Source organism: Lithobates pipiens, unplaced genomic scaffold, assembly GCF_037356315.1.
Source record: "Lithobates pipiens isolate NorthernLeopardFrog02 unplaced genomic scaffold, aLitPip1_a1.2 Scaffold_18, whole genome shotgun sequence".
Lineage (NCBI taxonomy): Eukaryota > Metazoa > Chordata > Amphibia > Anura > Ranidae > Lithobates > Lithobates pipiens.
In genome coordinates this window covers 234,367,310-234,511,488 of record NW_027507758.1, presented here as the reverse complement: position 1 = coordinate 234,511,488, position 144,179 = coordinate 234,367,310, and the positions used below count along the sequence as shown (strand labels likewise).

The window sequence follows — 144,179 nt, the reverse complement described above, 5'->3', positions numbered from 1 at the left end:
TCTAAAACTTTTAAAAGGTTATTGGATCTCTCCTTATATTCATCCTTATCCTTATGCAGGAGTAGGTTATCATAGAGGGCCTTGATTTCTCCATCCAACCTCACTAACTTGCTATTTTTTAGGGCAACCAAAAATTGTAGGAATTTGACTCCTGCATCGTTAAAATAGCGGAACCACTCCTCCAATTCTGTCTCCCCTTTTTGGGGGCAAACTTCCCACCGTAGACTCCTGGGAACCATATTTAGCTTAATATATGTTTCCAGGAAGGCAACATCCCATTGTGTATGGATCTCTGAGATAGTTAGATTTTTTAATCTCATAAACAATCCACTCAGATCACCATCACTCTCTTTGTACATTTCAAACACCCCTTCAGTGTTAACTATTTTGGATGCTCTATATTCAAAAATATCCATATTGATGAACCACCCGTAGCGAAAGTTAATTCTATATCTACCAAAATTATAATTTATGTGCACGTGATTAATATAAATAATACCCACTGTGAATGTGTAAGACTGCTGCTATTATTTTGTATCTCTATATAACATAAGAAAAAAATGGGAAAACAGCGCTGTCCAAAGGATGCTAAAAAATTCTATACCCGTGAAACAGAAAATTTAATTATAAATTCTTGCTGCAACTTAATGTGAGATACCCACAATATAAAGTATAAAAAAGAAAGCTGCGCTAGAAATCATAGCCATAGCCTTCAATCGGATATTGTAGCCCTTTTTTAATCGGGGACAATGAATTTCCCTTTGAGTCTTAGGATTTCCCTTTGAGTCTTAGGATTTCTGCTACATGTGGATTTATTTTTTATGAGTCCCATATTGAAATATATTTTTAAGTATATATTTTTTATAAAAAAAAGGAAAAAAATGTTTTAAAAATGTTTTTTATCATTTTAAATATAATTTTCATATATGTTCTGACCATCGTTTTGGGTATGTAACCTTTATTCTAAAGAGGTACATAAATGGTTGAGTGTATACGGGTCCCTATATGATTAACTGTATATACTTACATTATTTGATGGATCAGAGAGGGACGCCCCTATCCGAGGTATATGCTCCTAGTGGAGCTATTAAGGTTTAATGGTAGTGATTGCATAAGTGAATCCATCATTAATATAGGGAAATGGTTCCTTCTTTCCCTTAAATTAGTTTGTAGTATATGCCTAATGATAAGGGCAATCTGTCGATATTGCCCCATTCTAAAATGGCGGATTAGAAGCGGTAACCAGGAGCTCGGAAGTGGGTGGTTACAATTGCGGCCAGTGTATACTTAAGGCGGTGGATCAGCGCGCCGCCCGTACCCCAGGACGAAGTCAGCTTTGACGAAACGACATAGGGTTGAGCGGCATGCTCATGTCACCGCCATTCCCCGTTGGTATAGGAAGGACGGGCAGTGTGAGCGAGAGAGAGCCAGCTAGCTCGTTACTGTATATACACGCTTGTATGCGGCTGAAATTGTGAGTTTGCAATCTCTGTTTTATATTGTTTAAATAAAAGTTTTAAATGGAGTTACGCTATGGGAGCCTTTCTGTTTTATCTCATTAAATGATTGTAGTGAAACGGGAGACGTTCCGAGGAGGGGATACACGAGTTGGAGATATCAGCAGTGTCTTTTAAAGGGACCGAATTGATGGTTTTGTTTGCGAGCACGTATGATCTCCCTAAAAAGAGATCTTGTCAGCTGGTAAGCCTCACTGAATCTAGTGGCGGAGGAACTCCTTTCTCTGGGTGCACTTGCTACATACTTTGAGGGTGTTTTATACGGAGTCACCTAAATGGACTGAAGCCTCATCTTCTTATCTCCCTCCCCTTTTTTTTGGACTGTTCACGTTTTTAATTAGTTTATGTTTTTTTTTTATTTGTATTATTTGTGGTTATATCAATAATTTGTACACAGGGTGGAAGAATTATGTTATGATGATATAGATATGATTTTGCACCATATGATTTCTAGCGCAGCTTTCTTTTTTAATTACTTCATATTGTGTGTATCTCACATTAAGTTGCAGTAAGAATTTATAATTACATTTTCTGTTTCACGGATATAGAATTTTTTAGCATCCTTTGGACAGCGCTGTTTTCCCAATTTTTTTTTTTACATATGATTACTACATAAGTATTCTAAATTGTACAATACTCAATGTTAATTTATTGTACTCAATTTCATTAAACTTAATAAAGTATTTTTGACAAGGAAAAATGTAAAAATCTGCATGCAAGTTTCGCATTAGGGGGAGAACCTCTGGGGGAATTGAGGATGGAAAAAGATGTGGCATTCCTAGTAGATAACAGACTTAGCAATAGCATGCAATTCCAAGTTGCAGGTAGCAAGGTTAGCAAACTATTAGCATGTATTAAAATAAGTATTTACTCAAGACTATAATTCTACCACTTCTCAAATCCTTGGTTTCTCTATGTCCGTTCAAAGCTGAAATTGCACACGGCAGAGCTCAGTAAGGAGAGTTGATTGGAGGGAAGGGACACACACCCCTGCACACAGGAACAGAGCTGAAGCTGTCAATCACAGGCTGTGTGTCAGAGATCCCTCCCTTGTCACAATTATTCTCTTGGTGTCAGAAAAACTTGTCAAAAGTGGCACATGCAAATAGCACAGGAACGGGGGAAACAATCAGAAATGTCCATCAGAATAAACTCTGACGGTCTTTCAGAAAGAGTTCCGCTGAAATTGACTTGCCTACACATGATTACACCAAAGCCTGTTCGTTTAGAATGCAATGACATACGATGGGACTAGAAAAAGGAAGTTCAATAGCCAGTAGCCAATAGCTGCCCTTGCATTGTTTTTGGTACGTCGGAATTGCATACAGACGAACGGTTTTCCTGATAGGAATTGATTCCGTCTGAAAGATTTAAAACATGTTCTATTGCTAGGTCCAACAGAATTTTAGAAAAAAAAAAGTCAGCTGAAGCCCACACATGATCGGACTATCAGATGAAATGATTCCATCTGACCTTTTCTCCCGGAAAGTCCAATCGTGTGTACGCGGCATTACGACAAGTACACAGGGGATGAAAGCAAAATACACATTTTTAAAAGGTGACTCGAGCATTGGGAGAAAACTATTTAACCTACAGTTTCTAAAGAAAACATACCACACAATGAGAAGCGGTTCAATCTTAAACTGTGTAAGCGGTTCTGTACTGTTAAAGCTGTAAGGATGTGGAAATCCCTTCCACATCTGGTGGTGTCAGTGTAGAAAATTCAATAAACTTTTAGGCGTGTTTCTTAGCAAACACAATCTATGATTTGAGTTATTGAAAATAGTAGTGACAAACACACACTTAGGTTGAAATGGATGGACTGGTGTTTTTATTCAGCCTATGTAACTATTTTGAAAGAGAATATGCTGGCCAATTACTATGAGCAATGGAAAAAAATGGGAGATGCTTGATCAGTTTAAAATGTCCATAGATGGTACATGGTTGCAGGGATATTCCATCTAAATTGTAACTCTTACGAGCAGGGCCCTTCTAACCCTCTAGTCTTGAATTGTATTGTAATGGTATTTTCTCCCTTTATCCTGTAAAGCGCTGTATAAACTAGCGGCACTATATAAATCCTAGATAATAATATAGTGGTGCCCAACCAGTGGCCTGGGGGGCCACATGTAGCCTGTGGAGCCTTCTGATGTGGCTCATGGCCTCCTGCTCTGTGATGGTGGGTTGGCAAGTCCAGATGTTGGTTGCAAATCCGCCATCCCAGAGCATCAGTGTTGTAAATGAAGCTGGCAGTAGAGGAATCTAGTGGCTGGGTTGCAGAGCCACATAAAAAGATGCTTCCTGTATAGCACCGTCTGTTGTCACAGGCAGAGTGATACCAAATTCACTCTGCCTGGGACAGCAACAGCCAGTGATACCTGTATGAAAGACTTATTAAAAGTAAGTTTGTTACTAAAATGACAGTGTATATATGGGCATATATGTTATGCAATAGTTACTGGGCTGCTTTCAAACTGATTCGCACTGAGCCATAGAATTTGGTTAAAACAACGAAGAATAGCGCCCGTGGGACTTTAAATGAGGTGAGTACAAAAATATCAATAAGTGTATACAAAGTAAACATAGTTTTAAAGTTATTAAAAATGTATAACATTAATCATATATGGGATGCATAAACAAAGGTGTCAAACCACTTGGCAGTGATAGATACAGCATACCAAGCGGCCACATACATACAGTATATATTGGAATTGTTGATATACAGTAATACACAGGCATCATAAAACGTGACGCGTTCCACGAGTCATTGCTCGCTTCTTCAGGAGTAGATGTAAATGCAGTGTATCTACAGAATAAAAATATCAATGAGAAATATATAACAAAAATAAATGTCATGAACCAAATACAGTAAAACATTGGTTTGAGAGTTACTTGGTTTGAGAGCATTTCACAAGACAAGCAAAATGTTTTAATACATTTTGACTGGATATAGAAGTGATGTCTTGATATACAAGTAGCTTCATGTCACAACTGAGTATAAAAGAGAAGAGAGGCTCCTCTAAGTGTAGCAATATGGTTACATTTAAGGAAGGTACAACATTTAGCAACTTACATGGCTGATAATTAAAACAGGCACATCTAAAGCCGCGTACACACGGGCGGACTGTATGGCCTACTTAGTCCGTCATGCAATCCGACGGACAGTCTGTCATACTTTCGAATGAACAGACTTGACCACACACGAATGCACAAACAGTCCGTCGAAAGCTTGCGCGATGACGTGTACAGCACGTACGACTGGACTAGAAATAGGAAGTCCAATACACAGCAATGCACCCTTCCGCCGTGTAAATCCTTTCTGAGCATGCGCCATTCTTAGTCCGTCGAACTAGCCTACTCACGAGCGGATTGTCCGCTGAAACCAAAGTATGACGGACAGAATTTCGAAAAATCCGAAAAAATACTTACCTGGATACCCGCTCGAAATGAGCGGACTTTTCTCCGGGCGGGAAAGGTCCGCTCATTTCAAAAGTACGGCGGACTGGCACACACACGGGCGGATTGTCCGCCCAAATGCGAGTCCAGCGGACAGTATTTCCAACATTCCGAAATACTTAGTCCGCCAGACTGCACGCTGAAAAAGTCCGCTGAAGCCCACACACGAGCGGACTGTCCGCTGAAATGTGTTTAGACGGACTAAGTAGGCCATACAGTCCGCCCGTGTGTACGCGGCCTTAGTATGAAGGAATCCGGGGGTAAAACTGTCCACATAGACCTTCCTCTTCACTGCCATCAACGTCATCCCTTCTACACTGTGCTCCACGAGTGCTTCAAGCCTCGCTTTCAGAATGCCCTACTGAAAGGGTAGTCTTCTCAGACACAATTGCAGACTGACGACAGTGCTGAGGATGGTCTGTGGACAGCTTTACCCTGGATGCCTGCATACTTAGATGTGCCTCTTTTAATAATCAACGATGTGAGTTGCTAAATGTTGTACCTTCATTAAATGTAACCATATTGCTACACTTAGAGGTGCCTCTCTTCTCTTTTTAATCCTCTTGTAGAGACTGCCATTTGTGGATGGACATTCTATGGTTACACAACCTATCAAATTGCTATAATCTTTTTATATGGACTATAAACTGAAGGACTTCTGAATAAATGGTTGTGGAATGAATCATCTGAGTCTCCATTATTTCTTATGGGGAAATGTGCTTTAAAGTGGTGTTGCCCCCCAAAAAATAAAACTACTTAAAATTCTTAAAAAAAATAAAAATAAAATAATTGGCAAAAAAAAAAATTTTTTACTCACCTCTAAATACCGGTTGCTAGGGGGTCCCTCGTAGTCTGCCTTCTTCATTGTCCGGGCTGGTGGCATCACTTCCCCTCGCGCCGCACATTCACCTGGGACCTGTCACGTGTCCCAGGTGACTGTACGGCGTATCACGGCGCCCTGCGCCGCTCGCGCATGCGCAGTGGGTGCCCGGCTGTAAAGCCACAACCGGGTGCCCACAGTATGAGCGGGCGGAGCGGGGAGCGAGGGGGGGGCTTCGTTCCCCCGCATCGCTGGACCCTGGGGCAGGTAAGTGTCCGATTATTAAAAGCCAGCAGCTGCAGTATTTGTAGCTGCTGACTTTTAATTTTTTTTTTTTAGGGGGTACCCCACTTTAATATACAAGTGCTTTGGATTACAAGCATGTTCCTGGCACGAATCATGCTCATAATCCAAGGTTATACTGTATGTTGAATGTTATACATGTTTAATAAATTTATAAACTATGTTTACTTTGTATACTCTTATTGACCTTTTTGTGCGCACATCATTTAAAGGCCCACGGGTGCCATTCTTCGTTGTGGTATTTAATTTGAGGATGGAGGTGTGCCACTGGCAACACCAGACCATTTTCTCTTTGTATAGAATTTGGTTATTACCTGCAGGTTTGGTGTGCTTTCAGAAAGTGCATACCTGTAGGATATAACAGAAGTCTATGGCAAAGTGCAGCTAACCTGCAGGAAAGCCACAGGTGCACTGTGCTGCACCCTCGGTGTGGGTAAACCACAGCGCATCAGTGCAAAAGGAGCATTAGAGCCCTTACGCATGAACAGTACCACTCAAATCGGGCCTTCCATTCACCTCTCTCAAGTGGCAAATGTAAACAGATAGTGTCCATTTACACCCACCTACCTCCAATCTGATCTGCTAAAAAAAAAACAGAAGGGGATCCACCCCCTTCCATTTGGATGGATTGGATCAGAGGGCCCATAGCGTAGGTGGGCTGGGTCCACTCTGCAAATGCAAAATGAACACGGACCTCCGCTCATTGTGGCTCGCAACCACTTACCAAGTTGTTTAAGTGGCCCTTGCTCTTCAAAAGGTTTGGCACCCCTGACTTATAGTATTGTTGGCTGCCAGGAGGCTTCTGGCTACAACAGGTTATCCAGCGCAAACCTTTCTTGTATGTTCCTCTTTTCTATCAGTTTACTCTGAACTTGTGAAAAGTGCAACTACTCACTCTTCCCTTTCCATCTCTGAACTACCTGATAGCTTTGAGCAAGTGGAATCTGAATATGTACTAAGCAATTAAAACAGCTCAATGTTTCTAAACTGTATCATCCTAACTATATGTAGCATTAATGCCTTTAAAACATCAACAACCCAATAACATGATATATGCATATCCAAATCATTAAAAAGACGATAGTTTCTCTTTATTGTTCCCATACATGAGCTGACTACTTTCCATATTTAGGTTGTTTCAGTTTTAGACTTAATGTGTTCATAATCAGGCTGTAAACAATGTGAGCTGGAAGGGTTAACTGCTGAGAAATAGAGCATGCATAGCTGAAATTAGTGACGTGATCACTGCATCTTTGTGTATGTGTACCACTTTGGAACTTTATCCTTGCATGACCCCTACAAGATTATAGCCAGTTCCCATTCTTTGTTCATGTATTAACCAGAACCTACTTCTGTAAACACTGCTTTATTAAATAAAGATAAAAGCCCACACAATGCCTGATTTACTACCTACCCTGCAATAACAATGTTGGGAGGTGTTTCTATGCATTTTAATTTAAAAAAATTGAAAAACAAAAGTTATCTATACTACCAAATCACATATTACAGAGTTTTTCAGCTTGGGTGGGTTGGATCTGAGCTCCAGCAAATCATTCCACTCCTCTGTACTCATAACTACTGTCCCCTTTCTAGTAGAGGTATTCTTCTGCCTAAAGGATTTTGCAAATTTGCTTTAAATTTGAAAACTATTGCAATGAGGCCATCTGGTGGCAGAAATTGGAAACTGTTTTCCACAGAGTAATATTGTGAAATGTTAATCTAATGCAGGCAGGGCCAGATTAAGAACATCATGGGCCTGGTGCTGAGGATTTTGGTGGGGCCTTTTATAAACAATAAATAAATAAAAATGCAAACTATTTTTTGTTATAACAAATTAAATTAAAGAGAGAGAGGGAGGATGAGAGAAAGAGAGAGAGAGAGAGAGAGATGGGGATGAAAGAGGTGTGAGGGGTAAGGGAGGGAGGATGAGAGAGAAAGAGGATGCACATGAGGATGTGTGGGAATGACATCAACGCAGCCTGGCCAAGGCAAGTGACCGAAGGCACAGAATCCAGAAGGAAGACCGGGTGAAGATGGAAGTGCCCGGGCCCCGCCGGATTGATCACAGGACAGCACTGGAGTGCTCAGTCTGACAATTTAAAGAGGAAGTAAACCCTGATGGGTTTACTTCCTCTTTGATTCCCTGCAAAGGTAAAGCATAATGGACTACTATGCATCGCATAGTAGTCCATTATGTGTCACTTACCTGACACAGGAGCCAGCGAAGTCACCGCTGTCCTCTGTAGTTCCGAGCATCCATCTTCTTGGTGGGTCTCCGTGGGTCTCGCTGCTCCGGCGCTGTGATTCGCCAGAGCAGCGATGACGTCCCTCCCGCACATGCGCACGGCAGCCGACACTCGCGGCATATCACCACGATCTGCGGCTTACCAAGTGCGGCTGCGTGCTGCTGTCTACGGCGCATGCGTCGTAGACAGCAGTGGCTGTCTTCAGGTAAATATCTCCTAAACTGTATAGGTTTAGGAGATATTTCTTGGACCTACAGGTAAGCCTTAATCTAGGCCTACCTGTAGGTCAAAGTGGTTTGTAAGGGTTTACAACCACTTTAAGTGTACTCTAATGTGCTAATATGCTGGGCATACTTGTACATTATGGCATAACCTACTCCAGGGCCTCTAAAAAGTAGTAATGTTAGAAAAGTTTACTACCGCTTTAATATCACAGGAGCCTCTCATGGGGCCCCCTACTGACCCTGTGGCCCTTTGGCAGTGCAAGTGCATAGTTGTCAGGGATGCTTTTTTACAAGTGCTATATTTAGAGTAGCTGACATCCCCTATGTTCCTTTATACATCACAATAGTAATTGCAAAATTAAATAAGTACTAATAATGGGGCAGAACAAATATGAGGACTGTGAGATTTCCTTTAGTTGAACTAACCAAAAGTGCCCATTCTAGAGCTGGTAACATTGAGGATATTCAGTATAATTTTAAAGAACAGTTTTTGTGGGTAAGAGGCAAAAAGGAGGAGTATGGATGGTATAAAAGTGGGAAGTATGTGTAGGTGAGGGAGAGGAATGTGGAGGGTCTAACAGTGGGAACTGTGTACATGAGAGGAGTGCAGAGGGTATGTCAGAAGGCACTATGTACAGGAGAGGAGTGTGAAGGCTATGACAGTGGGCAGTATGCACAGCAGAGGAGTGTAGAGGGTATGACATTGGGCACTATGTATAATAGAAGAGTGTGGAGGGTATGACAGTGAGCAATATGTACAGGAGTGTGGAGGGTATGACAGTGGGAACTATGTACAAGAGAGAAGTGTGGAGAGTGGGGCAGTAATTACACGAGAGGAGTGTGGAGGGAGGGTATGACGGTGGGCACTATGTATAGGAGAGGAGTATGGAGGGTATGACAGTGAGTAGTATGTACAGGAGAGGAGTGTGGAGGGTATGACAGTGGACACTATGTATAGGAGAGAAGTGTGGAGGGTATGACAGTGGGCACTATGTATAGGAGAGAAGTGTGGAGGGTATGACAGTGGGCACTATGTATAGGAGAGGAGTATGGAGGGTATGACAGTGGGAACTATGTATAGGAGAGAAGTGTTGGAGGTATGACAGTGGGCACTATGTATAGGAGAGGAGTGTGGAGGGTATGACAGTGAGTAGTATGTACAGGAGAGGAGTGTGTAGGATATGACAGCGGCGTTATGTATAGGAGATAAGTGTGGAGGGTATGATGGTGAGTAGTATGTACAGGAGAGGAGTGTGTAGGATATGACAGTGGGCGTTATGTATAGGAGAGAACTGTGGAGGGTATGACGGTGAGCAGTATGTACAGGAGAGAAGTGTGGAGAATATGACAGTGGGCACTATGTATAGGAGAGAAGCGTGGAGGGTATGACAGTGAGCACTATGTACAGGAGAGAAGTGTGGAGGGTATGACAGTGAGCACTATGTATAGGAGAGAAGTGTGGAGGGTATGACAGTGAGCATTATGTATAGGAGAGAAGTGTGGAGGGTATGACAGTGGGCACTATGTATAGGAGAGAAGTGTGGAGGGTATGACAGTGAGCATTATGTATAGGAGAGAAGTGTGGAGGGTATGACAGTGGGCACTATGTATAGGAGAGAAGTGTTGGAGGATATGACAGCGGGTGTTATGTATAGGAGAGAAGTGTGGAGAGTATGACAGTGGGCACTATGTATAGGAGAGAAGTGTGGAGAGTATGACAGTGGGTACTATGTATAGGAGAGAAGTGTGGAGAGTATGACAGTGTGCACTATGTATAGGAGAGGAGGATGAAGTAATCTGGGAAGGAAAAATGTAAAGGTTTGTGGAAGGATGTTTAGGGACTGCGTAGTGGTTAAGCGGGCCATACATGGATTGAAATTACACCAATTGAGCAGAGACCAGCCATAGTCCATCTATGTATGGCCTAGCTGGTTTTACACAAGTCAACCTATTAACCGACTTGAGTACAACCAGCCTGTCAGGTTTTCCCCAAAACAATCAGTGCTGCCAGTTATAGTAAGCAACACTAATCATTGGAGGTAATTTATAAAAGGGGTTCGGCGCCACTGTAAATTTGCTCAAATGGGGTGTGTACATAAAATAGAGGTACGCCTCCACCATTAGCCTATCACAGAGCCACAAGAGGTGTCATATAGATATCAGATCCTATCCAGAGGAGTGTATATATGAATTACACAGGAGGAGAGAGGGAAGGGAAGTACATATATAACCCCCCTAAAGCTAACTACTACTAATATGCAGAATATAGAAAATAGAGACACACTGCCAACAATATTATACAACAATTCCTGAACACAGCCAATCAGGTACCACAAAAGATGGCTATAAATTAGACCAAGCTTGACTACGTAGACACAAAACTAGACAACTACGTAAGCAGCGGGAATGAGTAATATGGTAAATAACATATGCATAGCGTGCAGCAGTGATAAATACGTGATAAATAATAAGATATTAATATGCCACTAAATTGATAAGTGTGTTGAAAAATTAACACAGTGAAGTTAATTGCATGAATAAAAATAAATAAAGTGAAAATACGGTGACCATACAGTGTAATATACCCTCAAATAAATATGTGATAATACCAGGAATGTAAATCCATAAAATAGGAGATATTACATAAATAAATATTAAATAAATCAATGTGATAATTATTACCCAAGAAAATGCATATAAATCTCAAAGTTAGCCCCAGTTAATCTATTAGGAGCTATAAATGCAGTCCAAAAAGTGAAAAAATATATTACTAGAAAAAATTAAAAAAATTAAAAAATTAGTAATTAATAAGTCCACAAAATCTTCACAGCAAAAAGAGTGCAGTAGGTGGAAAAGTGACTGGTGCCCAGGAACAGATTTTCAGGTGACTTTCGTGCTCGCCCCCTTTAGCTCCCCACTCACCGAAACTATGAGCCCACACAGGGCAGTCAGGCCCGTAGATATCACACTGCTGACGTAGATGCGCTGATGAGAGATTATTTGCAGTGCATCCGACCAGTCCCCAAGTCAACAGTCCACTCCGTTCAAACAGGCTAACAGTTGGGGGGATGGAGATAGCTCCGTCGTCGGTCCTCACACGGGGGTGTAGCGCTACCACCTGTATGAAGGCTCACAATGCCCAGCTTTAGCACGGGAGCAAGCACGTAGGCAACCGTACCTAGCGTGCGTTCCGTCCTGCGTTCCACCTAACACACGTGACAATGCGGAAGTGGCGTGCGTGATTGCGTCATACGCGTTTCATCATAAGACGTCCTCAGTGACGAACGCAATCACGCACGCCACTTCCACATTGTCACGTGTGTTAGGTGGAACGCAGGATGGAACGCACGCTAGGTACGGTTGCCTACGTGCTTGCTCCCGTGCTAAAGCTGGGCATTGTGAGCCTTCATACAGGTGGTAGCGCTACAGCCCCGTGTGAGGACCGACGGCGGAGCTATCTCCATCCCCCCAGTTGTTAGCCTGTTTGAACGGAGTGGACTGTTGACTTGGGGACTGGTCGGATGCACTGAATCCCCCTGTCCATCCAACCCTGCTGCCTAGTATTATATTTAACATCCTCTAATATCAGCGCCTTAAAAAGCTTCTCACCAGGGCTCGCTATAGGGCTTATGGTTTTGGAGAGGTGCATATACGTTTAGCCACCTACACTCTGTGCACAGTATGAGTCTTTTATATATATAGACTTATATTTTACATTTTGCATTTTTTCTGCATTTTTGACTTTTATTTTCAGCTTTATTTTTCAAATTTACTATATAGATTTTTGTTTTTTTAATCATATATAATTTTTATTCCTTGGTACCGATACTTACCCTTTGTGTCATACTGGGGTGGTACATTATATACCCCCCAAAGGGTTTTCTGTGTGGTATTTTCTGTGAATGCCATAAAAAAATCTTTTTGTAGTTTAGCTCATTTTATATATTTACCTTCTGTTATTACATTTTTTGTTATTATATTTTTATTTTTGCAAAACACATCTCTGTCTGAATACTGATGTGTGAATAAAAGTTTATGGTTTTTTAAAACTACACACCTTTGTTGGAATTACTACACTATGGAATCCTCCCCCCTTCTTTTTTCCTTGAGGAAACTCTGAATACCAATATCAGTCTCACCTGCTCATCAGGACTTGAGTGGACTACAATCTCTGCAAATAATCTCTCATCAGCGCATCTACGTCAGCAGTGTGATATCTACGGGCCTGACTGCCCTGTGTGGGCTCATAGTTTCGGTGAGTGGGGAGCTAAAGGGGGCGAGCACGAAAGTCACCTGAAAATCTGTTCCTGGGCACCAGTCACTTTTCCACCTACTGCACTCTTTTTGCTATGAAGATTTTGTGGACTTATTAATTACTAATTTTTTAATTTTTTTAATTTTTTCTAGTAATATATTTTTTCACTTTTTGGACTGCATTTGTAGCTCCTAATAGATTAACTGGGGCTAACTTTGAGATTTATATGCATTTTCTTGGGTAATAATTATCACATTGATTTATTTAATATTTATTTATTTATGTAATATCTCCTATTTTATGGATTTACATTCCTGGTATTATCACATATTTATTTGAGGGTATATTACACTGTATGGTCACCGTATTTTCACTTTATTTATTTTTATTCATGCAATTAACTTCACTGTGTTAATTTTTCAACACACTTATCAATTTAGTGGCATATTAATATCTTATTATTTACCACGTATTTATCACTGCTGCACGCTATGCATATGTTATTTACCATATTACTCATTCCCGCTGCTTACGTAGTTGTCTAGTTTTGTGTCTACGTAGTCAAGCTTGGTCTAATTTATAGCCATCTTTTGTGGTACCTGATTGGCTGTGTTCAGGAATTGTTGTATAATATTGTTGGCAGTGTGTCTCTATTTTCTATATTCTGCATATTAGTAGTAGTTAGCTTTAGGGGGGTTATATATGTACTTCCCTTCCCTCTCTCCTCCTGTGTAATTCATATATACACTCCTCTGGATAGGATCTGATATCTATATGACACCTCTTGTGGCTCTGTGATAGGCTAATGGTGGAGGCGTACCTCTATTTTATGTACACACCCCATTTGAGCAAATTTACAGTGGAGCCGAACCCCTTTTATAAATAACCTCCTCTGATTCTGGTTGCATCCCCTTAGGGGGTAGTAACTTTTAGGGTTGGCGACATTAGTTGTGAGTCCTTCTATTTACGCCTACATCTCATTTGAGCCCGTAGCGCGGCCTGGGATCTGTAAGGTCTGAGCACACATTCTTTTGAACACTAATCATTGTATTCACTGGCAGAACACAACAACACTGCGGGAGTGATTGCCCCATTCACAGGTGAGCAGGTGAGAGGGTGTGTGGGGACAGGCTGGGGAGAGATACTAGTCAGTCCCTGGGTAGGCACTGGTTAGTATCAGAGCCAGATACACACAGGTTACATACGCCACGATCGTCAGAGCGAGAGCAATAATTCTAGCACTAGACCTCCTCTGTAACTCTAAACATGTAACGTGTAAAAAAATGTAAAGCATCGCTTAGTACACAACAAAAAATCGTCCTACCTAAAGAAACAGTTTCTTTCCAAAAAAAGTTTGAAAAATTGCTGCACAAATATCGTGTAACATAAAAAGTTGCAAAGACCACCATTTTATTCCATAGGGTGTCTGCTAAAACAATATATAATGCTTGAGGGTTCTGAATAATTTTGTAGCATAAAAAAAAATATTATTTTTACATGTAGGAGAGAAGTCTCAGAATGGGACTTGGTGGCAAGGGGTTAATTATCATAAGTAATATACAAATAATTATTATAAGCACTGTGAGTTCATCCTCTCAGTCTGCTGCAGAGTGTTCCAGCTTGTATTTAAACTGACCGCTCTGTATGTATCTTCTGACAGGCTGCTCAAGGAGCCCCGTATCTCCGGAACCATACATGATAGCAGCCCCATATTTTAACCAGTGCTGGAGTGGGTCTTTAGCTACCTACTCCCCAAATGTGGGTTCTCTGTGACTCCTGATCGCCAAACTAAAATCCTGGAAGTCAATCTTTTTTTGATTTTTTTTTTTTGGGGCAAAAGGGCCTATCTTGAGAAAGGGGCCTGGAGCTGCAGCTCCAATAGCCCCTATGTTAATCCGGCCCTGAATGCAGGCCATACTCTATCCGAAAAATCATTTGCATGCTTTTTTTGGGTACCAAAAAAATCTGTTGTAAGAGCAAATGATACAACCAATATATACTGACCAAATTTCAAATGAGAAATGGACATAAGTCAATCATTCTCATTCGATGTGTTCACATTAAAAATGAAGTGACTAAATATATTTGACCTTTGGGCCTGGTTCACATACATGCATTTTTTAGTGCATTTTCAGTCTTGCAGAAATGCACTACAGTCCATTTAGCATGGTTTTCTGTAGGTCGCATTCACATCTGTGTGTTTTCCGATGCGTTTTTTTGCAAAAGGTCAGGGACTTTTTTTCCTGCAGCAGATTACGTTTTTGGTTCCAAAGACTTCAATGGAAACACATCGGAAACACATAAAAAATACAGTGCTTGTGATTTTGATGCGTTCTCCTATGCAAAACACATAAAAAACACTTTGAATGCTCTTGGGGGAAAAAATGCAAAACGCATTAAACCGCAACCTGCATAGGTGTGAACCAGGCCTTCCTCCTGGGCTCTCCCTCCCGTTTGTTGCCGGTACGCCTGTGAGGAGGAACGAGCATTCGTCAGTTTGCAGAAGTATTTGGACAAAACAAAAAAAATTGTGATGGCTAAGTATATGCTGTTTTGAACATGTATCAATGATGGTTTGACATTTTGTCTATTTAAACCAACATTTTGAAATAATGCAAAAAAAAAAAAATAGAAATTCGTATTAAAAAATATATCATGTTGAAAAAGAATTGCAATAAAGTTATATTATCGCATCCTTTTGGTATTTATTCTTTACATTTTATTTTATTGTGTCAAGGATATAAATAATAACAAAAAGGGGTTATACAAAATAGCTTTTGTGTTTGGTATTATATTGCTTATGTGTCCTGCTGCAGTTGTGTATTTTTTATTTTTTTTTTATCTTGGTGTAGTCTATGAATGATTAGTCTTTCAAATATGAAAGTTCGTTCACACAAACTTTTGCTTTCTGGGTTAAAGTTTTAAAACAGTGTGATTTTTAGTGGTTGGGAAACACATTAACCTTTTAATTTATTGTTTGTTCAGCAGAAATTTTTCAGCCCATGCCTTAGACTTTTTTGGCTCTCAAAAGTCAAAACCGATTTTATATTTGTGTCCATTAACTGGATGAAAAAAAACGAACAAATGGTCCAAATTACATATTTTCGAACAATGTTTTGTCTAGTGTATGATGGCCATAAGTCTGTACAATAAAAATTTTAAAAAAATTAAGGAAATATATTTTTGTTTCATATTGTCCTGTTATCCAACCAAAATCCTAAATAATAACTAACTATTAAATTATAGGTATTGGAATTTCCTTTTAAATTTGGCTGCTTATGAACGTAACGAATACGAATTTATCCGAAGTTACGAACTATCCAAAATAACAAATGCTGCATCTAATTGAATGGAATTTAACAAATTAATAATTAATAATAATAATAAAAAGTTTTCTTATTATTTATTTGTTACGTTCCATTCATTTATATGCGGAATTTGTTATTTTGGATAATGCATAACTTTGTTTAAATTTGTATTCATTAGATCACTAACAGCCAAATTTGAAAGGAAATGCCATTATCTATAATTTAATAGTTAGTAATAGTTGTTATTATTAGTTAGTTAATTATTATTTTGGATTTCTGAATTTTCAGGTTGTCGAATATTCGGATTTTCTTTCTTATTTTCAGATTTTCATTCATTTGAATTTTCAGAATTTCATTCTTATTTTCGGATTATCATTCTATTTTCAGATTTTCGGATTCTCGAATTTTCGCATTTTTTAATTTACGACTTTTATGAAAAATTTGTTAAACAGGTTTTTGTTGAACAAATTTTTCATAAAAGTCAAATAGTTTTGTTGAATTTAGACAAAAAACGAATTTGTAACGAAACGAATTGCACATATCTACTTCCAACACACACACTACCATAACTACCACTCGTGGGATTATAGTTACATACTAATTAGTCAGGTTGAAATAAGAATCCATTAAGTTTAACCCATGGCAAAAGAAATAAGTTAAACAAAAGGAAGAGGGAAGGAAAAAATAAACTCTTAGGCCGGGTTCACACCTATGCGAATTGGATGCTGAATTTCCGTGCATCCAATTCGCATAGCAGGGGAATGTCACTGGCTCCCTATGGAGCCGGCTCACATATCTCTGTTGCGGCTGCGGTGCGTCTTTGGCTCCATTTCAGGGCCGAATTCAGGATAAGATTCAGCACTGATTCGTCCCTGAAACGGGAGAACAGGGACGCACAGCGCTCCTATGCAATCCGCAGCTGGTTCCAGTGTGAACCAAGCCTGAAGCCTTGTACACACGATCAGATTGTTGGCCAACAAAACCATGGAATTTTATCCAAAGGGCATTGGCCTAAACTTGTCTTGCATACACACGGTCACACAATTGTTGGCCAACAAATATGAAAGTAGTGACATACTACGTTGTTTTTCAGCTCTTTAGTACCACCTTTTGGGCTCTTTTTGCTAACTTCTTGTTAGTAGAAGTTTGGTGAGTGTTGATTCGCGCTTTTCATTTCACGCTTTTCATTTAGCACTTTTCAGTTTGCGTTTTTCATTTTGTGCTTTTCAGTTCGTTTCTGAATGGCCGTTCGTTAACCAGACATATTGCAGAATCAGAGGAGATAACATGTTATTTATTATTGGCCTTAGAGTTATTGCTTTGACATTATTTTTTTGGTTGAATAATGATTTGATTTGGTATATTTTCTATATTTATGGATGTATGGAATGCACTTTTTGGTTAAGTTCTATTGGCAAATAGCATGTCTAATTTGATTTGTTTTATTTTTTTAATGCACAATAAAAAAATTGTGGAGAATAATACTTGGCTTGGATGTGTTTTAATTCAAATGACAGTTTGGTAGTAGGCAGTTACATTTAAAAAAATACAATTTAAAATTAACAAGGGACACCAACAGTTGTATCTTTGATCTTAAAAACTACGGAATAATGGTGTTGTGGCCAAATAAAAAAAGAAAAAGCATAGTAATATTATTCTTGATATCACTAGAAAAAAAAGCCTTTCAAAAATTTGTTTGCAATAACTCCATCAGTATCACCAGCAAAGTAGCTTCATTATTATCCCATTAAAGAAGAAGAGAATTGTGCACTGCATTTCAAGATTTCATAATTTGTCACGTCACAAATGTTAATTCTCCATTACGAATGCTAGTTTAAAAGATCGACCGCTTCTGGCTCGTTCTTGCTTCCGTGCATGCGTGTTTGTACTTTGGACTTTTGTCCGACGGATGGAAAGTCCAACAACAGACATTTGTTTGTGGAAAATGTATAAACCTGCTAGCCAACATTTGTCCACAGAAAATTGGCCAACAATTGTCTGATGGAGTATACAAATGGTCGGATATTCCGCCAACAGCCTGCCATCACACAATTCCTGTCAGAAAATCCAATCGTGTGTACGAGGCTTTATGGCTCTTTCACATAGGCTTGCCAGTCAGGTTCACCTTGTGTCAGTTTTTCAGGTGGACCTTATCAGAAGCTCCATGCAGCTCTATGGGCAGGTGGATGTAAACAGACTTGTGTCCTTCTGCATACATCCACATCTGAGTCCGTCCAGGTCCAGAAAAAAAAACAGAAAAGGACTATATATACTATGCCAGACCTAAACATGATGGATTGGAGGTATTCTAATGTAGATGGATACAAGTCTGTTTACATGGGGCTGCCCATAGAGCTATCATGGGTTCGCCCGTGTCTGCTGGGGATTTGGGTTGCCACCTCATCCCTTTAACCACTTCAGCCCTGGAAGATTTGGCTGCTCAATGACCAGGCCATGTTTCGCGATACAGCACTGCGTCAATTTAACTGACAATCGTGCGGTCGTGCGACGCTGTACCCAAACAAATTTCTTTTCTTTTCTCACAAATAGGTGATATTTAATCATCTCTGTGGTTTTTATTTTCTGCGCTATAAACAAAAAAAGAGCGACAATTTTGAAAAAATATTTTGTACTTTTTGCTGTAATAAATAGCCCCAATTTTTTTTTAAAAAAGGTAATTTTTTCCTCAGTTTAGGCCGATATGTATTCTTCTACATATTTTTGGTTATAAAAATCGCAAAAAGCATATAGCGATTGGTTTGCGCAAAAGTTATAACGTCTACATAATAGGGGATAGATTTATGCCATTTTTATTATTATTATTTTTTACTGGTAATGGCAGTGATCTGCGATTTTTATCGAGACTGCAACATTATGGAGGACACATCGGATACTTTTGACACATTTTTTGGGTCGATTGACAATTATATAGTGATCAGTGCTATAAATGTCACTGGCAGGGAAGGGGTTATCACTAGGGGGCGATCAAGGGGTTAACTGTGTTCTCTATGTGTGTGTTCTAACTGTGGGGGAGGGGGATGACTATAGGAGATGACAGATCATGGTTCCCAGCTCGTAGAAACTCATGATCTGTCTCTCCTCTCATCACAGAACTTTGATGTGTTTACACACACACTTCCCTGTTCTGCCTCTCGTGCCCGCGATCGCTCATGCCTGGTGGTCATTGTGACCACTGGTCACTAGCACTGGCACTCCCACTGTGAACGGGCGCACCTCCGGCAACACTCGCATATCTGCTATCCCGCTTAAAAGAACCAATGTACAGCTACGACGCTTTTCGCAGGATCGTGCCGACCTGCCACAGTTTAACCGCTTGCTTACTGGGCACTTAAACCCCCCTCCTGCCCAGACCAATTTTCAGCTTTCAGCGCTGATGCACTTTGAATGACAATTGTGCGGTCATACAACACCGTACCCAAATGAAATTTTTATAATTTTTTTCCCACAAATAGATCTTTCTTTTGGTGGTATTTAATTACAGCTGGGAGTTTTATTTTTTGCTAAACAAACAAAAAAAAAAAATCATGTTTAATAGTTTGTTATAAAATTTTGCAAACAGGTCATTTTTCTCCTTCATTGAAATGCGCTGATGAGGTGGCACTGGTGGGCACTGATAGGCACTGATAGGCTGCACTGTTGGACACTGATAGGCTGCACCGGTGGGCACTGATAGGCATGGTTAAGGTGGCACCGATAGGCACAGATAAGGTGGTACTGATAGGCACAGATAAGTCGGTACTGATGGGCACAGATAAGGCAGCACTGATGGGCAAAGATGGGCACAGATAAGATGGCACGGATGGGTGGCAGGTCCGCGCTGTAGCCGTCAATCGGCTATAGCGTGGATCTCAAGCGGTTAATGACAGCGGCTGGTTGGCAAGTGGTTAAACCTGAACACATATTAATTACACAGGTTTTGTGGCTGATTAGGGTGATAATTAAACTCACTTGTCACCTTATCTGCATTTAATTAGCCGCAGAACCCGTGTAAATTATATGTGTTTGGATTTAAAGGGATGAGATGGCAACCCTACTGGGGATGGATGTAAAAATAAACTGACATCTGTCCCGTTCAGCTTTGATTCAGCAGAGGATCCACTCATAGATCCCCTGCTGAATGGGCAAATTCCCTGTGAAAGAGCCCTTATACAGATATTCCCTGGGTGAATATCTGCGTGAAAAGTACCGTATTTATCGGCGTATAACACACACTTTTTCCCCCTTAAAATAGGGGGGAAATCGTGTGTGCATGATATAGGCTGCCACCGAGGAGAAGGAGTGGACGAGCGCTGCCAAAATAGAGCAGAATCTCCTGTGTGTTTGGCTCAGCATCACGTCCTAGCTTGGACGTCCCGGCATTGGACCAGCGTTATGTCAATCATAGGATCCGGGCCAAGGGGCAGGACTGAGCATGACGCTGAGCCGCGTACACAGGAGATCCGGATCTATTTAGGCAGCGCTCGGCCCCTCCTTCCGCTCGATGGCAGCATCTTCAATACTACAGGGACTAGTGATTCCCATAGTGTGCAAGTAAGTTGTACCGTAGTATATATACTACATCCATGTACACACTATCCATCCTCTGCTGCCACCAACTTCTGAGTCACTGAGGAACACATAGCTATAAGCTGTATTATATAGCTGTACTCACATACACAGATCAATCCCACTGGCCTCGATTACACTCAGCTAATGTGCTGGCTTTGCATGCATCCACATGCTGCTAACAGTGCAATATATGGGCTGTGTCCTCTACTATGACATGGAGATTCATCATGATGAGATGGGCACTGATTAGACTGCATATGGGCACAGATCAGGCTGCATTGATTCTCACTGACCATTTTTCTTCAAAGTGGTTTATTTAAAAAAAAAAAAAAATTCCTGAAACTTCCCTCTTAAATTGGGGTGCATGTTTTATGCCGATAAATACGGTACTATTGCTTTTAAATATGAATTGTCAGTGCATTAGGAAACACTCCCAGCTTTTTTTTTTTTTTTTTGTGTATTATGTTGGTTGCAAATATCCTGGGATTGGGTTTTACTACAAAAAAAATTCTGCTTGCTCTAGAAAATGTTGCTTGGTATTGCATGTGATAGAGTATGTAAACCCAACATTTCATATTCCTGATTTGTGCCTGCTGTACCATGTACTTGTATTAAAAAGAATCCTGTTCTCTTTGTAATGCTTCCTTTGTGTAAAATCCCTGGTTTTCCTGCCATTCCCTCTGCTTTCCTAATAATAACTGACTACACTAAGCATGAGACCACACTGTGGTCAGTTCTCTAGCTGTGCTGGGAACTCAGCCTTCTCTCCTCCAATGATCAGACAAAATCAAAAGTAATACACTATCTGTCTGTATCTCCTCAGTTCCTAACCTGTGAGCGAGAGAGCTGCAGCTGACAGAAAAGTGTTTATTGTGTGCACAGGGAGTTATTTAACTCTTAATTAACCAGTACATTCTCTTAGTTTATTACATAACCCATTCATTTCAACCCAATGACTGCTACAGCAGTCTACGTCAAAGACCCGAGAGATCCCCGGGGAAGAAACACAGCTCCCCCACAGAGGGCGCCAAGACACCCGAGTGTCCCTCCCCCCCCCCCCCCCCGACCCGATGTAGCAGTCATTGGGATCATTGACACCTGGCTGTCCCTGATGTTTTTTTCATTGTTTTTAAACGTAATACCCAATATGGATGCAGGAAATTATCATGCTCCTCAGCAATAATCTATGGTCAGTACTGACGTTCATACTTTTTAACTTGCATACAATGTAACACCTTGCTGTAGTATACATGTACCCTTGTTTGCTTATATATCTCTCCAATGATTGGATTTTTTCCTTCATTGTCTTGTTCATGAAGTATTCCCTTATTTGCAGACACACTTTTATCATGCTGTTTCCAATCAGTACCCCTGAAGAGTGATTACTCGAAACATGTCGGGTCCTGTTTCCTGTACATGTAGCTTACATGTTTTGTGGAGTTTATGATGTGCTTTTTTCATATTGTATTGCATTTTCGTTATGTATACTGCATTCCATGTACTGCTGTTTGTATATTTATGTTAACGTATGTTAAACATCTGTATCATTCATAGAATTTGTCTCTATACGATTTATACCAAATAAATTTGTATATGCATTAATACCCCAAGTAGCCTTTTTCCCATTTAAAGTGTCAATAGGAGGAACACTTTTCTGGATACTGTTAAAAAATATGTGGTTTAGGGTATATCTGTTTTATTTTAAATCAGTAAGAACTTTAACCACTGCATGGTTTGGTGTCCCAAAATTATGTAAACCTCAGGGAAATGGAAATGGAATGTTTTTTGTAAACCCCAAGGCCGTCAGCTCCTTGTTGCTCCATGGATCTTCTGTGAAACTGTAAGCTGTTGATTTCTTTTTTACCTACCTCATATGCCTTCTTGTTTGACAAGGTGCATCCTCTGCACGAGGGGCACGCTTGTCCTTTTTTTCAGCTGCTGGCCATGTTATTGTACCACAACATGTAGAAGAGTTGGTGGAGTGGATAACTAAGCCGTCCTCATTCTCTGTCACCCAGGATCATACTAGCTTGCCTTCCACCGCAGCTGCCAAAGCGGCCTATTCCACTGTCAGTTACATGCTGCTGGAGGAATGCTCAGATGTTGGTTTCCAGGTTGAGGAAGGGAGTAACATGAGCCTAGAGAGAGGGGGTTCCACAAAAGGACAAGTAACTAGCAGCATACTGCCAAGTTTGCTCCAGTGATGAGGGGGGGATGATGAGGTCACTGACTGTACTTGGGTGCCTGAGAGAACAGAGGAAGAAAGCAGCTACAATATTGCATCACACCACAGAGCTTCACAGCTGCAGGGCGCTGCCGACTCCCTGCTGACTTCCAAAAGTTCATTGGTGTGCACTTTTTTCAACACGTGTGCAGTAGATTGCACCGTTGCAGTTTTCAGTCTCTGTCTGAAGTGGATCAAGTGTGGCCAGAACACCACCCACTTGGGCATCACATGCTTGACAAGACACCATCATAAAAAAATTCAGACTTCTCCTTGCTCCTCATCTTGGATCTCTATCCCTACTATACCTCAAGGCTTCTCAAAAGCCTCCAGTGAGAGGAATGATGGTATAACAATTGGTGCCACAAGTACTTACAGCCAATCTGCTAGCAGTACACCAGCTGTTGATTTCAGCAGGCAAATTTCGCTAACCCAGTTGCTGAACTGTAAAAAAAAAAATACTGTCCAAGCCATCCACATGCTTAGCATCTAAATGCTAGCTTGGCCAAATTGCTAGCACTACAACTGCTGCCTTTCAGCTGGTAGACTCTGCCCCCTTTCGTAAATTTGTGGAATGTGCTATACCACAGTGGCACGTTCCAAAAAGAAATGTATTTCAAGTAAGGCCATTCCTACTCTCTACCATCATGTGGAAGGCAATGTCCTCATTGGACAAGGTGGTCAGCAGAAAGGTTCCCATTACTGCTGACTCATGGTCCAGCAGGCATGGTGAGGGACGTTACATTTCCTTCAAGGCGCACTGGATAACTCTGCTGGCAGCTGGGGAGGATGCAGGGTAGGGTTCAGTGCTGAAGTTTGTTTCACCACCACACCTCCAAAAAGCTGGGGGGGATTCTGCCACATCTGTCTGCTCCACCCCCTTCTCTTCTTCTTCCTCTATGGCCTCTTCTGCTGAATTGTCCTCTGAACCAACAGTGCTCCCTAAGTGTTCAAGGGGCTACGCAAGCAGTCAGGCTAAGAGATGCCATGCGGTGCTTCAGTTGGTCTGTCTAGAGAACAGGAGCCACACTGGGGCAGATATTCTGTCACCTCTGAAGGGACGGCCCAGAGGTGGTTGACACCACGGCAGCTTGAGCCAGGAATGGTTGTTTGTCACAATGGCACCAACCTTCTCTCCGCCCTCCGACAGGGACACTTTACACATGTTCCGTTTTTGTGATCACGTCCTGAATTTGGTGGTGCAGCGTTTCTTGAACAGATACCCAGACTTACAAGATCTTCTGAGGCAGGTACGCAGTGAGGACCCCCGGTGATGCAGCTGACGTGAGACGCAGGAGGTGAGGGGAGGAGCCGGAAGATGCTGGCCACGAGTGAGTGCAGTGGTCGTGTGTAGTGGGGAGGAGCGAGGACATGGGAAAGATCAGGGGAGGAGGGGTTGGGCAGTGTGAGAGCCCGCTCATGCCTGGCATGTCCAGCAGGCTGCCTCTCGTTCCCCCGCAAGCCTCCTGAGACCCCGCAGGCGGGCCCCCCCGCATGACCCTGCAACAACCAGGCAAGCCTCCGAGCAAACCTCCTTTGAAGCCCGGCGATAGGAAAGACGAATGGCTGGGACTGGAAGAGGAAGGGGATAGGAGAGCAAGGCAGCGAGACCTGGAGTATACAGGCTGATTGTGGGGTAAGCGTATTCACTTACAACTATACCCCCAGAGAGGATGAGTGAAGCGCGATCACCCAAACCTGAGATCTGAGGTATTGAGCCTATCCGATATGCAAGAGAATAATCATTACTATATTTAAACAGTAATAGACTCTCTTTATTTCTCCTCCCCTCTGCTTTATGCTGTTGCTGTTAAAAGACGTTTGAAACAGTGAACTAATATCTGGTGGTAGGAAAAAGTTTGCAAAAAGGCAAGTACTGTGCCATGATACCCGTTCATTTTTTTATTTTATTTTTTGAGTGGAAAACTGAGTGTTGGGAAGTTCACTGCTTCCCTTTGTTTTTCTTTGCTTCTCTGTGCACATAAGGGTGGAAACCTCTCTTGACCTAAGAGCAGAAATTAATAAGTGATGTATGCGGATGGACTATGTGCTGTACCTAAGGTAAATAGGAGAACCGTAATAGTCAGTGGCTGTCCGTGTTATCTCTGGAGGTTGGTAACGTCAGATAAACATTGAACATCCTTCCCCCCCTTCTCCCCCCCCCCCACAGAGATAAAGTTGCATACCAGCTTTATCAGAAGAGGGCTCAGAAGCAAGGGGGCAAGAACATTTTCTTCCTTGATATACTTTAATAGGAGCGAGAGGAGAGAGGAAAAGGGGGAAAAGGGGAGCAAAATTAATATAACGTGTTTTGTTCTGATAAGGGCAAATAAACATGAGAGGTCGTACTCAGATAGGGACGAAGCCGAAGACTCCACGAGATAGCTTAAACACTAGCTCGATTAAAGGATGGGTCGGCTAAAAGCCCAGAGGCGGAGAAGAAGCAGAGTACGACTAAAGATAAAAAAGGGGAGTTGGAGAGACAGAGTAGAACAGGAAGAGAAATTACGGGATAAAGTAGGCATGGAGGGGGCACAGGCTGCAAACGTGATTTCTGAATTAGAAGATATGGCCCAAATGCCTACGAAAATGGAAATGGCAGAAATGTTTAGCAAATTAGAGATCTCAATTAAATCTGAGATTAACAACGTAAGGATAGACATGGCTCATATGCTCAGAAGAGTGGAGGAGGTGGAAGAAATATCGGGGAAACAAGCACAAGAAATAGTGGGGCTTAAAACCCAAGTGAAGATCTTACAAAGTTGTAACAGAGATATATTATTTAAATTAGAAGAACAGGAGAACCAAAGTAGAAGGCAAAATCTTCGGATTCGGTCCCTACCAGAACAATAGAGGGAAGACCTACCGGGAAAAAATGGGAAAACTATTTATACCATCTTAGGCAGACCAGAAGGTGCAGTTTTAAGAATAGACCGGGTCCACAGGATAAGGAAACCCCCGAATTTAGGAGATAAGATCCCTAGAGATGTAATAATTAGGTTCCAAGTGTATGAAGATAAAAGTAAGATCATTGGATAAATTGAGAGGAAGGTACCCAATACAATATGAAGGAGCCGAGATCAAAGTTTTTTCTGACTTGTCAACAGGGACATTAGCCTAGAGGTTAAAACTGAAGCCCCTTTTGGAGGCTCTGAGGGCGGCAAACTTGAAATATAGTTGGGGTTTCCCATCGATGTTAATGGTCCATAAGGAGGGGAGGACAGTACGATTGAGACAAATGGAAGACCTTCAAGAGTTCTGTAAAAATTTGGACATTCCTGCCCCTAATATCCCAAATTAATGGAAAGAGACTATAGAAGTGGGGGCATGAGGGGGAGGGGTGGCCCAAATTGTTAATGATGTCTATGGTTACAGAAATGACCCACAGGAAGCTGAAGTGTTTTTTTTTCCTCTCTCCTTGAGGGTTACTGGAAGCCCCTTGCTTGTGGGCGAGAGAGGAATTGGATAGGCGGAGTCTCGGGGGGAGGAGGCGGGGAGTGATGGGGCAAGAGGGTCTGCACTTTGCCCCTCCCCCTTCTTTTTTTTAGGGGGGGGCGGCATCTGGCGAGCTCCACTCTCAGAATTTTGTGGCCAGGTGGGGATAAGTATGGATCCCCTTTTTTGGGCACAGAGCCAAGCTATGGCGGAGGGGAGGGGGAGGGGTGGAGGGGGTGGGGTGGATGGGAGGGGAGGGATGGTTGGAAGGGTGTAAAGAGTGAAAAGATCCCATAAGATCTCAAGGCAATGACCCCTTACTCAGAGTTTATTCCAGATAAAAATACGTCTGTAAAATGGAATTAAATTTTCTGACACATAATGTTAGGGGACTGAATGCCCGGCTTAAGAGACATAAGATACTTGGTGATATTAAACAACGTCAGGCAGATATAGTGTTTTTACAAGAGACACATCTCACCCAGGAAATTAATATTAAAATCCATTCAATAGGGACAGATGGGGCCAGGATGAAGGCTGCGGGCTCCGGTGCTGCGATCACAGCATTTTGATCTCAGGTTTACCTTTTGTACCACTCCAAGCACCATTATGGCAGACACAAAACCACTTCACCAAAAAAGATTTGAAGCAGCTGTGAGCGTGATCCAAAGCTTGCCCAAAAATGCCTCTTTCCAGCCATCCAATGAAATGATGCTGAAGTTCTACAGTTTTTACAAACAAGCAACACAAGGACCTTGCAATATACCGAGGCCTGCATTTTGGGATCCTGTTAGTCGATACAAATGGGATGCCTGGAATTCTTTGGGTGACATGACCAAGGAAGACGCCATGGTTGCTTATGTTGACGAAATGAAAAAAATTCTTGAGAGCATGCCAATGACGGAGAAAGTGGAAGAATTGCTTCAAGTCATAGGTCCGTTTTATGAAATAGTGGAAGACAAAAAACATGGGCGAGGATCTGGTGTAACGTCAGGTTGGCCTCACTCCTGCTTGTACTGTAGAGCAAATCTAGTTCATCTCTTATATGTCCCTCCCTGTCCTTTCTCCACCAAATCAACCTTCTGTCTCTCTGCTCTTTCTCTGTTACATGTCAGTACGATTGGAGTTGCTAAGTCTTTAGAAGGTAGGAAGATCATTTTGATCGGTTTCTGTTACTTTATTGCATCTTTAAAGTGGTTGTAAATGTTTACATATGCCCAGTGATGTGACTGGCCTCAGGTGCTACAGCAGCCCTTGTCACTACGTGGTGCTGTCTCTGAGTGGGGGACCATCTTTAATCCTTTGATTTAAAGATTATGGTGGTCTCCTACCAGCAAATGAACTATATACGATTTTCCATTCTTGGGACATCCCAGGGTTGAGAGCATCTGGAGGATATTACTCCTGGAGATCCTCGGGTAAATCTATAAGTAAGGATCACCTTTTTCTCAACCTCATTAACTATTAGATTACCTTCCTAACTAGGATTAAGAAGTATCCTCTGTCCTTGGCTGTACGCCTAGGTCGATACTACTATCTCCCGCTCATTTACACATGTTTACTCTACCTGTATTAGGGAATAAATGCCAAAAGCTCCTGATGAAGCGTTTGTATAACCCGTAACATGTAGGGCAATTTTGAGCTGAGTCATCTATGCTACACTGTCTATACTATGTTTTTTTTTTATTTTTATTTTTTTTATTTGTTTTGCCTATGTTTGTTAATTACTATTTGTCATAGCAAAATGGAAGTGTATGAGTCTTTGATCAATTTATGATTTAAACAGACTACATTAACAGTGTAATCGTTATGCTCTGAGGCAATCAGTGTTTTATGCAAATTCCTGTATGCTTTGCATTAAATATTTTTTATTTTGTAAATAAATTTTGTTAATCTTTTTAAAGAAAAAAAAAAAAAAATCCATTCAATAGATTTCCCTATGTGGTACTACAGCGACTCTCCTATAAGGGGGGGAAAGGGGGTGGCCGTGGGGTTTTCAAAGAAAATTTAATTTACGGTTATTGAAAGAGAGATAGATCCAGAAGGGCGATTTTTATTTTTTAAAGGAAGGATTGGGAAGAGAATCTATACTCTGGCGAACCTTTACTGCCCGAATAAAAACCCAATCTGCTTCCTGAGGCAGACACTGCATAGACTAGAAAAGTTCAAGGCGGGGTAACTTATTTTGGCGGGGGATTTAAACTTTGGTCTGGACCCCTCAATAGATAGTACGTCCCGGGTGCGGGGGAGAAGTAGGATACAACTAAAAGCGATAAAAGACAAACTTCATCAAGTTCAAATTGTAGGTATATGGTGAGTGAAACATGCCAAAACCAAAGATTATACCTTCTTCTCCCCTGCACATGGGACTTACTCTAGATTGGACTACATATTTGTAGACCATCGATTGATGGCACAAGTAAGAGATGTAAATATAGAAGCAATGTCCATTTCTGATCACGCTCCGGTCTCGGTGAGGTTAAGGACACCGGATATTCAAAGAGTGCTATTTACTTGGCAATTGAATGAAAGTGTGCTACAAGAGAGGGAGCTGGGGGAAGAAGTCCGGAAAGAGATAGAACACTATTTCTTGACGCACGATAATGGGGAAATCTCGGCTGCTGCCCTTTGGGAGGCGCATAAGGTATATATTAGAGGGATCCTCATCTCCATCGGGACACGGAAGAAAAGAGAGAAGGAAAAAAACTTGAAGAATCTCTTAGTAGAAATTGTTAGACTCAAACAAGTCCATAAAAGTCTGGGGGGCTAAACGCAGGAAGTCTACCATGCATTAATAAGTAAAAGAGTAGAACTTAATGACTATATGGAGTATGAATCCAGAAAGGAGATAAATAGAATTAAGCATGAGAAACGTTATTGGGGGGATAAATCAAGTAAACATCTGTCCAGATTATAGAAGAAAAAAAGTCAATTTTATTGAAAAAATCCAAAACAAAACAGGTAAGACAGTGTATGCAACAAAGGAGATTGTGCAGGATTTTAGGAGGTATTATGAAACACTATATGCAGTGAAGGAGGGAGATCAAACCGTGCAGGATGAAAAAGAAATAACAAGAGAATTGCCCAGGAGGTGGCCACTGCTCTGGTGGAATGAGCCCTCAGGTCTTCAGGAATTTGCAGCTCACTTAGCAAGTAGGCCTTTTTAATGGTCTTCACCAACCAGGAGGTAATGGTTCGGGCCGATGCTGCTTGACCTCTCCTAAGGCCGTAGGGAATGATGAAGAGGTTCTCCAATCTTCTAAAGGATTCGGACACGGAAAGATATTTTATGATGTTGCCCCTTACATCCAGAGGATGAGGGTTGCCCTGGTCTGTGTTAAGAGCTGGCAAGTTGATTTCCTGGTTGAAGTGAAAAGAGGATGCCACCTTTGGGATAAAGCGATCCGAGGGTCTTAGAACTACCCTGTCCGGATGGATGATCAGATACGGCTCCTTAATCAGTAATGCTTGCATCTATGAAACTCTCTTCGCTAATGTGATTGCGACCAGGAAGGCAACTTTTAGTGTCAGGTGCCAGAGGGAGATGTTTTCCAGCGGAAAAAAGGGTTCTCTGGATAGTACCTCTAAGACGACTGATAGGTCCAATGTTGGAAAGGAGAGCTTCCTAGGTGGTATTAGTTTAAGATAGGCCTTCTGAAATTGCATAACAAGGGGATCGTGAGCCCATTTAACCCCTGTCAGGGCGGATAGAGCTGACACCTGAACTTTCAGAGTACCTTTGTCTAAGCCTGATTGCAGGAACTCTAGGATCAGAGGAGCCGAAAGGGAGGACAGATTTCCGGCCAAGGTCCTGAGAGAAGGTAACAAACTTCTCCCAAACCCTGCGGTAGGTGCAGTTGGTGGTAGGTTTTCTGGCCTGGAGCAGGGTATCAACTACCTTCTGGGAGCAGCCCTGACCTAGATACCTAGCCCTCTCAGCCTCCAAGCCATCAAGTGCAGCCTCCCGGGATCTGGATGTAGTAGCTGGCCCTGGGAGAGCAAGTTGGCTGACAGGGGAAGAGCAAGAAGGTCTGTCGTGCAGTTGTAGGAGGGTGGTGAACCATGGCCTCCCAGGCCAAAAAGGAATCACCGCTATCAGGGGAGTTGGAGGGAAGATATATCTGAGATGGAAATTCCAGGGATGCTGGAGGCAAACCGATCCCTCCGCTGAGTGAAAGGGAAACCTCGACAGGAACCTTCGGCACTTGGAGTTTGCCAGAGTCGCAGCAAGGTCTATGTCTGGTTGACCCCAGGTCTGGCAGATGAGGGAGAAGGCCTGAGGGATCAGGGACCATTCGTTGTTGGAGGCGAACTCCCTGCTGAGCGTGTCGGCTAAGATGTTCTCGACCCCCGGGATGTAAGTCGCCCTCAGGTCTGACAGGTTCAACTGTGCCCATTCCATCACAGGGAGAACTTCCTGCATCATGGAGGGACTCCTGGTCCCCCCTCTCTGTTTATGTAGGCGGCAGCAACCTTGTTGTCCATCCTTAAGAGGACCTGCTTCCCCCTTAAAAGGGAGCTGAAGGCCAGGAGAGCCTGGAGGGCCGCCCTCATCTCCAGCACGTTCGATACCGAGTCCCGTACTTCGAAAGGGCAACGGTCCTGCGCTGCATGGGACTGGTAGTGGGCTCCCCAACCTTCTAGACTGGCGTCCGTGGTCACTACCTCCTGAGGAGGGATGACTATGTGTTTGCAATTGTTTAAGTTGTGTGGACGAGTCCACCAACGCAATGAGCGCCTGACTGTCTCTGAGATCCGGATCATCTGGGTCATGGATGAAACATCCCACTGATGTAGGAAGGCATTCTGCAGAGGTCTGGTGTGCCACTGAGCCCAACGGACCATAGGAATGGTTGCTGATAGGGAGCCTAGAAGGCTGAGGCATACTCTGGCCGACAGGGATCTTGCTAAAAAGGCCTTCTTCACCTTCCAGATCAACAGGGAAGACTTCTCCGGAGGCAGCTGCACTGTATTCAACTGGGTATCTAGTTGGGCTCCTAAGAAGATCATTCTCTGGGTGGGCTGAGTCTGGCTCTTCCCCCAGTTTATCAGCCATCCCAGATTCTGCAGAGTGGAGACAAGGATCTTCCGATGTTGTCCCAGCAACTCCCGGCTGTCTGAGAGGAGGAGAATATCATCCAGATAATGGTGGACTCACATCCCTCTCTCCCTCAGATGCGCGATAACGGGAAGAAGGACCTTTGTAAAGGTCCTGGGAGCTGTAGAAATTCCAAACGGAAGACTTCGGAACTGAAAGTGTCTGTGGTTTAGCGAAAAACGGAGGAACAGGAGGTAGGCGTCCTGTAGATCTATGGAGAGCATCCAGTCCCCCAGATTTATGGCCTGGAGGATAGACTGGAGGCTCTCCATTTTGAATGCTTCTACCCGGATAGAGCAGTTTCATTTTTTTAGATCCAGGACTGGACGTAGGTCCCCTGATTTCTTTTTTACTAGAAATAGAGGGGAATAAAACCCCGACCTCTTTGGGATAGGGACACTTCCGTATCGAGTCAAGGCTAACCTCTTTTGCCGGGATGACGGGAGGTTTGTTGGGCAAAAATGGTTCCCTGGGGGAAGTCTCCTGAATGACCATCTGTGCCCGACGTGAATGGTGGTTAACGTCCAGGGGTCGCTTATCATTTCTGCCCAGACCAGGGTGAACTTTGAGAGTCTGGCCCCCACCACTGCTGGCTGGGCGGACGCACCTTCAAAAGGACTTCTGGTCAGTAGATGCCGGGGTCCTGGGCTTCTGGAACTTCAGGAAGGACGTTTGAGGGGTCTTCCAGTTCCTTCTGTACTCCCTACCAGGCCTGTAGGACTTGGCATCCCTGTACCTGTCCAGGAGGTTACGCTTAAAGGGAGGAGGCCTCTGAAGCTTTGGCTTTCTATCCGAGGGGAAAAGCCCTGATTTTCCGCCATTGACCTTAGAAATAGCAGAGTCCAATTTGGCGCCAAAATGGTTCTCGCCATCATACGGGATGCGGCACCAATTGGACTTGGAAGCAGGATCTGCCACCCAGGGTTTGAGCCAGAGTGCCCGTCTGGCCATTACCGACGACAACATAGCCCTGGATGCAGACTTAATAGCATCCACAGATGCCTCTGCCACAAAATCCCCTGCAAGGCTTAGTTCTTGCAGGGTCCTAACTATCTGGTCCTGATCAGCGCCCTCGGATACAAGCTTTCCTGTGCTTGCTGACCAACTGGCAATAGCCTTACCCACAGCTGCAAGAACCACTGCTGGCCTGCATACGCCTCCTGCTGCTAGGTAAGCTCTTTTGAGATCAGTATCGATCTTCCTATCCAGGACGTCCTTGAATGACACGGCATCCTCGATAGGGAGCGTAACGTGCCTGGCCAGGCGCATGAGGGATGCATCCACTACTGGCGGGGACACAAGAGATTTAATTTTAGCCTCCTTTATAGGATATAGTTTGGCAAGCCGATTGTTAAGACTTGCTTTCTTCTCGGGTCTCTGCCACTCATCTCTGATAAGTTCCTCCAACTCATCAATGAAGGGGAAAGCTTCGGGTTCTCTCTTCAGGTTCCGGAAATATTTTCTCTTTTGGGTTGGGCCTCCTGGGGTTCCTCCCAGCTAATGGCCTCCTTTACTGACCTCACAAAAGGCTCTATTAGGGAGAAGTTAAAGCCCACTGAAGCCTCTAGTTCTTTCTCATCTGAAGGAGAATCATGCTCTCTGGAAGTACTTGGGGGAGCCCGCAAAGCACCCCGTGGAGATAACTCTGTGTCCGGAGCGACATGTGGGGCAGAAGACTCCGTGAGCTCTCTGTGTTCTTGCCCTTTTTCTCTGGTGGCTTCTTCAAAGCACCTGCGGCATGCCAACCTGTCTGGAAGGGCTATGGCCCCGCATACCCAGCAGGTATTTTCAGAAGGATGGGAGTGGCGTGCTGGTGAATGGCGCCTCCGGTCAGGGGGATCTTCTTCGGCGGGAATGGCTGCGCCTTGAACGAGACCTGGAGTGACTCCTCCTGTGACTCCCTTTCCCTGAGCGACTTCCTCCGCCCGAATGGCTCCGCCTATGGCCAGAGCGGCTTCTTCTATGTGAGGAATCTCTGCGAGATGATCTTGCGGACCTGATGGGCTAACCATTTAGGTAGCGTTAGTGCGTCCTGCTCTCTTTTTCGATCTTCCCTACTTACCAAACTCCTCCCCTCTTACCTATTATGCTGGTGGTGATCTTCTGGAGCAGTGGTCTCCATGGATAGGGAACAGAGGAAGCCAAACAGAGAGGCAACATTGGGGCAGAAAAAACAAAAATGCAGCAGTCAGGAAATTCAGCTGAGCACAAAAACAGGCAAAAAAGGCATCTGCATTAAAAAAAGGCATCTTCCCCTTTTAAAATTGGAGCCGGGGTCACGTCCCGCGCGCACATGCTCAGTATCGCGCCGCCGGCTCCATCTTGGAAAAGGGAAAAGACACCAGACAACCTAAGGTGACAAGAGATACTGAAGGCAGAGAGTATGCTGTCAAGCTGCAGACAGAGTGACACCAGGGAGGAAGAGGAAAACCAGAGACCACTGAGGGTACTAAGCCTGTTTAAGGCTTAAAGACCAATCTTTTTGTTATATGCCTTCAGCCTGTTTAAGGCTTACTTCCAACGTCTATAGAGGCAATGCTCTGTTTCCAGAGAAAAAGTATTCATACCCCTGAGATCACCAGAGTGGGGTTCCTTTCATTTAGCTTCCTTTAGAGGCTGTACCGGACTTCCACCCAGGAGAGGCTAGAACCTGGCTGGGGCGAAGCGATAAGAGGGTGATGATCCGTGCGGTCCCAACAAGTGAGAAAATAAAGAGAATACCGGGCTGGGGGCGTATCTTCATCTTATAGCTATGTGGTCCTATCAGGTTGTGGGGGCGGAGTCACAACCCAGAGTGCATGCTTCCATGATGCGACAGGAAAAATGTTTTACCGCCCTTTGTCATGGTTTGGGCGGATAAATGCCGTAAAAATGGTGATAACCCCCAAGATCCTCTATAAGTTCCAAATGCTACCTATAACAATTCCGTAATCCTTTTTCAGAGTATTGAAAGGTATAATATCGAGTTTTATTTGGGGAAATAAAAAACCTCGCCTTACGGCTTCTATTCTATATTCTATATCTAGGTAAACATCACAGAGGCCTAGCGTTGCCGGACTTTAAAAAATATTATAATGCAGTGACACTTTCACGGTTAAATGAATGGGTAAAAGAAAGTAGTGCTAAAAGATAGGTAAATATAGAATACACTCGGAGTAATTTACTTTTAGGACATATAATATGGAATCCACCTCAATTTAGAACACTGGATCAAAATACACATGATATCACAACCACAACTCTTAAGGTTTGGGATCGAATGCACATGCAAAGGAAATAGAAGTATAACTCACCACTGATTTATTTAAAGGATAATGCATTTTTCAAGCCAGGTGGGTGGGAAGTGGGAGGGAATCGGATCAAAAATAGTAATTTGCAAATTAGAGATATAGCTAAAAATGGTAATATATGCACTTTGCAAGAACTTCAAGAGGATATAGAGGGGATGAAAATTGATATATGGAGGTACATCCAACTGAAAAGCTTTGTGGAGAAGTTACCAAACCCAATTAGATTGGGAAAAGAACTGACCCGATGGAAAGTTGGATCATTAAGGGGAATACTAAAAATAAAATAACAAGTTTATATAGAATCCTCTCCGAGGGGGAGGGATTGGATGTCCCTCCATATATCAAGAGTTGGGAAATGGAAATAGGTATTAAATGCACTACACCGAGACTAGGTAGTTTAGTTTAGTTAAAGCCAACGTTTCATAGTTTCATAGTTAGCAAGGTTGAATAAAGACACCAGTCCATCCAGTTCAACCTGAGTAAGTGTCTACAATTGTCCCTATCCCTGTACATTGCACACTCACATCGGTCCCTACCCTCAAGAAGCCCACAATCCAAGGTCCCCATTCTTATACTAGGGCCAATTTTGGACAGAAGCCAATTAATCCTACCGGCATGTCTTTGGAGTGTGGGAGGAAACTGGAGGAAACCCATGCAGGCACAGGGAGAACATGCAAACTCAAGGCAGGTAGTGTCATGGTTGGGATTTGAACCAGTGACCCTTCTTACTGCTAGGTGAGAGTGCTAACCACTACACCACTGTGCTGCCCAAATCTTGTAAAATCTTTAAATTGACTCATAGCTCATCAATAGATGCCAGGATGGCAGAAACAAATTATAAATGTCTGGCAAGATGGTACTATACTCCCGACAGAATTAAGTATTTTCAGCAAGAAGGAGCCTCAGAGTGTTGGAGAGGATGTGGAGACAAGGGCACTATGTATCATATCTGGTAGGAGTGCCCTATCATTAGAAAATATTAGGGGGAGATAATAGAGCTTATAGAATTATTCTCTCATGGGAAAATCTCGGAGGACCCATGGACATGTTTGTTCCATGGGACTGACGTACCAATAAAACAATATAAAGCTTCGCTTACACCAACATTGCTCAATGTAGCAAAGTGTCTAATTCCAAAAAAATGGCAGGACATAGAAAACCCAAATATTTGAGACTGGATAATAGGTGTAAATAGGATACAAAAAATAGAGAGGGAAGAAAACGGCGAGGATGACCTATTAGGAGAAGCGGACTGTGAGCGGAAACATAAATGGGAAGAATGGGATAAGTTTAAAAACTCTTGGTGGTGTATGAATTAATTTATTAAATGATTACAAAAGAAGTCTGGATTAAGAAGTAGATACAGGAGATTAAAGGAATTGAAGAGGAAAAGTTGTGCCTTGATTAACAAGTATATTTGGTGCGGGGGGGAGGGAGGTAGAGTAATTCGATTTGTGTATTATGTAATATGAGATGTATATTTTGTAAGATGTAAGTTGGAAAAATTAAATAAAGAATAAAACAAAATAAAAAAAAGATCTTCTGAGGCAGGCCAGAAAAGTCTGTGGCCATTTCCAACGGTCATACAATGACAGTGCTCAGCTGGCTGACATTCAACGGAAATTCATCCTGACCACCAACCACCTCATTTGTGACATGCCCGCCAAGAATAACTCAACATTGGCAATGCTGCACACACACAGCAGAGGGCCATCAATGAGTACCTGTGTGAGTATGGCACAAGAACAGGCTCAGGGGAGCTTGGCTTCTATTCGCAATGCCAGTGGCTACTGATAAAGGATGCATGCACTGTCCTGTCACCATTTGAGGAGGCCACAAGGATGGTAAGCAGTGACAATGCATGCATCAGTGACACTGTCCCTTCTGTCAGTGATACTGTCTAGTCTTCCTGCTGGATCACACACCTCGTGGCATCATGGACAGGGCACTTGAGGCAGAACAGTGAGAGGAAGAGAAGGACTTCCTTTCCTCTCAATGCCCCCTTTATGCGGATACCATTCCTGTGGGGTCGCCAAACACACAGAAGGAAGAGGAGGAGACGAAGGATTGTGTCAGCATGGATGTGGAGGATAAGATACAGCAGTCTGAAAGTGATGGTTTTCAGTCCCCAGAAACCCAAGGAGTTGTACGTGGCTGGGAGGAGACAATGTCATCCTCAGTGACTCAGAGGCTCAGAATTTCATGCCTCTTCAAACTTACCCTGCAAGGGCTCCTTGATTCTGCATAGTCTGAAAGGACCTGAGGATTTGTGGTTTCAAGGAGAGGGATAACTGGCTGGCAACCCTTCTTGATCCATGTTACAAGGGTAAAGTTTCAGAGGTCATCCTGCCTTCACAGAGGGAGTAAAGAATGAAACATGTTCAGGACGCCTTGAAGAAAAATTTGTGTAATGCCTTTCCAGACCCTGGGAGGTTACCATTTCCTGGACAACGTGTTTCTGAGGCTTTGTTTGGTCAGAGTAAGAGCGGTGGAGAAGGTGGCCTCTAAACAATTCTTTAGTCCTCAGCACCTAGGGCTGTTATGTCTAAGCAACCATCTTCAGCATCTTCATTACATGGTGCAGTAATATCTAAGGGCAAGAGCAGACTTGGAGTCCTTTCCAACTGAGCACCCACTGGGTTACTGGGTCTTGAGGATGGAACACTGGGCAGAACTTGCTCAATATGCACTTGAGCTACTGGCCTGTCCTGCCTCCAGTGTGCTTTCTGAACAGACATTCAGTGCTGCTGGAGGGTTTGTGACAGATCAAAGAGCGGGCCTGTCCGCAGACTTCATTGATAGGCTGACATTTATCACAATGGATCCACAGCTATCAAGCCCCTGATGCACCACTAACACCCAGTGAAATCCAAAGGAGGATTGTGGGAGAATTACCAGCTGAGCAGCCTGGATATACTGTATCCCCCAGTCGGGGAAGGTGTTTCTAGACCTGGATATAGGTCTAATTCTGATGTGAGCATAGTGGTAAAAGGTGGTGGGAGGCACCACACACAAATGTTGCAACGATTCACAAAGGGTGCTGAAAGAAGAAAAAAGGGGGAGTTGGGACTTTGGATGAAGCAACTGAATAGTGGAGGTGGATTACAATAAAAAATATTTATTTGATAACATAGATCTCAAGACATTGAAACATTTATTTGTTTCTTATATATATATACAAGGAGCGTGTTTGTAAGGATATGATTTGAATGAAAGAACATTTTGTTGCATATGAACTGCAATTTTTTATAGGAATTTACATTTTATTTGTATTCAGGTATGAACTGTGGATTTTAACACATGAAGGCGTTATGTCATGGAATGATTTAATTGTATTGTTTTGTGCACTATAATGAAGCTTGAATTGCTGATTGGGTGAGGATAGACGCAGCCAACACATACATTTTTATGTACACAGCAGTTGTGGGAACACAATAATTTGGTTTGCAGCCATCTGCTAACACCTTATTTTTGGGGCACACTAGTTGAGGTGACAGCGGGATAATACACATTGGGGGTTATTTATGAAAGGCAAATCCACTTTGCACTGCAAGTGCAATTGAAATCGCTCTAAATCTAAGGGGTAGATCTGAAATGAGTGGAAGCTCTGCTGATGTTATCATCCAATCATGTACAAGCTAAAATGCTGTTTTATATTTTCCTTGTATGTCCCCCTCGGATCTACAGTGACTTTACTTCCAAGTGCACTTGCAGTGCAAAGTGGAGTTTACTTTAGTAAATAACCCCCATTGTTTTATAGTAGGCACTGTGGATTCTTACACCATTTTTTTTTTTATTGTTTTTATTCTTGATTTAAAGGTCAAGGAATTGTACAAAACCATTGTAAGATACAAAATGAGACTAAGGCAATGTATTATAAAGTCTGTTCACAATAATTATGAGATTAACTCGTAAACGCTGACAAATCTGATCCGCATAAACAGAGAGGAAAAAACAAAGGGGTTTATTTACTAAAGGCAACTCCACTTTGCACTACAAGTGCACTTGGAAGTGCAGTCACTGTAGTTCTGAGAGGGACATGCAAGGAAAATAAAAAACAGCACTTTTGCTTGTACATGATTGGATGATAAAATCAGCAGAGCTTTTCCTCATTAAAGATCTTGCCTTCAGATCAAAAAGCAACTGCACTTCCAAGTGCACTTGCAGTGTACTTGTAGTGCAAAGTGGATTTACCTTTAGTAAATCAACCCCAAAGTGTATATTCCTAAATAGGGATGAGCCGAACACCCCCACCATCCCCCCCCCCCCGTTTGGTTCGCACCAGAACTTTCGAACGGACCGAAAATTTGTGCGAACTTTAGAATCCCATTGAAGTATATGGGACTTGAACGTTCAAAATAAAAAGTGATAATTTTAATGGCTAATATGCAAGATATTGTCCTAAAAAGGGTTTGGGGACCTGGCTCCTGTCCCAGGGGACATGGGTCAATGCCAACATTTTTTTTTAAAACATTCGTTTTTCAGGAGCACTGATTTTAATGATGATTAAAGTGAAAAAAAAGTGAAATATTCCTTTAAATATCATGCCTGGAGGTGTCTATAGTATGCCTGTGAAGTCGCATGTGCTTCCTGTGTTTAGAACAGTCCCTGCACAAAATGCCATTTAACAGAAAAAAAAGTCATTTAAAACTGCTTGCGGTTTTACGGTAATATCTGGTTCCGGCGATACGGATGAAAATCATTGAGAAAAATGGCATGGGTAGCCCCCCACGTGGGGCCCCCAGGCCCTATATACTCAGAACAGCAGTATACAGGCAGTGCAAACAAGACAGGGACTGTGTAGGTTTGTTGTGTTAAGTAGAATCTGTTTGTAATTTTGAACTGGTACATTTTTAAAGTGTAGCTCCAGTCAAAAAATCAATTTTTGAAGCTTTTTGGAAAACATAGGGAAGGATTATCACCCCTGTATAATTTTTATGTCGTCCGTCTTTTTTCATCTCACTTCCTGTTGTCTCCTTCCGTTTCCAAGTAGGAGACGTTTGTAAGTTGGATGTTTGAAAGTAGGGGCCTGCCCTATATGCTCTGCAGAAATGGCGGAACAAGGTGTTGGTGTTGCCACAACACCGTAAGCCCTCAAAGTGACTCTTGGTGGGCGCTGGAGCGCCCTGCTGTGAACGATTATATCAAGAATTGTAATTACATGCCATTGTTGAACAGTGGTAGAAAAATTGTGCCTTTGGTGGTTGTGGTGGTGGTGCTGTTGCCACAACACTATAAGTCCTCACAGTTACTCTCGGTGGGCACAGGAACGGGCCCTGCTGTGAAATATTATATCAAGAATTGTAATTACATGCCCCTGTTAAACAGGGGCTGAAAAATTGGGCCTTAGGCACTGCTTGCTGGTGCCACAACACTGCAACCTCTCCCAGATACTCTAGTTGGAGTGCAGGAATGAGCCCTGCTGCAAACCATGGCATCAAAAATTGTATTACATGCCCCTGTTAAACAGGGGTTGAAAAATTGGGCCTATACACTGCAACCTCTCATATATACTCTATTTGGAGTGCGGGAAGGAGCCCTGCTGCAAAGCATTGCATAAAAAAATTGTTATTACACGCCCCTGTTAAACAGGGGCTGAAAAAATGGGCCTTAGGCACTGGTGCTGGTGCCACAACATTGCAACCTCTCCCATATACTCTATTTGGAGTGCAGGAATGAGCCCTGCTGTAAAGCATTGCATTAAAAATTGTAATTACACGCTCCTGTTAAACAGGGGCTGAAAAATTGGGCTGGTTGCATCACCCAGAACCAAAAATGTTCTTCCAAGATATCAGCGGGATCATTGAGGTGGAAGAGGATAGTCAGTCAACATAACAGGACAGTGACAGGACATCAGCATAGGCAGTCTTGAAGGGATGTGACATTTCCCAAAAAAAAATTCGGTTACATCAGCTTCAGGTGCTGGGTAGCTGATGGTGATCCAAGACTGATTCATCTTTATGAAGGTCAGTCGATCAACTGAGTCGGTGGACAGGCGCACCCTGTGATCGGTTACAAAGTCACCAGTAGCACTGAATGTGCGTTCCGAAAGAACGCTGGATGGAGGACAGGCCAGTAGCTCAATTGCATACTGTGCAAGCTCTGGCCAGTGATCCATCCTCAAAACCCAGTAAGCCAGAGGATTTTCAGTGGGAAAGGTGTCCAAGTCTGACCTTGCCCCTATGTATTCCTGCACCATTTTCAGACGCTGGCGATGGTTGCTGGAACCGATCATACCTTGGGGCTGCGGACTAAAAAATTGTCTGAACGCATCGGTCAGACGGCCACCTTCTCCATCGCTCCTTCTGACCGATGCCTCAGCAACACGTTGTCCAGGACAAGGAGTTTGTAACCTCCCAGTCTCTGGAAACGCATTGCACAGACCTTTCTTCAAGGCCTCCCAGAGATGTCTCATCCTCTGCTCCCTCTGCGATGGCAAGATAAGGTCCGCAACCTTACCCTTGTACCGTGGATCAAGGAGAGTGGCCAGCCAGTAATGGTCCCTCTCCTTGATCCGAAGAATACGAGGATCCTTCCGCAGGCTTTGCAGGATCAGGGAGGCAATGCAGCATAGGTTAGCTGAGGCATTTTGTCCGGAGTCCTTTGGGTCACTAAGGACAACATGATCCACAGCCACCTCCTCCCAGCCATGTACAAGTCCACGGGTTTCTTGGGACTGTAAATCATCCCTACAAGACTGCTGCTGCTGATGCTGTGTGCCAGGCTCCACCTCCATGCTGACACAATCCTCCTCCTCCTCGCCCTCTTCCTGTGTGATGGGTGGGACAGCAGGAACACTGTCTGGATAAAGGGGGCCTTGAGAGGCAAGGAAGTCCTCCTCTTCCTGCCTCTGTTCTGCCTCAAGTGCCCTGTCCATAATTCCACCCAACGTAAGCTCCAACAGGTGGACAAGAGGTATAGTGTCACTGATGCATGCACTGTCACTGCTCACCATCCTTGTGGTTTCCTCAAATGGTGGCAGGACAGTGCATGCATCCCTGATCATGCCTAACTGGCGTGGTGAGAAAAAACTGAGCTCCCCTGACCCTGTCCTGGTGCCGTAGTCACACAGGTACTCATTGATGGCCCTCTGCTGCCTGTGCAGCCGCTGCAGCATGGCCAACGTTGAGTTCCACCTGGTGGGCATGTCACATATAAGGCAGTTTTTGGGCAGGTTCAACTCCTTTTGGAGCTCAGCCAGCCGAGCACTGGCATTAAAATGCACACAGACTTTCTTGGCCTGTTTCAGGACATCCTGTAAGCCCAGGTACCTGCCCAAGAACCGCTGCACCACCAGGTTAAGGAGGTGAGCCACACAGGGCACATGGGTCAGTTGTCCCTGTTGGAGGGTGGAGAGGAGGTTGGTGCCATTGTTGCAAACCACCATTCCTGGCTTAAGCTGGCATGGCATCAACCACCTCTCGGTCTGCCCCTGCAGAGCTGACAAAATATCTGCCCCAGTGTGGCTCCTGTCCCCCAAACAAACCAGCGCTGGCATGGCATAGTTTTGCCTGCATATTCGCGTTGCCCCTTGAACACCTACGGAGCACCGCTGGTTCTGAGGTCAGAGCACTGGAAGAGGCCATGGAGGAAGAAGAAGAGGAGGGGTTGAGGAGAGAGGTGTGTCACAACCAGTAGTAGCATTTTGGAGGCATGGTGGTGGAACAACCTCCAACACTACTGCACCTTGTCCTGCATCCTTCCCAGCTGCCAGAAGAGTGACCCAATGGGCCGTGAAAGATAGGTAACGTCCCTGTCCATGACTGCTGGACCATGAGTCAGTGGTAATATGCACCTTACCGCTGATCGCCCTGTCCAGCGAGCCAAGGACATTGCCTTCCACATGGCGGTAGAGAGCCGGAATCGCCTTCCGTGAGAAAAAGTGGCGTTTGGGGACCTGCCACTGAGGAACCGCACATTGCACAAACTCACGGAAGGGGGCCGAGTCTACCAACTTAAAAAGCAGCAGTTGAAGTGCTAGCAATTTAGCCAAGCTAGCATTCAACCGCTGGGCATGTGGATGGCTGGGAGTAAACTTCTTTCTACGGTCCAGCAGCTGGGGCAGGGAAATTTGCCTGCTACAATCGGACGTGAGTGTACTGCTAGCAGAGTGCCCCCAAGCACTTGGCTGTGATACACCTAATTCTACACCTTTATTCCTCTCAGTGCAGGTTTCAGAGAGGACTGAAGGTCTAGTGTGGTTGGAGATCCCAGCTGATGAGGAGCAAGGAGAGGTCCTCTTTGTTCTTTGGTGTGGGTCTTTAAGGTACGCTTGACAAAGAGCTACATGGCAGGTCAACATATGTCTGGTCAAGCATGTGGTGCCCAAGCGGCTAATGTTTTGGCCATGCGAGATACAATTGAGACATATGTTGCAAATGGCAGCGGTGCAATCTGATGCACTCATCTCAAAAAAGGCCCACACCAAAGAACTTTTGGAATAACGCACCGAGGCAGCGCGCTGCACAGGCGGAGCTCTGTGGTGTGATTCAGTCGGCGTGCTGCCCCTAAGTTGGCCCCCAGAGGGCATCCTGCCTCGTTGGAGATGTGCCTCCTCCTCCTTCTCCTCTCTCCTATCAGGCACCCACGTGGAGTCAGTGACCTCATCATCCCCTCCCTCTTCATCACTGGAGCAAACCTGGCAGTATGCTGCAGCTGGTGGAGCATGACTGCCAGATTGCTGTCCTTCTTATCATCCCCTCTCTCTGCGCTCACGCTACTGCCTTCCTCTAGCTGAGTATCATCATCAGAGCCTTCAAAACACTGGGCATCCTCCTGAAGCATTTACCCAACACTGTGCTCAAACAGTTCGGGGACTCCTCAGGAGGACATGGTGGGTCTAGGGAAGGAGTGACTGATGATGACATTGAGACGAGGGAAGAGGATGCTTTGGTAGCTGCTTTGCTAGTACCCTGAGCCTGGGTGAGAGAGGATGAGGAGGATGAAGAGGGCTTGGTCATCCACTCTACCAAGTCTTCGGCATGATGCGGCTCAACACATCCAGCTGCCAAAAATAAGGACAAGCGTCCATGACCAGCACTGTTGTCTAGACACAGAGCCTGCTTGCCCTCTTTTATTGGCTCGGGATTGTCTGCCTCTCCTTGTTGGCCTTCCAGACATAGTAATGGCCTGCAGGGAGATGGGAAAACCATCAATTGGGTAGTGTATATTGTGTTGGAGGCACACAACACCGACTAACTCCTGCAGATGCCGGTATGATAGAACACCAGCAATAAAGGGTAGATACAGGTGTATACTGTGCTGTAGGCACACAGCACCCACTAACTACTGCAGATGCCTGTATGAGAGAATACCAGCAATAAAGGGTAGATACAGGTGTATACTGTGCTATGCTGGAGGCACACAACACCCACTAACTCCTGCAGATGGCTGTATTAGAGAACACCAGCAATAAAGGGTAGATACAGGTGTATACTGTGCTGTGCTGGAGGCACAAAACACCCACTAACTCCTGCAGATGCCTTTATTATAGAACACCAGCAATAAAGGGTAGATACAGGTGTATACTGTGCTGTGCTGGAGGCACACAACACTCACTAACTCCTGCAGATGCCTTTATTATAGAACACCAGCAATAAAGGGTTGATACAGGTGTATACTGGGCTGTGCTGGAGGCACACAATACCCACTAACTACTGCAGATTGCTGTATTAGAGAACACACGGCAATAAAGGGTAGATACAGGTGTATACTGTGCTGTGCTGGAGGCACAAAACACTCACTAACTCCTGCAGATGCTTTTATTATAAAACACCAGCAATAAAGGGTAGATACAGGTGTATATTGTGCTGTGCTGGAGGCACACAACACCCACTAACTCCTGCAGATGGCTGTATTAGAGAACAACAGCAATAAAGGGTAGATACAGGTGTATACTGCACTGGAGGCACACAACACCCACTAACTTCTGCAGGTGGCTCTATTAGAAAACAGCAATAAAGGGTAGATAAAGGTGTATACTGCGCTGGAGGCACACAACACCCACTAACTCCTGCAGGTGGCTGTATTAAAGAACTCCAGCAATAAAGGGTAGATACAGGTGTATATTGTGCTGTGCTGGAGGCACACAACACCCACTAACTCCTGCAGATGGCTGTATTAGAGAACAACAGCAATAAAGGGTAGATACAGGTGTATACTGCACTGGAGGCACACAACACCCACTAACTTCTGCAGGTGGCTCTATTAGAAAACAGCAATAAAGGGTAGATAAAGGTGTATACTGCGCTGGAGGCACACAACACCCACTAACTCCTGCAGGTGGCTGTATTAAAGAACTCCAGCAATAAAGGGTAGATACAGGTGCATATTGTGCTGTGCTGGAGGCACACAACACCCACTAACTCCTGCAGATGGCTGTATTAGAGAACAACAGCAATAAAGGGTAGATACAGGTGTATACTGCACTGGAGGCACACAACACCCACTAACTCCTGCAGGTGGCTGTATTAGAGAACTCCAGCAATAAAGGGTAGATACAGGTGTATATTGTGCTGTGCTGAAGACACACAACACCCACTAACTCCTGCAGATGGCTGTATTAGAGAACACCAGCAATAAAGGGTAGATACAGGTGTATACTGCACTGGAGGCACACAACACCCACTGACTCCTGCAGATGGCGCTATTAGAGAACAACAGCTATAAAGGGTAGATACAGGTGTATATTGTGCTGTACTGGAGACACACAACACCCACTAACTCCAACCACTAAGTCCTGCAAATGGCTCTATTAGAGAACAACAGCAATAAAGGGTAGATACAGGTGTATACTGCGCTGGAGGCACACAACACCCACTAACTCCTGCAGATGGCTGTATTAGAGAACACCAGCAATAAAGGGTAGACACAGGTGTATACTGTGCTGTGCTGGAGGCACAAAACACCCACTAACTCCTGCAGATGCCTTTATTATAGAACACCAGCAATAAAGGGTAGATAGAGGTGTATATTGTGCTGTGCTGGAGGCACACAACACCTACTAACTCCTGCAGATGGCTCTGTTAGAGAACAACAGCAATAAAGGGTAGATACAGGTGTATAGTGCGCTGGAGGCACACAACACCCACTAACTCCTGCAGATGGCTGTATTACAGAACAGCAATAAAGGGTAGATACAGGTGTATACTGCCCTGGAAGCACACAACACCCACTAACTCCTGCAGACGCCGGAACACTACACAAGGCCGCCACGCTGGCGGCATTATATATTGTGGGGCGTGTACTAAACACCGAGATATAATTGGCCACAGGCATCCTGCCTGTGGCCAATTCTGTCTCTCCTCACTGCCGGCGCAGTGAGTGGCCAAAGCATTCGGGGTCACGGTGCATGCTTGGCCAATTGTGAGCGAGCAATGCACTGCGATTTACCCCCTTCCTGACCAGAGCACTTTTTGCAATTCGGCACTGTGCCACTTTAACTGACAATTGCGCGGTCTTGCAACGTGCCTCCCAAACAAAATTGATGTCCTTTTTCCCCACAAATAGAGCTTTCTTTTGGCGGTAGTTGATTACCCCTGCGGTTTTAATTTTTTGCGCTATAAACAAAAAAAGAGCGACAATTTTGAAAAAAAAGCATTATTTTTTACATTTTGCTATAATAAATATCCCCAAAAATATATAAAAAACATTTGTTTTCCTCAGTTTAGGCTGATACGTATTCTTCTACACATTTTTGGTAAAAAAAATCGCAATAAGCGTTTATTGATTGGTTTGCGCAAAAGTTATAGCGTTTAAAAAATAGGGGATAGTTTTCTGGCATTTTTATTAATAATTTTTTTTTACTAGTAATGGCGGCGATCTGCGATTTTTATCATGACTGCAACATTATGGCGGACACGTCGGACATTTTTGACACATTTTTGGGACCATTGTCATTTATACAGCAATCAGTGCTATACAAATGCACTGATTCCTGTGTAAATGACACTGGCGGTGAAGGGGTTAAATGCTAGGGGGCAGGGTAAGGGTTAAGTGTGTCCTAGGGCGTGTTTCTAACTGTGGGGGGCGTGGCTACATGTGATACATTACTGATCTCTGTTCCCAATCACAGGGAGCAGAGATCAGTGACACTGTCACTAGGCAGAACAGGGAGATGCTTGTTTACATTAGCATCTCCTCGTTCTTCCTCCCCATGAGACGATTGCGGGTATCCCTGCGGCGATCGAGTCCATGGGACCCGCGACCCGACTCACGAAGGTCTCGGCCAGCAGTGCGCACGCAATGGCATGGCGGCAAATTTAAAGGGACCTACCTATACGCCCGTTTGCCTGTCTGTGCCATTCTGCCAACGTACATTGGCGTGCGCTGGTTGGAAACCGGTTAATGAGCACAATAAACTATTGGGTGAAAGACCTGGATTTCCAGATCTCATTCATTAGCATTCCTTTCACATACATCTGTCCACTGAGTCCTAAGCTGGCAGAGACCATCATGGCCTCCTTAATGATTTCCTGTCATGGTTATGCAGTGGTCTTCTTCTGTTTGCTTACCTCCCCTCATGTGTTCTGACTAAGAGGCCAGCCACTTCCACCTGGTGGTTTTTATAACCTCTCCTCTAAGCATGGCTCCAACCCAGGCCCTATCAGGGAATCCTATATTAACCTGTGCACTGCAAGCCAGTGGTGCTGATCAACCATTGTGTACCATTGTGTGTTTGGCTTCCTGTTTCCTGCTTGCCGTGTGCTCTATGTTTGACTCTGTTACCGACCTTGGCGTGTTCTCTACGATTCCTGTCTGCTTGCGACCTTGACCTTTTGCATGTCTCCGACCATCCCTGTCTGCCTGTGACCCTGAACCTTTGGTGTGTACTTCGTTGTTCCTGTCTGCTAGTTGCCCTGACCTCTGCCGTATCCCCTTACTATCCTTGTCGTTCCAGCCTGCTGCTTCCTTCTCCTGTAGTCTACTGTGAGCGTGAGCTGTGAGACCCTAGGGGTCGCAACCTGGAGCCACACTGCAGCGAAGTCCATCCTCACCACTGGAGGCTCTGGTGAACACCCGCTGGCTCTTAGACTCCGCACCCTGGGGAATCTATGCTCCAGCTCCCATTGGGATCTGTGTTAGTGATCCTGTAGACTTGTGTCCTGAATCTCCCTGGGTACAATCCGCAGCAGTCAGTCCTAAGGTCCACTACCTAGCGGTGCACTTCTGACTCCTATGGAGTGCATCTGTCACCTGGTCTCAGGTGACCTGACAGTTTGATCAGCCATGGACCCAGCTGATGTGCTGCTACCTGCAGATGAACCATTGCAGGGCTTAGTTCGCAGACTTGAGACCCAAGAATCGCATCAGACCCAGATGATGCGATTCCTTTAGGATTTGGCATCCTGTTTTGAACAGGTTCAGGCCTCATTAGGACCCCCGGTTCAACAACCTCAACCGCTATCTGCTGCTGCACCTATCACATCAGTTTCAGCCACACATTCATTACAACTACCAGCTCTGGGCCCGTTTCTCTGGGGACTCCAAGGCTTGCAGGGGGTTCCTTAGCCAGTGCACAATTCATTTTGAACTTCAGCACTCCCCGTTCTTTAGGCAGCCTGAGCTCCCAGTCCCTTCTCTTCGATCCGAGGAGCACCCCCTGCCTGCTGAGGAACCTATGCAGTTGGGCCGGACAAAGTTATCTCCCGAAGAACTCGCTAGGCGCAGAACTCTGGGCCTATGCCTCTATTGTGGGGCCAAAGGTAATTTCTGTGACACTTGTTCTCTTCGTCTGGAAAAACGCTCAGGGCTAATACATCTGGAAGGTGGAGTATTAAACCCTGAAATATCACATTCACCTTCTCATCTTCTCCTTTCTGTGTTGCTTCATGTCGGTGCTTCCTCTTGTTCGGTCTCAGCAGATCTGGATTCCGGAGCCGCTGCCAATTTCATGGATTGGGAAACTGCATCCTCCATGAGACTTACCCTTTTGCCCCTTACAACGCCATTGGTGGTCTTGGCGATTGATGGCACTGTTCTCCCAGGGGGCCCTATCCGCTTCCAGACCCTTCCTGTTAAGATGTCAGTAGGGACACTCCACCAGGAGTGGATATCCTTCCTTGTCTTACCTAAGGCTTCACCTCCTATCATATTAGGTCTTCCTTGGTTACGGCTCCATTCTCCACACGTTGACTGGTCTGCTGGACAGATCCTGGCTTGGGGTTCCTCCTGTTCCTCTTCCTGCCTACTCAAGGGTACCCCAAAGGAGAAACTTCCTGTTGCCACCATCCCAGTATCTTCTGCTCTTCCCGCTGTATATAGCGATCTCTGGGATGTGTCCTGCAATAGTTGGACTGGTGTACTCTCTAGGTCATGTGGTACTCTCTGGATGAGGGGCCCACCTATAAACCTGAGACGATCATTCACTCCAGTTTGCATAACCATTTACCTTTGCCTGTCCCTAATCTCCCTTGGACGCATAGCCAGGCTAACTAGTCTGCAAGTTCCACAGTCGCTATGCCCTGTGATGCGATTGAGATGGTCGCTACACCTGACAATACTATTCAGTCGGCCTCTGCACCAGTTATGCCAGTCCAGCCCATGCCCAATGAGCTTCCTGCTTCTTGTTCAAGACCTTCTGTAACCTGGCCTCACCCTACTGCTACTATGTCCGTTCAAACCCATTTAAGAGGCTCAATCCATCCTTTGGATAGATTGCCTCATTCGGCAGGAGGGGTTTTCAATCTTTTTCTCAGGGCTCTCTGCATTCTGTTTGTGTTTCAGCTATCCAGCTTGACTCTTGTGACATGTCACCTTCTAACCAGCCTAACCTCAGGGATCCACTGACCTCTGCCCAGTCTGGTGGTCCTGCGCTGGATGTCCAGCTCATCTTTAAGGGTCTGGGGGGAAACTGCTCAGACTCCTGATCTTCTCATGCCCTTACCCATTCCTAAAAAGCCTTTAGTCCTCAAGTCCTCCCATCCTCTCCCTAGCTCGGTTCCGGTCTCTGAGGATAATCTAAAATACGAGGTTAGTCAAGTTTTGGATTCCCGGCTCCGTAAAGGCATTCTTCAGTACCTCGTACATTGGAAAGGGTTTGGCCCTGAGGAGAGGTCTTGGATCACTGTATCTGAGGTCTTTGCTCCTTGTCTGTTAAGGAGGTTCCATCTGGAGTTTCCCTATAAGCCTGGACCCAGGTGGGGGAGGGGGAGGCCTCGTAAGATGGAGGGTACTGTCATGGTTATGCAGTAAGTTTCCTCTGTTTCCTTACCTCCCCTCATGTGTTCTGACTAAGAGGCCAGCCACTTCCACCTGGTGGTTTTTATAACATCTCCTCTAAGCATGGCTCCACCCCAGGCCCTATCAGGGAATCCTATATTAACCTGTGCACTAAAAGCCAGTGGTGCTGATCAACCATTGTGTACTATTGTGTGTTTGGCTTCATGTTTCCTGCTTGCCGTGTGTTTGACTCTGTTACCGACCTTGGCGTGTTCTCTACGATTCCTGACCTTTTGCATGTCTCCGACCATCCCTGTCTGCCTGTGACCCTGAACCTTTGGCGTGACCTCTGCCGTATCCCCTTACTATCCTTGTCGTTCCAGCCTGCTGCTTCCTTCTCCTGTAGTCTACTGTGAGTGTGAGCTATGAGACCCTAGGGGTCGCGACCTGGAGCCAGACTGCAGCGAATTCCATCCTCACCACTGGAGGCTCTGGCGAACATCCGCTGGCTCTTAGACTCCGCGCCCTGGGGAATCTATGCTCCAGCTCCCATTGGGATCTGTGTTAGTGATCCTGTAGACCTGTGTCCTGAATCTCCCTGGGTACAATCCGCAGCAGTCAGTCCTAAGGTCCACTACCTAGCGGTGCACTTCCGACTCCTACGGAGTGAATCTGTCAGCTGGTCTCAGGTGACCTGACATGTCCTTTTGCATTACGTAACAGAATATCTTCCTAAATGCTTGTAGCTCCCTCAAATGCCAGGATCCATAGTAGGTAAATCCAAAGAAAATCGAACAACAAAAGCTGTATAATGTGTATCCAGCTTTGGGGTTGAATAGCAGTGATTCCAACAGGCTTCTGAAATTTCCCAGTCTATACTATGAATACTAAAAATCCTGGCTTTATAACCTTTTTTACTGCCTACACACACACAGATCACTGTTGCTGTCCCTGTCTATGGAAGATATGATAACTTTCATACACTGGTACTAAACTGTATGCAATCAAATTGACTGCCTCATTCTCTGCCAGCTGCCCTTGGTCTTCAGAATAAATTCAATGCTTTTGCCATCTCCCCATCTTTTATAACTAGATGTCTTTCCTCATTCTTTATGGTGCCAACATGGTCTGTCCTCCCTTTTTCTTACTGTTTACATACTTAAAGAATTTCTTGGGATTTTTTTTGCTCTCTTCCCCTATGTGCCTTTCATGTTCTATCTTAGCCGCTCTAATTGCACTCTTAAATTTCTTGTTGCATTCTTTATAAAGTCTGAATGCTGATGATGATCCCTCAACCTTGTATTTTTTGAAGGCCTTCTCCTTTGCGTTTATATGAATTTTTACATTGGAGTTTGGCCATTCAGGTCTTTTGTTAGCTCTTTTAAATGTATTACCCAAGTGGATGCATTGGCTAATGCCCTTATTTAATATGCTCTTAAAGCAAACCTATCTCAAACCCATCTCTCCTTCATGTTCCTTGTTCCTAAGATTTTATCCCAATTCATGATTTCTAGCAAGATTCGTAGTTTAGTGAAGCTGGCTCTTTTGAAATTTTGTGTCTTGGGGGGAATACAGTGATGGTTGAGATGTGTAAGGAGCCACTGAGGTGTGGTTAGATTGGTGGCAAAGGTGTGCAGGGGTACAGGGGTATGCTTTGAGGTACGGTGGTGCAGTGGTATGTTAGGGAATACAGAGGTAAGCAGGGGGAGAGATTATTGACAGACATAGAGAGTGGATGTGCACTGGCGGCAGGGGGAAAAGGGGTAGCATAGGAGTGCTAAGGTGTGCAGTTGTAACAGAGGTGTGCAAAGGGGGCGCAGAAGTGTGTGAGAGGGTACATCGTGCAGAAGTGCTTGTGGGGTGGGGGCAGTGGTGTGTTAAAGAGTATAGAGGTTTGCAAGGGGTGAGGTGCATGAATTACAGATGTCTATGGCAGGGGTTCAGCTGTGGCAGAGGTATGTCGGGGGTGCAAAGGTGTGCAAAGGGGGCACAGTGTTGACAGAGTTGTGCGAAGGGACACAATGACACAATGATGGCAGAGGTGTGTGGGAGTGTAGTTGTAGCAGAGGTTTGCTCAAGGGGTACAGAGATGTGTGAGATGGCTACAGTGGTGACAGAGGTGTGCAGAGGGAGAAAAGTTGTGGCAGAGGAGTACTGGGGGGTGCAGAGGTGTTTCTGAGGGCATAATAATGAAAAGGTTTTTTTATATGAGGGAGGGAAAAAGTGGTGGCAGTGGTGTGCACGGACATCAGTGGTGGAAGAGGGTACATTTATGTTAGAGGTGTGTGTGGTGAGTTCTGTGGTGGCAAAGGTATACAAAGGAGTACAATGGTGGCAAACATGTGCAGAGAACACAGTGATGGAAGAGGTGTGCAAAGGGGTACAGTGGGGGCAGAGGTATGCAATCGGGGGTCCAGTTGTAGCAGAGGTGTGCTGGGGGAGGGAAGCAGAGTTGTATGAGAGAGTATAATAATGCAAGATATTTTGTAGGGTGAAAAAATGGTGGCAGAGGTTTACAATCAGTTTAGTGGTGGAAGAGATGTGTCAAGGGGTACAGTGGTGACAGAGGTGTGCAGAGGGTATGTAGCACCCTGCTCCCAATGGGCAGACGCTATTATTTTTCAAATGTAGTTGTCTGAAGCTGCAGTTGGGATCAGGCACATTTTTTCTAAAAGTTCTGGCTTCTGTGCCAGTCCAGCTGGGTTGCACTGGTTCCCACTTGACCGTAGGTGTCACTGTCAGCGCCGGTAAGTGTGGAAATGCAGCAGGCTGGATGTTTTGAATGTCTTTGAGTGTCTTCCCTGCTTTGCATTCTGGAAGAGGGTATTTAAGGTACCGACGCCATTTTTGATGGTTCTTTTGCAGGGTCCGCTATCCCGACTTCATGGCCCTCTTGGCCTGGGGTCTGTGTCGCATGGTTCTGCACCTCGGGGCCGGCTGCCCCGAGGCTATGCAACTGAGAGGGTGGGCCCACAAAAGTCTTGGGGCCTACTGATCCAGGGGTGGTCCTGTGCTGTCTCGCCTGCGGGGAGAAGCCAAGAAAACTGGAGGATACAGGGGAGGAGTTTTCTGGTAGAGGACCTCGCGCAAGGCTGGTGTCTCTGGAGGAGCCTGGATACTCAGTTAGAGGACGCAACCCGGATCAACACCCATACAGTATCGCCGGGTCGGCTGAAAGAATCTGGTACTGCATTTTAGTTCTTCTAAACTCTCAAGATTTCTTAAGTTTAATTGACAAGTCTGTGGCAGAGACTTTGTTAAACATCTCATCACCTGCTAGGTCAAGTGAGAGGGGCCTATCCGATGGTTGCTAGATCCAGTCTGTGGAGCTGTTTGTCCTCTGGATCTGACCAATACCTCCAACCGGCAATTACTGTGTGCCTGAACTTCCCCTTTATCCTCTGACCCTCTATTGAAGGACTTTTGTGCTTATCCTGAATAAATGTTAAAAAAAGGACTAAGTGTCAGATTCATCATCATTTGGGCTACTTTCCAACGGGACCTCTGTGACGGAGAGGCGAGCAGGTGAGGTAACGGTAAGCCCAAATAAAACCAGCAGCTCCTTCAGGGGTTAGTGCTACAGGTACATTTAAGGTGTGCAGAGAATGCCATAGTGGCTGAGATGTGCGAAGAGGTACAGTGGCGGCAGAGGCATGTAGGTAATGCAATGATGGAAGAGGTGTGCAAGGAGTGCAGTGGTGGAAGAGGTGTGTGGGCAGTATTGGAAAAGGTGTTTAAAGGGATACAGTGGTGAAAGAGGTGTTCGAAAAGGCATAGAGTGGTGGAAGAGGTTGTGAAGGCGTACAGTGGCAAAGGAGGTGTACAAAAGGGTACAGCAGTGGCAGAGATGTGAAGGGGTAGAGTGGTGGCAAAGGTGTGCAGTGGTGGAAGAGGTGTGCAAAGGTGTACAGTAGTGTCAGAGGTGTTCGGGGGTAAAGAAGGGTTAGAGTTGTGCAGGGAGTTCAGTGGTGGCCAGATGTGCAAAAGGGTACTGTGGTGGCAGAGGTGTACGAAGGGGTACAGTGGAGGCATAGGTGTCCAGGGACTGCAGTGGTGGAAGAGGTGTGCGGGGAGTTCAGTGATGGAAGAGGCATGTGGGGAGTTCAGTGGTGGAAGAGGTGTGTGGGGAGTTCAGAGGTGGAAGAGGTGTGCAGGGAGTTCAGTGGTGGAAGAGGTGTGCAGAGAGTTCAGTGGTGGAAGAGGTGTGCAGGGAGAGCAGTGGTGAAAGAGGTGTACGGGGAGCGCAGTGGTGGAAGAGGTGTGTGGGGAGTGCAGTGGTGGAAGAGGAGTGTGAAGGTGTACAGTAGTGTCAGGGGTGTGCAGAGAGTGAAGAGGTGGAAGAGGTATGTGGAGAGTTCAGTCGTGGCAGAGGTGTGCAAAGGGGTACAGTGGTGGCAGAGATGTTCAGGAAGTGCAATGAGGGAAGAGGTATGCAGTGAGTGCAGTGGTAGACAAAGTCTGTGAATTGATACAGTAGTGGCAGAATTGTGCAACAGGGGTAATGTGTTGATAAAGGTGTGCTTAGGGTGCAAAGATGAAAGAGGTTTGCAGGGGGAACAGTGGTGAAAGAGTTGTTCAGGGATGCTGGTAATGCAATGGTGGAAAAAGGGTGCAGAAATAGTGATGAAAGAAAGATACAGGGGCTTCTGACCTCTTCACTTTGTATGCAGGGAGTTAAGCAGTCAGGAATGTGCAATCTATAGCACAGCATACAGACTGCAGCACAGTGAAGCACAAATTGAAGTTGTACTCCGTAGTATCAAACCATAATGATTATTCAAAAAATGAGCTTCTAGGAACAGTCCCCGCCCTACACCCCATTGATAAGTTTCACCGTGATTGGACTTATTTTAAATAAATATACATTCTCAGCTTAAAATAGAATGCTGGATGCCCTGCAAAAAAAGGTATCCATGGAATTTTTTTTTAAATGTTCACAACTATGAGAATTGCTTGAAAGAAGAACAAGCATGAGGGCGTGTCCAAGATGGCGCTGGGAGCAGAGGCTTAGTTGCTGAGCTCCCAATCCGGAAATCTTATCCTCGGCTATCCTGACGTGGAACCACGAGAGACTGAACATGCAGTCCTGGTACCCTCCAGAGTTCACATCCCCTGCCCATCAGTAACTTGTGGATGGAGCAGGTCCCCTATCCTCCCCAGGGTGCATGGACTTGAGACATTTTGTGGTCAATGATCCATACGCCCTCATGCCTGCTGTATTACCAACCCACTGGAATGCTACCCTCTCTTGGGCTTGGACGCATGCCCATCCTGCAACAATTCCCTTGGCTACCCCCTTTTCCTCTGCCCCCTCCCCTCCCTAACCCCCTCAAGGACGTGACAGGGAGAAGCTTGTTTACAGACAAGATATTTTGCCATTGTCAGCTAATATACCCCGGCTAACCCAGGCGGGAGGTAGCCCTAGCTCCAGCCCCCCCTACCCCTAATGTACTCCAGTATGGGGAGAGGATGAGGACTCCCTTCACCTAAGGCCTGTGCCCCCTGGGGCTCCAGGTGTTTCACATTTATAATCCTACTGGATTTTTTTGGAAACTCTTGACTGTTCTACTACACAGAGGCTAATTGCCTCTTGCTCATTGCCTTCATGCTCAGCCTGAGGGCTAACACTTGTTATGGGATAAAAACCCTCCTTCACGGTTGGGGGGGGGGGGTGGGGAGGGGGGCTGTTTGGGCGAGTTGAGCCGTGTTCAAGGCTCTCAGTTTATTGTTGTGTATTGCATCACAGTATTGATGTTGTTTAAATCCCTTGTATTATTGATGGGGCCTGGTTCATCCCTGGATTGGGCACCTTGCGCCTGGGGTGAGCCACTACCCACAACCATGGTCAATCCTTGCTATATTTTGTTTTCATGTCTAGATGGCTACACTTGATATCCTCTCTTGGAACACACGGGCCTAAACTCTTCGGTAAAGTGCTTCTTAGTCTTCCAATTCATTAAAAGGAGTAGCTCACATATCTGTGTGTTACAGGAGACGCATTTGGTAGGAAATAAGACTCTCAGCCTCAAAAAACCATGGGTAGGCCACTATTATCATTCGACATATTCTAACTTTGCCAGAGGGGTAAGCATCCTAGTCCTAAAAACACTCCCATTTAAGCTCCTAGATCTAACCCTTGGCCCAGATGGAAGATTTGTGTTGGTACACACCCTTATTCATAACATGCCGTGAGTCTATATCTACCGCCCCCTGCGTCTCTTAAACTCCTTAACGTGCTCTCGGCCAGGCTGGCCCAGTTCCCCCCAGATAATGTGGTACTGATGGGCGACTTAAACCTTGTTCCGGACTAGGGTATGGACAGGTGTGCTATGGGTGGCACAACTGGCCAGGGGTTGGCGACGTGGGCTGATATATATACGGCCTTACTGATGTTTTGCGATGGAGAAATCCTCAAACCAAATCCTTCACTTGCCACTCAGCCACCCACAGATCCTTTTCACGTATCGCCCTAGCCTATGTGGTGGCGCCTCTCCGCCACAGAGTCCGGGACCTATCCTACCTAGGGAAATCTCAGACCACGCTCCACTGCTCCTATCCCTTGACTTGGGGATGGCCCCCTCTGACAGACTATGGAGACTGTCCAGATTCTGGATATCGGTCGCGGAATTAGAGTCTCAATTTCATGACACCCTCAGACAGTACTGGAAAGATAACCCGGGGTCAGCCACTGCAAATTCGGTTTGGGAAGCGTTTAAGTCCTCATCGAGGGGCCAATACCAATCGATCATAGCTGCAGTGAGGAGGGGACGCAGGGCTGAGCTTACCGGGGTGGAGGCAGAGGCAAGTAGACAGGAGGCCCTGTATGTTAGACATCGGGACCCCCACCACTATGCCCAGCTTCAATCTCCTGACCCAACAGGCCCTTCTTCTGCGCACTGCCCTAACACAGAAGAAAATATTCCACCAATCCCAGCACATCTTTGAGAAGGGAGAGAGGACAGTGTGCCTTCTGGCTTGGTTGTCCAGGGAACAGTCTGGGGGGTCGGCTAGTGCACAAATCCAATCACAAGATGGTACACTTCTCTCCACCCCACAAGACATTAACCGATGCTTTGCAGCCTATTATCAACAGCTCTACAGTTCTAGGGTGACTTATGACCAGAAAGACCTCCTTGAATATCTCAAAGAGATTGATGTCCCAGTTCTCACTTCCACCTCTGCAAACAAATTAGATGCCCCCATTACAGTAGTTAAGATCCAAAAGGCACTCCCAGTCGAATTCTACAAGACATACACTGAGGAATTGTCCCCCAGACTGCAGATGTTACTGTCTCAGGCGTCAGAGTCTGGGTTCCTCCCAGACTCGATGAGTGATGCAGTTATAGTAGTCATCCCCAAACCGGGTAAGGACCCTACCCTGTGCTCCTCTTTCCACCCTATTTCCCTCCTAAATGTAGATAATAAACTATTTGCCAAAGTTCAGGCCAATCGCCTGAATACTGTTATCACGGCCCTGGTTCATCCAGACCAGACCGGCTTTATGCCGGGACAGGGCACGGATATCAACATCTGTCGCTTGCACACCCACATAGCTGCTGCTGACCCGGACAACCCCGGGGTGGTGCCCTCACTCGACGCTGAGAAGGCTTTCGACTCAGTTGAGTGGGGCTACCTATGCATGGTTCTCTCCACATTTGGTTTTGACCCTCAATTTTTAGCAATGGCTAAAGATGCTATACCCACACCCTAGAGTCTGTGTGGCCTTCTCCTTAAGGTGGGGGACCCGGCAGGGATGTCGATTGCCCCCGGCCCTATTCACCCTCGCCCTGGAACCATTGGCTGTGCACATTAGGAAAGACTCTGACATCAAAGGCATCAAGATAGGCCCGCTAGAAGAAAAATGATCCTTATATGCTGATGACTCCCTGCTATACCTGGCGGACGCCTCCATCTTCCTAAGAGCCGCCTTGACCCGGTTTGATGCCTTCAGCCGATATTCAGGAGTCTGGGACAAATCGGTTCTCTTCCCACTCCATCCGTCTATGTCCTGTACGGATTCTCATACCCCTCTATGATGGGTCGAGGACTTTACATATTTGGGTGTCAAAATTGGTCACACGACGGAGGGCTACCTGGCCAGGAATATCCTCCCAGTCTTGGACAAACTAACCAAGCGATGCGCAACCTGGCGTACTCTCCCTCTCACTTCGGTGGGAAGGGAAAACTTAATTAAAATTATATACTTACCTAAACTGCTATATTTCTTCAGACAAACCCCACCCCTATTCCCCGATCCTTCTTCCGGAAACTTGACAGCACCTTGACAAACTTTTTGTGGGCGGGGCGCCCCCCTCGGGCCGCAAGACGCATCCTCTACCTTCCCCTCTTTAGCGGGGGCATGGCCCTCCCAAATGTCCTCATATATTATTGGGCATCGGTCCTGGTGACAGTTAGATGGTAGTTTTCCCAGACTAAACATAACTCGGCCATCACCTTAGAGGCCGCAATCCTAGGGTCATACATGGCACTATCCAACTTGGTCTTCAGGGAATGTAAAGCACATCCTAGGGTAACAGGGACTATGAGGACTGTCATGCGAGTGTGGCAGTGCTCTAGGGCTATGGGGATTAAGCCATCGACTATCTCCCCCCACACCCCTATATGTGGTAACCCCCTCCTCCCACATTTAAACACCATACCTGACCCAGCGGCATGGGCCAAAAGGGGAATTCTGACACTAAAACATGTAATGCCGAACGGTAAACTCATGACATTCCAGGAGAAGAAACAAACCTATGGCCTTCCTGGCTCCTTTCAGTTTAGATAATGCCCTCTGGCATGCCCTCATGTCACAGTTCCCAAATCCTGTCACCCTGGAATCAGACCCAATTGAGAGGCTTCTTATTTTCGGGAGTGATGGGTAAACCCCTTTCTTCCCTCTATCTCTACCTTAAGGTGACACATGATACCAACACCTCGGCCGCTCTGGGAAAATGGAGAAGGGATATCCCCAACCTTGACGAGGAAATTTGGGAGGAAGTTGTCTCGGGATTTATCCCGGTGATGATTTCCTCTAGAGACCGTTTCATACAACTAAAGTTTTTACACAGGGCATACTATATCCCACAGAGACTTTCCAATATATATCCTTCCCTTAGCTTGCTATGTACCAGATGCTCCCTTGAACAGGGCTCCTTCTTCCACATGGTCTGGTCTTGCCAAAAAATTTGCCCATTCTGGCAGGAAGTGGCGGACACCCTGACTGAGGTCTGTGGAAATGGGATATCACTAGACCCCCTCCTTTTCCTCCTTAGTTACCTGGGCGACATTGAAGGGGACAGGTACACAAAATTATGCATGACTTTTACCCTATTCTACGCTAGGAGAGAGATCCTTCTGAGGTGAATAGGTGTGGAACCACCTACGAGATCCGCATGGCACAACATGATAAATAAAGTCTTGATGTAGGTTGAAGGTTGAAGGTTTATTCTCCCATACAACTCCTGAAACACTATGCCGATTCTCACATCCACAAAAACCATGTGACATGCAATAATATGTAAAAACTGTATTTACCATTCTGTCATTGCTTTGTTTGTAATCCATTTTCTTTTTTTCTGTTTTTCTTGTTGATTTTCATTTAACTAAAAACTTTTACTGTCAAAAAAGAAAAAAGAAGAACAAGCATACCCCCCCAAAGACACACAAAATTATGAGGGTTGCAAGGATACCAAGTACAATTATTTGTGTGAAGTTTGGCTTTAATACCTCATGATTTCGTACCTTTTAGGGAATATATTTAAGAATGTATTTAGGATGCATACTAACCCATCTATTTAAAGCTGAACAATACTCACCTTGGCTCCAGCAATGCAATGTCCTAGAACTCCCTGCTGGCCGCTGACATCTTCGAGCACCCGGCTTCTCGATATCAAGCACCAGCTGCTTTCATTGGCCGTGTCAATATGATGTCACTCTCCCGCATGCACGGGAGTTCAGTTGGCTTCAACATTGGCAAATCTATAAAGTGAGCTGTGCATGCAATAAAATTCCTGCCTGTTTGCCAATTTTATAGTTTACATACATGAATAATTAAAGTTCCACTTTAATTATTCATTTAACTATATTATAATAATAATTTCACTTTTGTGTTTGATCATTAAGGATATGTAAAAGATGCCTTACACCACTAGATGTATTAAGGAGAGCACCTGCATCTTCTAGGAATGGCCCATGAGCTTGCTTTACCATTCCCCTTCCCTGATGGGCACAGCCTGCCAAAGGGCATACCTGTAAACTGTATCAGTTTCTGCAGGACTTGTCTTGGGATTTGAACCTTATTCCAGGGCTCCGCAGACCCATCCCATATCCCAGCACCGGGTAACAGCATCTGGTGCCTATAAAAGACCAGACATCTGACCAGCACAGTGACCAAGCAGGACTTTGGACTTCTATTTTCTATCCCCCCTTCCTGTATGTGGTCATGTTGCAAACCCGTTACATGGCAAAAAAGCTACAAGGGATGATTGGGACAAACCTTTCAGGTACATCAGTGGCATCTCTCTCAAATATGGCATGAAAGCTTGAAAACCCCATCCCAGAGTGACCAGTCTGTAGTGAATTTCTGTGCACATGGCCCAGCTTAGCATGCATGCAGACAAACAGATTAGCATGCATGCAATTCAAGCTGCCAAATATGCACTGGGAATGATGAGAATCAGGGAGCCTTAACTACAAGCTACAGCCCAGCAGTTTGACAACTTTTGAAGTGTGCAGGGTGCTTTGGCACACTCACTATGGTGAGGTAGATGATGGATCTCCAACTTGTGCATGCATAACAATAGGGCTCACATAGACCATATAGATGCATAAAGCATCATCACTGTGCAGTTTCTAAATTAAATGCTCAGGTTCATTTGCAGGCATGATGCCTGGGGCAAGATAGCAGTGCTAAAGACCGGCATGGATCCATTTTATTATTATTATCTTTTTTTATTAAAGTATTACTAAACTCACAAGAGTAAAATTTGTCTGTATATGCAACATAGCATGCTTGTTATACTCACTGTGGAACTTAAGGGGTTATTCCTCTGCATTGTGTAAAAAGGCTGTTTTATGCTGTATGCACAGATCCTTCCCTTCTTGCATTGTCTGTCTTGGGAAGGCCAGCTAACACACAGGCAGTAGCCAACCTGCACATGTTCATTTGTGTTTTTTATGCTGGAAATAACATTTACTTGTTCTCAGTGCTAGCCAGGTCACATGATATTGGCATCACACATGTAGGCGTGTATACAGGCTGCAGTGGTAATCGCCACCTACTTGAACTCTCAGCACTTGATAAACTGTGCAGTTTATCACTGACTGTGGTATACAAAAAGGTATATAGTGGCAATATTTGAATGTTGAAAGAAGATTAATAAGCTGTGGCCAGATGAACTATTTTCATATTGCTGGGTTTAATAACACTTTAAATCATGCTGCAATTTGTGAATAATCTGCAGTGGATTATTACCTGTGAGTAGAATTAAGTAATACTTGTCAGTGGATGCCTTTTACTGGTCAGACATCCTATATCCAATTAGCCTCCATTGTTGAGGCCTAGACTATACTTGAAGGTTGAGCATCAATCACATCAGACAAAAGGAAAATTCTAACCAGAGTCCACTGGTTGACCACTTCTCAACGATTACTGGCTTCTGAGAGTAAAGGACTACTCTGTACACACACAAAAACATGCAAGAGAAAGGCCTGCCATAAACCAGAGACTTAAGGAAAAAAGTATTCTCAGTTCTCATACTCTCCAGCTCAGGTGCTGACAAACAAGGGTTTAATTATTACATGTGGGGTTTTGGCTATACATTGCATTTCAGTTTTTACCAATGCTGTGGAATTATATTAGTTCCAAATGATGGTAAATCACTTGAAAGACCTTCAATAAAATATTTGTCCTAAAGGCTATGTTCCCATATATTTTAGATATGGCTGTTCTCCCATAAAATGATTAACTTCTTCTGTTTTTTTGAATTAAGGCAGCTAATTCTGTAATATTGGTGGTCTCTGGGTTTGAAGCCATAACTTGATCAATCTCTGCATTTGTATAAACACCACATAATAAAGCATATATTTCTTTTCTCTGATTCAAATGAGTGTCTGTCAAAGGCCTATAATTATCCTTTAGCACTGAAGAAGAGCAGTCAATCCCAGTATAATGGCCATGGTTCCAGGATGGTTTCATTATGGCTAGATGCTGTCGCTGAGCCATGTGATCATTTGGTTCCTTATAAATATCGTTCACACTTTCAGAGTACAAAGAAGTGTCTATTCTCTGACAATGTGCATGTTTGCTGCTATTTTTGAAATGTCCGCTATGTTCATGCAAACAAAGCAATTGTCTTCTTCCCCGGTGGTCACAGTAACCAGTTTGTGTATGGATGTGTTGAGGAAGAGTCTCAGACAAAAAGTTACATGGAAGATAATGTTGTTTGATGCAAGTACAGTCCATGCTATGTGTGTGAGGAATGAGGAAGAAGTCTGTATTAATGGAATTACAGCTACAGCAGTGATTTAGATCTGTCATTCTGTATTGCGTCTGTTCACCATCTCCCTGTGGATGAGTCCATTTGCACATATGCACTGTTGAAAATTTATGTTCAGTGATACTTGTTTCCCTATGCAGAATTGGATTTTGTCGTTCTAAGGTGTTTAAGGTTGATCCTTGATGGCAACTGCTCCCAGCCCAGTTGCCTATATCAGAGTACCCCAACTGCCCTTCCTTTGGTATCTGCTTCATCTTTAAACTTGGAGATGTTTCTTTGGTACTCACAAATTGTTCTGGCCAATTGTGGTAGCATGGAAGGGAGAAAGACGGGTTGAGCCTTGCATGAGTTGTTGTCAGTAGCTCGTTACAATGTTCAGACTCAATGAAGGCATGCTGCTTTGTTTTGGCCCTTAGTTCGTCTGCAACTGATAGCTGCTGCTGATTTAGTCTTTCTGGATGGGAAAATTTACACTTGATGCCATAAGTGCATTTTTGTCCTGAATGGAAAAGAAAAATAATTTTAGGAATATTATAGGAATATAGATCAAAAACGGGGTTTGCTTACTGGGCACTTAAACCCCCCTCAGTCCCAGACCAATTTTCAGCTTTCAGCGCTGATGCACTTTGAATGACAATTGCGCGGGCATACAACACTGTACCCAAATGAAATTTTTATCATTTTTTTCCCACAAATAGAGCTTTCTTTTGGTGGTATTTAATTACAGCTGGGAGCTTTATTTTTTGCTAAACAAACAAAAAAAGATGCAAAAAAATTTAATAAAAAATGTTTAATAGTTTGTTATAGAATTTTGCAAACAGGTCATTTTTCTCCTTCATTGAAGTGCGCTGATGAGGCGGCACTGATAGGCTGCACTGGTGGGCACTGATAGGCATAGTTAAGGCGGCACTAATAGGCACAGATAAGGCGGCACCGATGGGCACAGATAAGGTGGCACTGATGGGCAAAGATGGGCACAGATAAGATGGCACGGATGGGTGGCACAGATGGGTGGCACGGATGGGTGGCACTAAGGGGCACTGATAGGTACCACTGATAGATGGGACTGATGGGCACTGATAGGTGGTTCTGATAGATGGCACTGCTGGGCACTGATGGGCGGCACTGCTGGGCACTGATGGGCACTGGTAGATGACACTGATGGGCACGGATATGTGGCACTGGGGTGCAGCACCTTTGTTGAGGCAGATTGTGGGCACTGCTGGGTGGCACTGTGGGCACTGCTGGGTGGCACTGCTGGGTGGCACTATGGGCACTGCTGGGTGGCACTATGGGCACTGCTGGGTGGCACTGATGGGGGGCACTTATTTTTTTATCATTTTTATTGATGAGGGGGCAGGTGGGCACTGGCAGGGCTGGCCGTGATCGGGACTGATGTCCCGATCACGGCCGCCGGTGATCGGCTTTTCTTTTTCTCCTCGTGCTGTCAGCGCGAGGAGGAATAATAGCCGATTACGGCTCCGTTATATCACATGATCAGCTGTCATTGGCTGACAGCTGATCACGTGATAAGGGGTCGGGATCGACCCCCTTGCTCTGATCGGTGATCAGGCGAGTCTCATAGACTCGCCGATCACAGAGCGTGCCGCGCGCGCCCCTCAGGGGGCGCGTAGGCCGCTCGGAAAAGGAGATCTGCGCTGTAGCCATCATTCAGCTATAGCGCGGGTCCCAAGTGGTTAACCAAAGGCAATTAATAGCGAAACAGTTGATATATATATACATAAAGAAAAGAAAAAGAAAATTGCGCTACAGAATAATGTGTGACAGTCAATGCTGCTGCAGTTCTATTATATACCAAAATAATATATACATGTGAATAAAGAAAAAACAAGAAGAACCGCGCAATCCCTAGAAATTAATATAGGGTGTACGTCCCTCAACCGAGAGACTAGAACTTCAAAAAACAATAGTGATTAGAGTGCAATGTTCCTTACTACAGGAACAATCTGTGTAATTTAAAACCACCATATATAAAAAATATTACTTATACATATAGTAAATACCAAAATATTGTGTCGCATATACTAAAATACTCATAAACATGCAAGTGCAACAGTGCCACAAAATACGTGTGCAAATGAATAACTTGAGTTGTAGACCACACTCTATAGTGAAATACAAAATATATTGTGCAAAAATAATAAACTAATCATATGAGATCTCAAAAAGTCCTTTCATTATAGTCCTTGGAATGAGACCAGAGAAGAAGAATGTTGAAAAACACCACATGTCACAGATAGCGTCAACTTTCTGATTTATATTCCAACTTATAGACCATGCTGAAGTGCACCACCACCAAAGAGATAAGATGGCTCCTTACCAGACGTCCTGGTAGGTTACGCTTTTAAGAGGTCAAGCCAGACCACATAGGTGCCTTATTCTCCAGCCCTGTTTCCACTCTCAGATCGGATCACAGTTCAAAGATGTTCCAATAAATCGAGCAAAAAATCCGCCATAAAAAGGAAAAATGCTCCAAATAGTGAAATACCATTTATTAAAATTATAAAAAAAGGAAGAAATGCACTTACAAGATTGATGTAAGAGAAGGCATATCAAAGTGGAAGCGTCGGCCGAACACAATAGTCCACAGTTGTATCCTTGTACTGATTAAGAGGCAAACAATAGCGTGTCACAACTATCTGTGACACGTGGTGTTTTTCAACATTCTTCTTCTCTGGTCTCATTCCAAGGACTATAATGAAAGGACTTTTTGAGATCTCATATGATTAGTTTATTATTTTTGCACAATATATTTTGTATTTCACTATAGAGTGTGGTCTACAACTCAAGTTATTCATTTGCACACATATTTTGTGGCACTGTTGCACTTGCATGTTTATGAGTATTTTAGTATATGCGACACAATATTTTGGTATTTACTATATGTATAAGTAATATTTTTATATATGGTGGTTTTAAATTACACAGATTGTTCCTGTAGTAAGGGACATTGCACTCTAATCACTATTGTTTTTTGAAGTTCTAGTCTCTCGGTTGAGGGACGTACACCCTATATTAATTTCTAGGGATTACGCGGTTCTTCTTGTTTTTTCTATATATACATAAAGCCCTACAGACATATTCTTTTCTTGCAAAACTATTTATTTATTTTTGAACAGAAATGGTGGGTTGTCCACCTGTTCATTGACAGATAAGTAAACTGAACCTGGAGTAGGGATAGGCATGAAAAATTGTCGAACTTGATTTCTCTGCAAAGTTGGTTTTACATTTGCTGAAATTTTAGCAAAAAGTGACCTTAATTTTGCCTCGTGGCACTGCCAGGGGAGATTAGAAAAAATGTGAGTCATTTAACCTGGCTATATTAGACAGGTAGCTTTAAAAAAAAAAATAGGATTGTTTTGTGTATTTATCGTGTAGAAAAGTTCAGCCATTACCTGTTGGAAGATAATCACAGTGCAATGTTTGCACCAACATTGTCTCCCTGTCACTCTTGATGAAGCCTTTGTAAATGGACAAAGACTTCTCACTTTCCATAGGCTTCAATAAATGTATTTTACTGCTTTCCAAACATTTCCATCATTGTTCTCGTGTAAGAATACAACAGGTGTCCATTTATGTTTTTAGAGTGTTTTCAATATGTTCTATTTCCATAATGGTTCAATAATAGAGAAGTCCATTCATAAAAAGATTTTTTTTTATCAATGGAACCTCTTAATTAATGAGCTGTTCTATAAACAGATCTTGCTGTTTAGCAAGGTGTGTGTATTACAAGAGTGACTGGCAAAAACCGGAGAAAACATTTGGTAAAAATAAATTCATTTTGTGTATGCTGTTAAATAAAACATACCATATGGACAAGGTTGTCTTTCTGCGTCAAATGGAGCATGCGTTTTTCTGAGAAAGTTGGAGAGTGTAGGTCCATGACGGCCTAATGGATCATCTGGAGGCATAAATCTATATGAACATAAATACAGTATCAGCATTAAAATATTTCCATTTTATTTAGTAATTGTTGTCACTGTTTATAAAGTGGGTCCAGAAATGATGCTAAAAAGCAAATCATCTAAGGACTATTTTACTAGTTCTAGTGAACTCAAATATGTATAATTAAAGCTGATATAAGGCTTTGCCATTCCAGATGTGGTCCCCTAATTCATAAAAAAGCCAATTACTGCGCAGATACTACATGCAGGTAATGCAATCACAAACAGCAATTTATTAAATGATCAGTCCACACAAAAGTGTTATTTCATCTATACAGTAGGTTGAGTTTTATTGGATACATTTCGTTGTGACTGTCCAAATGATCTGGCTGCCCTAAGTTGTTTTTTTCTGTCATCCTCTTGCATTTTCCATTATATCAATTAAAACAGAATTCGAAATTAGAGCAAAATGTTAATTGTTGGGCAACACTCCATTATTTCTGCTTGCCATCTATCGATGTATTTACTACAATACAACAAACTAGGATATTTTAGATGTATTATAGCAGATTTTTTTGGGCTAGTAATTTTTTAGCCTATAAAAGTTGATTTTATTATTGTATTTTCATTTTACTGCCAATAATATATTAAGATATTGTAACTTACTTATCATTCACGAAGGAATACATTAGCAATCTTTTTTCTATGAAGCGCTTCCAGTCTACATTTTCAGATTGTAGGTCACGATAATTATCATTGGATACAATAATGGCGTCTTTCTCAAAGGCCAGTTTGACAATGTAGCGGTCATCATAGCATACAATCCTTTTGCCATTAATGTTTCTAGATGGAGTGTAAACTAGAATCATTTTCTTTTCCAGATTATCAAGAATGTGCTTGTCTATAAAAAACAAAACAGTTTTAAATTACTGAATACAATCTTGTAGTTGGAAAACCTATAACCAATGTATTGTTATTCATAGGGCTGTATGGATTATTTGAAATTCTCACATATGTGTGCAGTTGTTATTTTGCATGCATTTGACCTTTTAGAAACCTTTTACAAGTTTTACAAGTATTCCGCGTTTACAAGCTCACAATCAATGCCCATCTGGGGCATGTCATGGAATTATTGTTATTTCCTTTACCTTGTTTCTGTAGAAAAACTATTTTATTATCTCCTAAAACAGTCAGTTTTTCTTATCTTCCATCACCGCACCTGCTGGAATCTTATTACCTATTGATGTAAAAATATGCAAAAATATATCTCTCAAAAGCATCTTCTCTACACTTGGTGACTTGGGAGTGAATACAGCAGCCATATGTTTTGCTGTGAAACAAAACCAATGTATGCATGTAGAGACCGAGCGGATATGGGCTACTGCTTGCTTCATATATCTGTACAGTATAGGCACTGTGTTGCAGGCCAAACAGGAAGTTGGGAGAACACTGGATTTATGGCAAATGACAGGTACTTTTAAAACATGGGAAATGTGTCTCTACTGCAGAGATATATTGCATAAGTTTTTTTCTACTTTTTTTCCTGATAAACACTTTAAGAAATGAAAATTAGTATTTTTAAATTAACTTTTTACATACAATCCTGCAATGTCCTGCAATTACAGTGAAGTCAAAGAATGCATGCAAAACAATTTTAGGTAAATATGCCTCATACTGTTGCTCTGTACCTTTAAATACATCAAACGTGCTAAGAATTAAAAAAGAAACTGTCAAATGGGATTCTAAAACAATAAAGTGCCAAGACCTCAAGTAATAAATATATTCTGTGTAATATGATGAGATCACTCACATCAATCCGGCAAGAGAATTAAACAGCATCCCATAGTACAAATCTGACAGCTTTAATGGTCTGTATATTGCATATATACTCAGATCTCAATGCATGTAACAGGCATAACAAAATCTCCACACCGTGATTAGCTCCGGCATACGTGATGATGTCAGCACAGGCTCCTGGGAGTGTCCCCTGCAGCTTTCACTGGTTCCTTCTGCCACTCTTCAAGTCACTACTGTTTATTTTAATTAATGGAGGTCAGCAGGAGGAAGTGTGCATTTCCCAATAGAGTTTATGGGACCATTTTGTTTTGCATGCATGTTTGTTGCTGTGTCCTTGTCACCCAGCAAATGTGAAACTACTGGATGCCCCCTCCCAGAGGAAAGCACACAATTTTTTTATGCTCCTCTCTCTCTCTCTCTCTCTCTCTCTCTCTTTTTTTTTTCTCTCTCTCTCTCTCTCTCTCTCTTTTTTTTTCTCAACCCCTTCTCTCTCTTTCCTTTCATCCTCCCTCTTTTGCCTTCTCTCTCTTTTCCCTCGCACTTGCCACCCACTTTCACTTCTTGCCTCTCTTTCCTTCTTTTTTTTTTTTTTTTAGCAAAAAAGTTTATTTAAGTTTCAAACAGAACAGTAAAGAACAAAAATACAGTGGTACATTCTCACTGACCGCACATTAGTTAACAATTTACATTATAAGCCATACAGTATAGGGTGGAAGCTTGGCGTTCATACATCAGTGAAAAGGAGACTATTTCCCAGGGCACAATATATCAACCAGGAGTTTTATGAGAAAGAAGAGAGATTGTTCCATACTCCCCAAGGGGGGGGGGGGGGGGTGGAGGGGGTGAAAGGCAGATGGGGGTAGAAGGAGGACCCTCTCTTTCCTTATTACTCACCCTCTCTCTCTCTCTACCCTTTCTCTCTCCATTCCATCCCTCTCTCTTTCCCACTCTTCCCTATGTAACATAATCCTGACTGATGCACATAAATTTTGCTGTGCTTTACATGTTTTCTTTATTTTGTGTTCATTGTCTCATAGTTGCTGGTTTTAATGAAGTTCTTCTTTACGGGCAGCTCAGATAAAGTGATCATTCTTTATGTGCAGAAAAACACATGTAATGAAAGAGTTTACTTTTTTTTAAGTGATCCTTTGCCCTGAGGTTTATGTGTGTCTGTGACTGTGAGAATGCCACTTGTGGCACATTAATTAGGAATATTGTGTGGGTACAAACATTTGTGGGGACTGTAGCATACTATATGTGTACATTGCATACAGCAAATATATTTATTCATTCCCTTTTAAGCCACTCCCACTGTTTGGCACAATCTTACCATAGTAACTGTTTTCCACTGCACACTTCATAAGCTGCAGAACATCTCACTGAATTCTGTCCCAGGGTGCCCCAGGCCTTTTATAATCCAGGTGTCCAAGCTCAAACTTACCAATCAGCCAGCGACCAACTGAATTGACCTGTCTAACTATATGCGTTACAGGGGTTTAGTTGCACACATTTGCAAATACATGCGTAAGCTGTAGGCCCTGCTAAGGAACCCTGTTTCCAGCAGTCCCTAACTACTGAAAGTCTCCATCTTGGGAGAACATGCATTTAAAATGGATAGGTAGGGGACAGGTGAGCCTGGAAGGAGCCACCCCTCTTTAAAGGTACAGGGTCACACTGAACACCCAGGAAATAGAACTATGGCAGCAAGGGCATCAGTACGTTGCCTGACCAATATATATCTATTATAAATGCATGTGCTTCCAAGATGGAGACATTCAGTAGTTAGGGACCGCAGTTACTTCCTGTCTCAGCCCACTAATTTTAAAGTCTTTCTTCTACATGACTTTCCACGACTCATGCAGTCTTTCAACTATGTGAAATATTCTTTTACAACTCTCCCATTCTACACTCCCACATTGCATTGAAATATGGCCAAAGGAACAGGACACACCCATTGAGCCAGAGGAATAGGAAAGGAAAGCATTCATATTCTCACCTAAGCCATTTGTTACCAGTAAAGCCCAAGAGAAAAAACTAAACATTTTGACCAGGTGGCAAATATGCCCTGCTCTTCCTCACAAGCTTTACTCCTCCATTCCTGACACATATTGATGATGCTAAAAGGACATAGATATCTTTATATAGTGAAATCTGGTGGGCATGCCCTCCCATTCAATGATTCTGGAAATTACTGTATTTATCGGCGTATAACACGCACTTTTTCCCCTTAAAATCATGGGAAAATCATGGGTGCGTGTTATACGCCGATCCCCCCGCCGATCTGCCAATCTGCGCTGTCTGTGGAGTGCCGCCGACATTTACCGAGCCGAGTGTACTGTGTACTCGGCTCCACTCTCAGTCACGTCCAGTCTCGCCTCCTAGCCTTTACGTCCCGCCATTGGCCCGGTGTTGTGTCCATCACAGGAGCCAGGACAAGGGGCGGGATGGGGGCGTTACTGCAAGCAGAGCCGAGTAGCCGAGTACCCTTGGCTCGGCTCGGTCTATGTCGGCGGCGGGAGGAGCTGAAGATCTCGGCGGCGGGAGGAGCCGAAGATCTCGGAGGCGGCGGGGGGAGGAGCCGAAGATCTTGGAGGTGGCGGCGGGAGGAGCCGAAGATCTCGGAGGCGGCGGGAGGAGCCGAAGATCTCGGCGGCGGCGGCGGGAGGAGCCGAAGATCTCGGAGGCGGCAGCGGGAGGAGCAGAAGATCTCGGCGGCGGCAGTAAATTTAAAACTAAACCATGCTGCAATTTTGGGGAAGGCTGCAGGGGGACAGTGGAAGGCTGCAGGAGGACAGTGGAAGGCTTCAGGGGGACAGTGGAAGGCTGCAGGAGGACAGTGGAAGGCTGCAGGGGGACAGTGGAAGGCTACATTGATGGGCATTTAAAATGTAAGGTTTTTTTCCTTAAACTTGCCTCCTAAAAGTTTTTTTCCTTAAACTTCCCTCCTAAACTTGGGGTGCGTGTTATACGCCAATGTAACAGGGTCACGGATCTCTAGTACTCCCCAAACTACCTTAATATCTATCCTACTTGTTATCATCAGATCTTTTAAAAATACATTACCTTTCAATTCCTTACAGGACCAAAGCAGTCATTCCTCACCACTGGCAAACCCACCATGAACTATCTTTAGCAAAATGGGTCCCGCAACTCCCTCCCCACCAGGATCCTACCTATACCCCCCCCCCACCCCATCATCCACGTGACCTTTCTACCCCTCATCCCTTTTATTTGATAAGCTGCCATCTCTTCCAACATATCAATGAGCCATATGACATAATCTTGTTCCTATGAGACAGACAGCACCACCTCCACTATAAAACTACTTTTCTTCATTCTCCATACTGTATTTCAGACCTTGATACAACAACCTCTGCAAAAAATAGTTTGACCCTCAAACCGATCTAATTACTGTAATTATATATGAGGCAAAGAAGTGGAATATGTACGTAGATTAGGTGTTATGATTTTACGCAGATTTTTTAATCTACATGCTTGATCCAAGTATGTGACTGAGAAAGTCTTAAAACCAGAGACAGTTGGATTAGTAATGGCATTCCCAATATTTTCCTAAGTATGGTTTTGCTACATCTGATATGTATGAATAGTTCAGCTTATTGATGCCAAAGTATATTTTTATCTGGAAACGGAGGATGCCATCTGTCATTTTTGTCTCTGAAACCTACCTGTATTTGTGTTATGAGTCTGCTGAGTCTCTGTAGGATGAGTCCACTGTTTCGCATTCCCATGCTTGATTCCTGTTCATTTGTACAACCACTTTCCAACTCGCAAAAAACCTGCCATAGGTTTTTTTCCAGTCTGTGTGTGGCTGAAAACTTCCTCTGAGACAAAGACTTGAGCAAAGACCTTTCTGCGTATCTGTTCTCAGACTCTCTGATTGAGTTATAATAGTTTTTTATGACCTGTGATCTGTGATTTTTGTGATCCATGTGTCCTGACTTTCTTCCAGTTTCTTAGCAATCCCTATGATCTGCCTGCCCTAAACATTGGCCTGCTTGACTATGATCTTGTCTGCTGGTATTGTACCAAGCTTCATTTCTGCATGCTGTCAGATGTTGATGTTCCAAGTAAACTGTGGGTTATAACCTTGGAGTTGTCTGTAGCAAAGTCCATCATTCCTTGAGAGGTTCCCAAGACCTTGGGACTCAACCCACTTTAGAGAATACATTTGTCTGGCGAGGGTCCACTATCTCTGTCACAATATCATACCACTACATACAATGTTTTTGAGCCAGGATCTAGTATACACTGACTTGGTATAGTAGGAGCTGGTGCAAACCATGTCACTTTAAGAAAAAAATCTCATAACCTCCAATGTTTTGTTAGTCACGCCTGATATACAATATTCTATTCATCTTACAAGAAGAATGTTTTAGTCAACATAGTCAAACATTTGTTTCTATACACAGAAGGAGATTAACTTTAAGATGTCTTTCTATTCATGACATCCTTTAACAAGCCGCTCATTTGTTCTGTTTAGTTTTGTTAAGCAGACACACAAGTACCTGATATGGGTGAATCAATTCTTGGCTGTTCTTTCCTCCAGGAAGGCACAAACACCTTAATGTAGTCATGTCCTCTCTTTCTAAACCAGTTCACCGCAATATCTATGCCTCTGCATGAGAAAACTGTCTTGAATCCATGACTGTGAGTAGAAATGAAATTGCAATATCAGTTGCATCCTGATAGAAATATACTGTATGTTTGTATTAAAATGAATCTAGATATAACATCATATAAATTACTGTCACTGTAACAAAAACTAAAAGTAGCTCATGGGTATAAGGGCATTAGAGATGCCTACACCTTTCTGGTATTCTTGAAGCCTGCCAGCTAAACTCCAGCTTATTCTTTATTCCATTCTAGCCCATCAGTATAGTGGACTGCCTTACCATTCTATAAGAATGTTTGGTAGGTATGTGGAGACTGTTGAACTTCAGTACTTCCAGGAAGAGCCACAGTGACACTGAAAGCTGTCATAGGTATGTGCAGTCACCTTTTGTTACCTGTACTTTATACCTATCAGTGGCTTTTGTTTAAAGTAGTTCTTCAGGTTAAATAATGAACTGTAAAACGATAACATTTCCCCCTTAACCGCTTACCGACCGCCTCACGCCGATATAGCTCTATTTATGGGGAAAAAAAGGACGTCAATTTTGTTTGGGAGCCACGTCGCACAACCACGCAATTGTCAGTTAAAGCGACGCAGTGCCGAATCGCAAAAAGGGCTCTGGTCATGAAGGGGGTAAATTCTTCTGGGGCTGAAGTGGTTAAGATCCATGCCATTTTTTTCAGTAAATTTAGCATTGATAACATTGCACACACCACAACATACAACAGGAGGGGCTACATGAGCAGGGGGTCTTCAGGGAAATTTGACCTCTGAGCACATGTCACATGTCGGATCAGTTAAGATGGTGATCCAACTTGGATCCGACTTCCATTATATTCTATGGACTGAAATCACACCCAAGTCAGACCAAAGTATTGGAGAAACCTTTTTCAAACAGATTGAAACTGGAGCAGAGAAAGGGGAGGTTTGCTTAATCTATAGCAAATAAATAAATTATGCATGTACAGGCTAATAATTATAGGAGCTTGAGAAACATTCTGGTATGCATTCAGCTTTACCTAAAGAGTGTGAAATTTATAGTGCTGATCAGGGTAATACTAAATGTAAAAAAATAAGTAAAAAGTGTTCTCTATGTATTACCTCTTTTTAGTCAACAGCAATTGTGTGATGTAGTGTGATGATCTTTTAGGAATAAATGTGCTTTTATGTAATATAGCATATTATTTTAAACCATGTATGTTACTATTTTTTAAGCCATTTTAAATGGCATTTTATAGCATCTTAGGACTTGTTTTTTTTTTGCATAGGATTGCATTAAGGTGAAAAAACAGGAGAGTTTTCAACCCCTTTAATAAGCACTTGTTTGGGGGCTATATGAGTGCCTGTAGGTAACTCTTGTACTATCATTTATATTGCTAGATTTCAGCACTAAATTTCACAGCCTGTATGTCACATATTCTCAGCCTTCAGTTCATGATATGGAAACATTTCCAAATGGACCAATGTGCCCATGTGTGCCCATGTGTGGCCAGTTTATGACATGTTATATATTGAAGCACTACCAAGGATTCTGATATGCTCCAGATACCTGAACTATGTACAAAATAATGCTATGGTTATTATATGGTTGTAGGATACAAACTATTTGAGTTACAGAAATTCTGTAGCATATCATGAACACAGTTGGTAAATTTTAGTTAGACATTAGTTAGACAGGCAAACTTTTTTTTTGTTAGCATGCCAAGACTTTGTTTCATTTGCAATATACAAGGAATATACTCGCCAGAGTAAAAAGTAAAGCATAAATAGGAACCCTTGTATATGAATAACATTAGTCTTAAAATTACCTTTTGAAGCCTGGCAAAAATAGATCTTCCCTGTTAATTTGTATACTGGTATTTTTTCGGCTGGGCAATAACCCTAGGAGTTTATGCACATTTAACAATATTAGGATAGTAAAAAATAACATGTTTTAATAATATAACATTCCAGCTGTGATTAGCAGAATATAATATCCACCATTGGTAAAAGCAATGTAAGTGAGATGATTATGTTTATTTAAATTTGCATGTAAGTTATCTGTTTGAAGATTGTGTATGTATTTTTCTTTTAAAGTATAGCTAAAGGCGAACATTTTTTTAGTTGAGGATAGAGTGCAGAGGGATTACAACGCTTGTCAGTTTTTAAAGCAGTCTGTGCCTCCGCTAAGGAAATGTACCCCCTCTATGTGCCCTGTTTACTATTATCATTGAAAGTGAAAGTAAAATATAAACCAAAATTTTAGAAATGCCTTCATTTGTAGGGGATTCCTCTAACTTCCTGTTTGGCTATGGGACAGGAAGTGAAGGGAAATTTCCGCAATGAGATACAGATGATGGGAAAAAAAATCTGACAGGGGTTATAACCCACCCTTTACTATATCTAAAATGAAAAAAAGTTTTGCCTATAGTTCTACTTAAATAGCTTCAAATCTGCTCAGCCAAAGCATTGTATCTTACGTCAAAACTTTTATTTTTAATTTAGGACAGAGTAGAGATTTGTTAATACCACTTGGCTTTAGATACCTTTTGTACATCATAATCTTAAAGTGTATAAAAATTGTGGACGGATTAATCCCTACCTCATTGCTACATTGCTACCATCTATGACTATAGCTCTTAAATTGTTGGAAGTTTGATTGCTGTCCTCTGTATGATTTCTTTGTTCAGTGTCTACTGTATTGATGCACCCACGGGCCACCAGCCTTGGCATGAATGTTTTTGGCGATGCTGCGTCTCTGTCAGCTTGTGCTCTGTTTCCTGTAAATATTAGCTCCTGTAAAACATCGTTATCCAGTGCCTTCTCCCCCAGCTTCTCCAATGCTTTCTTTATATCTTTTTCTGCATAGCCAAGTTTTTGAAACCAAATTATTTTTCTGTCTTGTGCATCCATGTTGTTGAGTTGGGCTCCGTAGAATAGTTTTCATTTGTTTTTCTCATTTGCTTTTACAAATCAGGTCCAAAGGATTTCCAGAAAAGCATTGCATGTGTTTTTTTCCCAGCTACATTATGCTTTGGACATTTTCACAGACGATAAAAACTAAACTGGTGGGCACTTGGCGTGGTTTAATTCAGCAGTGAATGTAAGTAAATGTAACTGTTCCAGATCAAAGAAAGAAAAGAGAATGTCAGTGAACTTGAAAATGAACAATGAAACAAGCCGTGTTACGTGGCTTTACATTTTTTTAATTTTGGGTCAGGAAGTCGTGTTAAAGATAACTAGGGGATTTTCTATTAGTCATAGCTGTCTAGCAGCCAAATGTTGCAGTTTTAATGGCTGTGTTGTAATGTAAATACATGACTAATGAAAAATATCACACTAAAGTAATTACTGCTTTTTGTGAACAAAGCTCACTAAGTTACAGTGCCTTGAAAAGGTATTCACACCCCTTGACATTTTCCACATTTTGTCATGTTACAACCAAAAACATAAATGTATTTTATTGGGATTTTATGTGATATACCAACACAAAGTGGCACATATTTGTGAAGTGGAAGGAAAATGATAAATGATTTCCAAATATTTTTACAATTAAATATCTTAAAAGTGTGGAGTGCATTTGTATTCATCCCCCTTTACTCTGATGCCCCTAACTAAAATTTAGTGAAAACAATTGCCTTCAGAAGTCACCTAAATAGTAAATTGAGTTCCCCTGTGTGTAATTTAATCTCAGTATAAATACAGTAGTTCTGTGAAGCCCTCAGAGGTTTCTTAGAGACCTTAGTGAACAAACAGCATCATGAAGGCCAAGGAACACACCAGACAGGTCAGGGATAAAGTTGTGGAGAAGTTTAAAGCAGGGTTAGGTTATAAAAAAATATCCCAAGCTTTGAGCATCTCACGGAGTGCACTGTACAATCCATCATCCGAAAATGGAAAGAGTATGGCACAAGTGCAATCCTACGAAGACATGGTCATCCACCTAAACTGACAGGCCAGACAAGAAGAGCATTAATCAGAGAAGCAGCCAAGAAGCCCATGGCAACTCTGGAGGAGCTGCAGAGATCCACAGCTCAGGTGGGAGAATCTGTCCACAGGAAAACTATTAGTCGTGCATGCCACAAATCATGGCTTTATGGAAGAGTGGTAAGAAGAAAGCCATTCTTGAAAGAAAGTAATAAGAAGTCCCATTTGCAGTTTGCGAGAAGCCATGTGGGGGACACAGGAAACATGTGGAAGAAGGCGCTCTGTTTAGATGAGACAAAAATGTAACTTCTTTGGCCTAAAAGCAAAACGATATGTGTGGCAGAAAACTAACACTGCATATTACCCTGAACACACCATCCCCATCATAAAACAAGGTGGTGGCAGCATCATGTTGTGGGCATGCTTTTCTTCAGCAGGGACAGGAAAGCTGGTCAAAGTTGATGGGCAGATGGATGGAGCCAAATAGAGGGCCATCTTAGAAGAAAACCTGCTAGAGTCTGCAAAGGACTTAAGACTGGGGCAAAGGTTTACCTTCCAGCAGGACAACAACCCTAAATATACAGTCAGAGCTACAATGGAATGGTTTAGATCAAAGCATATTCATGTGTTAGAATAGCCCAGTCAAAGTCCAGACCTAAATCCAAATGAGAATCTGTGGCAAGACTTCAAAAATTGCTGTTCACGGACGCTTTCCCTCCAATCTGACAGAGCTATTTTGCAAAGAAGAATGGGCAAAAATGTCACTCTCTTAGTGTGCAAAGCTGGTAGAAACATTCCTAACAAGACTTGTAGCTGTAATTGCAGTGAAAGGTGGTTCGACAAAGTATTGACTCAGGGTGGCTGAATACAAATCCATGCTATTTTCCTTCCACTTCACAATTATGTGCCACTTTGTGTTGATCTATCACAAAAACTCCTAATATAAGACTTTTAAGTTTTTGGTTGTAACATGACAAAATGTGGAAAATTTCAAGGTGTATGATTACTTTTTTCAAGGCACTGTAGATTTTTTTTCATACTTTTTCTAATTTCTTTGCCCATTCCTCATTAAAGCCCACAAAACTTGTTATTTTGTTTTTGACAGAGCAGGGAAGTTTTCATCCTCTAATGGTTTTTATTTTTGTCTCTTTCCATACTTCCCTATTCCCTCATCTTCTGTCAGGATAGGAAGTTATGGAACACACAGACACACAGACAAATACACATTTTTAGTAGAGTGAGAAAAGGTTGTAACTTCTGAAAGTGTTTTCTTTACTGCTAGTGCCTCCCTTTTAAGGTGACAATCGTATCCCCCATTTCTTGTATATGTGTCACAGGGACAACCTCCCCAGTGGGGCCCATCCCCAGTAACAAAAACCTCCACAGTGGAGCCACATACAGAAATAAAAGCATGACATAAAATGTATCTCTTCTCACTTTCTCCAAAACTAAAAATATTGTCTGGAGTTATACCGTCTACACATGGCTGGACTTTTTTTGACAGCAAAGGTCCGATGGAACAAATCCGTCTGACAATTCGACCATTCGTGTGGGCTTCATTGGACCTTTGCTGTCGAAAAATCTGATGGACTTTAGATTTAGAACATGTTTCAAATCTCTTTGACGGACTCGAGTATGGTCGAAAAATCCGTTCGTCTGTATGCTAGTCCAACCGATGAAAACTGACGCTAGGGCAGTTATTGGCTACTGGCTATGAATTTCCTTATTTTAGTCCAGTCCTACGTCATCATGGTCTAATCCGTCAGACTTTGGTGTGATTGTGTGTGTCCAAGTCTGTTTGTTCGAAAAGTCCGTCGGAACCACGTTGAAAGTCCGTCGGGAAGACCGTCTGACCTAGTCTTCCAGAAAGTCCGGTCATGTGTACACAGCATTAGGCTTTAATTCTTTTTTGCCATGCAACATATTTCCCTTTCTACACCAGCAAATTTTGTTTGCTGATAGTTAAAATGTCACCTGAGCACCACAAACTGAAATCGCTATTTACCTCATTTTTAGTAACCAAAGAAAACTCACCCATCCATCCATGTCTCAATGATTTATTTTGTTGAGAAATCACTTTGAGAAATACCCCATAGCAATTTATGTGTGGCCATCTTTAGTATGTGCAGATAATTCATGTAACATTTATTTTCTGGAATCCATCTGCCATTAGCTCACACATGCAGACAGGAGGGTGTGCTTAGCTGAGAAAGCCCCTCCTCCCTTTTTCTAGGTGAAAGAGAAAAAAATGCCCATGAAGATTCCTGGATGTATGACATCATTTTGTAATGCCTAATGTTATAAATAACCTGAAAGCAAAAACCCTACTCCAATGGTCGTAAGTGCAATCATATACAAAGTGATCAAATGTACATATAGTGCAGATCCTTTGGACTCACCAAAGAAAGTGCAGTAGTTGACCAGGAACCTCTTCCAAATCACCAACAAAACGTGCTCCACCACGTGCTGCAATATATACACTCACTAGAGCATCTGAAACAACAAGCCTTCAAGTATTTGGATATATAAGCAATCATCCCCACAACTGTTCCTTTTCCTCTCCTAGTAGGTCCCAGGTCCTAGTATACCATCGAAAATTCCTTCTACCTGATATTAGGTCTGGGATTAAAGGTAACATTTCTGTCTTTGCAGATGACATTAAGCTATGCAGTGGAATAATGTCCTTATAGGATGTCTCCAATTTACAAGCCTACTTCAATGCATTGTCTAATTGGGCGACTATGTGGCAGATGAGGTTTAATGTTGATAAATGTAAAGTTACCGTATATACTCGAGTATAGGCCGACCCGAATATAAGCCGAGGCCCCCAATTTACCCCCAAAAAAACTGGCAAACTTATTGACTCGTGTATAAGCCGAGGGTGAGACATGCCTGTCCATCCCTGTGTGTGTGTCCGTCCATCCCTGTGTGTCCGTCCATCCCTGTGTGTCCGTCCATCCCTGTGTGTCCGTCCATCCCTGTGTGTCCGTCCATCCATCCCTGTGTGTGTGTGTGTGTGTCCATCCATCCATCCATCCCTGTGTGTGTGTGTCTCCATCCATCCATCCATCCATCCCTGTGTGTGTGTGTCTCCATCCATCCATCCATCCATCCCTGTGTGTGTCTCCATCCGTGTGTGTGTGTGTGTGTGTGTGTGTCCAGCCTACCTTTGTCCCGAGCCTCCGTCCCGTGCCTTGCCTCCTTGCCTCCGTCCCGTGCCGTGCCTTGCCTCCTTGCATCCGTCCCGTGTCGTGCCTTGCCTTGCCCCCGTCCCGTCCCGTGCCCTCTTCGTCGGCGGCCATTGTAAAGTTCAAAAGCTGCGCCGCCGCCTTCGCCTGTGATAGGCGGAACACTGAATTTCCCAGCAGCCTGTGTTCCGCCTATCACAGACGTCGTATCATCCTCGTCCGTAGTACGAGGATGATACGATGTCCGTGATAGGCGGAACACAGGCTGCTGGGAAATTCAGTGTTCCGCCTATCACAGGCGAAGGCGGAGCCGGAGGCGCGGCTTTTGAATAGAATGGCCGCTGTCTGTCTGCTCGACACGCTGATCGAGCGGGCAGACAGCGATGACTCGAGTATAAGCCGAGGGGGGCACTTTCAGCCTCAAAAAAGAGGCTGAAAATCTCGGCTTATACTCGAGTATATACGGTATGTGCTTGGGTGCTAAGAATATGCATGCATCATACATACTAGGGGGAGTACAACTGGGGAAATCAATGGTGGAGAAGGATCTGGGGGTTTCGGTAAATCATAAGTTCAATAATAGCATGCAATGCCAAGCTGTGCTTTCCAAAGCTAGCAAAGTCCTTTCTTGTATTAAGAGAGGTATGGACTCCAGAGAAAGACATATAATGTTGTCCCTGTACAAAGTATTAGTTAGACCTCGCCTGGAATATGCAGTTCAGTTTTGGGCACCAGTTCTCAAAAAGGATATTGGGGAACTGGAGAAAGTGCCCCTGGATGGACTTTGTTTAGACTTTAATTTTTTATTTTGATGTATGAATTATTGATGATTTAAGTCATTCATTTTGTAGTTTTTTGCAGTTTGCACTTTGTATGAAATGGTTATTATATGAATTTTTATCACATCACTTGAACTTTTTTATGCACATTTTTTCACTTGTATATTTTCCTATGGTAGTGGATATTTGATATGGTGGGATATCAATAAATTCCATGTGATATTCACATTCATATTCACATTCGTAGTGTAATGTTTTTTTTAGATAGCGCACTGTCAATATTTCTATAGAATGGAGTGAAACATTTTGGGGTATCTGCTGCCAAGTGGAATAGTCAATAAATCAATAATCATTACCAGTCAATATGTCAACAATCAGAGAATGTAATATATTTGTACAAGGCTTTTAAACAGCAAAGGGGCTTCCCCTTCTCTTTGGGAGTATTTTGGATGAATTTCCTGGAGTAGCCAGTGCCTACCAGGAGTCAGCATTCTGAGTCAGAAGACTTGTGAAGAGATGTGCCTGTAATTTAACATTATTTATTGCATTATAAAACTTTAGTTGCTGTTTAGCTGCTGTCCCTCTAAGGGTTGGGTTAGTGGCAGTTCCACTCTCTGGCCTAATGTTCCTCAGATCCTCACATCTCTGAAGGAGGAACAGCAGTGACTGCAGGCAGCAGTCACAGCCTTATGATCACAGAACTGCTTGGGGTCCAGGGGTGATGAAACAATCTTTGAAGTGAGGACTTCATAGAATATTGGCTGTTCAGGCTGGACCACTAGCAGGAGCTTTTGGCTTGCCCTTCAGCCATTCCACTATCTGGAAGTGCCTTCAGCGCAGCTTTTATAACAGCCTGTCCCCTGACACCATGGACCATCTCACTTTCATAAACATGAAGCCAATTCTACCAACTATTTTTTTAATGTAATCCAGTCTTCAGTTTAGAGACACCAGGGATGCCGTGCAAACCTTCAGAGCTGTAGAAGTCTACAGCAGAGAATGCAGGAGAACCAGGTAAATAAATGTTTTATGGCTGGATCTAGGGGGGTGGGCTATGCCTCCCCAGATTTAAATTGGGTCCCCCAAAGCCCCCTGCCCACAATCCTCCCCAGACCACACATGGTTACATTCACACCAGTGTTTAGGGCTAGCGCAAATCGTACTTCCTCCTGCAGCTTTCAGCAGGTACAGTAGGTGTGGCTACCAGCCCCATTCACTATAATGACAGGCAAAGTGCTTCGTCGGCAGCTGCACCTATTCACAGCTCTCTACGCAGCCAGCGAGTACTTGCAGTGATCACTACTGGAAGCACTTTGCCTGTCATAATAGTGAAGGGGCCAGGTGGCTGCACCTATCCGCTGAGAGCCCCAAGAGGAACTGCTCCTCAACTGTCCTTATTGTTAGCGTATTTTATGTGTAGCCCAAGACAATTTCTCTTCTTCCAATGTAGCCCAGGAAGGTCAAAAGATTGGACACCCTTGCTTTACACCATTATCAGCTCCTGTCACCAATGCTGGCCTACCACCATCACCAGCTTCTGTAGCGTATCCTGATGTTTTTTGGTGCTCCAGCATTGTAAAGGTGCCACACACATAATGTTTTTGTAGTTTGGCCTCAACTACAAAATTTTTCCCGCTTCCCACCAACCGTGCACAGATATGTGGCCTCACGGAAGTGGGTCTTTATCAGTGAGTCCGCTTATCTGTGTACCTCTCTTTGTGGCGGGAGTGTACCACACAGCATGCTCCCAGCACAGAGACCAGGCTCTCAATGAGAGCCCAGGGTCTCATACTAATGATCGGGACCAGTTGTGGGTCACCTGATTGCTGTCATAGCTTCTGATTGGCACAGTCAGTCAGTGATCAGTTACTATATAGTCCGCCTCTGTGTTTTCTTTCCCTTCCATTGTATCTTTCTCTCCTTGCAGGAGGTAATGATGTAAACAAACATTCTTGTGTTAAAAAGAATAAAAAATAAAATAAAAAAAGAGCTAGATCTAGGTCAGTGTCGGGGTTAGTGTTAGGGTAAGGGTCAAAAGTCAGGGTCAAAGGCTGGGATTAAAGTCAGGTTCAGTACATTTTGGGTAGGATTTTTTTTTTTTGTAAAAGCATTATTTTAATTAGTATCAGTGTCAGTTTTAGTGTCAGTGTGTTTTATATAGGATAAAAAAAGCAAAATGTGCACTGTTGTTTCTGGGCCCTACTACGGGTACAAACAACATACACATATCTGGTATCCCTGTGATCGTCAATAATTTATTTTAGGTTGTTCTTGGATGGTAAGTTATGGTAATAGCAAGCTAAATTACATATAGCTAAATTAAAACAATTATTTTCTTTAATTGTCTTGGGCCAATTTTCCATTGAAAATAAAAAATAATCAGGAGATATCCGTTAACATTTACACCAAATGAAAACCCAGTTTGGTCTGAAAAAAACAAGGTATATTTTACCTCGATACACAAAATCTTTGTGATGATATGTACAGTTCTACTAAATCATGTCAAAGATGCAGAAATGTTCTCAGAAATTACATTTGTTTTACTCTCCATCACTAAGGGGTTAAGATAAAAACTGCCTTGTCTTTTATTCTTAAATCGCAGGCTAATGGAGCTGCTTGCTTACTTCCCTATGGCTGGGTAATATTTGTGGCTATGGTCTCTATATTATATTATACTTGATATTACATTCTAATATTGACTTCATGATAAAACCTGCCCTATCTCTGCTTTTTACATTATGGCTAAATAAAGCTCCTTACATACTGTCCAATATTTCTCTCTATTGTCTGCAAAAAAAAATAGTCTAATATTTATTCCTTGATAAAACCTACCTTGTCATTCCCTTTTACAATGCAGCCAAATTAAGATACTTATATAATCAGCCTTAACTGTTCAACATTTTAAATTATAGTCTGTGATTTTTATAGTCTCTAATTTTTATGTCTTGATAAAACCTGTCTTGTCTTTCCTTCTTACATTGAAACTTAAAATGATACTAAACAGAGAAGTGTTAATTGCCATAATTCATTCACATAAATTATATATATCATGCCACTCGATTTTTTTTTAGTACCTAATTTCTGCAGCGCTGTTGTGTGGTTACATGATCTTTCCCTGTTCTTTGTCATCTTCAAGGAAAGATCCTTGGGATTGGCTTGTATTGCTCTGCTGATAAATGATCTCTACAGTATGAGTCTGTGTCTGCCCAGCTCTGATTGGTACTGTATCAGTTAGAAAAGCAATTAAAATTAAATTACAAATATAAAAAAACAGCTCCCTATAAATCTTTATTGGACATTAAATCTATATGTTTTTTGCATTACCATGCTGTATGCAGAGTCAAAGATGATTGACACTAGCTTCCATGATGTTCAGACAGCATTTACATCCAAGGCTAATTTTTCACTATACAGGTATTAGTAATTCGATTTGATATAGTTAATACTGATTTGTATCAAAACTAAGCTTTTAGAAGTTTCTTTGTGAATATAATCAATCAGTATATTATACCCCACCCTCCATAGTGTTTAGCAATAGGAGGAATGGAGGAGGAGGGAGGGAGGGGAGTGTCATTTACCACTGTGTATACGCCCACCTTTGTGACTCTAGAGTCACGTGGGCTGCACAGATGAGAAAAAAGTAAAAAAGAGGAAATGTAGAACTTAGTAGGGAACTGAAATATGATCATGTTCAGTACAGAACACGAGCTGGTTTTTACAATCTCAGCCTGTAGTAAGGACACAGAGAACATGGGAGGGACAGCTGAAGGCAGGATCAATCAGGTATATTTCGCTCTACACAAAATTAATGCTTTAGTGGTTTTGTGAGTATGCACACTCTGTTATATAGCATGTAATGACAGCTTTTTTTGTATAGTCTTGGTTTAATGACACTTTTGTAAAACTGCTTACATACTCTGCATATTTCTTGTAAGTCTCTAACAAATAATACACTCTGATTTCTACTGTGCAGCAAGTGTACACTATTTTGTTTTTTTCTGTAAAATAATACACTCTTATTTGTATTTCTTGATAAAACTTATCCTGTCGTTTCTTCTTAAATCTTAAATTTCTTGATAAAACTTACCTCGTTTCTCTTTCTTGCATTGCGACCTAATAAAGCTGCTTACACATTTTATATTGCCTGAACAATATTTCTGGCTATTGTCTGTGAAGTAATACACTCTAATTTTCATGTCTGCCTCATCACTCCCTCTTACATTGCAGTCTTATCAATCTGCTTACATGCAGTGCATCAGTAGGACAATATTTCTGTCTATTGCCTTTGAAATACAATACTCTAATGTTTATTTCCTGATAATATTCATATTTTCTCTCTCTTACATTGCTGCCTAAATAAAGCTTCTTAAATACCGAGCATTGACTAATTCCACATGCATTTCTCAACCAGGTGGTTGCTTGTATATTTCACAGAGCATGTTTGTTAACCGCTGCTGCCTGCAATTTGTATTTTAAAAGGCCATTACAAAAACAATGTAATATTTCTGGGCAATTTTCATCAGCACAGAAGCTTATTTTTTCCTTTGGGGAAACACCTGACAAGGTGATTTTCTGTCAGGAGATTGTTGGAGATAGGGGCAGAACCTTGTCACCCCATAACACAAAAAGCCAAAATAAGAACCTTTATATCAGTTTTATAAACTCTTAAAGGATAAGTTCACCTGTGCGAGCATGTTACAGATTGCAGATGACAACAAGCTATTGAGTGGAATAACTTTCTCATGGGATGTCTCCAATTTACAAGCTGACCTCAATGCACTGTCTAATAGGGCAACTATGTGGCAAATGAGATTTAATGTTGATAAATGTAAAATTATGTTCTTGGGGGATAAGAATATGCATGCATCATACATACTAGGGGGAGTACAAATGGGGGAATCCATAGTGGAGAAGGATCTGGGGGTTTTGGTAGATCATAAGCTCAATAGTAGCATGCAATGCCAAGCTGCGGTTTCCAAAGCGAGTAAAGTCCCTTCTTGTATTAAGAGAGGTATGGGGACCAGAGAGCGAGATATCATTTTGCCCCTGTACAAATCATTAGTAAGACCTCCTCTGGAATATGCAGTTCAGTTTTGGGCACCAGTTCTCAAAAGGGTTACTGGAGAAGAGAAGGGCAACCAAACTGATAAGAGGCATGGATGAGCTCAGCTATGAGGAAAGATTAGAGGGACTGAATTTATTCTTTCTTGAGAAGAGGAGATTAAGGGGGAATATGATCAACATGTACAAATACATAAATGAGCCATATATAGTAAACTAGGTGTTGAGTTATTCACTTTAAGGTCATCGCAGAGGACAAGGGGGCACTCTTTACGTCTAACGGAAAAAAGATTTCATCTTCAAATAGGGAAAGTTTTCTTCATAGTAAAAACTGTGAAAATGTGGAATAGACTACCTCCAGAGGTGGTTCGGGCCAGCTCAGTAGATTGATTTAAAAAAGGATTCTTTCCTAAATGTACATGTAGCGCTGATTATTTTTGCCTACTAATGTAATGTTGATGGTTTACAATGTAAGCCTATGGACAATTCTATAGCTTAGTATTTGGCCCCATCTAGTGGTCAAACACAGGTAGTGAACTGAAGCGAATACTGCTTTCACAAAGCACAAAGACTGAATACAGGAATTGACTGTTATTTACTTTGGAAGTTTGACCTTTACCCAGGATGCTTGGTGACCTACCCATGGACATCCTCTCTGACAGTGCATGCTGGGTAGGACATAAAAGAAGCCTGAGTGGCCATTTTAGGTCTCTTCTGAATGAATGACCTGCCTGTGAGGACTTGTGAGGAGGCCTCCCAGAAGAAGCGGCCTACAGCCATTGCAGAGCGCAACTCCAACAGTTTGTGTGAGTGACCTGTCGGTGCCAGAGACACTGTGACCAGATTGGAGAGATCCAGAGACACTCGTTTGAACATTGGAGGACCGGGTTCACCCAGCATAGTGGAGTGGAGTGACGGAGCCAGTTGACAGAAAAGCAAGCTGCAATCACCAGACCAAAGCTACCATACAGAGCTCCGATCAAGTTGGTGAGCGGGTTGCGGCCCACAGTTTATAAAACTTTTGCACCTAGACAGACTTATATACAAGCCTCGCTGGGATCTGTAGTCCTACAGAGGATGAGTATAGCAACTGACACTAGGCAGGCATAAGGCCTATCTGCTATTGCATCTCAAGCCTTGTATCATAGTTACTGAAGTCACACCAGGAGCATGTTTATCTCAACTTGAATTACTTGAACCCCTGGATTACAAATCACAAGGAATTATCCTAGCTAGCGAAGACAAGAAGAATAAAGACTGAGTACTTTAAGTGAGATCTCACGCATAGCTATAAAAGTAGGGGGAGCGCCCATATATATGCATATTGTTTGTAACTGTTTTATCAAAGTTCATTGTCCTGTCAATCTATGTTGGATGACAGTACAATTGTTGTAATCACCTATCTACAAATATATATAGTAAAAGATACTTTGGTTAAGTACCTCATTGTGTGGAGTATTGTTTTCTCCCAGCAGGTGGAGCCAGTGGATCCTGAGAGGACAATGCAGGTATATTGTGATATATTATATTGTACTGTATTGTATTGCACCACAGCTGTGTCAAGGGGACTGAGCCAATTCAGTGGGAATTCATTAGCAGAGTGCAGGCCCAAATCAAATCAGCAGCTCCTTCGTAGGTCAGTGCTACATACATAATATAACTAGGTACTGACATTTATAGGTAAAGTTGATCCAGGGAAAATCCAATTGCCTCTCAGGTGATTTGGAAGGATTTTTTTCCCCTACTGTAGCAAATTGGAGAATGCATTGCTGGGGTTTTTCCTCTGGATCAACTGTGGGTTAAAGGATTGTGTATATGGGATTGTATGATTTTCTTTTTTTTTGGTTGAACTAGATGAACGTGTGTCTTTTTTTAACCTAACCTAACTATGTAACTATATAACTATTACACCCATATTTAGGGTGTAACATGCTCCAGTGGCTCCTCCCCCCAGCACCCCAAGCACCTCCCGATCCTCCCCCTGTGACAGTAGGCAAGGGTTCTTCTCCCCTCACCAGCTGTCACAATTTAAAAATAGAGCAGCTGTGTGGGGATCTACCCACACAACCGTACGATTCATTCAGAAGTGGGTGGATGAAGAGCGGAATTCTAATGGTGAGCATACCCATCAATCAATATCTTTTTTTCGTTCAGCCCCACAGGCTGCATGAAAAAAAGAACATTACAATATATGCCCAACAAGGACCAGCAATGTACTGGTATGTTTCTGGGCTTTCAGTGGTTATACCAGTATGATGCCTGCAGTTTTAGGTATCAGCTTGGTATCATTTTTTTCAGCCAGTGGTTGGCTTTCATGTAAAAGCAATCCTAGCAAGTAATTAGCCTCTAGACTGCTTTTACAAGCAGTGGAAGGGAACATCCCTCCATCGTCTTCCATGGTTTTCTCAGGCTCTCCTGTCCCAACACGGAAGCCGAGAATGCAGCCAGTGGTTCCGCCAGCTGACCATAGAGCTGATCGGAGACCAGAATGTCTCCAATAATCTCTATGGCCTAGGAAATGGTAAGCTACAAGCATTTCATGACTTAGGTTTCTCCGGATATAAACAGCGGCATTGGGAAATTGGGAAAGCATTTTATCACACCGATCTTGGTGTGGTCAGATGCTTTGAGGGCAGAGGAGGGATCTAGAGTCTACTAGACCCCATTTTTTTCAAAAAAGAGTACCTGTCCCTACCTATTGCTATTATAGCGGATATTTATATTTCCTGAGATAACCATAAAAATTATATAAAAAAATAAAAAAGATGAAAGGGACAGTTTAATAAAGAATAAAAAAGCAAAATAAATAAATAAATTAAAAAAAGCACCCCGCCCCCCCAAACGCAATGGGGAACACAAGCTACGGTCTGGTGTCATAAGTAAATAGCAATTGCACCATGCATGTGAGGTATCACCGCAAAGGTCAGATTGAGGGCAGAAATTTTAGCAGTAGACCTCCTTGTAAAGTCTCTAACCTGTAAAGGATTTTTTTTTTTTTTTTTATCAAAAAGGATTTTATTGGATTCTTACAAATTATTTACAGGCAGTACGGACATATAATCACTTTCTCCACAATTGGGTTTATATACAGAAATCAATAGAATAAAGCAGGAACAGAACATGTTGTGCACCAATATAGATATATACCATGTAGTACTACCAGACAGTCCTTATTACCCAGAGTGCCAAGACAATTTATACAGTGCTTCATCTTTACCTCGCCCTCTACAACAGTAGATGGTCCATAATGAGATCAACCAGAGCCAACCCAGGGACGTTCAAGGGGCCCAAATATTTTCAAACTTTCTCATGCTGCCCCTGTGTTGATATATATATGGCTCCAGTCTAATAGTGTCACCCATTTGTTGCAACCGCTCTCTCACTGCGGGTGGTTCTGCTGATTTCCAGTGCCTCAGCATAAGCTTTCTGGCCTGGAATAGAGCCCTGGTTATCCCCAACCTAGAGGGGTCCTCCTCTGAAACCTCATCCATGATACCTAGTAAGCAGAGTTTGGGGTGAGCCTTTAACTGTACCTGGAAGTGTCCAATACCTTCTTCCTCCAATAGGTGTGTAGTTTGGGACATCTCCACATGTGGATCAGGTCACCATGCTCTCTCTTGTATGTACTACATATGGGATCCTCTATTACCCCCATTATTACCAGCCTAGCTGGAGTATAGTGTACTCGAAGAAGAATGTAAAATTGGGACAGCCTTTGGGCCACATTGAAGGAGCACATGGGAATCGCCAAAAGTGATTCCTCCCATTGGTCCTCCTCAAAAACGCCCACATCTCTCTCCCATTTAGATAAGATCCCTGCAGTGTTGTCAGGGCGAACTTTGGTAAGGAGCATGGAGTAGCTGCTTGAAATTAACACCTTATATGTAGATACTTCTCTTATATAATTAAAAATGGGTGTGGGATTCCGAATCCATGCATTCCCATTGGTTTGGGCCCCTACTGCATGTTGGAGCTGGAGATAGTAAGATAGTAGAACTGCATGGAGGCCCGTAAATTGAATTCTGACTGTAAGTCAGCAAATTAATGCAGTTTCCCATCTCTAAATATTTGTGTCAGGTAATTGATACCATATTGCTGCCACCTTTTCCTGTATTGTAATTTCTCCAGCTCCAAGTAGCGCTTGTTCCCCCAAATGGGACTATATCTAGTGAAGCCCTCTACCTGCTGTATTGTTCTAACCTTGTTCCACACTTTTTGCATCAAATTATATGTAAGGAAGAGTTTTTTGATTTGGCAAATCTCAGTGCCTCTAAGCCCTCTTCCACCTCTCCGCCTGTTTCTACTTTCAGAAGGTGTGTTACCGGGTCTATCAGATTGAGTACTGGGATATCAGGGGGTCTCAGTGCCCTAGCTATGTGTTGTAGTTGGGAGGCCATGTAATATATCCATGGGTTCGGGAGAGCAGGCCCTCCAGCCTCCTTTGGGCATTGTAACTGTTCTAGTTTAATCCTTGCAGTGGAGTTTAGCCATACAAGTGATGTAAAAATGGATTTAATGACTCTGAATTGTTTTAGGGGAACAACCATGGGGGAGTTATGTAATATATACAGTAGCTGTGGCATCAAGATCATTTTGATCAAATTTATTCTACCCACTGGGGACATTTTTAATCTAGACCATACCTTTACCCGGTCTCTGCATTTATTCAGTAGTGATGACAGATTCAGTCTAATATAGTCTAAAGGGTTGGGTGTAATCTGTACTCCCAGATATCTGAATTCTTTGGTCGCAAAGAATCAAGGCTGATTCCCGTGACCCGGAATTATTATCCAACATCATCAACGTGGACTTAGTCCAGTTGATTACTAATCCAGAGTATTGGCCAAACCTAATGGATCACCGTAATGGCTTCCCGTAGGGACGTATTTGTGTCACCCAGCGGGAGCATGGTGTCATCCACATATAACATGCATTTTTCTTGGCATTTTCCATACTGTATGTCATGGTTATGCAATAGAGTTCGTCTGCTTACCTGTCTCCATGTGTTCATTTCTAGAGACCAGCCGACCCTCACCTGACTGCTTTTATAATCCTTTCTCTGGCATGGCTCCACCCTAGCTCCTATCAGAGAACTCTATATTAACCTGTGCACTGCAGGCCAGTCCTGCTGATCAACCTTTGTGTGTTAGCTTGCTGTTACCTGCCGTGTTCTCTGCTGTTATTCCGTTACTGACTTTGGCGTGTCCTTGACTATCCCTGTTTGCCTGTGATCCTGACCTTTTGGCGTGTCCCTGACTATTCCTGTCTGCCTGTGGCCCCGACCTTGGCTTTGTCCCACACCATCCCTATCCTCCTGTTGCCTACTGTGAGTGTGAGCTGGGGGACCCTGGGGGTTGTGACCTGGAGCCAGTTGCAGCCATGTCCATCCTCACCACTCGAGGCTCTGGTGAACACCTGCTGGCTCTTAGACTCCGCGCCCCAGGTAATCTTACGCTCTAACCTCGGTGGGATCCATCTTGGTGTTCTGGCGGCCCTGCCTTCCTATCACCTTGACCCCCGTCCGCAGCAGTCAGCCGTAGGGTCCACAACCTTGCGGTGCACTCCTATCCCTACGGTGTGCATCTGTCACCTGGCCTCAAGGTGACCTGACACTGTAAACCCCTGATGTCTGCATTGGCCCTTATAGAAGTGGCCAGTGGCTCAATGGCCAGGACAAACAGTAAGGGTGACAGAGGGCAGCCCTGCCTTGTCCCCCTAAAAAGAGAGAAATAGTCAGACACCCTCCCAGATTCCCAGACAGCTGCCTTCGGGGAGCTATACAAAAGTTGGACCCATGCTATGTAGTGTGTCCCAAACCCAAACGTATTCATTATGGCCCATAAGTAGTACCACTCTATGCTATCAAAGGCCTTATGGGTGTTGAGACATAGCAGTGCCCTATCCCCCATGTTGTCAGCTATAGACTGTAGGTTAATAAATAGCCGGCATTGGTTAATGGCTGTAGATTTTTGTGCCATGATCCCTGCCTGGTCTGAGTTTATTATGGATGAAATGGCTTTGTTTAATTAAAGAGCTAGGACTTTAGCCAGTATTTTCACATCTGACTGTAACAGGGATATTGGCTTATAAGAGCCTGAATCTAAGGGGTCTTTGCCGGGTTTCAAGAGTAACACTATTATGGCTTTGGACATAGATGGGGGAGACACCCCGACAGTTTTGCGTTGTTAAATACTACCAATAGCTTGGGTAACAATTATTCCCCATAGTTTTTATACACCTCCATAAGTATACCATCCTCTCCTGGTGCTTTGGTGTTAGGGAACATATCGGTCACTAAATGCAGCTCCTCCAACATCAGAGGAGCGCCAAGAAGTTGGCGGTCCAGTTCTGACAATACGGGCAACTCTATTCCCTCTAGGTATTCCTGCAGGGAAGCTTCAGTGTAAGTTTTCCGGGAGAGGTATAAATCTGAGTAGAATGATTTAAGAATCACCATAATGTAGTCAGAGGAGTTAGTAGTCTTGCCATCCGGGACCCACAAGGCGCCAATGGATGGCGATGCCTGTTGAGTATGGGAAATTTTTGCCAGGAGGCAACCGTTATGTTCCCTTTCCTTGTATAATGCAAGCTTACTAAAGAATCGTTTCCTCTCAGCCATAGAGGAGTTAAGCCTATTTAGCCCCTACTGCGCCAACAGCCAGGCATCGCTACATTCTTCACTAGGGTCGCCTACAAATTGGGTCTCCAAATCATGAACCAGGCACTCAACCCCCTCGCTCTGTGCACTCAATTTCTTTTTAAACATTTATTTCTCTTATGAATAGCCCTCTAAGGTAGGCCTTGAATGTCTCCCATCCCACCCCTGCATCCCGGTTGTCTGCATATTCTTCCCAGAAGTTGGCAATGTCTTGTATAAACGGAGGTGTTGACGGTAACAATTTAAGCCAGAAAGCATTACGTTTCCATGGGGCCTTATTCAATGTGGACGGGGGCACACCTCCAGATCTATGATCAGAGGGGAATGGTCTGAGATTCCCCTCGGAGCATAGGTGATATCTGTAACTGATCGTGCTGCTATTTCAGAGCATAAACATAAATCAATGCATGAGAGGGACATATAAGAGTTCAAAAAACATGAAAACTGGCATTTCCCAGGATTCCTACTCCTCCATAAGTCCATTCATTCCACCTCCTCTACCAATTTAATCAGGGCCATGCAGCACGAACCTCGCCCTGCAAGGACCAGAGGATGTTTGTCCAACAGTGGATCAAGGAAGCAATTAAAGTCCCCCATAATGTATTATTATTTAATTTTTGTATATTAATTTTATATTTATTCATTTAACATTTTTTGTTCTTATTGATAAGTAAGAAAAACCTCCCCTTTTTTTGGGCCTCAGCGCGGTTTTAACCCCCTTGTTTTTTGAACAGTGTAAAATGACATACCTCTACAGTGGTGTGAAAAAGTGTTTGCCCCCTTCCTCATTTCCTGTTCCTTTGCATGTTTGTCACACTTAAGTGTTTTGGAACATCAAACCAATTTAAACAATAGTCAAGGACAACACAAGTAAACACAAAATGCAATTTGTAAATGAAGGTGTTTATTATTAAAGGTGAAAAAAATCCAAACCATCATGGCCCTGTGTGAAAAAGTGATTGCCCCCTAAACCTAATAACTGGTTGGGCCACCCTTAGCAGCAACAACTGCAACCAAGCGTTTGCGATAACGTGCAATGAGGCTTTTACAGCGTCCTGGAGGAATTTTGGCCCACTCATCTTTGCAGAATTGTCCTAATTCAGTTACATTAGAGGGTTTTCGAGCATGAACGGCCTTTTTAAGGTCATACCACAACATCTCAATAGGATTCAGGTCAGGACTTTGGCTAGGCCACTCCAAAGTCTTCATTTTGTTTTTCTTCAGCCATTCGGTGGTGGACTTGCTGGTGTGTTTAGGATCATTGTCCTGCTGCAGAACCCAAGTTCGTTTCAGCTTGAGTACACGAACAGATGGTCGGACATTCTCCTTCAGGATCTCTTGGTAGACAGCAAAATTCATAGTTCCTTTTATCACGGCAAGTCTTCCAGGTCCTGAAGCAGCAAAACAGCCCCAGACCATCACACTACCACCACCATATTTTACTGTCGGTATAATGTTCTTTTTATGAAATGCAGTGTTCCTTCTACGCCAGATATACTTGGACACACACCTTCCAAAGAGTTCCACTTTTGTCTCATCGGTCCACAGAATGTTGTCCCAAAAGTCTTGGGGATCATCAAGATGTGTTGTGGAGAAATTGAGACGAGCTTTGATGTTCTTTTTGCTCAGCAGTGGTTTTCTCCTTGGAACTCTGCCATGCAGGCCATTTTTGCCCAGTCTTTTCCTGATGGTGGAGGCATGAACGCTGACCTTAACTGAGGCAAGTGAGGCCTGCAGTTCCTTGGACGTTGTTGTGGGGTCTTTTGTGACCTCTTGTATGAGTCGTCGCTGCGCTCTTGGGGTAATTTTGGGCGGCCGGCCACTCCCGGGAAGGTTCACCACTGTTCCATGTCTTCGCCATTTGTGGATAATGGCTCTCACTGTGGTTCGCTGGATTCCCAAAGCTTTGGAAATGGCTTTATAACCCTTTCCAGACTGATAGATCTCAATTACTTTCTTTCTCAATTGTTCCTGAATTTCTTTGGGTCTCGGCATGATGTGTAGCTTTTAAGGATCTTCTGGTGGACCTTACTGTGTCAAGCAGCTCCTATTTAAGTGATGCCTTGATTGTGAACAGGTGTGGCAATAATCAGGCCTGGGTGTGGCTAGAGAAATTGAACTCAGGTGTGGACAACCACAGTTATAGTATATATTGTATCCAAAAGTAGGAAAAAAGGGGAGCAGGGGATTTTTATACGGTACACTTTATAAAGAAACAGAGATTTCTTATAAAAGAATTCATAGCTTTAATATTTAGAAATATATTAAAAATATTTTGTAAAGACAAGAATAGCAAAAATAGCAAATACACTCATTATACAAAACAGTACATGACATAAAGCATAGGGGATCCTGAAAATGTTAGTTGCTAAGACTGATCGTATTTCCTCCCGACATGTTTCGCGTTTTTGCTTCTTCAGGGGAGTATGCAACTAACATGAACATAAACACAAAGAAAAGGTTTAAGAGTACAGAATGTACATCTATGCCGTACAATTAAATACACATGAAATTCAGGACATTAAATATGAAATTAGTCTCAATGTGCTTAGTCCAAGGAGGTACAATGCTTACCCAGGTATAGTCATTCCCAACATCGCAACACACAAGCCAATAGATGATGGAATAGGTGGCAGGAATTATGGGACAGGATCAAGTGCTAAAAACAACCCAGCCCCATGCAGGGCATAGATGGAGGTAGACAAGCGCTACAAAGATCAAAAACAAAATCCAGAGATAAGTGCTGAGTTTACAAATCCAGTACAGACATTGAAAAGTGTTACTTTGTAACAGAAAGGGTAAACGATATCATTCCCTCAATTATAGGAGGGAATTGGGGCTGAAGAACATGCCTCCATATTAGGACAAGAAATACTGATTATCAGAGGAGTGAAACAATTGATTGTAATTACGCCTAATTAGTATATAGGTTGTAAAAGGTAACTGTTTGGGATATATAACTAGTATGCTGTTAAAGAGAATAAAAAGGAATAAAAATTATTTTTACCTGCAGTTATAGTCAAAGATGAAAGAATTAGTTCCATGTGATAATATTGATGCAGTACAGGTGCAACAGATCACAATGAAAAAATCAATCGATTCATTGTAGTGTTTTGTAAGTTACAGAGTGCAGCGCTATGCTGCCACTCTAAGCTTGCTGAACCTACAAGCAAATAAGAGGAAGGATGAATAGGTATAGGTATGTATGGGTAAGAAAAGATGTTAGAGCAGTATAGAGTTCAACTAAGAAAATATATTTACCAAACAGAAAGAGTCAGCGTGGCGGCAATGTCTGTGCTGAACCTGCACTACAGGTGAAATGACAGCGCTGCCTTTTATATCCCCCATCCATCGAGCCGGCGTCTGACGTCACCGGCTCGATGCGGACAGCCATAGGTGGAAGCAGTGAGCATGTGCAAAGCCTTTCGAATCGGCATTTGAACTACCAACCCCATAATGCCTCAGTGCTGACACGAGGTTTGTTTGGATAAATGCTGATGGAGATGGGGCTGCGCTGGCTCTCTGCCCTTAAAGGGGCGGGAAGACAAAGGCCAGCATAAGGGGCAGATAAAGCGACGATTGTCATGGCTTCTAACCCAAAAGGGGATCACATGCCCCTGTCCACCTCAAGTCGGGAGCCGCCTGGGGAAATAACCCAGCGGCGCCCTTGGGTGTCCATATGCCCTTACATACTTGGAGCCAGGGGAGAAAAAAACAAAGGATCCAGTCCCAAACCACAGAATAGTAAGGCTTAGGAATGCGGTGTAGGGAAGAAGGGAGAGAGCAAAGCTCCTCAATGTGGATGGGACTCATAGAGAGCAACAGAGATCCCTAAGTGTGCAAACCATGAAACCCATCTTGGGCCAAGCAAAGCGAGACATCAAGAAGCATGTAGTGCCTGTAAAACAATAATAGTAATTAGAAATGACATTTGTTGATGTACAGAAATATTTTTAAATATGACATAGACATGGCAATAAAGAAAATAAAAATGAAAATGGAAAAATAATAATAACACAAAATAAATTAGGAAGGGGGTAAGGGAAGGGGACAGAAAGGGGAAGGGGGAGGGGGAAGGATGGACAAAAAGGGAAAAAGGATATCACTTCTCTCTCTCTATGCCAGGCTCCACGGGGGCTCACAGCTGAGGCAGGAGGGTCCATGAAACAGACAAACAAAAGTTAGCTATAAAAAAGAGATCTGTAGCTTATATTTTCATTGAAACCAGGATATTTTGTGGCTTTTAGGGTAAGGATCCACTTGGCTTCAGTTTGTTTCTTTATAAAGTGTACCGTATAAAAATCCCCTGCTCCCCTTTTTTCCTACTTTTGGATACAATATTTGCAGAATTATTAGGGGATGAGGTACCTATAATAGTAATGTGTTTCTGGGATAGTGTGGACCAACTTATTTCACAGTTATAGTATGTTTTAACAAGGGGGAAATCACTTTTTCACACAGGGCCATGATGGTTTGGATTTTTTTTCACCTTTAATAATAAACACCTTCATTTACAAATTGCATTTTGTGTTTACTTGTGTTGTCCTTGACTATTGTTTAAATTGGTTTGATGTTCCGAAACACTTAAGTGTGACAAACATGCAAAGAAACAGGAAATGAGGAAGGGGGCAAACACTTTTTCACACCACTGTATCTATCTAAAATTACATACCGTTATCTATCTCGGCACTCAATTCCTGGTTGTTCAGTGCGTTATGTATCAACACACTCACACCCCTGGAAAAAGAGGTGTGAGTGGGGTGATAGGCTTTAGCCACCCATCTGAAATTGAGACATGTCAGGGAATCAGGAGTGAGATGAGTCTCCTGTAAAGCGCAAATGGCTGGGAGATATTTTCTCATCGAAGTGGAGACCATTGTGCATTTAAGAGGGTCACCTAGTCCCCTAACATTCCAGGACAGCACTTTGAGCTTGTTCAGTCCCCCTGCCATATTAGATACAGCACCGGGGAGTGACAATAGAACAAAATCTGGGCTTTCCCAGTCTCCTCCCATCTCCCCACAAATAGCAATAAAGATTATTCAATTTGCATTTTAAGTTTAGTGTCCGAGTCTGTAAGTGTTGTAAACGTTGTACCGTAGTGCATAGATAGTTCCAAACATTCCAAAACGTTGAGCACAATTGCACTCCAACTTTGCCTTGTACTTCCCAGTGGAGAATGGCCAGAAACACGACCATTGTGTGATTTGTGGCCTCGGTCCCAGCCGTGACCCTCAGGGCGCCCAGGCTAGGAGGTACTGTGAGGGTTTGTACCCTGTAAAGGATTTTAAAGGCTTTCAAAAATGTATGTAGTTTGTCACCGCTATACGTTTGTGTGCAATTTTAGAAAGCCTTCAGGCTTTCTAAAAGCATAAAATTGTGATTTTACTCCTCACTACCTACCACCACAGTTACGGAGGCCCTGAAATGTCCAGATACCACAAACCTCCCCCCCCCCCCCAATTGACCCCATTTTAGAAAGTAGACACCCACGGTATTTGCTTTGGTGAGAGGCATGGTGAGTATTTTGCAGCTCACGTTTGTTTTTGAAAATGAAAGTTTCAAAACTTTGTGACAAAAAGTGAGATCTGCGAAATACTAAACATGCCTCTCAGCAAATTTCTTGGGGTGTCTACTTTCCAAAATGGGGTCATTTGGGGGGGGATTGTGCTATCTGGGCATTTCATGGCCTCCGAAACTATGATAGGCAGTGAGGAGTGAAATCAAAATTTACGCCTCTAGAAAGCCTGAAGGAGGTGATTGGTTTTCAGGGTCATGTACATGATTAGACTGCCAAAAAGTTCCACACATGTGGTATCCACATACTCAGAAGAAGCAGCAGAATGTATTTTGGGGTGCAATTCCACATATAACCATGCCATGTTTGAACAATATATCATTTAGTGACAACTTTGTGTAAGAAAAAAATATATATTAATTTTCCCACAACTTGTGGCAAAATATAAAATATTCCATGGCCTCAACATGCCTCTCAGCAAACAGCTTGAAGTGTCTACTTTCCAAAATGGGGTATTTGGGGGGTTTTGTGCTATCTTGACATTTCATGGTCTCTGAAACTGTGATAGGTAGCGAGGAAGTAAAATCACCATTTTATGCCCTTAGAAAGCCCGAAGGCTTTGTTTGGTTTTCGGGGTCATGTACACGGCCAGGCTCCCAAGAAGTCTCACACATGTGGTATAATTTCACATATGCCCATGGCATGTTTGAGCAATATATCATTTAGTGACAACTTTGTGCAAAAAAAAAAAAGAAAAGAAGTTTGTAATTTTCCCAAAATATTAAATATTCCATGGACTCAACAAGCCTCTCAGCAAATATCTCAGGGTGTCTACGTTCCAAAAATTGGGTCATTTGGGGGGGGGGGTTGTGCTATCTTGGCATTTTATGGCATTCGAAACTGTGCTAGGTAGGGAGGAGTGAAATCACCATTTTAAGCCCTTAGAAAGCCTGAAGGCTTTGATTGGATTTCGGAGTATTGTACGCAGCTAGGCTCCCAAAATGTCTTAAACACGTGGTATCCCCATACTCAGAAGAAGCAGCAGAATGTATTTTGGGATGTAATTCCACATATAACTATGGCACGTGTGAGCAATATATCATTTAGTGACAACTTTGTGTCATTTTTTTTTTGTTATTTTTCAATCACTTGTGACAAAAAAAAATATTCAATGGGCTCAACACGCCTCTCAGCAATTTCCTTGGGGTGTCTACTTTCCAAAATGGGGTTATTGGGGGGGGGGGTTGTACTGCCCTGCCATTTTAGCACCTCAAGACATGAGATAGGCAGTCATAAACCAAAAGCTGCGTAAATTCCAGAAAATATACCCTGGTTTGCAGACGCTATAACTTTTGCGCAAACCAATAAATACACGCTTATTGAAATTTTTTTACCAAAGACATGTGGCTGAATACAGTTTGGCCTAAATGTATGACTAAAATTGAGTTTATTGGATTTTGTTTTTTAACAAAAAATAGAAAATATCTATTTTTTTTCAAAATGTTCTGTTTTTCCATTTATATCGCAAAAAATTTAAATTGCAGAGGCAATCAAATACCATCAAAAGAAAGCTCTACTTGTGGGAAAAAAGGACACAAATTTTGTTCAGGTACAGGTTTGCATGATCATGCAATTACCAGTTAAAGCACCGCAGTGCCACATTGTATAAAGTGCTCTGGCCCTTAAGCAGCCAAATCTTCCAGGCTGAAGTGGTTAAAGGCTAGTTATGACTGATTACTGTCAGCATGCCGAGAGCTAAACAGCTGTCCTTTTGTGGGTTTTGGCTTGGTAAGAGGCTGCAGTTAGTGGTGTTGGGGAAATCTTAAGGCTGATTAGAGTCCTTGTCCATGGAAAATATATGACACAATTTGCAATGGTGGTGGAACCCTCCTACACATAAATACTACATTAAGATATCATTTAAGTAAGGCCCTGAGTTAGGAGTTATGTTTAACCAGTTGCCGACCGCCGCACGCCGATGTACGTCGGTAGAATGGCACGGGCAGGCATAAGGACATACATGTACGTCCCTTGCCTCCCGCGGGTCGGGGGCCCGATCGGGCCCCCGCCCGGTGCCTGCGGCGGTCGGTTTTCGTCCGGGAGCGATCCGGGACGAGGGGGCGGCCATTCATTCATGGCCACCCCCTCGCGATCGCTCCCGACGAATAGAAATCCCCGGTGACATCACTTCCTCTCCTGTAATGTAAACACAGGAGAGGAAGTGATGTATTCTCTCCTCCGTGTCGGTATTTTTCGTTCCGACACGGAGGAGAGCGGATCGGTGAGTTGCACCAACACTCTACACACACAGTAGAACATGCCAGGCACACTCACACCCCCCCTTTACCCCCCGATCACCCCCCCAATTACCCCTGCCCCCCAGTCACAGTGACACCAATGTCATTTTTTTTTTTGCATTGGTGTCATTTGTGACTGTAATAACTGTTAGGGCAGTTAGGGTTAGCCCCCTTTAGTTCTAATGTACCCCCCTAACCCCCCCAATAAAGGTTTAACCCCGTGATCACCCCCCGTCGCCAGTGTCACTAAGGCTGGGTTCACATTGCAGCGGTTTATGAGAACAAATGTGATTCGCACCGCACTGCAGTGCAAATCACATCCGATCTCTGTGCGATTCGAGTTCAGCCATTCGCCGCACCCACCGCACCCGCCACACCCGCCGCACCCGCCGCAAATTCGCACGGGACCCTTTTTTTGGCCCGCAGCAGAATCGGATCGCATGGGTGTTCACACCATGCGATCCGAGTTTGCAGATCGCACTGCGATATGCGAACTGATCTGGGGGTGTCAGTAACATTTCACTGACACTCCCAGCAGTTCGCATAGGGCAGTGTGAACTGCCGCCGGGAGGCATGCGATGCGGGAACCCGCCGCGGATTCGCGGCGTTTCCGCATCGCTCCAGTGTGAACCCAGCCTAATAAGCGATCATTTTTCTGATCGCCGTATTAGTGTCACAGGTGACGCTAGTTAGGCAGGTAGGTATTTAGGTTCGCCGCAGCTTTTTATAGCGCCAGGGACCCCCATATACTACCGCATAAAGCCCCCTGATTGCCCCCTAGTTAACCCTTTCACCAGTGATCACCATATAACTGTTACAGGTGACGCTGGTTGGTTAGTTATTTTTTTATAGTTTCAGGGCACCCGCCATTTATTACCTAATAAAGGTTTAACCCCCTGATCACCCGGCGGGTGTCATTTGTGACTAATAACTGTTAGGGCAGTTAGGGTTAGCCCCCTTTAGTTCTAAGGTACCCCCCTAACCCCCCCAATAAAGGTTTAACCCCGTGATCACCCCCCGTCGCCAGTGTCACTAAGGCTGGGTTCACATTGCAGCGGTTTATGAGAACGGATGTGATTCGCACCGCACTGCAGTGCAAATCACATCCGATCTCTGTGCGATTCGAGTTCAGCCATTCGCCGCACCCGCCGCAAATTCGCACGGGACCCTTTTTTTGGCCCGCAGCAGAATCGGATCGCATGGGTGTTCACACCATGCGATCCGAGTTTGCAGATCGCACTGCGATATGCGAACTGATCTGGGGGTGTCAGTAACATTTCACTGACACTCCCAGCAGTTCGCATAGGGCAGTGTGAACTGCCGCCGGGAGGCATGCGATGCGGGAACCCGCCGCGCATTCGTGGCGTTCCCGCATCGCTCCAGTGTGAACCCAGCCTAATAAGCGATCGTTTTTCTGATCGCTGCATTAGTGTCACAGGTGACGCTAGTTAGGCAGGTAGGTATTTAGGTTCGCTGAAGCTTTTTATAGCGCCAGGGACCCCCATATACTACCGCATAAAGCCCCCTAATTGCCCCCTAGTTAACCCTTTCACCAGTGATCACCATATAACTGTTACAGGTGACGCTGGTTGGTTAGTTATTTTTTTATAGTTTCAGGGCACCCGCCATTTATTACCTAGTCTCACTAGTGTACCCCTAAATTTAGGGGTGTCTACTTTCCAAAATGGGGTCATTTGGGGGGGGTTTGTGCCATCTTGGCATTTTATGGCCTTCAAAACTGTAACGCCCTTAGAAAGCCTGAAGGCGGTGCTTGGTTTTCGGGGCCCCGTACGCGGCTAGGCTCCCAAAAAGTCCCACATATGTGGTATCCCCGTACTCAGGAGAAGCAGCAGAATTTATTTTGGGGTGTCATTTCACATATGCCCATGGCATGCGTGAGCAATATATCATTTAGTGACAACTTTGTGAAAAAAAAAAAAAAAAAATAAGTTTGTAATTTTCCCGCAACTTGTGGCAAAATATAAAATATTCCATGAACTCAACATGCCTCTCAGCAAATAGCTTGGGGTGTCTACTTTCTAAAATGGGGTCATTTGTGGGGGTTTTGTGCCATCTTGGCATTTTATGGCCTTCAAAACTGTAATAGGTAGTGAGAAGTGAACTCAAAAATTTACGCCCTTAGAAAGCCTGAAGGCGGTGCTTGGTTTTCGGGGCCCCGTACGCGGCTAGGCTCCCAAAAAGTCCCACATATGTGGTATCCCCGTACTCAGGAGAAGCAGCAGAATTTATTTTGGGGTGTCATTTCACATATGCCCATGGCATGCATGAGCAATATATCATTTAGTGACAACTTTGTTAAAAAAAAAAAAAAAAAGTTTGTAATTTTCCCGCAACTTGTGGCAAAATATAAAATATTCCATGAACTCAACATGCCTCTCAGCAAATAGCTTGGGGTGTCTACTTTCTAAAATGGGGTCATTTGTGGGGGTTTTGTGCCATCTTGGCATTTTATGGCCTTCAAAACTGTAATAGGTAGTGAGAAGTGAACTCAAAAATTTACGCCCTTAGAAAGCCTGAAGGCGGTGCTTGGTTTTCGGGGCCCCGTACGCGGCTAGGCTCCCAAAAAGTCCCACATATGTGGTATCCCCGTACTCAGGAGAAGCAGCAGAATTTATTTTGGGGTGTCATTTCACATACGCCCATAGCATGTGTGAGCAATATATCATTTAGTGACAACTTTGTGTAAAAAAAATAAAAATTTTTGTTTTTGTCATTATTCAATCGCTTGAGGCAAAAAAATAAAATATTCAATGGGCTCAACATGCCTCTTATCAATTTCCTTAGGGGGTCTACTTTCCAAAATGGGGTCATTTGGGGGGGTTTTGTACTGCCCTGCCATTTTAGCACCTCAAGAAATGAGATAGGCAGTCGTAAACTAAAAGCTGTGTAAATTCCAGAAAACGTACCTTAGTTTGTAGATGTGACAACTTTTGCGCAAACCAATAAATATACAATTATTGACTTTTTTTTTACCAAAGACATGTGGCTGAATACATTTTGGCCTAAATGTATGACTAAAATTGAGTTTATTGGATTTTTCTAATAACAAAAAGTAGAAAATATCATTTTTTTTCAAAATTTGCGGTCTTTTTACGTTTATATCGCAAAAAATAAAAATCGCAGAGGCAATCAAATACCATCAAAAGAAAGCTCTATTTGTGGGAAGAAAAGGACGCAAATTTTGTTTGGGTACAACATTGCATGACCGCGCAATTACCAGTTAAAGCAGCGCAGTGCCAAAGTGTAAAAAGACCTCTGGTCATTTACCAGCAAAATGGTCCGGTCTGAAAGTGGTTAAAAACATAGGAAGAACAGACAACTTCTCTACATGAATTGGCAAGTTTGGAATTCGAACCCAGAACCTCAGTGCTGCTAAGCAGATGTGATAACCTGTGAGCCACTGTGCTGCTATATGTGGAACCCTCCTACTCATAACTACACATACACTGAATTTCTTTGGACATATAGGTGGTGGAATTACATTAGTCAGGATTTATTCTGTAATATTTGGTGGTTCTTAGTGTGTGAGTGTAGAATACTGATGTTATCCTCTGATTTTTGGGAATGACATTTTTATTTCTGATGTTGGTACACATATCATATTTTTGGGCTCAAATTAGGATCATTTGGAAATAATAAAAAACCTTGTGACTCATTTTTTATTTGCATCAGCAATGGTATTGTTTGTGGTTTGTAAAAACACCAGTGTGAATTTGGGTAAAGATTTTTGTGAGATGGACAGCAGCAAGTGAAAGTGACAGAGAAAAATATATTTTACCAAAATATCAGAACATTACACATTCTAGCATTCTTAAAAACAAAATAGACAATGAAGAAGCAACATTATTGCAAGTGCAATTTCTTTGGGAGAAAGATAAATTAATCTCAACATGAAAAGTATTTATTTGTTACTACTGGACCATTAGAATCAATGGCTGAAATTTGCATTGGGCTACATAACTAATTTTCACTACCATAAACCCTTTTTAGCCCAGCGCTAATTTTGGTATTTACTATAGCTCCCTGTAAAAAAGGCATGGGAATTAAAATTAGGGTAGTTCGTATGTCTGAGCATGCTCAGTATGCTGGCACCTAGTTGTAAAGAGATGGGGAATTTATCTCTTCTCAGACTTTTAAAGATTTTTCAGTGTAGAAATCACCTTACATAACTTTAAAAGCAGCTTATCTTTAATCAATATACCACATATTTCATTACCCTTTGGTGATCATATAATCCTCTAAACATTATTTCCATGTGCAATTCTCCAGGTCCTAATAAGAGTAAGGGTTTGGGCACTATCTGTTTTCTGGGCGCTATAATGAATTTGATTTTGGGAGTATTTGTTTGCCAGCGCTATTTTGAATTTTGTTTTGGCGCTAATTTGCGCTATTTGGTGTTTTGAGCACTATATACTGCGCTATCGCATATTCGTGCAATAGTAAATGCTCCCCATGTATACTGCTACATTACTTTGGTGAAAATAACCCAAATCAGTGTTATATAAACTATGGTATGTATATCCGAAAATTGATCAGTCCTGATGTTCTGATGGCCTATCTCATTTCTTGAGGCCTGAAAATGCCAGAACAGTGCAAATATCGCCCAAATGACCCCTTTTTGGAAAGTAGACAGTCCGAGATATTTAGTAAGAGGCATGGCAAGTTCTTTGAATTTGTATTTTTTGTCACAATTTTTTGGAAAAGGAAGAAATAAAAAAAACGTTTTTTTTTACATACTGTCTGTTACAGTGCAGTACAGCGTCATCATATAACTTGTGTGGTGATGATCAGGGAAACGAATTGGTGACAGTACATAACACTGTACTACTACTGTTTGGTTTTTTTTGCACACTATGATTACTTAAAACACTGAATGAGCTGTCATCAGCTGTGCCCAGTGCCTATGGGGCCTGCACAAGGTGTGTTCTGGGGAGGACGTCATATGATTTCCACCCAGAACAATAGAGCTCCCATCCAGCCGTCATTTGTCTATATGCCATATAGGAAGCAATTTAACAGGAAGAAGTCCATCTAATGTTGGAGCGCATGTTGACCTTTGTTGTGAAGGTCAGTACAGAGAGGTGAGAGAGGTAAGAGTTTGCTCATAAGAGATTAATGGTGGTGTAAGTGTTCTCTACTTGCACCTTCTGGCAGCACTTCCCTGGGAGTGATATATATCACAAATTGTATGGGACTACTATATTCACTATTACATTGACTTTTGCTGTTTTATTGTTTATGATTGGTTGATAGTTTTTTTTTACCATTATTTGATGATTGCTGAAAACAAATACAACATCAGATTACAGATAATTGGTTATTACTTAAAGATAAACTATTGGTAATAGCACAGCATTCATTCTTGTATGCACAAGTGTGATTATGTCACAAACAGGTACCACCCTTATGTGTTAAATCCAGTCAGGGACTTCCTGATTTCATTATTTAAACTTACCAGCCCATCTGAGTACCTATCACTAGCCCCTCAGTGTACCCGAATACCTATCACTAGCCCATCAGAGTACCCGAGTACCTATCTCCAGCTCATCAGAGTACCCGAGTACCTGCCACCAGCCCATCAGAGTACCCAAAGTACATGTCACCAACCCATCAGAGTACCCGAGTACCTGTCACCAGCCCATCAGAGTACCCGAGTACCTGTCACCAGCTCATCAGAGTACCCGAGCACCTATATGCAGACCATCCAATTTCCTGAGTATACCTGTCTCCAGCCCATCAAAGTCCCCGAGTACCTGTCTCCAGTCCAGCAGAGTACCTAAGTACCTGTCACCAGCCCAGAGTACCCGAGTACCTCTCTGCAGACCAACAGAGTACCCTGGTACCTGTTTCCAGCCCAGAGTACCTGAGTACCTATCTGCAGCCCATCAGAGTACCTATCTACAGTCCATCAGAGTACCCGAGTACCTGTCTCCAGCCCATGAGAGTACCCGAGGACCAATCTGCAGCCCATCAGCGTGCCCAAGTACCTATCTGCAGCCCATCAGAATACCTGAGTACTTATCTGCAGCCCATGCCTCATAGAATATACGTTGGGGTGTTTGCTTTTCAAAATGGGGTAATTTTGTGGGTAGTTCCATTGTCCTGGTGCTCCAGGGCCTTCAAAAGTTGGGTCTCTGTATGTGGTAAGGCTGTGTAAAAGTCTCACAAATTTGGTATCAACATACTCGGGAGGAGTAACAGAATTTATTTTGGGGGCTAATTTTATGTACAATGTACATGCTATGTATTAGAAAAATCTTATAGGTTGAACACTTTGTGTAAAAAAAAATACTTTTTCATTCTCTTTTCACGTTTTCCATAAACTTTTGGAAAACAATTACATCATTATGCCTCATAGAATGTATATTGGGGTGTTTACTTTCCAAAATGTGGTCCTTTTGTGGGTAATTCAATTGTCTTTGTGCTGCAGGACCTTCAAAAGTGTGATAGGTAGGAATGAAATTAGATGTGTAATTTATGCTCCTAGAATGCTTGATAGTGCTCCCTGCATGTTGGGCCTCTGTATGTGGCCAAGCTATGTAAAAGTCTCACATATGTGGTATCGCACTCAGGAAGATTAGGAGAATGTATTTTGAGGTGTAAATGGAAGTATGCTTATCATGTATCAGGTCACCTGAGACCAGGTGACAGATGAACTCTGTAGGAGTCGGAAGTGCACCGCTAGGTAGTGGACCTTAGAACTGACTTCTGCGGATTGTACCCAGGGAGATTCAGGACACAGGTCTACAGGATCACTAATACAGATCCCAATGGGAGCTGGAGCATAGATTCCCCAGGGCGCGGAGTCTAAGAGCCAGCGGGGGTTCGCCGGAGCCTCCAGTGGTGAGGATGGACTTCGCTGCAGTCTGGCTCCAGGTCGTGGCCTCTAGGGTCTCACAGCTCACGCTCACAGTAGACTACAGGAGAAGGAAGCAGCAGGCTGGAACGACAGGGATAGGATACGGCAGAGGTCAGGGCAACTAGCTGACAGGAAGAACAGAGTACACTCCAAAGGTTCAGGGTCACAGGCAGACAGGGATGGTCGGGGACATGCAAAAGGTCAAGGTCGCAAGCAGACAGGAATCGCTGAGAACACACCAAGGTCGGTAACAGAGTCAAACGTAGAGCTCACGGCAAGCAGGAAACAGGAAGCCAAACACACAATGGTACACAATGGTTGATCAGCACCTCTGGCTTGCAGTGCACAGGTTAATATAGGGTTCCCTGATAGGGAGTGGAGCCATGCTTATAGGAGAGGTTATAAAAACCACCAGAACCACCAGGTGGAAGTGGCTGGCCTCTTAGTCTGAACACATGAGGAGAGGTAAGCAAACAAAGGAAGATTACTGCATAACCATGACATCATGTGTGTGAGAAATAACTTATGACAATTTTGGGTACAACAAAAATAATAATTTTCCTAATTTTCCCAAAAATTGTGGGAAAAAATTACAACTTCAAAAAACTCACTATGCTCTTATTAATACCTTGGCCTGTCCAAAAGGGGGTCATATAGGGGGCTATATTTACTGTCCTGACCGTCAGTACATCAAGATTTATCAATTTCATATACAGTATATATACCATAGATTGCAGACTTTCACACAGACTAATATACACGATTTGGGTTATTTGTACCAAAGAAACGTAGCAGACTACATTTTTGCCTAAATTTATGAAGAAATATTATTTGTTTGCAACAGAAACTTAGAAAAATGTGTTTCATTTCAAATTGTTTGGTATTTTTTCATTTATTTAGCAAAAAAAAAACAAGTGGTGATTAAATAGCACCAAATGAAAGCTCTATTTGTGTGAAAAAAAAATGCCCTGGTCATGAGGGGGGAAAACATTCCAAAGGTTAGGTGGTTAATATATGCTTAATATTTTTGTGTTACTTAGGCAAACATGCTCTAAAGGAAGTATAATGGCAGTATTACAAAGGACAGTTATCCACAGCAAGCAATCTGTTATCAGTCTAATAAATCCAATAACTCTAGATTGCTGAGGCTTGAATTATATTACTTTAAACTTTCAGAATATAATGAGCAGGACCAGATTTCTATTATGCAGTCTTTGGCCCTCAAAGCAACACACCTCTGCTAAAGAATTTACTTTTACACATAACATTTCCTTGTTTTACTTCTCCTAATTCGGCTCTCCATATAATTACTGTAGCACCCTCTATGTAGGTAGATGCACAAGTAGGATTTTTTTGTCATAGGGTAGGCACATTTAGACAGGCCTGGCTGGTGACTCACGGGCAGCATCACTAAGAGCTGCCTCTTCTTTCTATAGAAGAGGAGAGGTGGAGCTGCCTGGAGTACACTAAAAAGCCCTGACCAATCCCCAACCTGGATTGGCAGGGGGCAGGCCTCCTTAATTACCCAGGTTCAGCCCAGCTGGGGAGGAGTTGGAGTTGTTTAGAGCTTTAAGATTGAATGCTAGCCTGTCGGGGTCTTTGAGGGAGCTCCCCAGTCTGGAGGGGTGACCTTGGGCCGGGGCTTGGGTGCAGATGGGGCTCTTCAAGAAATCAGGAAGGCGTCTTGGATAGGAGGCACAGGAGGAGCACAGAGAACAGCAGAAGAGAGCATTGCCAGGCAAGTCTTGGTGAGGAACAACTGGTCGCACCCAGGCTGGTGGGTGACAAGCACAGCCACTTGGACTAGGGAGACACGCCTGAGAGGACTAGGAGCATGCAGTCTGGGATGGATGCAGAGCCAGTGGAGAGGACCTGTGTCACGATCACTCTGACGTTTCGGTCAAACACAGGAGTCTTACCCGTCGAAACCCGTCGTGGAGAGTCCGTCGTTTCCCTTGGACGCGCGCTAAAGCGAACGAACGCTTTCGCGTCGACGCGAACGCGCACACACACGCACGCAGGTCACGAACGGGTGCACGTGTACGTGCAAGGGCGCGCTGACCCGTCGTACGTCCGTTTGGCGCCCTAAGGTCTTCTTTAGTCACTGGCTCCCTTCTACCCGTGCTGTCCAGTCTACAGCGTGTCCGTGATCTTGCTTCCAGTATCTGTACCCGTTACCTTGGTTCCTGATATCCGGCTTGTTCCTTGACTCTGATCCGTTGCTGCCTGCCTACGACCTCTGCTTGTCTGATCACGTCTCTGCCTCACCCTCTGTACCTTGCTGACCGATTCCTGCTGACCCGGCTTGTACCCGACTCCGCTGTTCCTGTTGCCCGTCTGAGTTCCTGTGTTGCCGGACGTCTGCTCACCAGCCAGTCTCCGCACTCGTGCCTGCCCGCTACAGTCAAGCACCTCCTGCTCTACCAACTTGCTGTCGGTGCCCAGCTGATTCTCCGGACCAGTACTACCTGCCAGGCACTTGTGCCCCCTGAGCTATTGAATACCTGTCTCCACCTCCAGGGGTTCATTAACCAGGGGATACGAGGGGCCGCTCCCTGCATTCCAGGCTCAACTACTAGGTACGTGTCAGTACTGGACAGCCATGTCCGAGCCTGCGCAGGGAGCCTCCCCCATGGACGAGCTCTGCCACCATCTGGCCGGCCTTACCCAGGCAGTTAAAAACCTTCAAGAGGGCTACGGTAGACTGGAGGAACAAATCCAGGCGCTATCCGCCTCTGCACCAGTGGCTCCTGGGGCTCATGCCCCACCGTCAGTCGTGATGCTCCCACCTGAACCCAGGGTCCCAACTCCGGAACGATTCGCAGGAGATCGGAGCAAGTTCAGGGCGTACCGCAACTCTTGCGAACTCTATTTCGCCCTACAACCCAGGACATTCTCTCTTGAGGCGACGAAAGTGGGATTTGTCATCTCCCTGCTAAGCAACGAACCCCAGGCCTGGGCACACCGTCTGTTGGAACGGAAGGACTCCTCTTTAGACTCCATGGATATCTTCTTCCAGGCAATGTCCAGGCTTTATGAGGACCCCCAATTAGCCGCAACCGCAGAAGCAGCCCTACATGCCCTGCAACAAGGTCGCAGACCTGTGGAGGACTACGTCTCAGAGTTCCGACGATGGAGTGCAGACACAGATTGGAACAACGCGGCCTTGCGGTACCAGTTCCGCACGGGTCTCTCCGAGGCTCTGAAGGACGAGCTGGCACGTGTGGGTGTTCCCGAGACCCTGGAGGCCCTGATAGACGCTTCTATCCAGATTGACAGGCGTTTGAGGGAGCGCCGCCAAGAACGATCTTCCGCAACTTCCCGTCCGATTTGGATGTTACCACGGGTGCCTAGTCACCCAACTCCGCCTGCTCCAGTCGCATCCACATTGGACACCCCGGAGCCCATGCAGTTGGGGCTACTCCGCCCATCTTTGACTCCAGAAGAACGCCAGCGTCGTCGGGTCAACAACCTCTGCCTGTACTGCGGAGAACCAGGGCACTTTGTTCGTTCCTGCCCGGCTAAGACGCGTAAGTGCCTCCTTGTTCCACCTGTTCCCTCACCTGTGTTGCCTGATAACATCTCCCATCTAGCTGTTCCTGTTCTCTTACAGCTTCCAGGAAGGACTGTCTCAACCCACGCGGTTATTGATTCCGGGGCATGCAGTGGCTTTATAGATTCGTCCTTCGCCCGAAAGAACAGGATCCCTCTTAGACCAAGGGAGAAGGGGCTCTCGGTATACCTGGCCGATGGGTCTACCTTGGAATCAGGACCAGTAACCCAGGAGACCAGTCCTCTACCCGTTGTCATCGCCGGGTCTCACCAAGAACTCCTTTGCCTAGATGTAATCCAGTCTCCTCTGTTCCCCATCATCCTAGGCATGCCTTGGTTGAAGGCACACAACCCACGCATTGATTGGGCCACCGGAGTAATTGAATTTTCCTCGGACTACTGCCACCGGCATTGTTGCCCGACCCCCAACGGGGACTCTTCTGTCCTTCTCTGTTTGGATTCGGATGAGGAAACCCGACAAGCCGTGCCTGAACAATACCACGCTTTTCTGGACGTCTTCAGTAAGAAGGGGGCAGAAACTCTCCCGCCTCATAGGCCCTATGATTGCCCTATTGAACTGCTCCCGGGGGCGGAAATCCCCTTCGGAAGGATCTTCCCCCTATCCGAATCCGAGCTGAGTACCCTGAAGACCTATTTGGACGATAATCTTGAAAAAGGGTTCATCCGACCTTCTACCTCCCCAGCCGGCGCTGGGATCTTCTTCGTGGAAAAGAAGGACCATTCTCTGCGCCCATGCGTGGATTATCGGGCGCTAAACAAGATCACCGTTAAAAATCGCTACCCTCTGCCATTAGTACCTGAACTTTTCCAGAGACTGGGTTCCGCCAAGCTATTCACAAAGCTGGATCTTCGGGGTGCCTACAACCTCGTCCGTATCAGAAAGGGCGATGAATGGAAAACAGCCTTTCGTACCCGCTTCGGACACTACGAATACCTAGTGATGCCATTCGGGCTGTGTAACGCCCCGGCTACGTTCCAGCATTTTGTCAACGACATTTTTAGAGACTTTCTTGATTTGTTTGTGATTATTTACTTGGATGACATACTAATTTTTTCCTCCACTTTAGCCATCCACAGAGAACATGTCAAGAAGGTTCTGACCCGCCTCCGTTTCCACGGCCTGTACGCCAAGCCCGAAAAATGCGTTTTTGAAAAAGAGAGTATTCAGTTCCTCGGCCTGATTATCTCAGTTCGCGGGGTAGAGATGGATCCCCAGAAGATCTCTGCAATCCAGGACTGGCCTGCCCCCTCCGATAGGAAGGGAGTTCAGCGATTTGTGGGCTTCGCGAACTTTTATCGCAAGTTCATAAAAGGATTCTCCTCTATCATCGCCCCCATTACCGGGCTGACCAAGCAGGGCTCAAAGTTCCGCTGGACCCCTGAGGCACAAGAGGCCTTCAAGACCCTGAAGAAGTTGTTCGTCTCAGCTTCAATCCTGAAGCACCCTGATCCCACTCTACCATACACCCTTGAAGTTGACGCTTCGGAAGTAGCAGTCGGAGCTATACTCTCTCAGAGGCAGGGACCCAAGTCCTTACTTCACCCAGTCGCTTTTTTTTCCCGCAAATTATCTGAAGCCGAAAGAAATTACGACGTTGGTGATCGCGAGCTATTAGCAATTAAGTCTGCACTTGAGGAGTGGCGCTATCTGCTAGAGGGGGCTATCCATCCAATTCTGGTCTATACGGACCACAAAAACTTAGAATACCTGAAGACAGCTAAAAGGTTGAAGCCTCGTCAAGCCAGGTGGGCACTCTTCTTCTCGAGGTTCGTATTCCATATAACTTACCGTCCCGGATCCAAGAATACGAAGCCTGACGCGTTGTCTCGCATGTTTAGCCAGCCGGAAGATTCGTCTCCCACCGACACCATTCTTCCTGCTGGAAACTTTCTCTTACTCCGAGGAGATGTGATCTCTCAAGTCAAGCAAGCCTCCATGGGCGCCTTACCTCCACCCGGCATCCCGCTGTCTTCCAACGATGACCTTATGTGGCATGGGAACAGGATCTTTATCCCCCAGGCAGTTCGGACCCTGGTTCTGGCCTCCTGTCATGACCATCCCTTGGCTGGCCACTTCGGAATATTCAAGACACTAGAATTGCTCAGGCGTAATTTCTGGTGGCCGCGGATGAAGGAAGACTGCAAGAGTTACATACAGGCCTGCGCTACCTGCATCCGGAGTAAGGGCGACAAGTCAAGAGCCTGGGGCTTACTAAGACCACTACCTGTTCCTGATAGACCATGGAGAATGATCTCCATGGTTTTATTGTTGAACTTCCCCCTTCGGAGAACCATACAACGATCTTTGTCGTAGTCGATAGGCTCACTAAAATGGCTCATTTCTTGCCCATGAAGGGCACCCCCTCAGCCACGGAGACAGCCAACGCTTTCATAAAGGAAATAGTAAGACTTCATGGCATCCCCGCCAACATCACATCTGACAGGGGGGTGCAGTTTACCTCCAGATTCTGGAAGGCACTCTGTGGAACTCTGAAGATCGACCTCTGCATGTCCTCGGCCTACCACCCGCAGACCAACGGTCAGACCGAGAGGACGAATCAGACCTTAGAACAATACCTTCGCTGCTTCTCGTCCTTCTCACAAGACGATTGGGTCTCCCTGCTACCCATGGCCGAGTTCGCCTATAATAACACAGCCCATTCAGCTACCAAGCAGTCTCCTTTCTATGCGAACTTCGGGTACCACCCGTTGTTTTTGTCTGGCAATCTTCCCGAATGTTCGGTACCAGCGGTTCAGAAGAGACTTAATTTCTTTGAAGAGAATAATAAGCTCTTACAGGAAACCTTGGCTAGGTCGCAAGAACATAACAAGGAAGTCTTCGACAGAAGGAGAAGAGGGGAGCTGGACCTTAAGGCCAGGGATCGGGTCTGGTTGTCCACCTTAAACCTCAGACTATCCTGTCCCTCCAAGAAATTGGGCCCAAGATTCCTGGGTCCCTTTCCGGTCAAAAGGAAGTTAAATGACGTGGCTTTTGAGCTAGAACTCCCTGAGTCCTTCCGAATTCATCCGGTCTTCCACGTATCGCTTCTCAAGCCTGCAGTCAAGGATCCCTTCTCTGACAGGATTTCCCGTCCTCCGGAACCTGTGTTGGTCAATGGGGAGATTGAGTTCGAAATTGAGGCCATCCTGGACTGTAGGAAGAGAAGAAACCAGGTCCAATTCCTAGTCAAGTGGAAGGGATACGGACCCGAAGAGAACTCCTGGGAGCCAGAGGCTAATATCCATGCCAAGAGGCTCATCCGTGCCTTCAAGAATTCCCACCCGGACAAGTGGGCTCGGTTGGGCATCCGGGGGCTGCCCCTTGGGGGGGGGCAATGTCACGATCACTCTGACGTTTCGGCCAAACACAGGAGTCTTACCCGTCGAAACCCGTCGTGGAGAGTCCGTCGTTTCCCTTGGACGCGCGCTAAAGCGAACGAACGCTTTCGCGTCGACGCGAACGCGCACACACACGCACGCAGGTCACGAACGGGTGCACGTGTACGTGCAAGGGCGCGCTGACCCGTCGTACGTCCGTTTGGCGCCCTAAGGTCTTCTTTAGTCACTGGCTCCCTTCTACCCGTGCTGTCCAGTCTACAGCGTGTCCGTGATCTTGCTTCCAGTATCTGTACCCGTTACCTTGGTTCCTGATATCCGGCTTGTTCCTTGACTCTGATCCGTTGCTGCCTGCCTACGACCTCTGCTTGTCTGATCACGTCTCTGCCTCACCCTCTGTACCTTGCTGACCGATTCCTGCTGACCCGGCTTGTACCCGACTCCGCTGTTCCTGTTGCCCGTCTGAGTTCCTGTGTTGCCGGACGTCTGCTCACCAGCCAGTCTCCGCACTCGTGCCTGCCCGCTACAGTCAAGCACCTCCTGCTCTACCAACTTGCTGTCGGTGCCCAGCTGATTCTCCGGACCAGTACTACCTGCCAGGCACTTGTGCCCCCTGAGCTATTGAATACCTGTCTCCACCTCCAGGGGTTCATTAACCAGGGGATACGAGGGGCCGCTCCCTGCATTCCAGGCTCAACTACTAGGTACGTGTCAACCTGTGTTGTCAAGGGCAGTGGAGAGGGGCAGCTGCACCCAGGAGAGCTGGCAGGGCCCAAAAATGAATTACTGGGCTTAGTAACTGAAGTTAGGACAGCTAGCACCAGAACTTTCTATCTGCTACACTATAGGGGCCCGGGGTCCCTGCTTGTAAAAGGCTACTGTTAAGGCATGGCTGAGTCAAAGTCAAAGGCCTAATCACTTTGCGCTAGATCTGCCTAGAACATTAGAAAGAAAGCGATGTGCAGGAGGAGAATGGAGTGAACATTAGAGAGGAAGTGATGTGCAGGAGGAGAAATGGAGTGAGTCTACTGAACTGTACATAGTTGTCCCAGCAAGTTCCCTCAAAAATTCCAATGGGCATCTCTTACTTCCTATACCCCATCCAAGTTCAAATCGTAAAAACAAGCACATGGACTGTTTTCTGTCTTGGAGTGTCAGAGAGGTGAACGCCGGGCTGGGCAGGGTGACAGTTGGGCCACAACATTTAGCAGCCCCTACGGGGGTACCACTATATTACAATACAGTAATAAGCTGTTAGCCCTTGTACACACGGTCGGAGAATCCGTCGGAATGTGTCCTATCGGACCATGTCGTCGGATAATCCGACTGTGTGTGGTATGCATCGGACTGATTCTGTCGGAAAATCCGTCGGACCCAATTTTCCAACATGTTGGAAATATTTCCCGACCAACTGGGCTGATCGGACATACTCCGATCATGTGTAGAGAATTTTGATCGGACCAAGTGCCATGCATGCTCAGATCAAATTCCTACATCAAAGCTATTGGCTACTAGCCTGAATGTAGTCCCATCGTAACGAAATTACGTCATCACGTTCTGAAAGATCGGATTTTTTCGCCAACTTTGTCCAACCGTGTGTATGCAACAGTTTCGGACAAGATCCGACGGACAAAATCCGATGAGCAAAATCTGACGGATTTGGTTGTGGAAATCTCCGACCGTGTGTACAGGGGCTAAGACTGATGATTGGGGAAAATAAAAAGTATGCGAATGATAACTATATGAGGAAAAGTCTTTTGTCTCTGCTGTGTACAGTCTAGTGGTGGCTATACAAGCTTCGATATATGATCAATTTATTTTCCAATCAATCTCTTCCAATAGAAATAACCTGATCTTTAAGTGGCAACATATTCAAACTATGTGACACACATGGAAAAGTGAATTAGATCAATGGTTAGGATACTATCGTAACTACTGGTCTACAATTTTTGGGAAATTTGGGGAAATTATCGACCTCCGAGATAAAATATGCTAATTCTTACATATTTTGATTTGATGAATTAGAAGGTATGATAATTAAGGATGAGCTTGATGTTCGAGTCGAACATACATTCAACTCGAACATCGGCTGTTCGCACGTTCGGCGAATAACGAACGTTATGGGCCGTTCGCACCAAATTCGTGTGGCGCTCACGGCCCACAATGCACTGCGCCATCGCAGTGCATTGCTGGCTCATGATTGGCCAAGTATGCACTGTGACCCTGCATGCTTGGCCAATCACAGGGCCGGCAGCGAGGAGAGCCATGATTGGCCACAGGCAGGATGCCTGTGGCCAATCATAGCTCAGGCTGTGTAGTACACCCCCCCCCACACTATATAAGGCCGCCAGCGCGGTGGCCTTGTGTAGTGTGTTGCCATCTGTAGGAGTTAGTGGGTGTTCTCTGTGTACCTTCAACACAGTATATACCGTTCGTTATCGGCTGATTTAGTGTTCATGCTCTTCTGTAATTGAGCTTTTAGCAATCTGCAGGAGTTTGTGGGTGTTGGCTGACCGCAGTATACACCATTATATCCACCTATATAGCTAGCTATATTGCTCTTCTGTAATAGAGCTTTCAGCCAGTTGTAGGAGATTGTGGGTGTTGTCTGCGTGCCCTGACCGCAGTATACACCATTATATCCACCTATATAGCTAGCTATATTGCTCTTCTGTAATAGAGCTTTCAGTCAGCTGTAGGAGATTGTGGGTGTTGTCTGCGTGCCCTGACCGCAGTATACACCATTATATCCACCTATATAGCTAGCTATATTGCTCTTCTGTAATAGAGCATTCAGTCAGCTGTAGGAGATTGTGGGTGTCGTCTGCGTGCCCTGACCGCATTATACACCATTATATCCACCTATATAGCTAGCTATATTGTTCTTCTGTAATAGAGCTTTCAGTCAGCTGTAGGAGATTGTGGGTGTTGTCTGCGTGCCCTGACCGCATTATACACCATTATATCCACCTATATAGCTAGCTATATTGCTCTTCTGTAATAGAGCTTTCAGTCAGTTGTAGGAGATTGTGGGTGTTGTCTGCGTGCCCTGACCGCAGTATACACCATTATATCCACCTATATAGCTAGCTATATTGCTCTTCTGTAATAGAGCTTTCAGTCAGCTGTAGGAGATTGTGGGTGTTGTCTGCGTGCCCTGACCGCATTATACACCATTATATCCACCTATATAGCTAGCTATATTGCTCTTCTGTAATAGAGCTTTCAGTCAGCTGTAGGAGATTGTGGGTGTTATCTGTGTGCCCTGACCGCATTATACACCATTATATCCACCTATATAGCTAGCTATATTGCTCTTCTGTAATAGAGCTTTCAGTCAGCTGTAGGAGATTGTGGGTGTTGTCTGTGTGCCCTGACCGTAGTATACACCATTATCCGCCTATATAGCTCTTCTCTAATTGAGCCATCTGCCATCTGCAGGAGTTAGTAGTTAGTTGGTGTTGTGTGCCTCCAGCACAGCACAGTATACACCAGTATCTACCCTTTAATTCCTGTTCTATAATAAAGGCATCTGCAGGAGTTAGTGGGTGTTGTGTGCCTCCAGCACAATATACACTACCCAATTGCTGGTTTTCCCATCTCCCTTCAGGCAATTACCATGTCTGGAAGGTTAACAAGGAGAGGCAGACAGGCACGGGCCGATAAAAGAGGGCAAGCAGGCTCTGTGTCTAGAGACAACAGTGCTAGTCGTTGACGCGGTGCATCGTCATCATCAGCACGTGGCCATGGGAAACGCTTGTCCTTATTTTCGGCAGCTGGAAGTGTTGAGTCGTATCATGCCGAAGACTTGGTAGAGTGGATGACCAAGCTCTCTTCATCCACCTCATCCTCTCTCACCCAGTCTCAGGGTACTAGAAAAGCAGCTGCCAACGCATCGTCTTCCCTCATCTCAATGTCATCATCAGTGACTCCTTCCCTAGACCCACCACGTCCTCCTGAGGAGTCCCCTGAACTCTTTGAGCACAGTGTTGGGTACATGCTCCAGGAGGATGCCCAGTGTTTTGTAGGCTCTGATGATGATACTCAGCTAGAGGAAGGCAGTAGCGCAGAGAGAGGGGATGCTCAAGAAGGACAGCAATCTGGCAGTCATGTTCCACAAGCTGCAGCATACTGCCAGGTTTGCTCCAGCGATGAAGAGGGAGGGGATGATGAGGGCACTAACTTCACGTGGGTGCCTGGTAGGAGAGAGGAGGAGGAGAAGGAGGAGGAGGCACATGTCCAACAAGGCAGGATGCCCTCCGGGGGCCAGCTTAGGGGCAGCACACCGACTGAATCACACCGCAGAGCTCCGCCTGTGCAGGGCGCTGCCTTTGCAAGTTATTCTAAAAGTTCTTTGGTGTGGGCCTTTTTTGAGATGCAACATATGTCTCAAGCGTATCTCGCGTGGCCAAAACATCAGCCGCTTGGGCACCACATGCTTGACCAGACATATGTTGACCTGCCAGGCAGCTCGTTGGCAAGAGTACCTCAAAGACCCACACCAAAGAACAAAGCGGACCTCTCCTTGCTCCTCATCAGCTGGGATCTCCAACCCCACTAGACCTTCAGTCCTCTCTGAAACCTGCTCTGAGAGGAATGAAGGTGTAGAATTAGGTGTGTCACAGCCAAGTGCTTCCGGGCACTCTGCTAGCAGTACACCCACATCCGATTATAGCAGGCAAATTTCCCTGCCTCAGCTGCTGGACCATCGAAAGAAGTTCACTCCCAGCCATCCACATGCCCAGCGGTTGAATGCTAGCTTGGCTAAATTGCTAGCACTTCAACTGCTGCCTTTTCAGTTGGTAGACTCGACCCCCTTCCGTGAGTTTGTGCAATGTGTGGTTCCTCAGTGGCAGGTCCCCAAACGCCACTTTTTCTCAGAGAAGGAGATTCCGGCTCTCTACCAGCATGTGGAAGGCAATGTCCTTGCCTCGCTGGACAGGGCGGTCAGCGGTAAGGTGCATATTACCTCTGACTCATGGTCCAGCAGGCATGGACAGGGACGTTGCCTGTCTTTCACGGCCCATTGGGTCACTCTTCTGGCAGCTGGGAAGGATGCAGGATAAGGTGCAGTAGTGTTGGAGGTTGTTCCGCCACCACGCCTCCAAAATGCTACTACTGGTTGTGACACACCTCTCTCCTCCACCCCCTCCTCTTCTTCTTCTTCCATGGCCTCCTCCAGTGCTCTGTCCTCAGAACCAGCAGTGCTCCATAGGCAAAACGATGCCATGCCGTGCTTGCGCTGGTTTGTTTGGGGGACAGGAGCCACACTGGGGCAGATATTTTGTCATCTCTGCAGGGGCAGGCCGAGAGGTGGTTGACACCACGCCAGCTTAAGCCAGGAATGGTGGTTTGCGACAATGGCACCAACCTCCTCTCCGCCCTCCAACAGGGACAACTGACCCATGTGCCCTGTGTGGCTCACGTCCTTAACCTGGTGGTGCAGCGGTTCTTGGGCAGGTACCCGGGCTTACAGGATGTCCTGAAGCAGGCCAGGAAAGTCTGTGTGCATTTCCGCCGATCATTTAATGCCTGTGCTCGGCTGGCTTAGCTCCAAAAGGAGTTGAACCTGCCCAAGAACCGCCTTATATGTGACATGCCCACCAGGTCGAACTCATTGTTGGCCATCTTGTAGCGGCTGCACATGCAGCAGAGGGCCATTAATGAGTACCTGTGCGACTACGGCACCAGGACAGGAGGCCACAAGGATGGTGAGCAGTAACAGTGCATGCATCAGTGACACTGTACCTCTTGTCCACCTGTTGGAGCATACGCTGCGTGGAATAATGGACAGGGCACTTGAGGCAGAACAGAGGCAGGAAGAGGAGGACTTCCTTGCCTCTCAAGGCCCCCTTTATCCAGACAATGTTCCTGCTGTCCCACCCATCACACAGGAAGAGGGCGAGGAGGAGGAGGATTGTGTCAGCATGGAGGTGGAGCCTGGCACACAGCATCAGCAGCAGCAGTCTTGTAGGGATGATTTACAGTCCCAAGAAACCCGTGGACTTGTATGTGGCTGGGAGGAGGTGGCTGTGGATCATGTTGTCCTTAGTGACCCAGAGGACTCCGGACAAAATGCCTCATCTAACCTATGCTGCATGGCCTCCCTGATCCTGCAAAGCCTGCGGAAGTATCCTCGTATTCTTCGGATCAAAGAGAGGGACCATTACTGGCTGGCCACTCTCCTTGACCCACGGTACAAGGGTAAGGTTGCGGACTTTATCTTGCCATCGCAGAGGGAGCAGAGGATGAGACATCTCTGGGAGGCCTTGAAGAAAGGTCTGTGCAATGCGTTCCCAGAGACTGGGAGGTTACAAACTCCTTGTCCTGGACAACGTGTTGCTGAGGCTTCGGTCAGAAGGAGCTTCCTTGCCTCTCAAGGCCCCCTTTATCCAGACAGTGTTCCTGCAGTCCCACACATCACACAGGAAGAGGATGAGGAGGAGGAGGAGGATTGTGTCAGCATGAAGGTGGAGGCTGGCACTCAACATTAGCAGCAGTCTTGTAGGGATGATTTACAGTCCCAAGAAACCCGTGGACTTGTACATGGCTGGGAGGAGGTAGCTGCGGATCATGTTGTCCTTAGTGACCCAGAGGACTCCAGACCGAATGCCTCAGGTAACCTACGCTGCATGGCCTCCCTGATCCTGCAAAGCCTGCGGAAGGATCCTCATATTCTTCGGATCAAGGAGAGGGACTATTACTGGGTGGTCACTCTCCTTGATCCAGGGTACAAGGGTAAGTTGTCGACCTTATCTTGCCATCACAGAGGGAGCAGAGGATGAGACATCTCCGGGAGGTCTTGCAGAAAGGTCTGTGCAACGCGTTCCCAGAGACTGGGAGGTTACAAACTCCTGGTTCTGGACAACGTGTTGCTGAGGCATCGGTCAGAAGGAGCGGTGGAGAATGTGGCCGACTGACCGATGCGTTCAGACAATTTTTTAGTCCGCAGCCCCTAGGTATGATCGGTTCCAGCAACCATCGCCAGCGTCTGATTTACATGGTGCAGGAATACCTAGGGGCAAGGCCAGACTTGGACACCTTTCTCACCGAAAATCCTCTGGCTTACTGGGTCTTGAGGATGGATCACTGGCCAGAGCTTGCAAAGTATGCAATTGAGCTACTGGCCTGTCCTGCATCCAGCATTCTTTTGGAACGCACCTTCAGTGCTGCTGGTGGCTTTGTTACCGATCACAGGGTGCGCCTGTCCACCGACTCGGTTGATCGACTGACCTTTCATAAAGATGAATCAGTCTTGGATCACCCACAGCTACCAAGCAACTGAAGCTGATGTAACCGAATAATTTTTTTTAAAAATATCACATCCCTTCAAGACTGCCTATGCTGATGCTGAGTGACTGTCCTGTTATGTTGATTGTCTATCCTCTTCCTTCTCTGCTGATATGTTGGAAGAACATTTTTGGTTCTGGGTGATGCCACCAGCCCAATTTTTCAGCCCCTGTTTAACAGGGGCGTTTAATTACAATTTTTGATGCAAAGCCTTGCAGCAGGGCTCATTCCTGCACTACAAATAGAGTATATGGGAGAGGTTGCAGTGTCGTGGCACCAGCACCAGTGCCTAAGGCCCTATTTTTCAGCCCCTGTTTAACAGGGGCATGTAATTAAAATTCTTGATATAATATTTCACAGCAGGGCCCGTTCCTGTGCCCACCGAGAGTAACTGTGAGGACTTATAGTGTTGTGGCACCAGCACCAGCACCACAACCACCAAAGGCCCAATTTTTCTACCACTGTTCAACAATGGCATGTAATTACAATTCTTTATATAATCGTTCACAGCAGGGCGCTCCAGTCACTTTGAGGGCTTACAATGTTGTGGCAACACCAACACCTTGTTCCGCCATTTCTGCAGAGCATATAGGGCAGGCCCCTACTTTCAAACATCCAACTTACAAACGTCTCCTACTTGCAAACGGAAGGAGACAACAGGAAGTGAGATGAAAAAAGACGGACGGCAAAACAAATTATACAGGGGTGATAATCCTTCCCTATGTTTTCCAAAAAGCTTAAAAATAGATTTTTTGACTGGAGCTACACTTTAAAAATTTACCAGTTCAAAATTACAAACAGATTCTACTTAACACAACAAACCTACACAGTCCCTGTCTTGCACCGCCTGTATACTGCTGTTCTGAGTATATAGGGCCTGGGGGCCCCACGTCTTTCCTTCTTTAATATGGGTACGAGGTTCCCCTTAATATCCGTACAAGACCCAAAGGGGCTGGTAATGGGCAGGCGGGCTACCCATGCCATTTTTCTCAATGATTTTTATCCATATTGCTGGAACCAGATATTACATTAAAACCGCAAGCAGTTTTAAATGACTTTTTTTCCATTAAATGTCATTTTGTGCACTGTTCTAAACGCAGGAAACACATGGCCCTTCACAAGCATACTATAGACACCCCCCAGGCACGATATTTAAAGGAATATTTCACCTTTTTTTTTTCACTTTAATCGTCATTAAAATCAGTGCTCCCGCCAAAACGGCCATTTTTAAAAACATTTTAGGCATTGACCCATGTCCCCTGGGGCAGGAGTCAGGTCCCCAAACCCTTTTTAGGACAGTATCTTGCATATTAACCATTAAAATTAGCACTTTTTATTTCGAACGTTCGAGTCCCATAGACTTCAATGGGGTTCTAAAGTTCGTACGAATTTGCAGTCCGTTCGAAAGTTGTGATGCAAATCGAAGCGGAGGGGGGTTTCGGCTCATCCCTAATGATCATATAGTTGCTGGCTGGCTAAAGTTTTCAAGATATTTCACAATAAATATTTATTTATGATCATGATGCCTCTTAACTTCTCTACAAAATACAGTAGTGCAATGAAAATGGTACCACATGGAAGTGTATAAATTTATCTTCACTTTGAGAAAGATTATTACCCACCTGTAGATTATTGTTCTTTTATTGCATGGTACATTTGCCGGGGTCAGATCTATGCATTATACAGTTACATCTGGTGGTTTGTTAAAGTGTCATTGCCTAACATTTACAAGGAACAGTTGCATGATATTTTCCCTCAGAAGCTAAGATGCCTTGAAACTGTGTAAACAATGCAGATAACTTCTGCAACATAGGTCGCGAGGTCATGGCCGTTGCTACCACTAGCACTAGGTAAACAGTGACAGCCACTGGTTTTTCTACTCTCTACTCTCTGTAGCAAGCAATTAAGTCTCAGAATCAGCAGGCAACTGCCGCTCCATTCGCACAGTGTCAATTGCGCAGCTGTGGCCTTGTCCCGACTCCTGAATGAATGGAAGCAAGCAAACATTCGTTAATGGGCATTGGTAGGCTGCATTTGATGGGCGTGGTGAGGCTGCATTGATGGGTGCTGGTGAGGCCGGCTGCATTTGATTAGCGCTGGTGAGGCTGAATTTATGGGTGCTGGTAGGCTGCATTGATAGGCGCTGGTAGGCTGCATTTGATAGGCGCTTCTTTAAAAAGGTGGGTTTTACATGGGCAGGGGAAAGGGGGTGGAGTCTGATCTGATCAAGTCTATATTGATCAGAAGGAAATTGATGGCTATATTTATAAAATTGTATATCCATACAAAAAAGTATCGGCCCTAGTATATGATTTGGGATCTTGGATTGTGGGCTCCTTGAGGGTAGGGACCGATGTGAGTGTGCAATGTGCAGGGATAGGGACAATTGTAAGTACTCACTCAGGATGAAATGGATGGACTGGTGTCTTTATTCAACCTTACTAACTATGTAACTATGTAACATGGAGCTGCAGCTCGGCTTGTGTGACCCCCCATAGCAAGCAAGCACCAAAGAGGGAACCCGGGAAGAGGAGGATCTGGGCTGCAAATCCACTGCAACAGAGCAGGTAAGTATGACATGTTTGTTATTTTTATAGAAAAAAAATAGACTTTAGAATCACTTAAACACGCTGAGACAGGTGCCTTTATACATGTATTCTGCGGTCAACACAAAAACAAAGCTATTTCTGTTTGTTTTCTGTAAAGCTCACATGTATAAGCTATCTATTCAAAAGAACAGATTGCCAAGTAATTACTATTCAAAATCAAGGAGGAAGTATGTAGTTTGCAAAAACAAAACATCACTGTTTAGAGTCACGGGAAGAAAATGATTTGAGTAATGTGAATTTCTCAATTCTTTAACACTTCACAAGCCACCTTATAACAGTTTTTGCAAGATATGAAGTGTTTGATAAGCTTACTAAAACTCTGATAAATGTATTTCTTTGATGTGTCGAATAAGGAGGAGGGCTGAGCATAGCATTAGTAATCAGGAACTGACAACTTCTACAGAAATAGCAAAAAATACTTGCCAGTGTGGTTAATGGCACAAACATACGCAGATCTATGCAAAACTAAAAGCTCATGTGACTCTTTAAAGCAGCTAAAGAGACTGAATTGAAACTGGTCTGGTTTATCAAAAAATTCAAAGCATGTATTATTTATATCTAAGAAAATATATTTTCAGTGTAAATGTTTAGTTGATTTATTCATACTTTATAAATGTTACTATAGCGTAGGTACACCTTTAAAAGAAACCCTCACATGTGCCACCATCCCCCCACCACATTTTTAAATTCCACAAAGCAGCACTTGTAAAAGTAGTGTGTATTAAAAAGAGAAGTTCACACCAGTGTGTTGCACTGATAAAAACGTAGCACATGGCATACTTTTGCAGCATAACACAATGCAACACCTGTAAATGCACTGCAATGCGCAAGGACGCAAGAATCAAAACAGTCAGTTGACGTTTCCGTTACAAATACAGTTTAGTGAAATTTCTAAAAATTAAAAAGAAAAGTATTGCAGTGCATCTTAAAACATAATGGACCCTCAACTGAAAAATATGGAGGTTGTCATTGAAGTCTGCAGATTAGTGGTTCTCATTTTCTAATTTGCATGTGTTTTCCAAACTAGTACTAGTGTTCTTTTCAGGACATCAGCAATGGTAACCCCAATATTTCTTTCAATACAAGTTTCCTAATTGCAGTTTTTGCCTCCTATCTTCCTCAAGGATGGAACATTACTGAGTGAGTGACTTGTATAGCGCTATCTATGCGAACTGAATCGCCTCAGGTCGCTTTCTTGCCACCAGTCCATCTCTGGCTTTTTGCGTGGTCCTTTACCCTGTAAGGTCCCGACACGCTTACAAACACATACAACATTGACATACACATACACATATTGAGGCCATTTTTTTTTTTTAGACAAGGTCTAATTAACCTACCAGCATGTCTTTGGAATGATTAAAGAGTATTGGAGATATAGAGGACCGGTATTTAACATTTACACTTCACAATAATTAACAGGGCACACGCTAGCATTACCTATTTAAGAAATGTCACTTGGCTTACAATTGAGTTGGTGGGTGGCTGTGCTTGAGAACAGAGCAGGGTTTTTTTTCATTATGGGTCAGTTGGAGACTGCAGACATACTACAGGAGATGGGCAGAAACTACCGGCATACTACAAGAGATGGTCAGAGACTGCTGGCATACTACAGGAGACTGTCAGAGACTGCACACATGGTACAGGATATGGTCAGAGACTGCAGGCATAGTACAGGAGATGGTCAGAGACTGCAGGCATAGTACAGGAGATGGTCAGAGACTGCAAACATACTACAGGAGATGATCAGAGACTGTCGACATACTACAGGAGATGATCAGAGACTGTACACATACAGAGTACATACAGTATTCACGGTGCTTCACTTTTTCCACATTTTGTTATGTTACAGCGTTTTTTCAAAATAAATGAAATGGAATATTTTCCTCAAAATTCTGCAAACAATACCCCATAATGACAATGTGAAAGAAGTTTGAAATCTTTGCAAATTTATTAAATATATAAAAAATATAAAATCACATTTACACAAGAATTCACAGCCTTTGCCATGACGCTCAAAATTTTGCTCAGGTGCATCCTGTTTCCACTGGTCATCCTTGAGATGTTTCTACAACTTGATTGGAGTCTACATGTGGCAAATTTAGTTGACTGGGCATGATTTGGAAAGGTGCACACCTGTCTATATAAGGTCCCACAGTTAACAGTGCATGTCAGAGCACAAACCAAGCCATGAAGTCCAAGGAATTGCTTGTAGACCTCTGAAACAAGATTGTATTGAGGCACAGATCTGGGGAAGGGTACAGAACATTTTCTGCAGCATTGAAGGTTCCAGTGAGCACAGTATCCTCCATCATCCAGAAAGGAAAGAAGTTTGAAGCCACCAGGACTCTTCCCTGCCAAACTAAGCGATCAGGGGAGAGGGGCCTTAGTCAGGGAGGTGACCAAAATTATGATGGTTACTCTGACAGAGCTCCAGTGTTTCTCAGAGGAGAGAGGAGAATCTTCTAGAAGAGCAACCATCTTTGCAGAACTCCACAAATCAGGCCTGTATTTTACAGTGGCCAGACAGAAGCCACTCCTCAGTAAAAGGCACAATACAGCCCTCTTGGAGTTTGCCCCTGAAGGATTACCATTTCTGGAGGAAACCAGGCACTGCTCATCACCTGGCCAATACCATCCCTACAGTGAAGCATGGTGGTGGTAGTATCATGCTGTGGGGATGTTTTTCAGCTGTAAAAACTGGGATACTAGTCAAAATCGAGAGAAAATGAATGCAGCAGTGTACAGAGACATCACAGGACAATGACCCTAATCCAAGAAAACAAAGTAGTGGCTATGGGACAACTCTGTGAATGTCCTTAAGTGGCCCAGCCAGAGCTCAGACTTGAACCTGATTGAACATCTCTGGAGAGATCTGAAAATGGCTGTTCACTAACGCTCCCCATTCAGCCTGATGGACATTGAGATGCCCTGTAAAGAAAAACAGGAGAAACTGCCCAAAAAAGGTGTGCCAAGCTTGTAACATCATACTGAAAAAAACTTGAGGCTGAAATTGGTGCCAAAGATGCTTCAACAAAGTATTGAGCAAAGGCTGTGAATACTTATGTACATGTGATTTTTTTTTTCTTTCTATAAATTTGCAAACATTTCAAACAAACTTCTTTCACGTTGTCATTATGAGGTATTGTTTGTAGAATTTTGAGGAAAATAATGAGTTTAATCCACTTTGGAATAAGGCTGTAACATAACAAAATGTGGAAAAAGTGAAACAATGTGAAAGCTTTCCGGATGCACTGTAAATGCCCAATCACTCTGAGGAAAAAGCCCAAATATTCAAAGGTTGTAAACAGCAATGGCCAACTTAGCCTATCAAAGGCTTTTTCAGTGTCTAAGTAAAAGCGTCTCCAGTTTTTTTGTCTGACGACGTCCACTAAATTGATTATTCTTCTGGTGTTATCTCCTGCTTGCCTCCAAGGGACAAAGCCCACCTGGTCCTTATGAATAAAAGAAGGGAGGACCTCATTCAACCTCAGAGAAAGCAATTAAGTGAAGATTTTCAGATCCAAATTCAGTAAGGTTATGGGTCTGTAATTTCCACAAAAAGTGTGATCTTTGTCCAGTTTAGGTATTAGGGTAAAGAAGATCTTTAATCCCTCGAGATCTCTCTCCCCCATCCCCCTCACACATAAAACCATTAAATATACCAGTCATGTATGGAAGCAGAACAGGTAGGAAAGCTTTATAATATTCATAAGGAAGCCCATCCAACCCCAGGGCTTTATGATTCAGCAGGGGTTTAAAGACCTCCATCACTGTAATTGAGAGCCTGTTATTTTCAAGGATTCAGCTCTCGTCTGTCCCCAGTCATCTCAAGTCATCTTCTTCCTAATCACCCAAATGTCACTTTGTTTGTCCCAGAAAAGTGCCCGGGACCCTTATGCCACGTACACACGACCAGACTTTTCGAGGGACTAGGTCTGACAGACTTTCAACGGAGTTCTGACAGAGTTCTGATGGACTTTCCGAATGAACGGACTTGGCCACACACAATCACACCAAAGTCCGACGGATTCGAACGTGATGACGTACAACCGGACCAGAATAAGGAAGTTCATAGCCAGCAGCCAATAGCTGCCCTCGCGTCGGTTTTTGTCCGTCATACACACGAGCGGATTTCTCGGTAGGAACTGGGTCCGGCGGAAAAATTTGAAACATGTTCCATTTCTAAAGTCTGTCGGATTTTTGCAAATCAAAAGTCCGCTGCAGCCCACACACGATCGAATGGTCTGCCGGAATTGTTCCGTCGGACCTTTGATGTTGAAAAGTCCGGTCGTGTACGCGGCATTAGTTCCTCACAACAGAACATATCAGGTGCACTGAGCCCATTGATATGTTGCTGCAGATACATGAGGGCACTTACAGGTATAATTTCCCACCACTTTCTGCAAAAGGGACCATCGACACTTTAATACTACTAAGATAATGACATGAAGGCCAGTCCAAAAGCTCCATCAGACCAATAAACTGACACTCCTGGAAATGATATATTTTCAACAGACTTTGGAAGCTTAAAGAAAGAGAGGTCTGCAGTGGTAATTCTTTCAGCACAGTTTCTTTAAGCACAATTAATACATGACTGTAGACTGCCTACTATTCAACAAATGTGTAAAAAAGGGCTATTCCTTTGAATGTGCTTGTTCATCTTTACAGCAAATGCTGTGTGACTGAAAGCATTTTTATTTGGAACACATAGCAATGTGCAGATATCCGCAAAAACGTGTGTGTTTGCATGATAAAAATGCACTGTAGATTGTGAAAAAAAAATTCATTTATATAAATCATGTAACATGCAATCTAATTTGTTAGGCCCCTTTCACACTGAGGCACTTCTAAACTGCTGGTAACACATTTGAACGCTTTTGAAGAGCTTTTCAGGCGCTTTTGAAGAGCTTTCTATTAATTTCAATGGAGAGGGGTGTTTTTTCACCACCCTGCCAGCCCACTGCCACAGTGTGAAAGCATTATTTGATTTTAATGGAAATAGGTTTTCGTGAGCTTTTCAGGCGCTTTTTATGCGTGAAAGCATCTGAAAAACGCCTCAGTATGAAAGGGGTCTTACAGTAAACAGATCCTAGTTATAATTCTGTATAAAAGGTTACTGTTCCATGTAAAATTCCCCTGGTCACCAAGAACCCTGTCTCCTGTAATGTCTGAACCTATGAAAGTCAGAAAGTCCAAAGTTTCTAGCTACACCCATGAGTAAACAAACACAGAATAAAGTGCATTTTTTTGCACATCAATCTAATTAAAGTGTACATTACTCCAAAAATTCAAATCACATGTATTTGTCTGTTTTCCTATGTTGTGGGTAAATTTAGCCTGTTCTTCATTGAGGTCCTTATTTCCTTTGAAATGCCTGGAGACGCTGCCCATGTACATCGTGCCTGTATTTACCATAGTCAGTTTGGTCGTGACCCCCCCCATCCAGGCCCACTGTGTTGATTGACAGCAGCTCTCAAGACAGCAGCTTCTGGGATGCAGCACACACACAGACAGGACATGTTTCCCCAGTGTGTGAGGTCATCCTCTGCCTACCCACTATACTGATTTGCCCCCTGCTATGTGGAAGTACAAACCAAAGGAAGCTGTACAGTCAAGTGATCTCCAAAGAAAACAAAATAAAAAGACGCAACGCATTAACATTTTGAATTCATACAATCTGATTATGGTAGACGAATACTACTCCTTTTCTTGCAGTTTGTCTTTCCTGTATTCTGTTTACAAATACTATAATCATGCTCTGGAGCAGCCTTTCTCAACCTTTTCAACACAGAGGAACCCTTGAAATAGTTCTCTGGTCTCGGGGAACCCCTGCTAAAAATTTGAAATCTACAACTTATGATACACTAGTGTAATGGTCAGTGGGAAGAATGGTCCTTACACTTGTGGTCATTGGGAAGAATTACCTCTTTACAGATAGCTAAAAAGATCAATGGTGTTAGTGGGAAGTTATTGGAGAGGCAGAAATTGCCCAATGCTGAAGGAACCCCTAGCAACCTCTGGAGTTGGAGAATCACTGCTCTGGAGTCATACCACCCTAATTAGGTTATTTAGAGGTTATTCGTTGAATCACATACTTTTGTTCAAAAACCTTGCAGGTTCGCTGACAGAAATGGGGAACAACCTATAATTAAGTAGAAAGCTTTTGCCTTGGTCAGATGAATCAAAAGACCATAATTTTAATGGATAATTCTGCCCCCTTTCTATAAAAGGGTAAACTCACAGCAGGGATTTTGTCGGTATGTTTTGGAGTTGTCAAGGACCCATGGGAATTCAGATGACAAATAGGGAGATTTCCTTATTTTTGTTTGTTTTTATTTATTTTCCCACTGGAATGAATGGCTTCTCATACATTTTTTTGATAATAGCTTGCTTATTAGCCCTAAAAATGACCAAAATGAAAGAAGATATGCCACCATGGGGTTATTTGTGACAGCACTTAAGCTGAAAAACACTAGTACATTTTTGGAATTAAAGTTAGTGTAGCGCCCTGCTCCTGATGGGCAGATGCTATAAATATAAATGTAGTTTTATCTGAGCTGTAGTTTAGCTCAGACTGATTATGTTGAAATTCTATTCCAGTTCAGCTAGTTGTGTGGTTTTCCCTTTGGCCGAGGGGTGGCACCCTTATAGATTGGCCAAGGTCGGAAATTGCAACGAGTATTGAAGTGCCTCTTTGCCCGGAAACAGTCAGTGGGTGTGGTCTGCCCACTGTGCATTCTGGGAGAGGGCACTTAAGGGACAGACCCCGTGACAGGATTTTGTTTCGACCTGATGGCCCTCCTGGCCTAAGGTGTGCTGCTGCCTTCCAAATTGTCTCGGGGCAGGCTGGCATGAGGCTTCGTTACTGAAGGGTAGGCCCAGAAGTCCTGGGGCCTACCGATCCAGGGGTGGTCCTGTGCTGTCTTGCCTGCGGGAAGATGCCAAGCGACTGGAGGATCCAGGGAAGGACTTTTCAGGGAGAGGACTGAGCAACAAGGCTGGTGCCTCTAGAAGAGCCTGGAGACTCAGTTGGAGGACGCATCTGGGTCCTTTACCGCACAGCTGAAAAAAACTGGTACTGCGTGATTGTTCTTTGACATTACAAAAAGTTGCTGATTACACAATCCTGTGACAAAGGATTGTGCAACGGTTCTACTAATTGTTCGAGTTTGTGGCAGAGACTATGACGAGCATCGCATAGGCTGCTAGGTCAGTGAGAGAGGCCTATCCAGTGGTTGCTGGATCCAGTTGTGGATCAGCTGTCCTCTGAATCAAGAAGTACTCCTGACCCTCAATTACAAGGTACCTGAATTCCCCTTAACCCTCCATCCCTCTATTGGTTTTTGTCAATAAAGCATTTGAAAAAAGTGTCGGAGCTGAAATCTATGAGAAAACTCTTTAATGGGACCCCCTATGACGGACACATGGACTAGTGAGATAATGGTAAACCCAATCAAATACCAGCAGCTCCTTTGGGGGTAAGTGCTACATTAGTTTGAAAATTCTGAGTACATTTGATGACTTGATAAATGTCATTTAAATGTACTTTAAAAATGTAGTTTAATTTAACATTTAATTTTGGAACGAATAAACTTTCAAGAACAAAAACCACATACACAAATGTGTTCATTAAAGAATCATATCCAACCTGCTCCTTCAAAAATTAACGTCAATTCGATCCCATTACTGATGAAAAAAAAATTAATTAAATTCTGTTAGTGTATTTCCTTATTTGTTTTTTTGCCAGGTCACTTTTTCGGATCTCAAAGCTAGTTTTTTTTTTGCTCAGCCAGTGAAATCAATAAAAAAAAAATTACCATGTAGCTGACAGCAGACTACAGTTATCTGGCACTGCGGACTTACCCTCTACCTTCTTTGACCGTTCCTGTATTCCTCTAGTGCTGGGCTTGAAATGACTTGCATCATCTTCCTTAGCCCAGCAGAAAGTAGTGTTGGCACTGCAGTCTCCTGAACAGACATCCTAATTCTGCAGAACTATCCCTGGACTACACCTCCCAGCATGCCATCTGTTCCAAAAATAGAACCTTTGGAGAGGCTTTAAAAAGGGCCAGCAGACTAGGCCCAAGCCTCTTGCTTACCGGGGTCCATCAATTAATCACCCCTCCGATGCTGTGCGAGAGGGTTGCGGCCTACCACACGGCAACACAGTCATCCCAGCTCCGACCCAGGTGGGTCCAACGTTGCTTGTGTAGCGGTGCAGTTGCCACCAGTAACAAACATCCACCAATACACCCCATTGCCAGACTCCCATATATCACATGCAGAGACAATGAACAGTCTTTTGCTGTTTTTTTTTTGTTTGTTTGTTTATGGGGGGGGGGGGGGGGGGGAATTACAACCTGGTTGGGGAGAAAGGTATATGGGACGCCCATAGAATAATTAATTTTGCTATCATATTTAGAGATTATTCAGATTAACCCTATAGTTTGAGCCAGAAGAAATTATGTACATTGTTCAAAAGTTATGATCTTAATCCTGCATCACCATGCAGACTATTTCTTCTCCTCTGCTTAACTCCTGCAGACTATTGCTCCCAGAATTTCCTCACCCATGACGTTTAAGGATGAGGAAATCACTCTTGACTGTGTAAGGGTGATATTCCCAGAAATCCTCTCCTCCTGCACAAACTTATCCTGAAGTTACTAATGTAATGCCACATCTTCTTCTGTAAGCAAGAAGGACCCACTCTGAAGTGGTTGTAAACCCTTACAAACCACTTTGACCTACATTTAAGCCTAGATTAAGGTTTACCTGTAGGATTAAGGTTTACCTGTAGGTCCAAGAAATATCTCCTAAACCTATACGGTTTAGGAGATATTTACCTGAAGACAGCGGCGTGCAGGCGCACTGGGTAAGCTGCAGATCGCGGCGAGTGTCGGCTCGCATGCGTGGGAGTGACATCATCGCTGCTCCGGCGAATCACAGCGCCGGAGCAGCGAGACCCACCAAGAAGATGGACGCTCGGAACTACAGGGGACATCGTTGACTTTGCTGGCTCCTATGTCAGGTAAGTCACACATAATGGACTCTATGCGATGCATAGTAGTCCATTATGCTTTACCTTTGCAGGGAATCAAAGAGGAATTAAACCCATTAGGGTTTACTTCCTTTTTAAGCTGGCTCTGATTGCTCGCTGCTACTAGGCCAGAGGCCTGCAGCACCTCTCCCTGCAGGCCTAGTAGTTTAAAAGCACATGCCTGCGTAAATGTATTATTTTTTTTTTGTAATTTCTGTGCAGTTTCATCAAGGTAAGATCTGTGGTTGGATTTTTTGTATTGAAAGAGGTGCACAACATTACTGTAGGTACAGCTATATGATACTGTAACATTGTAGGTCACTTTAAGAGAGATATTTTGTCATAGTTTGCAGCCTTTTATGTTGCAAGACTCGGTTTTGGTATTTGTGCCTCCGTAATCAGAATAAAGTTTCCTGATGATTAATTTATGTCTGAGGTCGGTTGGTTGCCTAAAAGCCAAAATTGGGGCCTGTTGCAATATTTCTGTTAGAGTTTCATTGTCTGTTATTATGGGTAGCAAATCTTTGATTATCTTTCTTATCCCTTCTAGTGCTGGATAGTAAGCGGTTACTAAAGGCATACCTCCCAACTTTAGAACTTGAGAATAAGGGACAATTCAGGATGACTGACCTGTGGGACACGTAGCACACCATGGCAAAGAGTGGTATGGATAATGGTGGGTGTGGTGATGACAAATTTAACAGTGGGAGGGGCTTAAGGTGTATAGTTTAAAAAAAAAACTAGGCTTCCTTGTACCTCAAAATATGCATTGATTGCTGTGCCACAAGCAAGAGTGTTACATGCACATGTAATCCTCAGCACAATCACTAAATCAAATGAGACTGAGACTCTGTTACTGTACATATGCTTTTGTGCACGCTGAAAATAGACAGAGTTAACACTTTGTCTGAGCCTACCTTAAACTGGAAGTAAACCCATCCATTTACCAGTTTCATTTACGGCATCTGCCAGAAATGTAACACTCCCATTGGTTGTGCTCTCAACCAAATTGTCAAACCATCCGATGGCTGGTGTCATAACTGATCACATGTGCAGCATCATGGCAGTTCTGGATTAAACAGAGGCAAAGATGGCAGCTTCCTTGGCTGAAAACGATAGGGGGGTAATTGAATTAAAATTTTCAGGGGCTGCTTAACAAACAGCAACTGTTGAGACACTTTGATGAGAAGTATGGAATGTACATATATTGTATATAGTGCAGGAGTCTATAAGACAGAGTCCAAAAAGATCCAGGGTGTGCAATGCACAGAGAGTGCAAAAGTCAGGAGTATATAATGCACAGAGTTCTGCAGTCAGTGTCAGGTTTAGAAGTACATAACACACAGAGAGCAGGGTTCACAAGTATGTAATGCACAGTAAGCATTGGGAGTACATAACAAAAAGGGTGCCGAAGCTAGGGTTGTGTAATGCACGGTGTAGGGGGCAGGAGAGTGCACAATGCTCCCCACAAGCAATACTCTCCCCCAAAATTACCCTTTCACCAACCCCCCCCAAAACAAAACAAAAAAACGGTACTACTCTGCATGCTCACCCCTTTCAGCACAAATCTTTGTCCCCCACCCCAAATCTCCCCCTCGCAGAACAAATCTGACCCCTCCTCCCCCAAATCCCTGCTCCCAAATCTTGCTTCTAGTACACATGCTCTTCTCCCCCCAAATCCCCCCTCCTAGCACAAATACCCCCCCTCAACTTGCACAAATCATTAGTTAACCCCCCCCCCCCCCCCGTGTAATTCTCTCATCTCTAATAAAGATCTCAGTTCAGTGTGGCTCCATCCAAAGGGACACCTCTCCTCATTGGCTCCTCCTCCTGTTGGATGTGTACCTGACAGCAAACTACAGTTATCTGGCACAGCAGACTTATCTCTGCCCTCTTAGACTGTCTCTGTATTCCCCTAGTGCTAGGCTCAGATTACTTGCATCATATTTCTGAGCCAAGCAGAAAGCATTGTGGGAACTGTAGTTTCCTGAACAGACATCCTTGATCTGCAGAACTATCCATTAACTACACCGCCCAGCAGGTCATCTGTTCTAAGGAGTGAACGGAGTAAAAGGATCAGCAGACCAGGTCCAAGTCTCTCTTGCTTAATGGGGTTCATCAAGTAAATACCTCCTCTGCTGTTGTGCAAGAGGACTGTGGCCTACCACATTGCAACACAGAGCTCCCAGCTCCAACCCAGGAGGAGGGTCCATTGCCATTTGCTTCACAAGGGGCATCACCGCAGCATCGCTGTAATTAGCAGGACCAGGCGACTCACTGTTCCAGCAGCCAGACCGTTATCTCAGCCCATTCAGAAGCCCCTGCAGAAGGAAAAATTGACTTGCATTGCTCTTCAGGAATTTTCTACACTGTTCTCCAGATTGGTGAGCGGGTACCTGCCCAGAAATACAATACCAGCCACTAGCATACTCCACAGGATACTGTATACACCTTACACCTGGAATTGCCTTAAAGATTACTACTAGTCAGTCTCAGCTGCTTTGCCTTGACTGCATATGATTGTGCCACACTTAGAATCTTTGTTTCTTTGAGCTAGAATGTGGCGGGGAAGACAATTGCAAGGCCTTGCATCCTGGACACTACTATTCTATTGCTATTTAAAGGGACACACCACTTGCACCTATATTGCTTCATCTTTCATTAGGATTAAAGGTATAATAGGCTGGCCGGGGGTTCCCCTTTAGCAGTGGTATTATAGACAGCAACCAGTAGCCCTTTTTGAAATCCATTCGGTATTGTTTGCTATGTGTACATTGATATTTTGTATCTGTGATTTAAACCTGTCATCTCATTGCTTTTGGGGACACGTTCAACTGAGTCTTGGCTGTTTATCAAGGACTTAGCTGACTAATACCCTATAACAAGACTCTCCTCTTGATTAAGTAAAATCTGAGAGAGCTAATCAATCTACCTTGTGCCGGTGTGTTATTTAAAGGTGTACACAATATGTCTGAACCTAGAGTGTAAAGAGGGCTGGACAGTTCACAGGGAGAGAGCTTCCCTCAACTCTGAGGGCTCATGCACACAGGACATTTTAAAACGCCAGCGCCACAGCATCGCTAAAAACATCTGTCGCATTTTCACATTAGCTTTATTGCGTGGTTTCCCAAGTTTTTTGGTGTTAGCGTTTGTTCATTAAAAACGCTCTTTATAATGTTAAAACGCATAAAAACGTTAAACGTGGCTAAATGCAGCTTGTCGTGTTTAGACGATTCTTTTGACATTTTTCGTTTTTACTGCTCCTGGAAGCACAGTTGTCATTTTTTTCTACTGCCTCTAAACCCTTATGCCTCCAAACACCTCTGACAGTTTATGTGTGCATGGGCACATAGGCTAACATAGAGGGGCTTTTAGAGGCAGTTAAAAAAAATTCAAACGACCCTAACAGCAGCTGTAAAATGTCCTGTGTGCATGAGCCCTAACATGTATGTTTCTGACCTGGTAGAGATGCCAGCTGCCTTTCACAACAATAGAGCACACAGAAAGTGATCACTTTTGTTTATCTGAGCCTACCTTGATGCTATGTACATATCAAAAGTTTTTTTCCTTCAACCCAGCAAGCTGAACAAAAAAAACCTGACAGGTCGCTGTACCAACTAAGTGATGTTAGTGCGGCAATCTCCCCTACTGTGCCTGCGTGTTATGACAGGGGACTGCCCCATCAGAACACACTGATCATCACTGGCAGAAAATTGTCTGCTGCGCTGAGCGGATGCTGGTTTCCCAGCATGCCAGTATGACAGCAGATCGTGAGACCAGCTTCTGTCGGATAGGCTGCTGTACACACTGGTCAAATGTCAACCAGTTTCAGTTGAACGTAGCATAAAGGAATAAGTAGCATACAAAACAACATATAGAGTGCAGCAGTCAGGATGACCCCCCCCCCCGTTCACATCAAATTCCCCCTTTACATAATGAATCACCATCAGAGTCCTCCCCTTCATATCATAGTCTCCCCCCTTACATCAGGTTTCCAAGAATCACCCCTTAATATGGGAGTCCTCCTTACATTAGGTTCCCCAGAGTCGCCACCCCTTACATCAGGGTCCCCAGAGTCACCACCCCCTACATCAGGGTCCCCAGAGTCACCCCCCCTTACATTGGGGTCCCCACAGTCACCCCCTTACATCACAGTTGCCAAAGCTCCTCCGTTAGATCAGAGTCCCCAGAGCCACCCCCTTAACATCAAAGTCCCCAGAAACACCCTCCTTGCATCAGGGTCCCAAGTGTCATCCCTCTTACATCTGGGTCCCCAAAACCACCACACCTTACATCAGAGTTCCAAGAGCCACCACCCCTTGCATCAGGATCTCCAGAGCCACCACCCCTCAAACATCAGGGTCCCCAAAGTCTTGCACCTTACATCAGGGTCTGCAGAGTCACACCCCTTTACCTCAGATCCCCAGAGCTACCCCCTTACATCGGGGGGCCCCAGAGTAACACTCTCTTACATCAGGGTCTCCAGAGCTACCCTCTCTATATAAAGGTCCTCGGAGTCACTCGCTTACATCAGGGTTCTCAGAGTTACCACAACTTACATCAGGGTCCCCAGAGTCATCTCCTCTTACTGTGTATACTCACAAAGGTCTGGTATCAAGTCCGCAATGTTTACCTGTGACCAGTGTGTCTTCTTCCCATAAAATTTGATGTGTCTTCCCACCCCATAGGAGACTGCAGAAATCTACTGCGCATGCAGAGGAAGTAGGACCCAGCATTTAGTGACAGTGCTGTTGATCTCTAACCTCCAGCAATCTACACACATGGCCAGAACCAACAGCTATCAACCCAACTGTTCATTGCTGATAACATATTTGCATCTCTCTTCAGTAGATCATGGACATGTTGCAGCCACAATTACGTTAGTGATGCAAAACGTCCTGTGTTGGGAGCTGATTTATCTGAAAAGATTGCAGCAGATTAGAGGAGATCAGCATTGTCACTAAATGCCAGGTTCACTCTAGAGGTTGTGTGAGTCAAACTGGCACCAATACCTGCCACATCCACATGGAACACAACCTTATAATTTCTGTCTCTGTCAGCTCAGACCACTGCCCTACCCCCTGGCTCCCACTGCAGATTACACAGCTGGCAGAGGTACCAACTACCACAATGCCTGCAACCATTCACCTCACAACCACTGCAACAGCATCCAACACCATATTTCCCCATCGGTACTATGCATGCATTCCCCTTGAAACCTACACATTCCTGCCCCATCACGCCGTCATCAACAACTGCCACCCTCGCTTTCACCACCACAGCTGACCTGCATTCTCCTCTGCCCGCACCAGACTTTGTACACAAACATCGACTCTCACCACTGCATCTAACCCCCCATTCCCACTCCCTGCTCTCACCATTTCTAATACTTCACTTGGAACTACACTTAAAACCTGTTTCTGTGCTCTCTGCCACCACACTCACGCATGCCTCAGCATTTTCTGCCACTGTACTAATACAAACTACTATGAATTCTGGTATTGGAGTGATGCACCCTTCCGTATTCAACCCACTCAGTGAACGAGCACCCATTTCCTAGTATAGGTTACATTAAAAATACAGTGTCGTTTTTCAGACAAATTTCACACACAACCATACCTCCCAACTTTCTGAGGTGGAAATTAGGGACACCTACTAGCATGTAGGCATAGGACGCGCCCCCTTAAAAAAAAATCCTTTATACTGGCTTGTTGGAATTTACAAATGCAGCAATTTATAAAACTGGATGAAAAGTTTAGCACTGTAAAACGCTTTTTTTAAATCATTAAGAGATTAGTAGTGCAATTTATATAAAACTATATACTATATATACACGACTATACAGATAAGACCAAAATGAGGGACAAATGAGCAGGAAAGAGGGACAGAGGGACTTTGTTACAAATGAGGGACAGTCCCTCGAAATCAGGGTCAGTTGGAAGCTCTTCATAACATACAATTCCTAGCAAAAGCTTTCAATGCACTTTTTTTAAGATTCTGCTTAGTGCAACATATTTTCACTTTTGAGAAACGTGTATTTGTAATTGCTAAATGCCTTTAAATGTCAAGGAACAAAAAGCTTCAACAATCAATTGCATATACATAACATGTAAAAGTCATTTGTATGACTTGTTAAATAAAATTCTAACGTTTTAATGAACTACTTGCAGGCTCAACTGCATAGCTATATAATATTATGTCTATGCAATGCTACACTATATATTAAATAACTTAATAATAAAAAGCCAAATATATAAAAATTGTTACAGTACTTACAGACTACAAACAGATCATTCTTCTGATTGCACAAGTGCATATTTAGACAGTCAGTGGATGAAATGCACTAAAATAGAAATCCGTGCTTCTACCAGGAAACTGTAGAGCTATATTTATACAAATTAACCTGGGCAACTATTTTTTTTTACTTCTACTTCCTTCTAGGATAATAGCTAGAAACATATTGCAGTGTATATTTCTGTGTATAATAAAAGAAATGAGCTTGGAGCACTGTAGAAAATGTGCAATTTTAACCTTACATTACCTGCAAGGTAAAGCACTTCTTTTAGTTAGTACATTTTATCACAGAACAGCATTTAGAACATAAATCATAATCAAAAAATCAATATTATATTATTAGTTTGAAGTATAATAAATGCACAGCCTGATTTTTGCTAGCAATCTAAGCATTCCTTTTGCCAATCTGGCAGTTTATGCAAAAAGATTACAGAACCTTGAGCTCTGCAACAGATCTAGAAAAAGCAGGGATCATTTTTGGACAGAAATAGAGAGAGTCCCCATAATTTACATCCTGTATTAGGGTGGCAGGGGATCTCAACAGATAAAGGTAAAAAGTAAGGTCTAAAGCAGTGGTTTTGAACCCTTTGGAGACCAGTGCCCTGTAAATTTTTCCAAATCTTCCATGCCCCAACAGTAAAGAATAAGGTTTATATGAGCATTCCAAACTTGTATGCATTGAAATGCTGGAAGGCTCTGGATGATGCTCGGTGTCACTGTGGGGGGGGGGGGGGGGGGGCTCAGGCTTGGGGGCCCTGTAAGGAATGGATTTCTGGAGGGGGCTGGCATTGTGGGAGGTTGAGGGGGGGGGGCACTGTGGTGGCAAAGAGCTCCCAGGGGCCCACTGGGTACTGTTAGCTAGTATAGGAAGTTGAGGGGGACTATGGGAGCTGGGAGGCACTGTCAAAGTTAAGGGATCTGCAGCTGCCTGGAGGCCCAGGAGAGGGGTGGCCACTCTATTGTCCTGGATTCCACACTTCAAGCCCAGGGACAACATGCAGCCATTTGTCACTTACTATGAAGCCTTGGAGCCCCTGAAGACATTAGTCTGTGTTTTACTTACCTAGGTGCCTAATCAAGCCAGTGAAGGAAAATATTGTTTAGACTGACATCTAGTAGATAGATTGTTTGGTTTAATTTATTCATGCTATCTGTGTTTTCTTTTTTTTTTTCGCGTTGTCTATCTCTCTTAATGCTTTATTCATCTGATCTTTTACAATAGAGCTTGCTGAGAGAAATATCAGATGTGGCACAGGTAACTTAACCAGCATTGTAGGGGGCACAAATTAGTTAGTGAGTCACATTCAACAGGACTTGTTCTGAAATGTTGAAGACATTTTGTAGTTTCTCCATGCCACAAGCACAGACACCCTAATCCAGGTGTGGGCAACCTTCGAAAGGTGGAGATATACCTGTACAAAATGAGAGAGATTAAAGATCATCGGGTTCTGCTCCCTTTTTAAAAAAAAAGAAATTATACTAATATCAACTGAGTATACCTTAAAAAAGGTCAGAAGGGTAGAATATGGATTTTATTTTTATTATTTTTTAGTATTTGTTTACAATTTGACTTTTTACATAATTGTTTATATATATTTTTTTAATTTACTATTTTATTTTTTATTATTTTTTGACAATTTTTCTTAGCAGCCCTGTTGGGGGCTTTGGCGAAATATCAGGGGTCTAAACAGACTCCAGATATCTCACTTTTAAAACAGAGAAAGTTGATTAAGGACCAGTGGCATCAGGAGGGTGGCTGGAGCCCCCGAGTGGGTACCCGAAAAGCCTCAAGTCTCGGCCATTTATAAAACAATTATGAGCTCTGAGTCACCCGAGAGAGGCGCTGCACTGCGCATGAGCGGGGATTGATCTGAGCAGCGAGCACAAAGTCCGGTCACGTGGGCTGCGGCGCCTAACTTCCAAGTCTATTGGACGTCACACTGTCCCGCCCACGATCCCGGCATTGGACCAGTGAGACGTCCATCATAGGCACCTCCTGAACCCAGCAGTGCCTATCATGGACATCTCACATGTCCAATGAATGCGGGACCGTGAGATATCGCTGAGCTATGCCAAAGGCGCCGCAGGCTCCAGAAGGCAGGAATTACAATGCGCCCATCATGCCGCGTCATGGGTATGGCTTTCCTGTCATGTGTCCTGTCCTCCTCTCCTCTCCTGCGTTCTTGTCCTGTCATGGCTCTGGCTGCCTGGAGTGCCTGCTCAGCAGGCCCTGCTGTCTACTCTACTGTGATGGGCACGCAGCTGCACACCATAGCTGTGCTGCAGGAGGTAAAGCCACCTGAAGTTTGGTCAGGTAGGTCAGTGTGGGTCCGTGTATGTCAGGTAGGTCAGTGCGCATCAGGTAGGTCAGTGTGCGTCAGGTAGGTCAGTGTGCGCCAGGTAGGTCAGTGCGCATCAGGTAGGTCAGTGTGCGGCAGTGCGTGTCAGGTAGGTCAGTGTAGGCCAGGTAAGTCAGTGCATGTCAGGTAGGTAAGTGTAGGTCAGTGTGTGCCAGGTAGGTAACACCCCCCCGGTGCTGGACTCAGACTGAAGCCCCTGGTCTTTTTGCCACCTAGCAACGCCCCTGTTGAGGACACAATTTTTGACGATTCCTTTATTAAACAAAAAAAAGTTTTCCGCGATATTCATCCATCTTCATCTTCTTTTGGACCCCCCAAAAAAAAGCTCCGCCTCGATGGGAGGCATCCCACAGACTGCTGTCTCTTGGCGGTGACAGCTGTTATATAAGCAAGTGCGGGGCAACCTGGTGACGTAAACGGACGGGTGCCGTGATTGAAGATGGATGGACATCGCGGGACAATTTTTTTTTTTAATAAAGGAATTGTCAAAAATTGCCTCCTGTCGTTTTTACTTTTTTGACACTTTTTTTGGTGAATGGATAGGGGTACAATGTACCCCATACCCATTAGGGATGAGCCGAACACCCCCCGGTTCGGTTCGCACCAGAACTTTCGAACGGACCCCAAATTCGTACGAACGTTAGAACCCCATTGAAGTCTATGGGACTCGAACGTTCGAAATTAAAAGTGCTAATTTCAATGGCTAATATGCAAGATACTGTCCTAAAAAGGGTTTGGGGACCTGGCTCCTGCCCCAAAAAACGGCCGTTTTGGCGGGAGCACTGATTTTATTGACGATTAAAGTGGAAAAAAAAAGTGAAATATTCCTTTAAATATGGTGCCTGGGGGGTGTCTGTAGTATGCCTGTGAAGTGCCACGTGTTTCCCGTGTTTAGAACAGTCCCTGCACAAAATGACATTTAACGGAAATAACGTCATTTAAAGCTGCTTGCGGTTTTAATGTTATATCTGGTTCCTGCAATATGGTTGAAAATCATTGAGAAAAATGGCATGGGTAGCCCTCCCTGCCCATTACCAGCCCCTTTGGGTCTTGTACGCATATTAAGGGGAACCCCGTACCCATATTAAAAAAAGGAAATGCGTGTGGCCCCCAGGCCCTATATACTCAGAACAGCAGTATACAGGCGGTGCAAACAAGACAGCGACTGTGTAGGTTTGTTGTGTTAAGTTGAATCTGTTTGTAATTTTCAACTGGTACATTTTTAAAGTAAATTTTTAAGCTTTTTGGAAAACATAGGGAAGGGTTATCACCCCTGTATAATTTGTTTTGTCGTCCATCTTTTTTCATCTCACTTGCTGTTGTCTCCTTCCGTTTGCAAGTAGGAGATGTTTGTAAGTTGGATGTTTGAAAGTAGGGGCCTGCCCTATATGCTCTGCAGAAATGGCAGAACAAGGTGTTGGTTTTGCCACAACATTGTAAGCCCTCAAAGTGACTCTTGGTGGGCGCTGGAGCGCCCTGCTGTGAACGATTATATCAAGAATTGTAATTACATGCCATTGTTGAACAGTGGTAGAAAAATTGACCTTTGGTGGTTGTGGTGCTGGTGCCACAACACTATAAGTCCTCACCGTTACTCTGGGTGGGCACAGGAATGGGCCCTCCTGTGAAATATTATATCAAGAATTGTAATTACATGTCCCTGTTAAACAGGGGCAGAAAAATTGGGCCTTTGGTGCTGGTGCCATGACACTGCAACCTCTCCCATATACTCTAGTTTTATTGCAGGAATTATCCCTGCTGCAAAGCATTGCATCAAAAATTGTAATTAAACGCCCCTGTTAAACAGGGGCAGAAAAATTGGGCCTTAGGCACTGGTGCTGGTGCCACGACACTGCAACCTCTCCCATATACTCTTGTTTTATTGCAGGAATTAGCCCTGCTGCAAGGCATTGTATCAAAAATTGTAATTAAACGCCCCTGTTAAACAGGGGCAGAAAAATTAGGCCTTAGGCACTGGTGCTGGTGCCACGACACTGCAACCTCTCCCATATACTCTTGTTTTATTGCAGGAATTAGCCCTGCTGCAAAGCATTGCATCAAAAATTGTACTTAAACGCCCCTGTTAAACAGGGGCAGAAAAATTGGGCCTTAGGCACTGGTGCCACGACACTGCAACCTCTCCCATATACTCTAGTTTTATTGCAGGAATTAGCCCTGCTGCAAAGCATTGCATCAAAAATTGTAATTAAACGCCCCTGTTAAACAGGGGCAGAAAAATTGGGCTGATGGCATCACCCAGAAACAGAAATGTTCTTCCAACATATCATCGGAGGAGGAAGAGGATAGACAATCAACATAACAGGACAGTCACTCAGCATCAGCATAGGCAGTCTTGAAGGGATGTGATATTTAAAAAAAAATTATTCGGTTACATCAGCTTCAGGTGCTTGGTAGCTGTGGGTGATCCAAGACTGATTCATCTTGATGAAGGTCAGTCGATCAACTGATTCAGTAGACCCTGTGATCGGTAACAAAGCCACCAGCAGCACTGAAGGTGCATTCCGAAAGAACGCTGGATGCAGGACAGGCCAGTAGCTCAATTGCATACTGTGCAAGCTCTGGCCAGTGATCCATCCTCAAGACCCAGTAAGCCAGAGGATTTTCGGTGGGAAAGGTGTCCAAGTCTGACCTTG

General features: G+C 44.0%; 1 protein-coding gene across 1 annotated transcript; it reads right to left on the bottom strand.

The window, feature by feature from the left end:
• Window positions 1–60,836: 60,836 nt before the first annotated feature.
• ZC3H12D (zinc finger CCCH-type containing 12D) lies at window positions 60,837–139,274 on the bottom strand. Its single transcript, XM_077486685.1, has 6 exons — window positions 139,148–139,274; window positions 75,321–75,835; window positions 72,633–72,772; window positions 66,976–67,210; window positions 66,234–66,340; window positions 60,837–62,903 (listed from the first exon to the last, which is right to left on the bottom strand). Exons 2-6 carry the CDS (start codon window positions 75,629–75,631, stop codon window positions 61,870–61,872), a joined length of 1,827 nt encoding a protein of 608 aa, XP_077342811.1. The 5' UTR covers window positions 75,632–75,835; window positions 139,148–139,274; the 3' UTR covers window positions 60,837–61,869.
• Window positions 139,275–144,179: the final 4,905 nt, after the last annotated feature.

Bases quoted from the DNA above. Each gene is read 5' to 3' on its own strand.
- ZC3H12D (XM_077486685.1), bottom strand. From the start codon at position 75,631: ATGGATGCACAAGACAGAAAAATAATTTGGTTTCAAAAACTTGGCTAT. The intron at 67,211-72,632 runs GTACTTGTGTGT...TGTTTTTTATAG, and splicing joins AATTGATTCACCCATATCAG to ACAAGCACATTCTTGATAAT. The intron at 62,904-66,233 runs GTATGTTTTATT...TTTTCCATTCAG, and splicing joins AAGACAACCTTGTCCATATG to GACAAAAATGCACTTATGGC.